The sequence below is a fragment of the Pezoporus wallicus genome, unplaced genomic scaffold (genome assembly GCF_028554395.1).
Source record: "Pezoporus wallicus isolate ANWC-B61680 ecotype Strahan unplaced genomic scaffold, APGP_CSIRO_Pwel_v1 contig_3181, whole genome shotgun sequence".
Lineage (NCBI taxonomy): Eukaryota > Metazoa > Chordata > Aves > Psittaciformes > Psittacidae > Pezoporus > Pezoporus wallicus.
This window is the reverse complement of record NW_026641700.1, coordinates 5,961,484-6,105,662: the sequence shown is the minus strand read 5'-3', so window position 1 is coordinate 6,105,662 and position 144,179 is coordinate 5,961,484. Positions and strand designations below refer to the sequence as shown.

Below are 144,179 nucleotides of genomic sequence, written 5' to 3'. Positions count from 1 at the left end.
CTATTTAATGATCCCTCTAAAAGTGTTTACAACTTATAAAGCAAACTGCAGGTTGATCTTGGAGGATTTGCTGCAATACACAAAATACATTCTTTTTCCTACCTAAATGTAGTGGAATAATTTCAGAAGCCGCTTGCCTTGACTGTAGCTGTCTGAAGTTCAGACCACTGAAAATAAAATTGAAATCAGATGACACAGAAGGGTTTGGACGGAATTCAGATAATTTGGTTTTGTTATTTAATCAGACCGTGGCAGGCATATGCATTTATTGATGTAATACTGCTGACTGGAAGAGTCAATGCATACAGAAAGACCACTGGAAGCAGCAGCTGCCACTCTCAACAGATTAAAATCAAAAGAGAATTTTAAGTATGTTTCTATTAATTGGATGTGTAATCATTTTATTTAGAAGGATTTTAATTACACTTAATCTCAGTGTCCTTGTTACGCACCTACATGGGCTAAACGTTCATGATCCTGGAATTAAATGTGTCTAGAGAGAAAAGAAAATGGGAGCACAGAAGAAGAGACATTTAGGAGGAGTGATAAGTAACTTAAAGGTGTGATCTCAGTGTAATTCTCACAGCATAACTGTGAATGTGAAATAAGAGCAACTAGATTTTCACTGCAGACTTTCTGAGAGGATTTTTTTGTTTTGTATAAAATAATGCAATATAAGCCAATATAAACACAGACGTTATCTAGAATGTAGTCAAATATGCTATATCCAGAAGATCAAGGTAAGGTTGCCTGTCCAGTACCGGTTCTGTTGCCCCATAGTTTGCTTCTGCTCTAGATGAGAAAGTCTTTGGCTATGCCTAGGTTACACAGTCAATTGTCAGGCTGTTGGGTCCTAATTTTGGGCACTTGCTGTTGCATCCTGGTACTTGTCTTTTATTGAAGGCCAGCGTACTTCTCGTGTTCTTGAGAATGTTGTTTTATTAATTTGGTTTTGGGGAAAAAATAGTTAGAAATCAATTAAAACCTCACATGCTGAGTGAGACAGATTTCTGCTTTATTCCATGGCTTTGACTGAACTCTGGGATAGGAGAAAAAACATGTTAAGAGATGGCACTGAGTGGAAGCAGAGCAATATGAGAGAGAGCAATGCTCGCGACTGATCTAAGGCAGAAGAGCCATTTTGCGAGTAGGGGTGGGGGACAGAGATCCTATTAAAAAAGCCCGTATTGTGACTGGGACACCGCAGGGAGAGACTGCTTCCAGACACAGGAATAAACCTTGTAGGCAGCTTCAAGCCACGCACAGCCTGAGCAGTGCAGCAGGCAGCAACCCTTCCCAGAGCTGCTGGGGAGCATTGCGGCACAAAGCGAGCGGGGCTGTCTCTTCCCAAGCAAATAGAAAGTGCTTTGTTAATTTTAAGTGAGAGTGAAGCGCACCAGGCGCTGCTGCAGCCGCAACAGCCGCCTGAGCTCGGGAAGAAAAGCCACAGTCGGCAGAAGGGAAATGGGCGAAACTTGAGTCTTATTCTTGAAGGCGAGAAGATGTGAAGATGAAGAGGGGAAATGTTTGCCTCATCTCACTGCTGCTGTGGAAGGAAGCTGTCTTGCTGCAGAGGTGTGAAGTCTGGAGTGCAGCACTTGAGCATCACAGTCAATACTGAAAAGCAAAAGCCTGTAGGCACAGCAGGGTCACAGGCTCTGGCAGGCATCTGCAGGAGGAAAAAGCCTCTTGTCTTTGTGTATGAGAGTTTAGCATTAGGCAGAACTGGTCATTAGCCGTTCGTGTCAAAAAGGCCTTGCCAAAAACCTCCTTAAGAATGCAGGGGGCATGTTTTCACCTACAAATACGCTTCACAAGCAGACTGCACCTCCAAAAGAAACTTCAATGGTGGCAGACACTGCCTTGAGCATTGCATGGTGGTTCAGTGGAATAAACTGCTTTATGCGTGAGCTTGTTTATACATAGATTGATCTGAAAAGTAAAACCAACCAAATAAACCTGTTTGGACACAGCCATAGTGGAGTCTGATTAACTAAATTGTTTGTGAAGTCCTAAAGATCTGTCCTAAAGAGATTATCATAGAATGAGCAGAACAGCATTACCCAGCTCTGACTTGACAATTAAAGGGGCAGGTTTCAATTTTATCTGTTTTGAAAGAAAAAGGACAGAGATTGTTGTTACACTAAAGCACATGAAAATGGACACATGAAGCAGAGACAAGCAAAACAGTTCAAGGTGGTAGCAGGGAAATTGCTAATCTCCTAAAGCAAACCAGGCATAGATTTGTTGAGACAGGCTGAAGATATAATCTATCTCTGTTTGTTGCACACCAGGAGCAGATTCCTGCCTTTCAACGTTCCATCCAGACAACTAAAGGAAGATTTTCATTCCACTCACCAGCTGGTTTATAAAAGGAAGAGATCGAGGGAATCCCTTGTGATGCAGGATATTGATACTCCTCTGCGAGGATGAATAGTGCTTCCATGTTACCACACCACCTCAAAGGAGAAGCAGGGATGGCGTGACCATACTTCGTCCCCTGAGGCCTGACTTGATTGTCAGCAGCTAAAGGCTACATTGAATTAACCCTCTGCTTACTCCAGATTAGAAAAGCTGTGGGTGAGATTTGATCAGATCTTACACATCTTGAGCACCTCGCTGCTTCTGTTCTTTGCCTCTTGGAGCACTGTCTGGATGGGATTAGGGCCAGCACCTTCTTTTCCATTTTCACCTCTCCATTTTACACCCATCACTCATTCTTCACACCTGCTGGGGAAGGCTGTTCCTTGGGGACTGGGGCACCAGGAGTCAGGGGGTGTCCTCAAGGGACCAGCAGGACAGGTTGGAGGGCAGGCAGGGTCTGCCCAGAGTCCCCATCAGCTATATCCCTGCTGGCACACAGGGACAGACACAATCCACAGGGTGAGGTTTGGGTTCAGATAAATGGGTCCATGGCAGGCACAGGTGTAGCTGTGATGCAGCTGCAGCACACCTCAGGCAGGAACTGAGGTGAGAACCTTGCCTTAAAAACAGCTCACTGGGAAGCAATGGACCCCTTGGTGAGGTCTCTTCTTTCTTTCCAGGCTACCAGCTGTACCACTTCAAAGCTGGGCCTGAGCCCAGGACATGGAACCCCCAGGAGCTGCTGGGTGCTCTGCAGAACTTGGTTCATCTGTGTGACTGGGGACTCCATCCCATTTGCCATGGATGGCCAACCCTGACTTTCATCTCCTCCTTGTTGTGGTCTCCAGAACTGCCTCACCTGTTCTGTGCTACCACTAAACTGGGTGGAAGGCAAGTAACGTTTTCTCTGCTACAAGGTCAGCTTTTCCCCAGTTCTTTGTTTTCCAGTTTATGTGGGCAGGTGTTTCTTTGAGCCTCCAGTACTACAAAGAGTAACAGCACTTTCTGCTGGTTCTAGAACGTGTGCTTACAACGTAGACTGCTGATAAATCTTTGGGGAAATTCTGGCTACAAATGAAGTACGTCCTGGTTTGCTGTAGGCTATAGTTTATTGGGTGTGAATTTAAGTAGTTTGCAGAGGAGTGCAGTTGAGCTGTACCAATGTTAGTTACCCTGATTATCAATCTTACAGGCTGGCGGGAATGTCAAAATAAGAAATAAATGACTGAAAATACATAAAGCTAAACTCTAAATCATATTTAGTGTTACCAAGTTAGAGAGCAGAACAAGTGAAACCTAGATTTTCAGGACTTAAAATTCATTCAGCCTTTGGTTTCATAAGCTCATATATGATCGTATCATTGGAAACTGATACCAGAAATGCTGGGGACTCACAGAAGGATGAAGAGGCAGGTAAATGGAGCAAGCCACCCCTGTGTTTTGGCTTTGGAGTGTGCCATTTCCTTGTGAAAATGACAGCCTGCCCATATTGTGGAAAATAATGTTTGAAAAAAGCAGTGCTGCTATAAGAAATAAGCAATGGTTCCATGACTGTTTGTCTTTTTACCTCAGAAGGATGCAGATTATGGAGAAATAGTGCCTTATTTAAATACCAGGAAGGAGGGAGATAAAGGCATTGATTCAATGTATTTTGTATGAGAATGTCTCAGGCAGGGAGTACAGTATGGAGCAGCCTTAACAGCAAGAGATAACTATTCCTGAATACAGCCACAGTGGATTTATTGCCACCTGACAAAGTGGCTGTTGATGCTTCAAGGCAGCACCTGTAGGCTCAGGCAGCATTTCAAAGCAATTCAAATACCATCAGCTAATACATCAACCAGCATGTGAAATTCTGAATTGTGTTAATGTTGTCTGTTAGCACTGCCGTGTTTGGGAAAGGAAGTTATGAGTAACTGTCCCTCGAAGGGGCTTTCCTATAACCCCCTTGGGTTTCCTATAAACTCATTTGCTATAAAACCCTTGGGAACAGATTTTATTCAGAATTTCATATGGAGGACCAGAACTTAACCTATGAAAGGAACATCTCTTTCATTTTCTCTTTAAAGCATCATAACTAAACAGATCCTGTACAAAGAAAAATCTAGGCAAGGTGGGATTTTAAGTCTTATGCTGCTTATATAATCTAAAGGCATTTGAAAATCCTATTCATTGCAAAATGTATTCATTAATGGGTGTCAGAAAGCCTGATAAAATGAACAGAAATTAAACCAACCACTCTGGGGAATAACTCGATAACTTCTGTCTTGCAGAGCAGGATGTGCAGTCGGAAAGAACAACTTTAAAGCCTCTGGCAGGTAGAAGGTCACATTCTGGTGCCCACCAGTCTCATCCACTGTGGATGTACATGAATTTTGATAGAAGATTGATGTCTCAGTCTACTTGCTGAGGCCAGGTGGCTACATCCAACTCTCTTCAGTGTGTTTTCTTTTTAACAGGCTTTCCTTCAGATAGCTAAGCAGTACTGTTTTTAAGAGCAGTTGGAAATACTGATTTACCTGCAATTTCAGTGCTGTGCATAATGAGGAATTAGACATAAAAGTGGCAGATGATACAGTTCTTTATGTGTATTAAAGTTGACTTTTCCATCACGTATTTTTCACTTTAAAAATACTGATGGATGCAGATAAAAAACGTGCCTAGCTATAACAAGTAACATTTTCAAAATCAAATAAACCCCTTATCTGTTAAATCAGTAAGCAGTGATTTGATTCATCTGATTCTGAGGAATTACAGAATTAACTGTAAGCCAGTTTACTGTTCACATCTGTAGAGAAAAAGTAAAGTTGAATGCTATATTAAGATAAAACTTGAGTGCATCAGAAAATCAAGTTTGGCCTAAGGATTTTAATGCTTTTGGTTTAATAGGTTATACTGATGGAAAAAAAAATATAGGAAGCAAATGCTACAGATTCTAGTAATTCTGTAGTTGAAATACAATGAATACAAAACGTGAGCTTATTTGAGTAGCAGGAAAAGTAACAAAAAGCCTTCTTGGTGTATGAGGGGAAACAGCCTTGTTCAGTAAAGATCTTTCCTTTAAATTACAGGGTAACATTTGCAATTATTAGAGGAGTTTTGCCCAGACACTTGTTTTTCAAAGGGCTATTTGTCCTTGTTAAATTGAGACGTGAGAGCAGCTCTGTTGTTAGAAAATATTCTCTGAATAAATGAGGTGAGTTATTCCAGCAGAGAGAGAGCAGATGTACTGCAGATGAAATCATTGCCCTGCAGAAAGACTAAGGAATGTTACATGGTACATAACACACTGTACTGGAACTTGCACAGTGTGAGTGAGCTCTTGCATTACTCATCACGTCTAAGGGTCTGTCCACTGTGGATGTGGACATTGATGAATAGTTTCCCACTAGGAAGATTCATATGCAAAAGGTTTCAAGTGACAGAGCATCTAACTTTGGATAAGTGTTTATATTACTGAAATCAGATATGCAAATATGCATATGCACATTCCCACATCCATTTGTTTATTGCTGTGGTTACAGTATTTAGAGGTGAAAACACAATGCAAATTCTGTATTCCTTTCAAATGCATAGCGAGTCCTTAGCTGTGAAACACTATATTCTAGCAGTGACCTCTGCCCAGGGAAAGCTGTTTCCTGTTGTCTTTCTGCCACTGTGATGGCTCTTACATAGGCTGCTAAGGCTTTGTGTTCAATCAAGATATTGGAGTCTTGAAACTCATCTTAATATTTTTCTCTTCAAAATATAACCATAGGTGCGTCAATAACAGGTTGATTCTCTTTCTCTGGAGAAGCACCTCTTTAGTGTCTATTTATTGATTTCTTCTTCTAGCTACAGCACAATAAAATAAGATGACAGAAACAATATGCCTAATCTGGTGGTTCCAACTTCAGCAGCATACAAAAGAGGAATTAATTTTTCCTCTCTGCCATTGAAATCAGACAGTACAAGAAGGATGTTAAAATTTTAGAATTGCCCATATACCTATCTTGCACTTTCCATTGGCCATGTATTCATTTATCACAGGACAACACAGGGAGGAAAATCAATCAACTTAAAACATCTTGTTCATAGAGTCCCACTATTCCAGCTTCATCTTGCTGACTGTGCTTGCTCCTAGTTGTTTTATACAGACTCATTATATTGTCACCTAATGGAAAGGGGAAAAAACCCAAACAAGAGGAGGTGCCTTGCATCCCATCCAGGCTTTTAGTTAGTCCACCAAGTAACGTCTTTGCCCATCAGCAGCTGAAACACAGTTTGACTCCTTTGTGGCTCAGGTGATGCTGTGTCACCCTGGGAAATGATAAACCAGTCTAAGGATGAGTTTTCTCCTGCAGCCACACAGACAATACCCAGTTCTTGGCTGCAGGGGCCACCTACAATGAATTGTTTTCCCCAGACTTCTAATGGGAAGGTGCTTGTAGGCAAAATGCTGTCTGACATGGGCACTGGTAGCCTGGGAGGAAGGAACGTGAGGCCTGGGAGCTCTTTCTGGGCTTCCCCTCATGTGTGTCCTTCCAGGTAAGGTCTTCCTGCCCCTCCAGCAGGAGTCAGACCTGTGGGAAGGCTTGCTGGGGAACTCCATGTGGGAAGTATAGGGAGGAGAATGGGGAGAGCATAACCCTCAGAGCTGTGTCTTTAGTGGCCCACTATTAGCATTTATGTTGTATATTCTCATGCTAATGTATTCATTTTTTCCTTTTCTTCCCATCTTGATGTATTTTGAAGAAGCTGCTTCTTCACCAAAAAAATTGTTTTCCAAATTTCCAACTATTTTCGCTTATACGAAGTCCCTTCTGGGCCCATCTATGTTCACTTCACAGAAAGGGCACTGGTGTTCTATAAATGCTATCAAAGGCTTCCTAGACAAGTGTCAACATCTTATTTCTCCACCCTGTGTAATTTTTTTACTTGTCTTTTTTTCTGATGTAAAATACATTTGTGGCTTTTCTTTAATCCCCAGAAATCTCAGAATTTACTTTGCTTTTCTTGTGATTGATGCAGCTTTTATTCTGTTGTAGAACTTTTGGCTGATGCGGACCCAGTTCCAGATTTATTTCAGTATAAGCAACATCAAAGTCAGACCATGCTGCTCACTTACGGTGTGATTGTTATACTGCTACTCCTGGTTTTCTCTTCCTCCCCTTTGTTTTTATTTTGTATAAGCAACAGTAGATTGAAGTTGAAGCAAAAAACGTTTGTATTTGTACAGTCTCTAACATAATGCTACCCTGTCTTAGGGTCCCTGTTAAATGCCTCCAGTACTATACTAATACACTTTAAAAATGATAAAAATACTATAAACCCAATAAAATACAACTGGTGATAAATATAATTGGGTACACTAGGTAGGAGAATTTTTCATTTAATTTCTGAGCAAGGTTTTGGGGAGTCTTGTTTTGATCTCCCTTCCCCTGACCTACGTAAAGATACACATTCAGCTTTAAAACTGGGTCAGCAGATCCTGTACACAGGCACCCAGCAGAGCTACTGTTTTACCTGTCACACCTACCTCATCTCATCCCTTTAGGCACTAGGCATTTCTGAAGAGACTTTCAGTGTCATCCAGCCTCTACCCCAGCTCAGCATACATAAAGTATCTATACATATAGAAGCCCAGAAAATATTCCTTGCCTATTGTCCCCTCTTCTCTTGGAACATTTAATGTAAAAACTTGGAGGAGTCTTGCCCAAGTTACCTATAGTTGTACAAAACACAAAGTTGGGGAAATTTAAATCATGGTTTCAGATAGCTTGCTTATTTATACTGACTGAGCTGAGTTGAGGGTAATTCTGCAGTGGCTCAAGATGGAAATTTGATGGCAGGAATTGTAACTGCAGGTACACTGCTCGGAGTTTTACTTGATCTTGTAGGTTTTGATTTGTTCTATGTAGAGTTTCCAGACTTTTAAAAATCATTATTCTCTTCTGCCCTCCTCAGCCCAAGTTTAGCCGAGTTCATTTTTGTAGCACTAGTGGTCCACATTAAAGGTGGGGGTTTTGGTTTGGTTTTTTAAACCAAGCAAAAAGCTTTACATAGCCTTTTTCTCTCGGATAGTTTCTGCCTGTGCCAAATGTAATTTTCACCAGAATCAGAACATGAGCCTGTTGATGTTTTTTCACAGACTTTACATTTCTAAGGACAAGGCATCGTGTCACACCCGGGATGTCAAACAAGCCTCATCCTTCTGTTTGAAAAGGATTAAATCTTTTCTTCTTCTGTCTGTGCCTGTGGCCTGCAGTGAGCAGGGCAGCCTGTGCACAGATCCACTCTGTAAACAGAGATCCAGGATACATTATCCATGTGCACTTCCATCATTTACTCTCCATCCCCTCTTTCTGGATCTCTTTATTTTCTTGGAAATTCTGCAAGTGAGGAGGGATAATGCATGCTCTATGCCTGTGCTCTGTGCAGAAGGAGATTGGGTATCTGTACATCCTTCCTAAAGATACTGCTAACTGAAAAGTGCTTGATCTGGAATGTCTGTGGTAACATGCTTGAGGATGGCATGTCTGGAAGAATTCCAACTACCTTTTTTTCTCTAATTGCACCACACAAATTTCACTCCTCAAGGCCTGCACCAGCCATGTATTCTGAAATGGCAAATTTCTGCTGATTTTTAACTTTTTAGCAGACTTCCAGATGCAATGCAATGGAGGAAGCAGGATTTCAGAACCTCTGGACAACCACAAAACCATAATCTTCCCACTTACACAGACATTTCTCAGGCATTGGGAATAATTATAGACAAATTGCTGCAAGTATTAACCAAGAGCCTTTTAACCCTGCAATGTGCTTCATCTCCAGCTGCTGGAAGAGCCAGTGGTATTCCCTCCCTCGTAGTTTCAGATTACCATATTCCTCAAAATAGAACTGTAAAACCCAAACTGTAACCAGAGTACCATCCAAGCTAGTAAAAACGGTTTTTAATTGAATGGACACTTCAAAATCCTTATCCTGAAAAGGCTGAAATCGTTCATGAGCATGTTGGACAGGAGGGAAGGAGGAAATGTTTCCAAGAAGAGCAGACTGATCGTCCCGTAATAAAATATAATCTGAACTACTGTTTAACATTTAGAATTTACAGGGTGGCAGTGGCATGACATGTGCTGTATAGACCGTAAGGAAAATAATTGGTCCCAGTTTTTAATACAGTACAATCACTTTGTGCTATAAAATCATACCAGTAGCTGGCCCCCTGATAGAGTAATTGGCACAGGAGAGATTCCTTCAACTGAAGTGTGTGCTGTAGAAACCATCTAGCAACATTACTACTTCCCTCTCCCTGCGGTTGGTATATCGAAGCAAAGGAAGAGGGTGAAAGGAAGGGAATTCTCTGGCCAGGTTTATTTGGAGACCTTTCCGGGTTTTGTGACCTACAAGAAGCTTCCTCTAAGATAACAGGGGTAGTCCTGAACCACAAGGAGCAGCAGTGATCACAACTACAAATGATGGGCAGCTTTAATCTTCAGCTTTCTAACCAAACTGTAGAATTGGCAGCACTGAAAAATAGCAGGGGTTATCACTGGTTACTATTACAGACCAATTTCTAAGTAGCTGACATTAATATCTGTCCATAATGAAGGCAGTTTGGATAAGATCTCTTCAGCAGTTGTTAAGGGAAAATGCAGAATTTGCTTTCACTGAAAAGTAACGTCTTGAGCCTCAATATGCTGGATACAGTGTGACTGGACTCTAATCACTGGTTTTACTTTTGATCTTATTGTTTTAGCCTCCTTGCTGATGATGAATCCTAACTTTGTTCCACAAGGAGGGGAAGATTCCAAACTTTTTGCTTTTCAGGTACTTTTGCAGTGACTTTCAGGGTAAGAGCTCTCAGGACTCACTGAATCTCATAAACACGGTCTCACTTTAAAGTCTAGACTAGAAGAGTTAGCTGTAAGCCCAGCTGAAGTGCTGGTCTTTTTTTTTCCTTGAATATGAAAGGTTACACTATATCGAGGAATCCAGCTACTTTACTGGAAAATTGAAGTAAACACTACTCCAAAGAAGCAGCAGACAGGTAGGACACATATGACTTCTGCCATCTCAGAACAATCTAGCAGAGAATTAACCCTCTGAGCTGAAGGTGAAGTATGTAACCTGTAAAGTGGGCATTCCTAGGAGGAGAAAGGAGAAGCTTGACCTTGGTTTTAGAGACCTGGGACACTGTAAGGAAATTATGATCAAAATGATGTACAAGACTTTAAGTAGAAGTGACTACAAGAGCAGTTATCACCTGAAAGATCTTTGATATTTACAACAAGGAACAAACATTGACAGATGAAAGAGAGAAAACCAAGATATTCAGAGAAAATAACGTTAGTTCTTTGAGGCTTTTAACCTGGCCAAAATACTAATGAAAATCTCTGTTGCTGGTTTAAATTCAAAACACCACAGAACACCAAATGCTGCTGAATGGGATTTTCAGGTGTACCTTTGAGAGTTAGTGATTTCCATACAGGGGGATATGTCATTCCTTATTCTGCAGTGAAATCTGACCTGTAAATAATTTGCCTAGAGATAACTGACTCTCAATAAATCCATACTCTGCAAGGAGTTTGGGGTAAACTGATTATCTGTATTTGATGTTGGATTAGTTATAGATAAAAGAGGCAGATATGCAGTAAAGATAAATGACGCTGTGATACCTGAACCTCTAAATGGCAGAAAGCAAAGCAGAAATTGAAGATCTGCTAGGACTGAGGAGAAGGAGGGGTTGAATATAAAGGACAGAGACATTTAATAGGGAAACAGTATCCAGGAAGTGAGATAGGAAATGGAGATTGTTTCCTTGCCCAGAAATATGAGAACTAGACCATTTTCTGGCAGCAGAATATAGAACAGAAACTGGATGGGCTTCAAGAGCCTGAATGAATAGCGGGAGGGATAATAGGAGAAGATTGCAGAGTATGCAGCATGTACAAAAAGTGTTCTGAGGAACAGGGTACAGGGAGAGGCTCTGAGAAGGGAGTGAAAGATGCAGGCAGACATCTGTGGTATTTCTGATACTGTATGGAGGGAGGGAATAATGAACAGTACAGAAGGAAAGATTTCATATAGGGCAGTAGTAGACATTAAGATTCTGATAGTCAAAAGAAAGAATGAAGAATAGAAAAATAGTGCAAAACAGTGGAAAAGATGGAGACTGGCGAGAGGGAGAGCACGGGGGGTGGGGCAGGAAATGTGGGAGGTATTTAAAAATAAGGGAAGAAGTGTGATAGGCAGATAAGGGCAGTAGGGAGAGGGGGAAGGAGAAATTTTACACTGACCTGTAAGTATGGATCCACTGAAAAAAGCAATTTGTCTCAAAAGTTATTTCAAATACAGTATCAATATACAATACAATATATAACTCATTGCACCTTTGATTAGATACTCCCTAAACTCTTTACAGGGCTGGAAATAACTAGGGCTTGAATTCTCTGCATAATCTGTTTTAGAGAGGCAGTCAGTAAATTAACCATTTAAACAATATTCCCAATCTGTTAAATCAAATCCCAGTTTGTGAAGTTTGTGTGATACAGTATTATGTTAGTTGTAATATCGGTGCAGATAGACTCCACTCCAGTAAAACACACTGCTTCTCTTTGTAGCCTGTGGTAAATTTCAAAGTTCTGCTACAATTTATTACTGCATTTTAAAATTATGTAATAAAGAAAAAAGAAATCAAACACAATCTTTCAGCTGATGGACCCCAGAGGCGAGGAAATGAGTCACACAGCTCCTGTGTCGCCAGTGTAATGAATTATTTCAGCCTCCTGGAGAAGAAGAAAAGAGTAGGGGAAGAGCACTGAAACTACAAAGTGAAGAACAGACATCTCTGTTGGGCATAACCCAACCAAAGTATATGGGCTTGGTGCACAGATGGTTGAGTTAGGTTTTCTGGTGTGTCATGCCTGCGGTCAGACTAGTCAGGCTCTACCAGCATATTGAGCAAATGATAACATGCAGGATAAGAAGGTAACAATGAGAAATGGGGTACAAGAGAGACAGTAACAAGGACAAAAACTGGAATGAGTACTTATCTGTTAAAAATGTGCGTTTCATTAATGGATTTGAAATAACTTTTCCAATACACTATTGAAAACTTTTGTTAATCCCATTACAAATGGGAAAACTGCAGAATATTTCATTCTGTTATAAATTACCAGATAATACTGTGCCAGGTGATACCAGGGACATTCTTCAGCATTGGGATATGTAGTGATGTTGCCATCGCACAATTGCTTTGCAAGTCCTAACACATGTAAGGCTTGGGCCAATGCTCACTATATTCACCTGTCTTTGTCAGTGTTACAGAATACATTTCCCAGCTGCAGTAGAGGTTTCTGTCTCAACCAAAATAAAAAGAATACTGTGGCTTCTATCTTGGTCGTATTCAAATCCAAACTTACTGGTGACACAGTGATTTTGTTGAATCACAGACAAACAAAACAGCTTTACTAAGCACAAAATGTTACTTGACTACCATCGGGGTAGGTTTTGCTAGCTCATTTCTTTCTAGTCTTTTATGGTGAGATCTCCAGCCATATGTTTGCTGGATTGTTTATGTATCGATTACGTCTACTGGGGATTAAAGCATTATTAACATATTTTCTTTAACAGATTATATTTGTTCTTGGCATCCGTTTTAATACTGTCTGGGATTGTTTCCTGGTAAGCTTTAGAGCACAAATTGCTTGGGGAGATAGGGGGTACATGTCATTTCTCATGGCTGTTTTGTCCTCAGTGTGCCTCACATTGCAAGAATTTCCAAACTATCAATCATAAATTTGTCTCTTTTCCTTTACCAGCAATGTTAATACATTTTGCAATAATAGGGGTTCAAAAGTTCACTAGGAAAATATTGATTTTCTTTGCTCATTTAAAAAGCTTTTATTCTTACGTAACTGCAATTCAGCATCATGTTAACATCATCAGGGTACATAACACAGTAAATACTTACATGTTTCAACTAAAACTCCAGCTAATTCTAATCTAATTAGTAAACTATGTTGATGGTTTCTACAGCATTCTGCATCATGTTCTTGTTGGTTTGCTCAGGCTTCTCCAAGTCATTGTTGTTTGGTTTGGGATGCTGGTATTTGTCCTTGAAATACAGCTGTCCAGAGTGACTGCCTTAGCTGACTGCGACAGTTAAGGTTCTCTGTTTCTTGGCAGTGTAATCCCAAAAATGCATCTGGAAATATTTATGGTCCTGTAATTAAATAAAAAAGATTCTAAGTAGGCTATTTTTAAAAAGGTTGGGACATACTACTGGAATTTACGCTTCTGATTGTGAAGTTGAGAGGAAGAATAATAACCTGCTAGAGTAAGAGAAAGATCTGGCATATTTGTTGTTAAAGATCATATTACATTTCTCTAACATGAAAATGCAATTTTGAGCAGGTTCCCTTCCTGCATGGACACTGCCCCTTCCTGAAGCCTACTACTAAGCCTTGATTTTGCTCCCTGATTGGAAATAATTCTTCCCTTGAATGTTGCTGTTATCGCCAAGCCTGGATTTTTTCTGTGCTTTGCTGTTCCATTCTCTGTTTTGTTTTGTTTTTCTCTGTCACAGAGGCCAGCAGTCACAATATTTAGGGAACCATAGCTCTTTGTTGCGCTATTACTTTGCTTCTATTCCTGCTTCTCATTAGAGTGTGCCAGTGCATGGGCGCCAGGCTCCCCAGCCAATGTAAGACATCCAGCCTAAGTCTCTCCCTGCAGCTGCAGGGAATCATAGAATCACAGAATGGTTCGGGTTGGAAGGGAGCTTAAAGCTCACCCAGTTCCAAACCCCTGCTAAGGGCAGGGACACCTTCCCTAGAGTTGCTCAAAGACCAGGTTGCTCAAAGCCCCGTTCAGCCTGGCCTTGAACACTGCCAGGGATGAGGCAGCCACAGCTTCTCTGGGCACCCTGCGCCAGTGTCTCACCATCCTAACAGGGAAAAATTTCTTCCTAATGTCTAATCTAAATCTACTCTCTTTCATCTTAAATCCTGTATTCTGCCCCTACATGCCCTTGTAAAAAGTCCTTTTCCAGCTTTCTTGTAGGCCCCTTTTAGGAACTGGAAGCTGCTCTAAGGTGTCCGTTGGGCCTTCTCCTGGCTGAACAACCTTCTCTCAGCCTGTCTTCATAACAGAGGAACTCCAGCCCCTGGTCATCTCTGTGGCCCTATGGAACTTGTCCTGAGACAGCAGTCTTGGGCTTGCTGTCCTTGGGGTGGTTTGGCTGTGGCTGGAACAGCCTTGTCGTGGCTATGCGTGAAATACACAACCAGAGTCCCAGAAGTGCCATGGGCAGCTGAGGGCATGATCACTGTGAAGACAGAGGTTTTTAGAGGGTGGCAGTGCTCTGCTTCTTCCTAAAAATCCAAAAAATGGGATGGGAGGAGGGAGGAAGAACGCAGTACTTGGCTAAAACAAGTAAGTTGGGTTTTTTCCCTCCTGTCATCTCATCATTTTCAGTGCAGAGCTCTGCAGCCCTCCTGCTGCTGCAGCCTTAACGAGACCTCTCTCTGCCTCCCCGTTGTTTGCCCCTGAGGGTTGTGGCTTCTCTCCTCAGCACCAGCAGCTCACAGCTGGTGAGAAGCCCGTGGGGAAGGCAGCGAGGCCCCCAGGGCGTTTGCCGGCAGCAATCATCCCTGCAGGCTGTGCCAGCTTCCAGCTGGCAGCTGCATGCTCCCGAGTGCTCGGTGAAGCCACAAAATACAGATGCTGCAGAGCCATCAGGCTGGAAATTTCCCACAGGAGTTGACCAAGCTGTTGCTCTTTTGCCCAGCTAGGCAAGCCCGCCCGAGATGTCTGGATTAGTCACCATTAGGACCTTTGCATTTCCTCATTATAACCAGTACCTGAAAAAATGGCAATCTATTGGTGTGAGTATAGTGCTTAAACCAACTTAACTCACTCTATTAATCTACTAAGGCAAGACATTAATTAATCTACAAGAAAAGCTCTTAATGTTTTTAAGCTTTCTCTGTGCCACAGTGTTTGCTAAAATACCCCGTTTCTCCTTCTCCCTGCTGTGAACAGTACCTGAAGTTTCCTCCCTGGACCTGAAAAAGGAGTGGAGAGCCTCTGTAAATGCAGGAGGAGCAGAGATGGACAGTGGACAAGACAGGATGGTGAAGCTGATAGTTACAGGCTACAGGTACTAAAGCTGGGAGAGAACAGTACAAACTGAAGAAGGACTGGTATGTATGGCTGGAGCTATCACCATTAGACACAGTTTGGGTCCAAGATAAAGTGTGTCAGTGTGAATTGTGAGGCACTGTAATTAATGTCAGGCTGAAAGGGCCAGAATAATTCATGGGACTGAGAAGACACAGGGTTGAGAAGTGTACAATTAATTTATGTTGAGATGGTAGGCATGTGGGAGCCTCAGATTGAGGACAAGGGATCCAGATTTAGCCATTTGGAGTTTAGGAAAAAAATGAGTCTTTTGTGTGACCAAACAGCAGGCTGTGCAAGTGTATGTAATTTATGTGAGTTATAGGATATTTGTCGTTGTTGCAAAATGTTGCCTGTTTTGAAATGCTAATGGCATCTTGCATCAGCAGGCCAAATTCTGCTTCAGTTACACTGGGGTACTGATAAATTCAGCGGGACTGCTCAGACATGACAGTAAAATGCAAACAATTGACTTTTTAATTTCTGGAGTCGTGCTGCATAGCAGTCATTGACAGCATGTTAAAAACGTCTACATTGCAGTTATTAAATCTGTGGTTTTTCTAAGCTACAGAAAACCTGTGAAAAATCCTAATGTCTGACTCTGAAATCATTTACACCCATTTCACATGATGTAGAACTACAGATCCACATAAAGTTACTGCACAATTATATTGATAAAGGGGAACAATTCTCTGTAGAACCCTATAATGCAAAATTAATGCAAAGGAAATTTAGACTATTTAACAACCACAAGTAAATCAGAAAAGTATTTGAATCCCTACTATACTATTGCAAATGGACAGAGGTACTATTTACAGTAGAAAAGGGATGCACCCATACTTTCCCACATCAAAACTAGAGCTGCCCACTATCTCTCAGACCTTGTGCAGCAGCACATTTAGCAAAGCCTGTTACAGAAACAGGAAAGCCAATGGTGCTGAATGGGGCAATGGCAACAACACTCTTAGGCCTGCTTGCTGCTGCTCTAAACCTATTGCGGAGGATCTGTCTAGGACCTGTCTTCTAGGGCAGCATATGGTTTGCTAAATGGTTTTGCAACTGTAGGATGGCACACATCCAGGCGGCTTTCATTGCCTGCCAGGATTTTAACGAAATGTTAACAATGTTTACACTTTTCAGTTTTGACAGCCTCTAAAAATTACCTATTTAAACCTTCTCTCCCTCTCTTGACAACACAAAATCTTGCTCCTCCTTCAGATGTGAGGTGCCACAGCGCTTATTCAGTTCTCCACCACGAGATTCAGAGGAGAGAATTCCTGTTGGCAGTGCTGCTGCCCCTCTGCCGCACCAGTGGAGCCTTGGTCAGTGCTGTAGCTCCTGTGCCCAGGCTACCTAGGACTGAGAAATAGGAACATGTTCACACTGAAGAAATTCAGTGCCTCAAATCTCTTTCTGGGGGAGTAGCAGTGGGATTTTAACAGCTGAGGAGCTTTTGTATTGTGATTGTTTCTAGGAGATACATACATAATACAGGTGTGCAAGAGATGCTGGGTGTGAGTCTTGACAATCAACTCTCTTTAAAGATAAGGAACTGCCCCTCATTACTAAATCGGGCTCTTTCCTCTCATTCCTTTCTGAATAAAGACATCTCTACTGTCAGAATGATGAAGTCTGATTTGTACCATGTCAGGTGGACTAATGACAGTTCTAATGGAAAACAGTTCTAACTAATGGAAGTTCCTCCCTCACTACGTTTAGAAAAGGAGGATAACAAGACTTCAGGGAGTCGCTGTTAGTGGGATCCTACAGCACACCAGGGGACGTTTAAATTAAATGTAAAGAGCAATATTTTTTGCAAGGTTAAGGACCTTGCAAAGACCATAGCCAGGATGTTTCATTTTGAAATGGACATCTGGCAAATATTGATCTACAATTGCATTTAGTATGGCATGGAAAGTGCAGGTTGTGACATGAGCAGTCAATAGATTTTTAGACTATTGATCCTTACAGTGGCTATTGATTTGTTTTTAGGAGATAGCACAATCTATTTTTTCATCTAGGTTAGCTTGAACAAATTGGATTGCAAGTTGAGTGACTGTATATGTGGAAAGGGACTCAATATGCAAATACTGTTTTTCAGCACTGGCAATGTATTTTTAAGAGTTTTTTCCTCCCCTGCTATTTAGTAGGACTGCTCAAATATAACTTTAAGATAAAAAGTGAAGTTGGCTTCATGGGGATCCAGGTCCCACCATCTCCCCTCTGCTGCCCAACTTGAGCTTTTTTCTCAAAACAGATCTATGAATAAAGCCAACTGTTAGAATGAACACTTGAAGGATCTAGCTGATTTCTGTAGACGCATCATCTATTCACTTATTCTCATCCCATCTGATTTGCTTGCTCTCTTCTGCAGAGAAAATATGCTGTTGGCCTGCCACTCGGGGATTTTATATAACGTTCAACAAGTACTCTTGAGTGTACTGGATTTTGTGCATTGTAAAACAAACTGAAGATATTTTTTTGTTCAGTTAAAAGAAGTTACACATGGGAAGGACTGGCATACAAGAAATGGAAGTAAACTACAAGCCAGGTCATGCCTTGAGGTGTTAGTTCTTGTGAATGCTATTTATATTTCAGTGCAGACCAGAGTCTTTCTTTTGACCAAGGCATAATATAGCCACTACAGGCAAAAGGCAGCTAATGCTCCAGCCATGCTGTAAATAAGTTAATCCAGTGTTTGCATTTAGTCCCTTCTGCAAGAGCTAGGAACAGAACCAAGGTGTTAGTTGGACAGACCCAATGCTAATAAAGTGTCAAATGTATGCATTGAGCAATGCTATTAATGTTACCTAGACAAGCTGAGAATGCACCATTATGCTATACTACACTTTCCCATAACCAAGAAAGCAAACCACAAATCTTTCTGCTGTTATCTAGCAAGCGGTTGTATACCGCATTTACACTAACACCAGTAGGGAATGGAACTGTTTTTCAGGTGTCATATATATCCTGACACACTGTCCTGAAGGTCATGGTTCAAATCATTCTGGGAACAGATTTTATGTAGTCTGAAAACGTTAATCACTCACAGATTTACATCTAAAATAAAACAAACAAAAAAAAGCCTAACAGAAGTGTAACAGAAATGAAAGCTTACCATTATAAATTTAAATAAAAAATGTTGCAATGATAAAATGATGCAATTTGACCCCTGCAGAATGAAAAACCAGGCTGTTGAGTATTCTGAGAATTCACCCTTGACATTGTTTTAAGGTAAGTTTGTATAACACACCTGTGAAAGCTATTCACTGATAACAGCTGCATACCTTTTTAGTATGTAAGAACTAGGGATTAAGAATTCAGTACATTGCATGTTTTAGTGGGATTACATGGGATACTTGTTTATAATGAAATATGTCTCTTCTGTTTTGGGAGTGAAAAAACTGCAAAAGCCTTCAATTTCTTATTTTAGTGTTACATAAATGTGAATTTGACCTACAATGTGAAATCTGAAGCTGAATCACAACTACATCAAAAGACCTAGAGCTGCTTTGGTCAAGACCTGGAACTGGACCTTTCCTGGAATGCAACTTCATTCCAGGTGAAGGACTGCAACCCATCCCTCCCTCTCAGTGATGGTTTGGGTTCAGAGAAGGTGTGTGGTTAGACTGGATCTGGGCCCATCTTTACTAACTGGTCTCAAAAGCAAAGATTTTTTGATGCAAACTGCTGAACGTTCTTGACTTTCATTGACATCAAACCAGCAAACAAAACAAGGACAAAAGAACTCTGTCATACAGACAGCATTTTAGTCTTTAGGACACTGAAAAGTACTTTAACTTGATGTCTGTATCTGCCTCATTAGTTTTGCCTTGGTTGTAAGATAAGGGCTTGTGCAAGTGGCTGTACAACCTAAAAGGCTGTTAATTGTCTGAAATAACAACAGAAGCAGCTTCCTTCTGCACCATGACATTTTAGTGTCATAAATTCACTTTGGATGAGAGTTCCTCTGTTAGAGAAGGTTTTTTTCCTCTCAATCTCCACATTTTTATGAAGAAAGAAATCAGCATTTTAAGCATTTAAATGTCTTCTGGGCAGTAGCTATTTATCATGCAAGACAGTATTCCAGGACATCTTTATTTTCTTTGAGAAACTCTGCAAAAATACGGTATAATGTCAGTTCCTGCTGGATGTGCATGCAGAGCAATATTGTTCAGTTGCCTGGTAACCAGTGAGAGGGAGGCACTTCGGAAACACTGATAGAAAAAGAGAAAGAGAAAGCTTAACTGCACACACTTGAGCAGAAGACTTATGAAACTGGTATTTGTTCCAGCTAGGTCTGGAGAAGAGTTTGGGTCAAAGTTCTCATACGATTTTGTGAGGTTTTCCCCATTAAAAACCCCAGCAAGTTATTTTCTTGTGTTAGAATTTAATGGTGTGGCTTATTTTTTCAAGCCATGTTTAAAGTCTGCATACTTTGGAAAGAGGAAAGTTACTTTTTCTGAACATACATTCCTGAATATTTTTTGAAGGTGTGTTCGCCTTAGAATCATGCACTGATAGTGTAACAAAGCAAATATGCAGAAGTGTTTTGAACTGATAATCGTAATGACTCTGGCTGATCATGAATTCTGACAGTTCTTGGATTACTGAAGTGTGAGGTGTTGTAATAAAAACAATTAATAGACAATAGATTTGCTGAGTCAAACAAACAAGTGAACATGAAAGAAAACCAGAAAATATTTTAGCTATAATACAGTCTGGCCATTGCTTCCTGTTTTACATGCAACAGAACATCAGCTTAAAATTAAGGCAGAAGAGATAAGTTCATAGGAACCAGTTTAACCTTTGGCCAAGCTCAGACAAAGAGCTTGTAAGGAGTTTAACAGACTGGGTTAACGTGTTGTTCTCTGACACCTCCCTGACTTCCTGCTTCTGACCAGTGTCAGAGGAAGGCGTCTCTTCTGCGTGGTCTTTCTTACCGTAGAGTGAGCAGGAAGTGCTGAAAGCTTGCAAGGCAATTTATTGCTGCAAGATTTACAACATTGTTTGGGGAAGTTAAAAGGGTTGTGTAGCCCAAGTGAGATCTGAGACAGATTTGAGACAGTACTTGAATTTCAAGGTGTTAATTTGAATAGAACTGAATGCAACTTTTCTTTTTACCGCAGCTAGTTAAACTCAGCAGCTTTGTGAACCTTACTGATTTTACCTGTAGAATAATGTTTTACTTCATGCTGAACACCAGTATCCTATAAAGAAGGAGTGATGTATCTTTAGATGTTGATCATTTCACTCATTACTGTGTGCTGGAAAAATTAAGGTCAGAGATCAATTCCTTTGTAATAACCTTCTGTGGCATTCAGCTGGTGGCAGAGAGTTCATGTGCAGGATGAGGAAAGCATGAAGATGACGATACCCTTCAAATCAGTGTGTTAGCTTCTCACATTTCCTCTTCCAGAACAACTAGAATATCATAAAAATATATTAAGTACACAAGCACTGGAAAATTCTTAATTAGGATCTCGCTGATCAATATTTCCTTTTATAATACATACCTAATGTATGCATATCAGGACCAAGAAGGAATTTTAGCTTAATAGAAAGCATTGGAATTTTTCCTAGAATCATTAATCCAAGTTATTTGATGAAAGTCTGAAGGAAGCTTAAAGATGAACACTGTTGCTCTAACTCCACGATCATGTCACTTGTTAAAAAATCAATTCCTCCTAGTAGAGTAGTTCACTGAGCTCTTAAAGCCTTGCATCCTGCATGTCACAGCACAAATAAGCACTATTGGAGAGATCTGTAAGGGCCAGACATGGTAGATTTTCCTATCAGGCCTCATAAAAGGTGTATTCTCTTTTCCTTCTGTGCCTGGTACCTCAAAGAAAGAAATAGTAAGTGACCACGAAACCTCATTCTTTGTGAATTACTGTTAATGATGCTATACAGGAAAAATATATGAGTAATGAGAGCAGACAGCCATTCAGTTACTGTAGAGGAAGAATAAAAACTAAGTCTGAGCTATGTCTCACACTGAATAATTGACTTGCTGGATTGTAGGGCAAAGAACCAACATTCAGCTGCCACACTGCAATACTAGCTTATGATTAGACAAGCAACATGATGCTGAAGTATCTTGATGTTCTTTTTCCACCACAAATGCTAGCAAGCTTGGGGTATGGTCATTTGCCCGATCTTAAAAAAAGCTCTCTCACAAAGATGCAGGAACTATCATTGCTGCAAACGTCTGCCAGAGAGCAAACCAGGGGTGACAGAAACTTACCCATGCTCTGTTGGGCAGGTTTGGGGTCACACTCAGGCCTTACTTTTTCTATTCTTTCAACACCCCACAACACTACAGAAATACACTGTGACAATTAGAAATGCCTTATAATTATTGGAAGTGATTGCGTACCTTTTCCATGGGGTTGGATCAAAATTTAGTCCAGTAATTGTTCATTGAGTATAAACTTGTGTATTTCAAGTAATTTGTAAGGCAATTATTACTGCATAAAGTATCTGTGCAATAATAACAATTGTGTATGATCTCATGAAAGGTTCAATCATTCAAAGTGCTGAATAGTCTGTGTCCATCAAATAAAAAAGGACAGGTTTAGATTTACACAAATAAGTAGTCCCATTGACCTCACTAAGGCCACTCATCTACTTAAATGTCAACATGTATCTAAGTGCTTTCCTGGACTAGGGCCAGAACATTTTGTCTTTTGTAAGATAAGGCCCTAAGAAGACCTTGTAGTCTGCAGAGTCCCAGGAAGGTGAAGCAAAATAAAAAAGTATCACACTGTCACATAGTTATTCATTTATTTAAGGAATGCAGTTTATCATTAATAAAAGACAGCAATACTAGGGAAAGGAAAAGAAAAATCACTAGGTATTTGAAACATGCAATAAGCCTGGAAAGCAGAGAGACTTTGCAATCATGATTATCTTTTTAGTGTCTCAGAGTTATGGGTTCTTCAGCGCTCATTTTGCAGTGGAGGACTATTTTGTACATTACTGCTTTTAGAGTCCCAGCTGTGAAGGGGGGGGTCATATAAAAATGAATCAAGCTTCAAAACTGGCTTGCCTGAAGGATGGAGTACACCCTTTTCCTCCTGATCCTTAGTTTCTGAAGGGTCTGAAGTCCATGAACTGCAGTCCATAAAGGTTCAGTGCAGCTGAACCCTCTTGGCCCTGCTAAAAAAATGGAAAAATCTAAATGCAGGCGTTCTCTCTATCTTGATCCAAGTGAATACAATGTGAGCCCAAGCACATCACTATGAATCAAATCGAATACCCTTCAGGGTAGCTAATGTAGCTGTGGCCTTGCAAGTCACAATCTCAGTCAGCATAAGCCAACCTAACTTCATATACGTAGTCTTTAATTTATGCATTGATTTTCTCAACTGCTGTGTTTCCACAAGAAAAAAAAATCCTGTATGTAGTTCTTTTTTGGTTGAAAGCATGATAAAGTACACCCTGCGAGCCCTAGGTTACAGAACAAAACACAGATATTCAGATATAAGTAATAAAAAGTTTTAATTAAGTCATAGCTTGCAAGATGTAAAAATATGTAATGTCAAGATTCTGCCCAGCACTTTTTGCTTCTCTGGGAATAACTGTCCTCTGTTTGCATTATACCAACTTTTTGCACTATTTCTTTAGGCTAAGGTAGAGCAGGAGGGAGGCTATGGCTAATTATAGTCTGCAATGAAAGAAAAGCAGCTCTGTATGTTGAATAATAGGTTTTCATACTCCGTGGTTTTGTAATGTTTAAACTGTTGTATTAAAGTGTACAGTCAAGATGGAAGATTTACCTTGCCTGGCTAGTATTTCAGAGAAATTTATGCTAGTAAACTGATAGGTCAGTCTTTAACTATAAGAAAAAGGAAGAATTACTATGCAGTTTGTATATTTTACATTACTCCTATTTAAGTTTAAAAATATACTAGACAACTTAAGGAAAACTAGTTCACATATAATGAAACAATCTTGATGCTGTGAAGATATTTTTGTTGAATTTATTTTGGATTTCCACTGGATTTGTAGGTCATTCACAGGTCAAATTCGAGATCCTCAGGACAGTGAGAAGAGCGTGCAGCAAGCTCACTGCCCTGGACTTCAAGAGAGCAGACTTTGGCCTCTTCAGGAACCTGCTTAGTAAGGTTCCATGGGATACAGCCCTAGAGGGAAGGGGGACCCAAGACTGTTGGTTAATACTCAAGGATCACCTGCTACAAGCTCAGCAGTGTTGCATCCCAACCAGAAGGAAGTGCAGCAGGAGGGCCAGGAGACCTCCTTGGATGGATAAGGAGCTCTTGAGGAAAATGCAAAGGTAAAAAGAGGCTTATAAAAGGTGGAAGCAAGGACAGGTGGCCTGGGAAGACTACAGGGATGTTGTCCAGGAAGCTAGGGACCAGGTTAGGAAAGCTAAGGCCCAGTTAGAATTCAACTTGGCTAGGGATGTTAAGGATAACGGGAAGGGATTCTGCAGGTACATAGCAAATAAAAAACAGACTAGGGATAACGTAGGCCCCCTCAGGAAGCTCTTGGGAGAACTGGCTACACAGGATTTGGAGAAGACTGAGGTTCTGAATGACTTCTTTGCCTCAGTCTTCACTGGCAAAGGCTCTGACCAAACCACCCAAGTCTTGGAAGGCAGACGCAGGGACTGTGAGAATGAAGACCCTAGGCCCACTGTAGGAGAGGATCTGGTTCGAGACCATCTTAAGAACCTGAACGTGCACAAGTCCATGGGTCCTGATGAAATCCATCCACGGGTCCTGAAGGAGCTGGTGAATGAAGTTGCGAAGCTGCTGGCCATCATATTTGAGAAATCATGGCAGTCAGGTGAAGTTCCCGATGACTGGAAAAAGGGAAATATAACCCCCATTTTCAAGAAGGGGAAAATGGATGACCCGGGGAATTACAGACCAGTCAGTCTCACCTCCGTGCCTGACATAATCTTGGAGCACATTCTCCTGGATGGCATGCTAAGGCACATGAAGATCAACAAAGTGCTTGGTGACAGTCAGCATGGCTTCACTAAGGGGAAATCCTGCCTGACCAATTTGGTGGCCTTCTGTGATGGGGCTACAGAACTGATGGACAGGGGTAGAGCAGTTGATGTCATCTACCTGGACTTGTGCAAAGCGTTCGACACTGTCCCACAGGACATCCTTGTCTCTAAATTGGAGAGACATCAATTTGATGGATGGACCACTCAGTGAATAAAGAACTGGCTGGATGGCCGCACACAAAGAGTTGTGGTCAATGGCTCAATGTCCAGCTGGAGACCAGTAACGAGTGGTGTCCCTCAGGGATCAGTGTTGGGACCGGTCTTGTTCAACATCTTTGTTGGTGACATGGACAGTGGGATTGAGTGCGCCCTCAGCAAGTTTGCCAATGACATCAAGCTGTGTGGTTCGGTTGATACGCTGGAGGGAAGGAATTCAATCCAGAGGGACCTTGACATGCTTGTGAGGTGGGCTGATGCCAACCTCATGAAGCTTAACCATGCCAAGTGCAAGGTCCTACACCTGGGTCGGAGCAATCCCAGGCACAGCTACGGGTTGGGCAGAGAAGAGATTCAGAGCAGCCCTGCAGAGAAGGACTTGGGGGTGTTGGTTGAGGAGAAAATGAACAGGAGCCAGCAGTGTGCGCTTGCAGCCCAGAAAGCCAACCGCATCCTGGGCTGCATCAAAAGGAGAGTGACCAGCAGGTTGAAGGAGGTGATCCTGCCCCTCTACTCTGCTCTCGTGAGACCTCACCTGGAGTATTGTGTGCAGTTCTGGTGTCCTCAACATAAAAAGGACATGGAACTGTTGGAACAAGACCAGAGGAGGCCATGAGGATGATCAGGGGACTGGAGCACCTCCTGTATGAAGACAGGCTTAGAAAGTTGGGGCTGTTCAGGCTGGAGAAGAGAAGGCTGCATGGAGATCTCATAGCAGCCTTCCAGTATCTGAAGGGGGCCTATAAGGATGCTGGAGAGACACTCTTCACCAGGGACTGTAGTGACAGGACAAGGGGTAACGGGCTAAAACTTAAACAGGGGAAGTTTAGATTGGATATAAGGAAGAAGTTCTTTAATGTAAGGGTGGTGAGGCACTGGAATAGGTTGCTCAGGGAGGTTGTGAATGCTCCATCCCTGGTGGTGTTCAAGACCAGGTTGGACAGAGCCTTGGGTGATATGGTTTAGTGTGAGTTGTCTCTTGGAACTAGATGATCTTAAGGTCCTTTCCAACCCTAACTATTCTATCATTCTATGATTGTATATTAAAATCTTAAGTTGGTTCCAAACCCCAGAAATTCAAATAAAGTACCTATTTATGGAACCTACTGTATTTCTGGTCAGTTTTTCTGTTGTCCTTCGGCAGCTCATGTTTATGTTTACAACCAGTATTTGTGAGGTGTTTCCCATAATGGGGAACAGTGCTGTATATTGTTCTTTAGCTTTATTTAGGCCTTTCGCATAGTTTGTTTTTCCTGAAACATCTATTTCATCTGCTTTGTGTAACTACATCTATTTCTTTCCAGAGCATAGCTTTGTATTTTATTGGGAAAAACAAAGAATTATCACCACAGAATGTGGAAACAAAGAAAATAGTTGTGAATATGTGTGTGTGTGTGCGCGCATACTCATCATCCAGAAACCATGCTGATAAACAATGTGAAACAAAGCATTAATAATTCAACAAGCTGGATGGCAAAATGAAAAAGCTGAAGAAACTGTTTGGGTTTGTTTTTTTTTTTTTTTCCCAGCTGGACAATATTTAAGCATTTGAAGTGGTACCTCTTCAATCAGAAGTAATGACTGAAATCAGCAGAATTGAAAGTTCTGAAATAACTGGTCAGAAAAAGGTGTGGGATAAACTTAAGGTGTGGGATAAACACATCTGCATTTCTACATGCCAGGGAGCCTTTGTGAGGCTTTAAAAGATACTGAGTAAATCAGTCCCTGAATTTCATTGCCTATCTTACGTTAAAATGCTACACTTAATGAAGACTAATCAATATAATTTTCCTTTCATTGACACCATCACCCTTTGCACCCGTACAGAATCATTTATGTAAAATGGCTGGTATTATTATAGTGCCTCTTACTTGAGACTTCAAATAATATTCACGTGTATGAGGTGCCTTAAAATAATTAAAACGAATGAAAATACAAAGATGCAGACCTGTAGAAATCAGTGAAGCCTACTGATGTACATTAGCGGATCCTCAGGGCACACACAGTGCTTCAGTTCTTCACTGCTCTTTGTCCCAAATTCCTTCCAGATACACGCATGCACACCAGAAGACATTTTTCCAGAGAAGATAAATGATCAAGTGATTAGAAAAGCGGTCAGGAATTTTTGAGGTCCTGGATCCATTTTCAACTCTTAGACATTTCCTAAATTACCCAGAGAATGTCTTTGTGGTCTTTTGCTCGCAGATACAAGATCACACAGTTTGCATTGCAAGCTGGGTGGCTAGGTGCCAGCTCTGAAGTGTATGATGCCATATATTTATACAGTGGCAACAGCTGTGAGCCTTGATCTCGACTGGGGCCTTTAGTCTTTTCTGTAATGCAGATACAAATATGATAAATTTGAAAAAGATTAAAATCAGTAATCTGATCTTATTCTGCATAGATATGCAAATTTGTGTTCTGTTTCTTGCTTAAGAAGGACTTAGGAGCTTAAAGGGGGAAAAAAAGAGAATTTTCAATGGAGTGAAACCCCAGGATCCTTTTTTTGCCAGAAAGTGACTTTATTAAGTACTGAAATGACTAATGTCATACAGTTAGAAGCATGCATTTAGGCCTCAGCTGTTTCTGCTGGACAAAAAGCATGCAGAACATATCGTTTGCAGTATAGTCTGAAAGAGAAAATCCCTTCTTCAGCCTGTGTCATTGTATCTGGACATAAGGAGTTCTTGCATTCACAATCATTTCATGAGATCGGTCCAGTTTTCTTCTTCCCTTGTACAGTCATAACCCTTGACAGCTAAGTAATATCTTTGAATTTGATTGTAATACTGTATCTCAAGACATTCTTTGCTATATTTTTTTTCCATCCAATCAACTTTTTTTTTTTTTATTTCATTTTGTCTTCTTTTGGTTTCAACTCTGTTTCCCAATTCCAGTGGCTAACAGTTCTTATTCCCTTTCTCCTACCATGTTTTTCTATTTACCAGTTCCCCAGCTTTATCTCCCTCTCCAGTTTTGACTTGCCCTTTACCTCACAGTTCACTCTTCTTTTTTCCTGCCACTGTATTAGAGCTATGGAATATGATGACAATTATCCTATAACTTGTTATAAGTAAATTTTAATAGTTTTTACCATTATGTCCTTTTGTCCTTCTCTGCTGTCCCTTTTCATTAATTTTCTTCATTCATCCTCTTCCCCTATATACTATTTTCCTAACATTTCTGGTATTTCTTCCATCTGTCCTTGGGCAGTGACTTAGAAATTGCTCAGGGGATTGAACTTGTAGATTCTTATCTTAGATGGAGAAGGAAGAAGCAATTTGTACAGTGAGTTCAAGGAAAGTGAAATGTGTAGACCCCTAACAAGAAGGAAGATCTGGATGGGAAAATAAAGGATGGAAGGATTTTTTTCTTTACAAAAAGGAGTTAGAGGAGTCTCAGCTGGAACAATTTTGTTTTCCCAGGCCACTGATAACATGCAGGCAAAAAGGTGAGAGAACTAGAAATTCTTCAAGTACTGCTTAGTTTTGGCATTGTCTAGACATTTCTCTTCCTGGTGACTCTTCTTCCAGGAGTATGTTGCCATAGCAAAAAACAGAAGTGGGGAATTTCCCTTCTGTTTTTTGGCAGAAGAAAAGTGGTGCTTCGCATTACTTCAGATGCTGTTTACTCAGAAAATGATAGTGCCGTATATTAACAGATTTATCTGAAAATCCAGAGAATATAGGAAAATTTACATTAACTATCAGGACCCTGATTTTCATGGACGGTTTTTGCAAAATATAAATGTTTTAGAGAAATGAGGAAGAGCATTTCCTGCCTACTGCACTCCTATCAGTTTGTGGTAGTGGTACAATAGATGCTTAGTTAAAGTTCTGACCAGATGTTTCAACTATAAAGCTATTCTAGTAGAGAAGTTTTGAATATGCATATGAAAGCATCTATAAATACTGTAACTTATTAGCATTTTTACGGCTAAAAATAAAACAAATGACTGTTAACTTACACTTCAGAAGTTGAAAGATTAGGTAACAAATTAAATGGTAGAATTGACTTCTGTTAAGACCTGTGCTGGTTAGTGCAACATACCCAAGCCTACAATCCCTGCTGGATAAGAGCTGATGTTAATTTTACACATGTGAGCAATATGAAAGAAATTAATGGGATTAAGGAGCTGCATTACAAGCTTTGGTACAGGATACAATCTCACTGGCTGTTATGATGCAGTCTATGCGTCTCCATGTCAAACAGCATAAAAAACTATGTTCCACCATGTTTTAAAAACCTGTTTCAAATAATTTGTGCTGTGTGACTTTTCTCAAATGACTAAAAGGAAATTCATTTGTGTCATGGGGTATGATGAGTTTAATCAAATCCTGTTCTCTCTCCACGCCTTTTGTGGGCATATACTAAGAATATCATATAATTTCTTGTAGTTCAGAAAAGCTACTAGGCTAAAGTGAATAATGTAGATATTGATTGTCAATCATTCCTCTTTTATTCATATCTTTCCTCCTTCTGTGGTGTTGTGTGCTGTAAGCTTTCTAACAAGAGAAACTGAGCCCAGCATATAGTTAACTGTTTATCAGCACAAGTGTGTATGTGTTAACTTGCCTATTATGTCTTCACTTTGAAGACATAACACACTGCAATTCCTACTATGCATGTGTAGACCTAATGTTTACCCTCATGGACATGATAAAATGAAGACAATTTTAGAGGGAACTCGGATAACAAAAATCAACCTATTTTATTTACTTATCCTCCTATCATGGAAGAGATTCAATTTTCCTCAAAGCAGTGACAGTGTTTAATATTCTCTTATGAAGAGAATTCGCAAAGCATATCATCCTGAAATGACAAACTAAAAGCTTTATGTGTTGTTTTTACTTTTTTTTTCCTGTGTGAGAATTTAATGAAAGGTTTTGATCAGCATTAAAACTTTGGTTAGTTTACAAAACAAAAGTTTAGGTTTGAAGAAGTTTGAATCTCATTGTGGGATATTTTGTTTGCATGCTCCTGTAATAACGGAGTCAGATGCCTCAAATTACAAAAATAGATGACTTAAGAAATGCCTTATGTCCCAGAAGTCAAATGCCTCTGTATATATCCAAGAGTTACTAATAAATATAAGGAGGGACAAAATGAAACCCAAACCTTTGCAGAATTCTGGCTCTCAGCCTATTTTGTAACTGTAACTTCTCCTTAGAGGGCAGAGTACAACGCTGGGAGACTGCAAACACTGCTTGTATGCTCTTTTTAATGATGCATCAGAAACACTTCAAGAACAGGTTTGTTGTTGCAGTGTCTCTGGTAAAACATATGTGCCTCAGCTGAAATGCACATGATGCAAGTCTTATCCACCCTATCAATCTTTGCTAATATAAGAAAATACAAATATTGCTCTATAGAAACCTTAGCCAATATAACTTAAAATATTGTTACAAAATAAGCTTTTTCCAAACTGTGGTACTAAAATGAAACAGAAAAGGTTTCATTTTCAGCCTTTCCAAGAGTGGCAAACAACCAACATGCTAGGGTTACTCAAAATTAGTTCCTAGGTCATGACTTTCAAAAGAGACTTAATTTCTAGTTTGCAAACTGAGGCCTTAAGGGAGCCTGATTTCCAGAGAATCCTTCATGTTTGCTCTTTAAAGTCCCAGTGAAGTGTCCAGTTCACTGTTTTAAAGTCAGGGACTACTGCTGTGCGGTTTTGAAAAATCTTCACCTTTTTTTAAGTATACAGTTTCATTTTCAAAGCAATTTGATTTAAAGCTACACTGCAACCAACTAACCCCACAGCATGATAGTTTAGAGAACAACTCTGGAAGGATCTTGATTTGGAAAAACTGTCCTTCAGGTTTCAGTAATGTGCAGGGGAAGAGATGATTTACTGTTAATGTCTTGTTAACCCTCAACTATCAAATTTCGTAGATTGATAGCCAAACTAATTGGCATGACAGTAGGATAGAGAGTAAACATTCCTTAGGCAGCAACTGATAGGCTAAAATGGTTGATCTGCTTGATTAAAAACAAAATCCTTGCACCTACTGATAGTATAATGAACTTTCTAAAATTATAAACATAATTAATTTCAAGTACTCAATGTTAACAAATGCTTTCCAGTAAACAAATCTGTCAATTTAGCCTATGTTTGCCTACCTACATCCGTTCATATTCCCCTACTTGTACTGTCTGCTCTTTTTATGTGCATACAACGCACCTGCACTTTACAGATGTTGTATACAATAATGCATTATTTATAGCTAAACTTTGGTTTGGATTAATTATGAATTAGATTCTGACTGTAATGGGACTGCTTAAACATGTATACTTAATTATAAACAAGTATAATAAACAAGTATGTGCAAGAGTGTAACCTGAACAATCAAGTCAGGCAATTAAAAAAAAATATCACTGGAATTGTAAAGATACTTATAATAATGAAAAAACATATTCCAAGCAGACTGTCAGAAAAGCAACATTATTTAAACAAGAGAATTGCTAATTACAATTTTTCATGTTTGGAATAAAAAGTGTTTAGGATATTAAGAATAATTTGGTGTTTGGGTTATTTAAATACTGGTCATTTAGTCACTGGTTAGAGGTTTAAACATAGCCTGTTTCCTGGCCAGTCTCTGCTGCCACACTATTTGAGTTAGGAAAGTTCAATGGGCAATATTAGCTTAGCCGTGGAACTCTGATATTTAATAGGATTTTATGAAAATATCCAATATGTGCACATGACAGCAAGTTCTCACAGTTAAATATTGTCACAGAAGTGTCTTTTGATTCCATTATAATCCTGATTTCATTTTACAATTAAACAAATCGAGCTTGCTGAGGCCAATATTGAATAATAATAACGAGAAAGTTTCTTCTCCCCATGATATTCAAAATGTTGTGGCAAAAAAAGTGTACGGTTAATGTCAGTATAATGTGAACTACTTCCTGAGCTCACTGGGATAAAGAAGGTCTCTACAGACCATTGCTGGGACTCTGGTTTATCAGAAATGCTTCATTTTGTATACAGAAGTACTTTTCAACTTATGCATTCAAAATGTATCTGAATAAATGCTTTGCTAATATTAAGGAAATTCTGTGAACAGAATGGGGCAAATAAAAATCACTGAATAATCATCAGGAGACATCTAAGATTTAGATTAGATATTAGGAAGAAATCCTTTGCTGTGAGGGTGGTGAGGCACTAGCGCAGGTTGCCCAGAGAAGCTGTGGCTGCCCCAACTCTGGCAGTGTTCAAGGCCAGGTTGCACAGGGCCTGGAGCAACCTGCTCTAGTGGAAGGTGTCCCTGCCCATGGCAGGGGGTTGGAACTGGATGAGCTTTAAGGTCCCTTCCAACCCAAACCATTCTGTGAATCTATGATTTGGTGAAAGAATTATTTGCTACCTTCATCCTTCTAGCTCAACCTTTCTAGTTCAGTGTTTGATACCATGTTTTTATCAGTAGTTAGAATAAGCATAATGCCAGTACTATTACACTGACTTGCAGGCATGTGTCCTCAAGAGGACGTTCGGAAGTTTTACTGGTTCCTTTGCATTAAATCATCACTTTTACAGCCAAAAGTCTGGCAATGTCTGCAGGTCTTGATATCATTCATTACAGAACTGCCAAGGCTAAAGTGAAATGATTTCTTTTTCAGTGGTGTTATCTTGTTTCTATACAGGTTGGACAGATAAGCAGAGTTGAAAAGGGAAGTTTTTTTTCTTCTTTTTTTCTGTGAGACAGGACTGATCAAATTTTAAGGCTAGAGGCCTTAGAATTGGTGTTTTTGTATGTGCATCTTAAGTAGAAAAATGACAGAAAGCACACATCTTCCTCACCAGTTTACTGGCAACCCCTTGTGATGAATGATTCTTACAACATTTTGTACCTCTTGCATGTAAATCTCACCCCCCAGAAGAAACAGTTATGATCCTAATGACAAAGCATCTCCTGTAGGGATGGTTTATGATGTGCACATCTACAGATACAATGCTGAATGTTCCTTTAATATTCAAGGCTACCTTCCCTACTTAAATAGCAAGATGTTCAGGCAGGAGATGTTCAGATAAGGGCAAAAGGTAAAATCTCAGCTAATGAAAAACACAAACTTTGGCTGTTTCAAATCTGAAGTTTAATACTAGTGTCTGTCAGTATTTACAGCCTAAATCCTGCAGATGTCTAGGTTTTCATTTAAACTTAAGGATTGTTAATAGTTTGATTAAAATTGGGACCATATATATGAGTGATGTAGTAGTGTCAGGTCCCCTTGCCCCCTAGGAATGATACTGAATAAGTAATATCCTCCAAATAGGTTCATACTTTCCTCCAAGCTCTATAATACTTCATGGTCCCTTCTTCCTACAGTGATGAACGCCATTGTCCAGAGTTGCAGGCAGACTAATGCCCGCAAGTCATAGATCAGAGATTAATGATTTATTACATGCAATTATTAGGCACCCAAAGCAGATTTATTCTGGGTGAGTGGCTTGGCACTTCCTTGACACAAACCCAAGTGGGTTCCTGTATCTTAGTTACTGGCAGTCTTACCTGAAAGGTGAATTGTTTGGTCGTTTCCTTGGTGCAAAGACAATTATTTAATAATGCCCATGAGCAGGTTACTGCTGAACTGCAGTCACATTCCCACTTGTGTTCTGTCTTCCCTCTGGCCCAGTGTCTCTTGGTTTCCTTTCTATAGTGTGGCACAGCTTCCCAAGGAAAACACTGTCACCAGAACTAGTCTGTAATCTGGTGGCGGTCTAATAGCAGTGGGGACATGGATGTGAATCCCTTCAAGAAGGGAGGGCATTGAAATAAGGGCTGTGATGGAGACAGAAGAAGGCATCACTCCTGTGGCTCTCTGTGTTTTGGAGGAGTGAGCTGGCACCTTGGTGCTCCAAGGGAGAAGATGGAGGTGCCTCCCCTTTCAATACAGCTGAAGGCAGTGGGCTACCAATGGATGGAAGCATTGCTCTGCAGTCTGTGGTAAGGCCCTGGAGACGATGAACAGGACTGAAAATGTCCTCTTTTCTCTCCAGTGCTTCTACTGTGTATCTCCCCACCAGCACACCAAAAGGGGTGTGTGTGTGTTATGCTGCTTCATTCTAGGTATCTACAATAGGCACCTGATCTCTGGTGCCAAGGCTCCAGATGCAGTCAGTGATCTCCAGAGGGCAACTGAGGGAACCTAAAAGTGAAGTGCTTCCATTCAGCTATAATCCCAGTGAGGCTCCTTCATTACGCACTTGAGCCAAACGCTGAAGGTCAGATGGTGTGGGCCATCTTAGGTGTCTCTGCTCAGTGAGACTCCTTGCACTCCTGTTTCTGCGGCTCCTAATTTTGCCTATGCTCTCGATGCAGTGGCTCGCTGCCTGACTCAACTCAGTTTCAAGCAGAGTTTCAGTTCCAAGTGCAATGTGGCATTTCATTTCCCTGTATTCAACTTGATCGTGAAATACCAAGCTCTTGTAAAGCACAGCCATCCCAAGACATACAAATAAATGTGTGGCTCTTTGAATTATACCTTGTACACAGAGTCACTCATGTTTGTCTCACCAAACGGAAACAAGTACACATGGGTAGATTTAGAGTAGACATTAGGAAGAAGTTCTTTACTGTGAGGGTGATGAGACACTGGAACAGGCTGCCCAAAGAGGCTGTGGCTGCCCCATCCCTGGCAGTGTTCAAGGCCAGGTTGGACGGAGCTTGGAGCAAGCTGGTCTCGCGGAAGATGTCCCTGCCTGTGGCAAGGGGTTGGAACTGTATGACCTTTAAGGTCCCTTCAAACCCAAAGCACCTATATGATTTAAGGGCACACCGGCCGTGCTTGCTTTGTTGAGGACACACGTCTCAGGATAACTGCCAACCCGCGATTTTCATTCGGCTTTTAACGTTCCAGCACTCCAGCACCTCCTTTCCTTCATTAACGGCTCCGGACACATCGGATCGGGCCAACTGTGACCCGCGGGGCAGCCCCAGCGCCCGCCTCGGCCATGTCCCCGCTGGCGCCCGCGGGTCACCTCACAGAGCGCGGGAGCGACAGTTGGGCCCTCGCCCCCGCCCTTCCTGCGTGCCCTGGCGGGCGATGCCCCTCGTCAGCGCCCGGGTGAAGGGCGCAGGGCGGGAAGGGCCGGCGGAGCCGTCCGGTGTGAGCCGAGCCCGGGGCGGGCGGGAGCGGGGAGCGCGGGATGCGGGCGGGAGCAGCGCCGGAGAGCGGGCTCTTTAGTGTCAGCCTGAGGCGACTACGCGGGGAGGTAGAGTATGCGTAGGAATCCGCCGATAACCCCGGGGCGAGGGAAGGGGCCGACCCGGCAGGACCGGGTCCTGCCCTCCGGCGGAGCTGCAGCGAGCTGCCGGAGGGGGGTGCTGGCGGCGGGGCCGCCCAATCCGCGCGGAGCCGGCCCCTGTGATTGGCAGCGGCGGCGGCGGCGGCGGCGGGGGGGGGGGGGGGGAACCCGGCTCGGTTACTCTGCCTTCCCGGGAGAGTTTCTTATCGGGGGCGGTCGGCGCTGCCGCTCCCCTCAGCGCAACCGGCGTATTCCTCCCTCGAGGCTGCTGCCGAGCGTTGAGCCGGGGGAGGCGGCAGCAGCAACAGCAACAGCACAGAGCGAGGGAAGCAACCACATGAATCAGTTTCTGTCTGTATCCGGCTCCGGGCAGAGGCGGCGACCATAGCGGGGAGGAGGAGAGAGGGGAAAAGCGGCTACTGCAGCAGCGGCAGTAGCGGGGCTGGCCGTGCCACCTTGCCGCTGAGGTGGGTAGCGGGGGTGCAGCGTACAGGCAGCTGTGGGGTGGAGGCGCGGCGGGTAGCGGCTCCGGACGGGTGTGAGGGCTGGGGTGCTGCCGCTCGTGAGGCGGCTGGATGTCGGCAGGCGGCGGGGAGAGCAGAAAAGTTGCCGATGGCGCCCCGGGGTGCCCCGCGGGGCGGCGGCGTGGCTGCCGTTCCGCCGCTTCTCAACGCCGCGCGTGGCCGGAGCGGGACTGCGGCGGGTCGTCCCAGGGGGACATGGGACGGGCTTTCCCCCGGGCGGAGGCCGGAGCGTTTGGGGCGTGTTGTTCGTCAAGTTCTCTTTTCGGTCCCGCTCGGATGCGCCGCGATTGCGGGTTTCGCTGTGAAACACGGGTGAAAACACCGCCATGAACGCCGCTCTTGTTTTTCCTGGCTGAGCAGCCCGCGCGGCGCAGTTCCTCCGGTCCCTCTCACATCTCCCCCCACCTCCCGCGGCCACGCCGGGCCCCTCTCCCCGCCGCAGGGCTGCGCTCGGCGTGCGCCTGGTTCCCGCGCGGCTCTGAGTCGCACACGGCCTCCGAGTCGCTATGCGCGGAGACCTCGCAGACCCTCCGCTCCCCACGCGTGTCCATGTGTCCGTAGGGAGCGCGCTGTAGTGTAACGCTCCCGCCCGCCGCCCCGTGTCACGTTTCCTTTCTGTCCCTTCCCCAGGTGCCAGGGGAGCGGTGTTCGCCAAGGCGCAGCTCAGCCGTTTCTGTGCCCCCCGCGTGGAGGAGCAGCGCGGCCTCGGCTGCCAAATGTGCGGAGGGGAGAGACTTGTGCTCAAAATCCCCCCACGATCGTAAATACACGGAAAGCGGAAGAAGAGCCACCGCCGAGCAGCTGCAGGAGGAGGGGAGGGGGACAGCGGTATCGTTGCAGCCGTAGTCAGGGAGGCTGATGGCGGAGTTTGGCAGTGGTGGCAGTACCGGCGGCGGGGGGCTGCCTTCCTCCCCCGGGCCGGTCCAAGGGAAGGTGGCCTTCAAGGCAGGGGATGGGGAAGGAGGAGGAGACGGCGGAGGTGGTGGTGGCGGCGGCGGGAGATCCCGCTTTGACAGTGGTGGCAGCAGGGTCTCCAACGGGGACTGTGCCCTGGCGGGAGCCGGCGACCAGCCGGTATCGGCTCCTCCTGCAAGCCCGGAGTGCAGCAGCAGCAGCAAAGAGAAAGGATTTATCACCAGTCAACAACGAGAAGGCAAACCCGGCATCCCCCGGAGGAGCAGCATAATTAAGGTAAGAGCACTTGCTCCTCCCCATCGGGGTCTTGCCTGTTTCTCTGTGACAGAGGCAGGGAGATGCGGGTGGTAGGTTTGGCTCACAGAGCCTTTAATTTTTTTTTCTTTTGTTTTTTGTTTTTTTTTTTTTTATTTCGCTATGGTGAAGGGACTTGATTTTTCCTTTATCAGAAGTGGACAACCAGTGAGAGGATGGCTTTATACACATCCATGCTTGGGGTTTGGAGAGGGGGAAGATGTCATGTTATGAGGTTTATTAAAATAGAAGGCTCTAACTCCTGCTGGAGAAGGGCAGGGAAACTAGCTGGCTTGTAAAGAGACAACATGGGCACCAGCCTGGCAGGGAAAGACGTGGATTAGACAGTATCCTTGTTATTTGGGATGCACCTGTGCAGAGCAATTTTGTGGCTCCATTGGCTTGTGTGTGTGACAAGCACACAGCAGGTGATGAGAGATTCTGGATCTCACTGGGCTGGGGGTGGGAGAAGGTAGGGTAGAGATCATTCTTCTTGTTGAAAGTGACAGCGCATTTAACAGTAGGCTGTGTTGTACTTCACCTATAGAAGCATCTTTATCCTTAGCTATGCATATTCTGAATGCTAATGTTTCATCTTGAAAAGTAGGGGGAGCATCGGTGGTGGAATGTGGATAAAAAAGGTTTGTTTTTTAATACAGTTTTTTATACAAATACAGTTGTTTCCTTTCCTTAAATCCATGGCTCCTGAGATGACTCTTTGTCTTTCCCCAATTCCAGTGAAAAGGTCGAGAGAATATAAAGAAATTACTCCATTGGTATAATGACTGTACTATCTGAAAAATGAAGCACAACTTCAAGTACTTAAGAACTGAGTTTAATCAAGGTCAGCTAGATCAAAATCAAGCTAGATTTGTTGTCTCTTAGATATTTATATGCCTCCAAATCAGCTGTGATGGATTGACCTTAGCTGGTGCCAGGTCCCCACCACAGCCTCTCTATCATATTCCCTCCTCAGCTGGACAGGGGAGAGAAAATGTAACAAAAGGCTTGTGGGTCAAGACAAAGACCGTGAATCATCCACTAATTACTGACACAGGCAAACCAGACTCGATTTAGGGAAATTGGTTTAATTTATTGCCAATAAATCAGAGTAGGATAATGAGAAATAAAACCAAATCTTAACTTCTCCTCCTCCCCCCCCCCAAAAAAAAAAAAGGAAAACAAACCCTAAACCCAAAACTTCTTCGCTGCCCATCCCTTCTCGGGCTTAACTTTACCCCCAAATTCTCCATCTCTCCCTGCCAGTGGCACAGGGGGGATGAGAAATGGGGGTTGTGGCCTGCTTGTCACATGTTTTCTCTGCCAGTCCTTCTTCCTCAGGGGGAGGACTCCTGCTACTCTTCCCTAGCTCCAGTGTGGGGTCCCTCCTATGTGAGACAGGCCTCCATGAACTTCTCCAGTGCGAGTCCTTCACACAGGCTGCAGTTCTTCACAAACTGCTCTCTTGTGGGTGTCCTATAGGGTCCCAAGTCCTGCACCAAACCTGCTCCAGCGCAGGCTTCTCTTTCTATGGGGAAGGGGTCACAGCCTCCTTTGGGAATCCCCTTGATCCAGTGTGGGGTCCTTCAGGGGCTGCATATGGAGACCTGCTCCTTATAGACCTTCAAGGGCTGCAGGGGCACAGCTGCCTCACCATGGTCTGCACCACGGTTTGCTCCATGGGCTGCAGGGGAATCTCTGCTCCAGTGCCTGGAGTGCCTTCCTCTTCCCCCTGCTTTTTCACTGACCTTGTTGTCTGCAGAGTTGGTTCTCTCATGTATTCTCACTCCTCTCTCTGACTGCTGTTTTCACAGCAGTTTTTTCCCCTTCTTATCCCAGAAGGCACTAGCATTGGGCTCGGCATTGGCCAGCAGTGGGTCCATCTTGGAGCTGGCTGACATTGGTTCTGTTGGGCACAGGGAAAGCTTCTAGCAGCTTCTCACAGAAGCCACCCCTGTAGCCCCCGTGCTACCAAAACCTTGCCACACAAACCCAATAGATTTCACCCCTCACCTCTGTGAATTGCGTATTTATAATTAGCATTAAAATCTACATCCGTCACACAGTCTTCAGAAACTTAAGTCACATCAACACAAAAAGAATTCCCTACAGCAAAATCAAAACAGTGCCATCAGAGCACTGAGCAAATGCAGACAGTTTACACATCCAATCTACCCCTTGTCACTTCACCACAAGTAGAATAACAAATGCCCCATGATGGTTCTGCTCTCTAATGTTCGGTCCATGTTTTGCCTGTTACTTCTGTTGTGTTGGCTGGATGATAGAAGAACGTGGAAATCCAAGACTAGTAGTGTATCTCAAGTTGTGTTACTGTCTCCTGGACCTTTCTGTAAAAACCGAAGGGAGAGCGCGGGCAGGCAGCAGTGGAACACATTTGGCAGCCTGCACCCACCCTTCCTGTTAGAGCCCTGGTGCTGGGTGTGTATGTTTGTGTGTGTGTGAAAGAAATTACAGCAGCAGACCAGGGGCAGTTGAGCTTGGTGTTGGAGTAACTTCATGTTTACTAGATTTGCCAGTGATTTTTTTTACAGGTCTAATGTTTTCCTAACAGTTATGTTTCTCTGTGGTAGCCCAAGTAAGATACTAGTGTTGTTTGCAGTGTATATCATGCCATCACACTACTTTGTAGTGTATGATTTGATTATATAGCAACCTTCTGCCTCTCTGGAGACTAAACAAGGATACAATACCTAGGGATTCATGATATAGTAAGATCAAGAAGCATGAGATAAGGAAATATGTTTTGGATTGTATTTTGTGAATACCTAAATCGAGGTTTGTAGTTTCCACACAAATGATAGCATTTTGTAATATAAAATTATTCAACTTTCTGCTATTATTACTCATGAATGCCATTTTGCAAATGTGAACGGTAACCTGTTTAGCTGACAAGAACTGATTACTACACCTTTGTGTTACCATTTGGATAATTATGACATGAGTGGAAAAAAACAACACTCTGTTCAAAGTTATGTGATCCATATTTATCTTATATAGGACTGTTTTAATACTTCTGGGAAAAATCACTTCACATATACTGAATATTCTTCAGCCTGCTTAGTTCAGCAGTTCAGAGGTAGTTTGAATCCGGTTGTGTAGGTGCCTGCGTTTCAATATGAAACTTCTTGGAATATCTGGCATGAGTAGTAAACCTTCAGATGCTTCTTGTTGTCTGCTCTTGCAGAGCACTAGTCTGTAAACCAGAGTAGAAAAAGTAATATATAACCTATTTTTGGAAAATGTCCCTAGAGTTTTAGTAACACGCATCAGTGATGTAAAACTGCTCTTAAAGAAGATGTAGAGTAACCTCAGGGAACAGGTCTGTCCCATCCAGATGCAGATTTCTTACGCTTCATGCAAAACACAGCATTGTTAGTTGGTCTGTAAAACGCATGTTTATAGAATATCCAATTCTTTAAATGTTTTGCCTGCCGATTACTTGTAGGCTTTTGAGTCACAAACAGACAACTGACGTTTGAATAATAGTTCCAGTGGAGATTAAATTCTTTAGAACCCCATGTTTGTGCATGAGAATCAAGAGCACAGAAACCTATTTTATTTTGGTTTTAGTCTGTGCTTTGATTGGTTGTCTATTTTCATAACTCCTCAGAGCAGTTGCTGCCCTTTTTCCCTTTCGTTCCTTACTTGCAGTATCTGTTCTTTCTTTTTTTCCCTGGTTCCATATTTTTCTTTCTATTTTTATTTGGTGCACCTGCATCATTTTGGATTTTTCTTTCTTGTTTGGTACAAGAGGATATCCTCTTCAAGGCCAAAGTGTCATCTAGGATGTGGTAGGGCCACTATTACTGGAAAAGCTAATATGATCTTCATACCATGGTAGTTTACTTTTCACTCTTGTGTATAAGCTGTGTTTAGGCTGAAAGTGTTAAAGCTTGTACTCTTCATCTGTAGCAATTTTAATGGAATAGCCTATTTCATTGTTTACCTTGCTGAACCAGATTTGAGAGCTGGGGACTGCATTTCTGTGTTTACAGAGACTTTTTCACTTTCTGTTTCTTTCTGCCTATATTAATGAGATTTTTTATGTTTCAGAGGTGGTAGTGACAACGCATCATGCATTCATTAAGAGCTTAGGCTCTTCAGATACTTGATTTGTGGACTAATTTATGTACCACTTATTGGTATGTAGTGTTTCTTTCAGTCACTGTTTTGTTTTACCATAATATTTTTCTTCCTGCAAGTAACTATGGTATCCTATAATTCCCTATAACAGTTCCTTTAATAGTCTGTAAAATGAATTTACAGTGAGTCCATCTTGCAGTTTCGAGTGGATTTGAGCATCCTGTGAACTTCTCTTGGCTACTATCAAGTTGTCAGTGAGGTTTCTTTGTTTTTATGTGAGGTTCCTCTGCATCTTTGTTAAAGAGACTTGGACGGGGTAGGACTTTGAGAATCCTTACAGCAGCAAATGACTTGTGGTGTGTATGTTTCCTCAGAGCTGCTTGCTCCCAGGAGTCTCCAAGAAATGCTTACAGAACCTCACAGTTTGTCAAAACTATAGACCTAGACAGAAAGAGATCCAGTGGGATAAATATGTCTTTGTTAGGAGAGGTGTTACAGTAATAAAATGAGAAAAGATACACTTAGGAGAGACTGCAGTTATTTAGGAAGACAACAAAGAGAAATAAATGGAGAAAGGTGGTTTGGCATTTTGTGACCAGGAGTGTTCTTAGCTATATGTGTCTGGAAGCAAAGTCCAGGGTTTTTTTTGCATATAAGAATACTGATCTTGGTGTCAGTAAACTTCTTCGCTGATAACTTAAACAAATTTGTATCTCCATTTTATTCTGGGTGTAAACTCGTGCTTTTTGTGAAGTCATGCACTTGCTAAGTGTTGGAAGCTCCTAAGTTTCAAAGTCTGTGAGAAGAGACGAACCAAATTTAGCAGGTGTATATTCTAGGGTATAATTTTCAGCAGAGCTTTGCTTTGGAAACTAAACATTCGTATATCTGTGTCTTTCTGTGACTGAGGAATTATACAGCACATGCATCAAGATCTTGTTTCTTACTAAAATGCCAGCATTACGTTATTATCTTGTTCAGTCTTTTATGATTCCTGGTTCATACTGTATTCCTGTTTGTATCAGGTGTAAAAGATAGAAATATGGAGAACCTTATGCAGCGTTTTTTATCACTGTGATTGTTTTAGAGGCGTTAATAAAGCCTTTTGTATTCACAGTAAACGCTAAAGTAGTATTTTCAGTAGAACTATGTCCTCTCTACTCCTAAATGACCTTAGCCACAATGGCACATTACCAAGTCTTCGTGGAGAACCAGGCATAGATCATAACCATCTAGCTTCCATCTAAAAGGATATAAAGAACTTAGATTGCTGGAATCAATTTAAAGTATATGAAATTACCTGATTTTCAGTCATCTCTCATGTATGGAAAGAACCCTGGGTAATAATGCTGTTGTGATATTTATACATATATGCATTTGTGCCCAATACCTTTCAGATGTGCTAAGCATTTTCAAGTAAACTTGATTGAGCAGTCACAGGTTCAAAGGTGCTAAGGCTCCCTAAGTTGAAAGAAAACAGCCATATAGAGGAAGGAAGGAGAAAAAAACCCTAACATGTACTTTCTTTCTCCACGCCTGTTCCCCATGGAAACAAAACGTTACAGCATCAGCTGAATTCTTCTTAGTTACAGAAATCTGTGTGGAAAAAAGACATGAATGTCCCAACAATAGAAGATGTCTTGCTCAGAGCACCCGTACTAATTGACACTAAAATTGGCACCACAGTAAAGCCTATATTTAGGAAACAAGGCTGTGACAGTTGAGGTACTCCTACGTCTTACCTTGGGCAGGCTTTCAACTAGACAACCAAAGCATAGATTTTTCTGAGGAGCTGTTTTTGGATTTGTTTCATTTGCTTGTTTCTTAGTTTCTTCTTGTTAATGTATTGTAGATCTTTCTCATCTCTTTAGTTTGTTAGATGGTGTGAGAGATCTGCTAAGTGCAGCTCCGTAAATCCTTTTAGAGGACACTTTCCTTTTGATCTATGGATTCTCAGCTAGACTATAGAATGTTATCGGTACCTTTTAGTATTTGCATTCTTCCTTCTTCATCCTCTACTACTTATTATGTACTGGCTTCCTAATTTTTAAAAATATAACCTCTATTTTAAAACAATACAGAACACCATATAGTATCTGTTCCTAAATTTTTTTTTTTCTGTCATAGCAAAGCTATAAACCTTAGGTATTTGTATATAGTGTTGTATGTATGTATTAGGCACATATATCAGGCAGTTTACTACTTGTTAACAGTGACACTGCGCTATGTCACAGCCACTAAATGGATACATGAGGATACTCGCTTCACCCAAGCTCAGTATGTAATTTAGTTAGCTTATGTACTATAGCCCATGAACATAAGGCATTTTTGCCAAAAGATGATTTGAAGCAGGAGGTTAATTTGGATGATCTGAACTTCTCTGTCTTCTCTTCTGGAAGAGCTTACATGTCTATTTCTGTTGACTGAATAAAGACTTTGGCTAGTGTGAATAATAGCACTTCTTCACCCCCTCCACCCCCAGATCCTTAGGATTCCACAAAATATGTTCAGTCTGTTCAGTGGTGAAAAAATAATTAATGGAATGTTAAATCATTATGAATACCTGATGAGATTTCTTTAATGCCTATTATCAGGCTTGATCAAAGATAGGACAAGTAGTTTAGCCTTTTTTTAAACTAGGAATAAGAGCAGTGGTCTACTACCCCTGGCTCACAGATAATACATTGCTCCTGTGATTTGTTTGAATTAGTGGAAGATTAAAACAGTTAAACTGAGACTGACAGGACAAGTTACTTGCATAGTTCCCCAGCCTTTGCTGGTCCATGGGTGATACTGACAGTGATCTTTGTTTTATTCCCACAGACTCTGTTAAAAAATCCCTTAAATAAGATTTGCTGGTTGTCTGTGGGCCAGATTAAGTTAAAACACATGTTATAATACTGGGACATTGATTCTAAAATGTTTATCTTTGCACACAAATATGGGATTGTGTTCAAAATTCAGAAATAGGCTAAATCTAAGTAGAGTAGGAGGTAGATTTTGGGGGAAGAAAGGTGTATAATAATTTAACGTGGAGAAGAGGAAAATACGGTGAAAAGCAGCATCATATGTGTGTTGTTCAAAAATAGGGCTGGAAGAGACCTCAAGAGGTCAGTCTGCTCTACTCCACTGCTCTGCTACAGGATCAACTGTTAATAAATTTCAGCATGATGCTCTTTGTCTTTTAATCACCTTTTGTTTGTGATCCTTCTATACAGCGCTGCTGGGTGATTATTCCTCTTTGGGTATGGGCAAAAGCAATCATCTGCATGGAGTTTAAAAGCTTGTACTTGCCCTACTGACTGCATTCTAATTATTTCAGATCGTATCTTCAATTTATCACATTATTCCTGATTTTGACTTATTTTCTAGAATGTATATAGCTTTTCCATCTTCAGGTGAACAGCCAGTTTTAAATATGCTCTTATTTCCATCATACAGTGATACATGATTTTTTTTTTGTTGTTGTTAAATTATTGTAGCTCATGGTTTTAAATGTAAGTTCAAATTATATACACCATGTTGAAGATAAAAATCAGTTATTTTTACTCATTACAGCCTATAACCTGAACAGTGTTATGTTGCAGAATCTAATTCAGAAATACGGTTTATGAGAAAATGTCTTTCGTTCTAGTATGCTAAAATAATATTAAGTACAAATTCATAAAATACTTAGTTGGTTGCAGTGTTGGCATAAAAAAAAGGCTCTTTGAAAGGGGTGGCTTGTTTGTCTTTAAAGAGTATAAGTAGCAAGTGTCCTCTTGGCTTTTCACTTTATGCTTATGAAGACTTACTGTTTTACACTTGATTTTCACACCTAGCATGCCTTTAAGAATGGAGTAGTGCCATCACTGTACTCTCTTCTCCTTGTTGTAGGAGATGTATGAAGCAATCCTTTGGAAGGGTATGTTGCCCATTCTCTTGACTGCAGTACATCTCTTAGTTTCTACTTAAGTAGTTTCTTTTCAAGAACTCTTAGTATAGGCTTATTTGTCCCTTGCATGCCTGAGTTCACCCACCTCTTCCCTCCTAGACCTTGACTTCACAAAACACTGAAGTTCAAGACAGTGAGGAGTGCAACATAGCGTGTGACTGGAAATCCCAGTACTGAGGCTCACTGTTAACTGGTGCAGTCTTGGGAAGGTTAAATAATTCTGATTCATTTCTGCCTCTCCTGGGATTCCTTTTAATGTCATTTGACCCTTTGGAATAAGTAATAAAATATCCCTGAGTACTTCAGATTGTGTACTGTGTTCAGGGATCTTTTGGGATACGAAACATTCATGTTCTGGACATTGTAGTATGGAGTTTGTAAGTGCAGGCAGACAGGAAGTGCCTTTAAGCAAACAAACAAGGAAGATCCTTTTCAGAATAGTGGCTGAGAGTTTAATCAAATGAAAAATGTAAAATAACAAGATATTAACCTGGATTTCCAAATTTTCTGTAAAAATACTTTAATAAAGGGAACTGATTTGTGGGTTTTATTTTGATGCAAGAAATAAGACCCCCTTAATGTGACAGGTACCTTATCCCAGTAAAAGGTTATACTCCCAATAGAATGACCCCATGGCTTCCCCCATAAGGGCTAAAACTCCCAACTGGGGTAAAGACCCCCTTAACTTGACAGTACCTTACAAATGTATAGTGGATAATTGATATGATGCACATTAGTGTCATGACTTTCCTAATACCTTTGCTGAAATTGCTGTAAATGTTTTGATATTTCCTCTAAATTATGACATAATATTTTACAAGAAAAAGAACCAGTTCTGTTTTGCTAGAAAGCATTTCCACAGAATTTTCAAGTTCTTTTTGTAGTTGGGTTTCTGCAATAATAGCCTTCTGTGGCTATGATTTCTTTTTTCTTTCCCTATTTTCATTTATTTTATTTTTTCCCTCCTTCTTACCAGTGTTACTATTTTGCCTTCACTAAAAAAAGATAGAGCACTGTAAGGTTCTGTGCATGCTTTGATGTGTTAGCATTCATGTATGTAAGCATATCCCCATACCGTACTACCCTTTTTAGTGTAGGATAGGAGAGGAAGAATGATTCTGAAATTCTGGTTTTTCTTTTGTGATCTGATGGAAGATCTTGGATGCTTTATATATTTTGTTACCTAGTTCCTGATGGCAAAAGTGTTTGACTTTGTCAACTGCTTATTGTGACTGCATTCATTAAAATAAAATGTAAATGACTGTTTATTTAAAATAAAAATAAATCATTGCTTAATTCTTTGTACTATTAAAGTGTAATTTGGATTAAGAGGACAGAAATTCAGTTCACTCTCAAAGCTTTTGTTCCTTCATGTTATTGCAGGTGTTTCTATGATAGGCAGTTGTTTATTGCATTTAGTCAACTCCTGTAAACCCTACAGGAGCAATTGTTTAAAAAAAACAAGCAAGACAGCAACTGTGTACTCTACCATGCTTTAGTAAATTAGAAGCAGAATAAGTATCTTTCATGTACATGATTTGCTGTAGTAATATTTACATTCAGTACAATATTTGTTTTTACAAATAAGATACTTTTTTGATACATAAGACAGGAAAACATCAGTAATAGTTGGAAATAAATCACTTCAGGGAATAACTTGCATCAGTTGAAATGTATTTTGCCATTTACAAAAAATTGTCACTAAAGCAGGTTTTTTTAGATATGTTGGTAGCAGATTGGTGCAAAGAGCATTTCCAGTCTGAATCCTAAAGACTAATATTTACGTGAAATGAGAATGCATTTAGTCATGGCACATTACTACCACATAGTGGAGAAAGTAGAGCAGATGTAACTAGTTTTGAGTTCAGATAGTATGTTTTTCTTGCTTTTGAAGAACCCCCAAGAACATTTTATGGCTTACTTGGAGCTACTTCATTTGTTAAACTCCAGTTCTTAAATTTTTCTTTGTTCTCCCCAGTTGTAGTAGTTGTAGTGATACATCTCACGAGCATTGTTTGAGGTTGACAAGGTTGACGCTTTTCAGCTTTATTTGTTCCTCATCTTAAATAGCGCATACCGTGTGCCTTGTGTTTGGTCTGTCTTCTTTGTATGGGCAGCCTGATTTGGAATCTGCTCCGAGAGTAGTGGTATAGTGTTCAGGCAATGAGTGCTTTTAGTTGTGAGTGGTGTCTTCTGGTATTCTGTAGATTTAGAAATGAGGCCCTGGAAGAATTTGTAATGTTATGCTTTTACTATCCTGCTTGGATACACACCTGGTTCTGGTTTGTGTCACCTTGTGTCTTGTGTCACCCTCTCTGTTTGTCCCTCCCCTTCTTTGGTCTCTCCCCATCCCTCGTACACCCTGGGTTTTCTGCTTCAGCAGCAGAGACCACAGACTGGCCGTATTCTGTTTTTCTTCTTTAACAGCTAGTGGAGATCCTTCTGTTTCCAGCAAAGCACTAGAACTGAGCAGAGCCATCTGCAAGAGTTCAAGTCTGCTTGCAAATCCCCCAAAAGGAGTAACAAAAAGGGAGTACAGATTCCTGTGTCAACCTTCACAATAGGGTGAAGTCCGTCAGGGTTTGAGGCCTGAAACTGTGATGAAGGCTGACTCAACAGCTTAGGGTAGATGAATCTGTTTCCCCCAGTCTTCAGAAGTTGCCAGGCCTTGTGAATTTAAGAAAGGCTGCCAGGGTCAGACCAGAAGTCCATTTGACTCATTAGCTTGCCTCCAACAGCAAGTGCTATGAGAAGGAAGAGTAGCAAAAGCCTCCTTTCCTGACATCTCCTCCTGGTCTTAAGTGACTTGGAGCTAAAGCCCAGTTTGACTTCTGTAGGCTTTTCACTGCTGTGATGTCCTTGTGGCAGCTTCTTAACTATGTGTTGTGTGAAGTTCTTTTCTGTCTGGTTGTACCTGGCAGGTACTTAATTGTTTACCTGCTATCTGCTGGTTCTTGTGTTAGAACACTTTCAAGTTACCTGTATCTTGAAGAATAGAGAAAGGTGTTCCTCACATTTGCTTTATGTCATTTTTTTTTTTTTTGTTCCCAGGCTAAAGAATCTGAATGTATTTAGTTGTTCCACCTATTCAAGCTTTTCTGTGCTTTCTAAAATTCTGTTGTCCTTTTATATTTTTTTCCTTCTGTTATTTTTTCTTTTTGCAGTGTGGGTCTAAAATGCTGTTCCGAATATGTGCCAGTTAATGTGTAAATCCCCTATGACATAATGAAGGTTTAGCAATATTGTGATGCTGACTTGGATTGTAATATATTTATTTTTAGTGTTTCCATCATCAAAGATTTAAATGGTATCACTGTCACTAATTGGCAGTGGGGGAGTGCTGTTAAAACCTTTGACTAAATATTTAAAACCTCTTTTTGAAGAACCGTGTAAGAATGCCTGTGCTGGTGATGATGCTTGTGTTGGAAGTGGCTGGCATTAACATCTTCACAGGAGATGGAGGTTCTGTTAGAAATCTTTTACCATGTTATAAAGACTTTATGGTGCTGGTGACACACAAATTGCTGATTAGCGCATCTAGCTCCTAGGTATAGTCAAGTATGTTTGTTTGCCTAGTAACAGAATGAAATGGCATGGATATTGCATAAAGCTGAAAAATATAGTGCTAATAAAAGTGCTTTCCTTTTATAGTAAGCTGTTAAATACGAAAGAGGAAGGACCTTGTTTTTGTAAATGCAATCTGAGTATTTTGGATGTCCTAGATTTTTTTGTTTTACAGTTTTTTCCCAAAACTCTTGTTAATGGATTATTTTATTCAATCTTGTACTTCTTTTGCTTTTGTAATTTGTGAGGCTGTTCAGGATGCCCATATCCGAGTCCAGAACAGCAAAGGCGGCATTTCTGGTCTTTAGTAAACACAGACAATGTGTAACAATGAGACCAGATAACTTCCTGAAAAACATCTAACATTTCACCTCAGAGAAGAATTCATCTGAGGGTTAAACTGGTTATTACTGGTTAGAGTAACACATGAAGGATAAATATAACTGGAAGTTTTTAGGTCCCACAAGATTGATACAACAACATTATCTTGGAAGGAAATCCCAACACTTTGTCACTTCAGCTGTTGAAAGTAGAAATGGTGTGAGGAGTCTGTCAGGATACTGTCCAGAGTTTTTCTTAGGATAATCTCCCTTCCCCTCCCTCCCTCCCTCCCCCCCCTTTTTTTTTTCCTTTTTCTTCTTTTTCTCTTTTCTTTTTTTCTCCTTTGAGGAGGGGAATTGTTTTCTTTTTTTACTTTTTCAAAACTTTCTGGCTAGGAAAAAGTAAACTAGGAAGGAGAGTGATTCCTGTTAGTCTATTCCTTCTCAGCCATGTTGACGGAGAAGACACTTCTGTTATTCCTGAATTCCTGAGGATTCTGGAATCCTCATGCTTTTGTGTGTCCACTTTGTGACAAAATCTAGTACCTGACTCATAGTTTCTGAGCATTACTTTCAGCAGTGTTACCGTTACAGAATTCTTTAAAAGCTTCAGGTAATTCTACTTCTTGTTTTTAAAAGTCTGATTATGTGCTTCTTTGGTTGTTTTTTTTTGTTTGAAAATGACACTGTTGGAGTAACAGGAATAGAACATGACATAGATTTAAATTGTTTTACATGTGGAAATAAATATTTCTGTCCACAAATACTGAACTTCACCTCTCAAAATAGTAGTTGCTCCTGCCTTGCCAGGAGACAACTGATCCTGGTAACTGCTGCTGAATTTTTATATTAACCAGAAATCACAGCTCAAATACATGCTTTCAGTGTGCTCAGTTGCAGCAATACTTTTTTTTTATTCCACATCTGATTTGAAATTCAACTCTGTCCTTAATGGATACATAAAATTTACTATAATCGCTTTGAGGGGGAGGTAAGTGGGATAAAAAAGAGCTTGTGATTAAAGCTTTGACCTCTAAAAAATTATTTACAAGATTAACAACTTCCTACAGACCTAGGAATCTTGAATTAATTTTATTTAGAAAAAAATAGATTCCAGTATTTGGTCTGCAAACAATCCCTGCATGTATTAGAAATACAATAAAGTAAATAATTAATTTTTTAATTTATTTCAGGTATTTATCAGTTTTTCTGGTGAACGTAAAATTACATTATGGAATGCCACTAACTAAATGCATTTTTCGCCAAGAAAACATACCACCTTCTGGTTTAACATGGTGCCACCATGAAGTAGGTCTTATATTAATTCAGTGGATGCTCAGAGTACTTTATCAAACAGTACCTGAGGTGTTGGAGAAATAAGATTTTTCTGATGTGTTCTGTTAAAGTACAGCATAGCTGTTAAATGTTTAAAAAGATTTTGTATAAAATACATACAAGTGAAATTATTTGTTATATAAAACAGAAATGCAGAGTAACATCTTTTTTTCTGTTCGGTTCAGAACCTTACCCTTATCTGCCATGTCACTACAGTTTGCAAGAGTCAAATTTGATTGTAGTGAAAGCTACTCCTTACTATTTTTTTCCTTACTACTTAAAATGTTTAGAATACAGTTATGTATTATAGAAATGCATACCTCATAACTCTTCCTTATTTTAAATTTGTGATCTCCATCCCTTACTGTGGTTGATAGGAGTAAGTCATGGGCTTCTACTGCAAACTTCTTGCCTAGAAGACATGGCTGACAAACTTTTAGAGGTCCTTGCAGGATGATGTAAACAGTATTGGTCTTGAATTGATCAGCTGATAATGTAGTTTAAAGGCCTTCTTAACCTCCTGTGTCCTTGAATGCCGATTGTGTTCAGGATAAGCCCAGTATTATTGAACATTCCTGTCTATCAAGTTCACTTGCAATAAGTCCTTATAGAAAGAAAATTTTTTGGGACTCACCAGCTGAATTTTCTTCCTTTGTTGATACCTCAGTTGCTTAAAACAGTGTGTACTTTTTTACTTACTTCAGTTGTCCTTTTCTTTGGTTTAACTGTAATGAAGCCCTTTGCGATAAAGTGTATGAAGTTCATGTTTTGCATTCCTGTTATGTTAACCTACGGTACTGTCTAACCTTAATGTTAAAAAATCGCAAGTCAAGTCCTCAATCTCAGATTTTATTTTTTTTTAATAGTAAGACATGAAAATTAATATATTGGTTTGCTTTCAGTGGTCTTTCTGGCATAAGACATTTTGCACGTGTGCCATATTTTCCAAATATGGACACAGAATGTATGAATACATATAAAATTCAAGTTAATTTGGAGATTCTGAGATCTAAATATCCATAAAGGATTTAAGAAAACACCCAGTATTGTTGCCATAACATTTGGAAGACCAGATAACATTAGACGATAAAACACGATAATGGTAAACCATTCTACTTTCTATGTATTTACATAGGTGGTCTTACCCTTTTGTTTCTGTGTGTAATTGTTCATTTTTTTGCATGACTAGCAAGGTGCTAATATATATTTCAAGTATTTTCAAACTTCTCTTAGCAAAGATTTCATGATCTTTGTAGTTAAATGTCTAATGTTTAAGAAGAATGTTAACGGTTCTTTAAATTGTTCCTTAAATGTAAATTGTTCCTTATATAATAAGGCAGTTTGGGAGCAATTGCCATGCATTTCTGAATGGTGTTAGAATAGAGGCCCTGCAAGCTGTGATAACAGAAATCAGATGCTCACAAACTTTTCTTTAGCGACTATTTATGAAAATTTCTCTACATGATAAGAAATATGGATAAACAGTTCCAAAAGAAGTCTCAAAACTTACAACCAGATACAGAAATCTGAGGACCTAAAGCATACCAGTTTAAAAAAAAAAGGTTATGGTAGTTTAAAAATTCTTAAAATGCTGTTCTTGACAGAGAAAAGAAAGAGTGTGAGGCCCCAGTTCAAACCTATTAATTAGTTATACCAGAAAAGAAAATACTTAAGTATTATTTCAGGCCAACAACTTGTTAGGAATTTAGATCTGAGTCCAAGGTTTCTGAAACTAGAGGCTTGAGAATGTTAACAGGTTTTAGCACTAGTAATGAAGAGAAAGTACAATGATTTCACATATAGCCGACATATAAATCATAGTCACAATGTTTAAAGGAGTTATTTGGAAACTGTAGAATTGCATGCAATCTCAAACAGAAAGAGCTGTAAGTGTTGGTGTTGCATGTGTTCCTTGTTGCTAAGTAGTAGGGCAGTTTTTGAGAGCTGGTGAAGAAAAAAGAATGGATTTCTGGTTGTGTGTCAGGAGGAGTTTTATGCCAAGAATAATGTGACTGAATGAGGCAAGATATTTTTGAGTCCTCTGCCTACAACTTCGGTTGCTCATAAATGATTTCAGCATGGTATAGCATTGTCAGGTTGGACAGGGCTTTGAGCAACCTGGTCTAGTGGAAGGTGTCCTTGCCCATGGCAGGGGGTTGGAACCAAATGGTCTTAAGGTCCCTTCCAACTCAAACCATTCTCTGATTGTAGAAAGCTATACTTACTAGTATTCTGTGGTGGTGTTTTTTTTCATCTTCCTGGGAGTCCAGTTAATTTCTTGCTGGAAAGTGTCTTGGGAGATCTTACTGTTAGAGGCAGTTGAACAGCAACAAAATCCCTCTGTGACTTGTCAAACCATCTTTTCTCAGCATTGCAGTGTATGAAATTAATGTGACACTTCTTAACCCTCCCTCTGGAAATAGGGTTCTCTTTATGGTGGTTCTTACTTTGTAAGATTTCTTCCTTAATGTAGGTGGGATAAAGTTTTGTGCCTAATACAGTTTTCTTTAGTTTCTACCTCTTAATGAAAGTCATGGTCATCCCAGGGAGGAAGCTGCATTTTCTCTCCAATGTTCCAGTGGGAAAACAAGCAGGACTGCCATTCTTGCACCTGCTACATTGAAGAAAGGGCGAGAGGCAACAGTTTAGATAAAATGAAAGATATTTGGACCTTTTTTCTACATTGCACTACTGCTCATTAATAAGAAGTGTTCTCATCTAACTATGTTTATGTAGATGATACAGGAAAATTCACTGTCTGTGGTCATTCTGTGTGTTCCACTAGCTGCAGTTCTATGGCAGAAATTATGCTGCTTGAAGCCTCCTCATTTTCATCCACGTTGTTTTTGTAGCTTGCCAAACTCATTACTTGTTTTAACTCGGCAATGAAAAGCCATTTCTCCTTGCCTCCAGGAAGTCTTTGTTTTAATGTAATTTGTAACTGTAAAACACAATAAGAAATGGACTATAACTGTAGGGGACTTTGAACCAGACTGTTGCTGAAAAATGTACTTATCTCACATTTTACATTTTCTTTCAGTGCTCACAAATAACTGATTGGTAGAAAGTGACACCTGCTACAATTTTATAACCCTGTTTTGTTTACATGTAAGAATCAGAAGAAAAAAAAAATCCGAGCCAGAGCAGTCTGGTTTTAAGCTGTAACTTCAACCACAGATAATAGAAAAATTAAAAGGTTATGGGCATCTTTTCTCCAGTTCCTTCACCAAGCTATTTTGAGATTCCTTACTAAAGGTATTTGTTGTGCTCAGCGTTTTATAATCTATTTTTCTCCAGTTATTGCAAAGCTTATTAGGGCTGAGACACTTGTTTGCAATTGCGTAGAGAAGCAAGGTCTCAATGTAAGAGACAGATCCATGATCAAAAAACTGTTTCTTAACAAATAACGGTGGAAAGAAATCTGGCAGTTTTTCAAATAGAAGGAAATAATCACTGGATGCAAGAAGGTGTTTTCTAAGGTAGCATCTTGTAACTTACTTTTGATTCCATCCACATGATACCTTTTTATTGGGGGGGGGGGGATTTTTTTTGTTTTGTTTTTGTTCTAAAGTATTTATTTTTTTGTGTCTCTTCTCTGGCCTATTATTTGAGTTCTGTATAGCTGACCTATGTTGGTAGGCAAGAACAGTAAAAAGAATAGTGTCATTTTATTTTCTTCTAGTGTATGCATAAAATTATTGTATTATATGTATTTCTTCTCCTTGTAGCATGCATATCCATTGTGTATCACTGCATATTTTTGGAATCTTTTTATTTTCTTTTAAAAGGTAGTAACATAAAGTTGTCATTTTCTTGGGCTGGACTTGTAAGATAGTTCTATTTAGTTCAATGTACAGGATTAACTGAATAGACTACTTCTATTTTGGTGGCTGTATGTATTTTAAGGGGAAGACCAATTTATCAGGAAGACAAGATATACTATATAATATGAGTATTGTTGAATCAAAGTTGTACTTTCCTATGAATCAGGAACAAATATAATGAAATGTTCTTGATTCACAAGATTTGTTGGAAGAGCCAAATGTGTGAATAAAACAGAGTTCTGTTTGCATTTAAAATTGTCAATATAAACTTAAAACCAGCGATATTTAAAATATTCCTTATTTAATTTGAGATTAATTAAAATTACAAGTTACCATTCAGGTTTATTTTGTGGCTTGTAGATAATTAACTACACAGGAAGAGAATGTTGTGTTGCTGTGCTGTTTCAAGTTGGCCAGCTGGCTTCTGGTGCACAACGATACAAGTTTGCAGTTCCGATGAGTTTGTATTGTTAAAAAGCCACACCACAAAGCAGGTCAGAGTGTTAAGGGAAAGTGTTTATATAAAGAGAAAAGGGAAAGGTACAGAGTGCTGGAGTTGCATATTTCTTGTGCTCTGGTTCTACATCTCATTTTCCTTTACGCTTTGATACAGCGAAGGAGAGAGGAAATGGAAAGCTACCTTGTATATTCCTCTTCTCCTGGGGCCAACCACAGATGTGGTAGTAAGATCCTTGCCATGAGCAAAAGTAGCTTCAAGGGTTGTTGCAAAGGCTAAGTTCCTTAGTAAAACTCACTTCTATCTAGCTGGTTTTCCTGTTGGGGGAAAAAAAAGGTGGGTTTTGGAGGCTGTTGAACTGGTAGTTAGCAGCTCCTCTGTTCCAGTGGAGTGCTATAAAGCAAGCGTGTCGGTGGAATAATCTCTATGATGTGAAGTGAATCAAAGACTTGAAAACAGGAATATAAATAAATTTATTCTTAAACACAGATCTCTTAAGCTTTCTTAAGTCTTCTTTTAACAAGGACTTTTCTGCATCTACCCCTTTTGATACTTTTCTGCATCATCCTATCTCCAGTGAAAGTGGGCATGCTTCAATAAGTGCTTGAATGATGCTCTGAAAAGCATACAAGGAAGGCAGAGCTGAAAGTCATGCAGGCAAAGGCTGAGTAACAGGACAAAAGAAACTTGATGGTTCAGTGCACAATGGATAGATACTAGATGGGACAATCTGCATGGAAAAGTACAGGGAGTGGAGTTGCATGGCTTGACAAAGGCTGGACTCAATAACTGATAAACACAACATGGTGCTGAATGTCCAGGCTGCCCTGTCCCTGATGCACAAGCACTGGCTGTATTCTAGCCCAGGGAAGGATAAGGTACCAAAGTACCACACTGGAGCCCCTCTAGCAGCCCAGGTGCTTCACAGTGAGGTCACCTGGAGGATATGGTCACACTAGGACTAGTGCAGCCATCACTGCTGCCTTTGCCTCTGGGGCTGCTTTGCCCTTGAGCTGTTGACTGCAGTCAAGGCTTCCAACCTGAGGAAGCTGGGTGAGAGCTGCAGTAGAGAAGCCTTGTAAAGCCAAGGTCCAGCTGTGCAGCTTCATCCACCTCTACAGAGTTGGAGAGGCCTCCGGAAGGTACCCAGGTGCTGTTCTCAAGGAAGCAAGCGCATCTTCCATTCACTGTCTCAGACACCTCAGTGTGGAGGAAGGAAGAGACAGGCAGTGAAGCCATGGTCTGTGCTTTGGCCTTAACTACAGAAAAGTTCACTGCTTGTTCCTCACCACCTGCAGCTTTCTGCAGAAAGAAGTGCGAGGATGAAGTAAGTGTATATCATTATCCCTCAGTATTGACCTAGTATTTTTCAGTGACTTACTGCTCAAGGGTTTTCTGAGTCAGAGGTGGTATTCTCATATTTAGTATCTGCATTTAAAGGACATTATTTTTCCAAGTTTATTTTTGAACCCTGTACACTTTGGATCATCTGTAGCATATCCCGTGGCTCAGAGTTCTGTATCTTGAATGTGTTTATAATGAAAAGGTGCCTTCTTGACTTTATTTTGAATCTGGCACATGCTAGCTTAATTTGATGTCTCCTTAATTCTCTTTATAGGGTGAGATGGTGAGCAATCACTCCTTATTCATGTTCTTTATTTCACTTTTTAATTAATATTCTGATGTTGCATTTGCTCTCCTGTAAAGTACTAGCGTATGATGTATAACTTCAAAGATTTCTTGAGATCTTGGAATCATATTTTTAACATAATGGCTGTCTTATCTGCTTGAAAAATGTTGAAGTCTTTTATTAATGATGTGCTGTGTCTCTCAGCCTCTTTTTCCTTAGTGTTTGAAAATATCTTGAACACATGTGGAATCTCAATGCATAGGGATCTTGTCATATGTGTTGACAAGTTATTTCATTTAACTGTAAGCCACCTTTCACCTGTAGCAGAACTCTTCTATACTAGCAGCTTATTTTGACTTCGTGAACTTGTGTGCTGGTAGTAATTTTGTATTGACAGTCTGAAACATCTGTCGTGTCAACATCCTCATTTAAAGTTTGGCATTCCTGTTTCTCCATATTGTCTGTCTGTGTTGTTTAAACGTCTCTTTTCTGTTTTATCCTCATTCACTACTGAAGTGTAGTCACTTTCTCTCTCTTATTTGAGTATACAGGATTCTTCCACAAAGGATTCATCATCTTAGACTGTGGTTGTTGAATCTATAAAGGCTTTTCTCAGTGATTAAATTTCAAAAGGTTACAGGAAAGTGTTCAGTCAACTTGCTGATACTGGTCCTTTTTGGTTTAGATGAAGCCTTCTTTCCAGGACGTGCTTACACTGTTTCTTACAGTTTTGGCAAATCTGCTTGGAATTACTGTTCCCAGAATTAGCCTCTCTAGTGAGAGATGAGCTTTATATTATTTTTTTTTATTCTTCTTCTTTTCCATTCACCTCTTTTACCCATATAAAAAAGAAAACCCTTCGTAGTTCTACAAAGGATGGGAATGATTTGATGACTTCTGTGTGTGGGAGAGAGAGAGGTTATTTTCTTCATTCTTGTTGCCTTTTTCTCCCTTCAAGGAGTTCAAGCTGGCCTTTTGTTAACAGAAATTGCTTGCTGATTGACTCTATTAACAATATTCTTGCATTCAACTTAAGATACCTGTGGCTATGTCATGGTGGGTACTGGAATTATTTCTTCATGCTCAGTGGGGAACAGGGAATTGTGGTTTATATGAGAGGTGAAAATGATCAGAAAACTGTTCAGTGATTATCCATAGCATTTAGTAATAAACTGATGGGAATTGATGAAATCCACTTGATGTGGAGGGTCCTTAGCAGGTCAGTCTGAATCATTTGCAAGTGGAGAATATTCTGCAGATATGAAAATGACAGTTGTCAGTGTTCATCCCTAAAAGCTGAGGCTACAAGAGAGGATTTCTTTCACAGCTCCTGATTAAGATTAAAGCTTTATTGCTGCCATGTATTTATTACTGATTGAAAGAAGGCGAGATAAAAACTTTGTATTATGTCCATGCTTAAGAAAAAGTGAAATATATATATATTAGTTGTAGATCCACATTAGAATTAAATACAAACCCCAGAATCTTAAGGAAAATGACCATGTAAATCTGTTTGCTTAGAATGGCAGAATCTCTGCCTGGAGGATTTACATGAATCCTAATTTTGTTTTCAAGTGATAATTCTTTTGTTATTTTTGATACTGGTTGAAGGCTTTGAACTGTGGCCTCTCTCAAGACCTTTGGGAGATATCTCCGTTCCCTCTAAGGGAAATGTGAAGAATGGCTAGTCCCTCACAAGATTGTTGCACACGTTTTCTGTCTAGAGTACTAGAAACCACAGATAATTTGGAAGTAGAATCTAGAAAAAACAATCTGTACTGCGACTGGTTAGACTAAACAAATGGCAGTTTCTGGGGTACTGAGAAAAAATTTGAAAACACTCTGGCAACACAGCTGTTGAACATGGTAAAACTACTCTTAAGAATCTTAAATGATTTCTGTGTCTTACGGAAGTCTGTATGGGTTTATTATCAAAATAATGACAATAAAACCCCAGAAGAAATTGGATTGGTAAGTTTTCTTAGTCAGTAACTAACCCTGCAGCATTTTTCTTGGCTACCTCCCCTCACCTTCAAATAATGATCTTTTAAAAACTGAAAGGACAGTGTTATTAATCCCAAGAATATGCTAGCGATGATCCTTTTAGCAGAAAGCAGGGATGGAAAATATCTTGGAAGTTACCATGTGTAGTGGGTTGACCTTGGCTGGCAGCCAAGCACCTACACAGCCACTCAACTTGCCTTCTCCTCCCATAGCCGGAGAAGAGAATAGGAACAGCAAAAGCAAGGAATCTCATAGTTTAGGATAAAGACAGTTTAATAAGTGAAGGAAAGAGGAAGGGAAAACAAGTGATGCTAAGGAAATCACTCAGTACATCCCACAAGCAGACCCATTTCCAGCAAGTCTCCAAGCAGCAGCCACCTTGGAAGACAAACCCTCCCCTTCTCCTACTTGAGTTTTACCACTGAGCATGATGTGACACAGTATGGAATATGCCTTTGACCAATTCAGGTAATTTGTCCTGGCTGTATCTCCTTCCAGCTTGTCCACCCATAGCCTATCTGCTGGAGTGGGGCCAGGGTGAGGGAAAAAACAGCCATAACACTGTGCAAGCACTATACACAGCAGCAGCCAAAACATTGTGTTATCCACACTATTTTAGTCGCAGATCCAAACCACAAGTCCATACATAGGCTGCTGTGAAGAAAGTTAAGGCCATCCCACCTGGACCATGGTTTTTATGTGTCCCAGAGTTCATCAGAGTAATACACTTCTCCAGGATAAATACATGTATGTATGGCTTAGAGTTTTTCTATGTACTTTGGTTTAGATTGGTGAGGTCTTAAATAAACCACTTCTTGTGGTTAGCTGTTGACAAATGGAAGGAATGTGATACATTTGTGTTTAGAAACTTGCATACAACTAGCATGGCTTTGAAAAGTGAATGCCTTTAAATGCTTAGCAGCTCTTTAGGGTACTTAATTTTAAAGTATTACATACATTAATTAAAAATTTTGGCTCAATCTGTGGTAGAGATTGAATCAGCTGGTGCAGAATGAGGCCATAAAGGCTGGCTTTACAGGTGCGCTCTCTTCAGATTTCCTTTACCGCTGCTAATACCAGTTTATGTCTCTTCTTTAGTTGTGCATGCCTCCTCCCATCGTTTTCCAGTTAAGAATGGAGTGATGTTAATAAAAAAATTTAAAAATCTTAAGGTTTTCAGGCTTCACAAGATAAAAGACACACCCTGATCATTTGGAAAGGGGTGACAGTTCACTCCTCTCAGTGCTGGACAGCTGAAATCTCTATGAGTTTTTCAAAGTACAAAGTTAGCTTTTTGTAACAGTGAGAGACTTTGATCAATTCTAATTTTCATCTCACAGTCTACCCAGTGTTTCAAACTTCCTTATAATTTCAATAATTGTTTGTCAATTTTTAGGAATTAGCTAGAACATGTAGGTCAAAAGTCTGGTAAGATAATATTTTAATTACATTCTAAAACAATTAATTGCTCCTGAGCTCCAAAACCTTGTCTTGAATTCAGAGAGAAAGTGCTGTGGCTTGTGATCTACATTGCTCATAATATTTAGGAAAAGGAAGTTTGTCTTTCACATAAAAACTGTTACACTGAAACTGTAGAGAAATGACCGTAGTTATTGCTCCATTGTCCAAGTAGCTTTATTTCCTCTATTATACAGGTGAGTAGCTTAGCAGGAGTTAGTTTGAGAAATAGATCCTAGATTTTGTATTGCCTGTTACTCTTTTTCCATGTGTAGGTATTTAAAACAGGGCCATTAATTAACTGCTCTTGAAAGCCCTTGTGTATTTTTGCTTGTATAAAATTTTGATTTAGATATTTGACTTAATTTATAGGTGAAACTTTAAAGTTATTATCATTATATAAACAAAAAGATTTTTGATTCTCCTAGTTGTTCGTCAGTGAATGTGGGGGTTTTAAAAAGTAAAGTATTAAATGCTTACAGAAAACGCAAAGCTTGACTCGAAGTATTTTCCTGTAACTAACTACGCTGGCCCAAGTAGGTGCAATTTTGTACATGAATGATTTCGAATTAAATAAGAGATACACCAAGTGCTAAATTAGCATTAATTAAATTGGCATACATCTATTACTACTTTTTGTAGCCATCACAATATTGCCAGCTGAAGCGTTCTTTGGCTGACATCTGAACATGTATTGTACATTCTCCGAATATTGAAATTTGAATATTTTACGGAAGAAGGCAGCGTTAATTTTACTTCTGTGTTGTCACAGAGGTTAGTATGTGAGTGCCCTCAGGCTCTTTTTGTGTTTTTATGTAAAGCAAACAGAGGAATTGGAAATAGAAGAGCTTGCACATTCGTTTACCGTGCAGCATACTAGCCTTGCATGCAGCTGAACAGGCTGGCAAACAGTCATCAGATGGCTTGAGAAACAGACAGCCGTAGATGGAACTGTTACTGATGGAAAAATAGGTTCCCAAGCTTGGCATCGGAGTCTGCCACTGCCAGAAATATCTGTGAATGGTCTGTTTGGAAACACATTATGGAGAAAATGTTTAAGAGAAGCACAGTATTAATACTACAAACAGGAGAAAGCAGTGCCAGGATAGAATTGGTTTTATCCTTTGGCCAGTTTTCTTTCTAGCTGCAGTATGGTAAAAGGCCAAAGTGTGAGTTACAGACTGTGTTCCGTTCACACCATATAGAAGTTGCAGGGAAAGGACTGCTGAGCAAGCATCCACTATCAAACAAGTTTTAGTCAACTGTTAAACAGTGCCAGATAGTTGGGGTTTTGTTTGTGCATTGTTAGGGAAAGTTTATTAGTCCAATTAAAGCATATTAGTTCTATTAAACCTGACAGTTTCAAACAGGATTAAGAAACTGCTCTTGTTTTAAAATTTAGGAATAGAAGAGTACTGGAATGGTTAATGCTAGAACATGGATATTATACTATTAAAAGCAATTGTTTGAAGAGGGTATTTTTATCTTTTTCTCCGCAGTCTTGCATTCCTTAGTTGTTGTAATTTAACATGTAAGACTTGCCAAAGTTAGATAGAATGTGGGAAGAACATACTTGTTCTTAATTAGCATGCATTTAGAGGTTAGGGAATGGTGGTGAGGGAAAAAAGACACTGCAGAATGTAGTATCTCTGCTGAATTCTAGTACTTACATCTGTTACTATGTTCTTAGTCTTTGAAATATAAAATAGGGTTTTTTTAATGTTTTAAAGCTTAAGAAAAAGGTGTTTGATAGATGAAGGTAGAATGGAAATGGTGAAATGTCATCAAAGAGCCAATGGGATTTTTTTCTTTATTTTTTTTTGGGTACAGCACTGAAATGAAAAAGCCAAGCGATACTGATACCGCACTTTGCACTCACTAAAGTAGAAGTAAGCAGCTGGTATATAGCTCAGTGTTAAACACCGCAGTGCAAGGGTCGTACCAGTAAAAGCAAAAAATTAACTTCCTCTGTTGTGCTGGAGAATGTTTGCACGTGCTGTTCTCAAATTAAGACCTGACCTGAAAGGAAGTGTTTGCTGATTCTGAGTAATGAGGTAATTGTCATGCTTTTCTGTGTTGCCTCCAAAGACATGACTTTGAGTAGCTGTTCCCTCTCCCCTTTGTTAAATCTACCTATGGAAGGAAACTTTATGTATATTTTGCGGTCATCTGAACAGCATTGCTTTCTTGACTCGAAGTCAGAAATAATAAGAAAAGTGCAGATGAGTTTCAGCACTTTGATTTCAAAGAAAATGACATGAACAAAACCGTCTTTCTAAATTGCAGGAGTGTATAGTTTGGAGACGCTTGAAATTCAAAATGTCACCTTTCTATTTCATTTGAACTACTTCCAGAGTGCTCGTGATAGTTAGGCAGGATGAGTGTGTTAGTAAAACAGGGTAAAATAAAAGAAAAATCACTCAAGCTTGAAGATAAATAGGCAATTCTTAAGTTGCTTGGGTATAATTCATAAAAATAAGGTACCAGAAATATACAAATGGCATGACTACTGACAGAATCTTTTGTAAAAAGATTTGTACTCCTGTAAAGACAGTAGCTGGCCACAGCAGCTATGTGACTGCCCTAATACTGTCTGTTCTTGGTCACAGTATAAATGTACCTTTGAAGGAAGTAAGAAAGAAATTGCAGTCTTCCTTACTTGCAGAATTACATGGCTAAGAACGTTCAGAACTACTGATGATAAATGAATATTTATTCCAAAGAGTAAGAGTGGAAGTAGTTCTGTGTTGCTGTTTATAAATGCGTCTGCACAGTACCTTTCTAATGTTAGTGCAAGGGGCTTGGGTGCTGGGGAAGGGGTTCTATCTGTGTTCTATGAACATAATTTCTAGAGAATGAGTTTCATTCCACTGAAGTGCTGTTTTTCAGTGAAAAGTGGTCCAAAGGTTAGGTTAGTTGCCATGTGAACCACTGCTGAGAAGTCACCACTTCCTTCCTTTTTTCCCCTCTTTTCATTGTGGAGACTTCTTTGGGCTGTCTTTGCCTTTTCCTCCAGTAACATGATCTCACGAGTCATCTTCATCATTCCAGTCTTGATTTCTTTTTTTTTTAAAAAAAAACCCAACCAAAAGCAACACCAAAAAATAAACCAAAACCCCATGCAAAATGGCTTTTGTCATGTTTGTCACCAGTGCTGTTTGTTTTTCTCTGGTCACCCTTGTCAGGATACTTGCTATAGTGATGTTTACCTTCTTACTTCCCTTGCTTCACCATGCATCATTTTCCTTTTATCTAGACCTAAGGTTTTACCACTCCTAGTGGGATATCCTGAAGGACTCTTACCTCTCTAATTACAAATGCTGTCTTTATTTGCTCTGTGAAGTTCATTCAGTGTGTCCTGTCAGCAGTGAAAGGAAGTGGAGTATACCTGTAAATGATTTAATACTGAAGACTCTGGTAGCTCAATGTAGGATAAAATTCCTGATCTTGAATAACACCTTACTGTTTAGCAGTTTATAGGGTGCAGAACAAAACCTAGGGACTCATGATTTATTTTTGTGAACTCTGGACTGGCAGTTTCTGATAACTGTGTTCAGGTACCTCTCCTAACTGCATCTAAGCACCATCACAGTACACTGTAGTAATTGCTGAACTGACACAGTTTTGCGTCCACTTCTGTTTAAATTTTGGAGGGCAGTGTAGAGTCCGTGTCTCTTCGTACTGCTGGCCTTCAGGAATTGGTCAAATGTGTGCAAACATTTGTAATCTCTCACCTGAGAGCAGAATAAATTTGCTGAGCTAATTCTGTAGTCAGTGTGCTTGCAGTGGCTGTTAGCATTTTCTTAGATTTTATAACATGGCATCCAGAAATGTGAGTATATATCTGACAGAATTAGTTAATTACAAAGCAGCAGCTTGTGCCAGTTGTAAATAATGATAGGCACAGAACGTAGCCCTAACATTATCAGTTTGTTTTTGTAATGTGTTTATGGAAGTATGCTATTTAGATTCTATCATTTATTAAAACTTTAAAAATATGTATATTGGCCCTGATGACATCTCAGTTTCCTGGTATTTATTTCAGTGTCTATATGGTTAAAACAAAACTGCAAATACGATTTGAAAAGACTTGCTGTATTACACTGTATAATGGGTAGGGCAGTGTTTTGAAAGCTACTCTTGCTACTCACAGGGAATATCCTCCTTCACTGAGGACCTTGTAAGTGGAGAACTCTAGTGTTACATATTACAAGTGATTAGTAACAAGGACATGAATTTGACAAACTAATATACAGTGTAGCGATGGAAAAAGGTATAGGGAATTGACTTTGAAGCTCCCAAGAGTAAATGTACATCTGTGTTGCCGATTGTGATTAAGGTCTGTAATAGGAAACTTCAAAATCAATGCAGATACTTAAATGGCTTCATTAAAAATCAGAACTTGAAATTATTTCTTAACTGGTGTTAACATTTTAAGGTATATCGGGATACATCTAACCATTCACACATGTTGTGACAGATTCTGAGTAAAATGTGGGGTTCAGGCACATACCTCACTGCTTTACTAAGAAGCAGCAGGGTTTTTGTTTGTTTGTTCAACTGTCAGTAGTCTCAGGAAATAATTTCTTCCTCTCCTGACCAAAGCAATTCCATGTTTGGCATTGAAAGTTGTCTGAATTGCTCCAACATCTTAGACTAGCATACATTTTGATATATGGAATCCTTATTTGTCCTTTAGATCATTAGACCTGGAGAAGAGAAGGCTCTGGGGAGACCTTAAAGCAGCCTTCCAGTACCTAAAGGGAGTCCACAAGAAAGCTGAAGATGGACTTTTTACAAGGCCATGTAGGGATAGGACAAAGGATAATGGCTTCAAAGTGGAAGAGAGCAGATTTAGATTAGACATTAGGAAGAAATTCTTTACTGTGAGGGTGGTGAGGCCCTGGCACAGGTTGCCCAGAGAAGCTGTGGCTACCCCATCCCTGGCAGTATTCAAGGCCAGGTTGGATGGGGCTTGGAGCAACCTGCTGTAATAGAAGGTGTCCCTGCCCTTGGCAGGGGGTTGGAACTGGATGAGCTTTAAGGTCCCTTCCAACCCGAACCATTCCATGATTAGGATCTATATCACTAGAAAAAAAAAGGTGTAACTGTTTTCATGCACTGATTGTGGCTGCTGTCCTAACATCACTATAGATAGGTAGTAAAATACTGGAAGTGGAATGTGTGCACTACTGATTACTTAATAAGCATTATTACTTAGATTAATTATGTTTATCTGGGTACTTGACTGTGTTTGCTGCTGATGCAATCAGAAGTTTCAGAATAGCTAAATATGTTGACATTTTCTGTAGACAAGTGTGTGTTGGGAGAAGAGATCTCTGAAAAAGGTTATATAAATTAATTGTTAATGCAGATGTTATAAAAATTACTATGGAAAAAATGCATGGAAGTTAGAAGTGGTAGATTAGAGTTCACAGTTCTAATTTACTTCAGAAGTATTCTGAAGTATTTAATGCGATTATAAAGTATTGATAGGTATTGCATTCTGCTGCAGCAGAATCCTGTTGGACTAGGTTGCCTGGGGAAATTTTTTTTACAAATGGAAGCATATACTGAAAGATGAATCTGCATTTTTATATAATTAAAGAAACAAGGTTCCTGGTCGACAACACATGCTGATACTGGTGGTGTTCTTAGTTGGTAAAGTTTTATGACTTCATGTAAGAGTAAATGAAAATGAAGTCCATTTTCGGTTCTGCAGTGGAGGAAATCCCAGATCTTGCAATTTGTTGCCAGAAGAGGTAATGATGACTGTTGACTTTCCCACATTCAGGAAGTAATTCAAAATAACTTTCTTCCCTAGATTTTCAGAACATGATGTTCTCATTCGCAGATTAATTTTAAAGGGAAGAAATAAATGTTACTTTTTGATATTTGGAAGGGGAAATTGACAGAATGTTTCTTAGTGTTGTGATGTGAGTTTGGTTTCAGGTTTTACATTTTAGGTGCACTGAACACTTACAAGGGTTCTATACATTCTCATGGGCACAGGAATTGATAGACATTAATAGAAAACATGTAAAAGCTGTAGTCAATAATAATGACTTACTGGCTGACAAGAATCCAAGTGTTTGGAGTCAGCTTCCCCCTTGTCCTCCAACAAAGATTAAAGTCAGGAGTAATAATGCTGTTTATTTAAGGGACTTGTGCTGAATTGTTGAAGATTCTGGAAACAAACCAGAACATGTAATTGGTTTTAATATCTATTGTTACCTATCAACAGTGATCAGACCTCAAAGGTACTATTTTCTGCCTTGAATAAGTAGCACTAGCTCTTAAATGGATAGACATAATTTACTCTTCAAACCAAATCAGGTCATTAGCTTTCAATATTTTTTATCCTTAGCTGACTACAATTCTGTAAAACTCGAAAACTACTGCCCATAGTAGCAGTAGTAAGGCAAAACATGCTTTAAAAATTGTATTTGTAAATTAGAAAATCTGGTGTAAATTGCGATTGTGTAAGCTTCAAAGGAGTAGGACATTTTTCAAAACTGCATTAACTTCATCATAAAAATACTCCAAAACGATGAGGTGTAAGGCATTGCAGCACAGTATCTTTCTGAGCTGGATTATAGAATAATCCAGAGCAATTTCTGATATTCTGTAATCAGTTCTACAGCCCAGGGGAATGGGATATGCTTTATTTATGGGATGATATACTACGAGGATGTTCTGGGGCTGATGGGAGATTTCTGATTACCATCTGCTGCAAGTACTCAAGTTTCAGAGTGGATTAACTATGTATACTGAGATCGTAAAGTCTTAAATCCAGCTCTAGGCTGCTTATCAGTAGTGTTAGGCTATGTAACATAGAATCATAGAATAGTTAGGGTTGGAAGGGACCTTAAGATCATCTAGTTCCAACCTCCTTGGGTAGAATGTCTGAGCCTTTGTGTACAACAAAAGAAACTTGGCACTTGGGAGTCACAGTCTTAATGAAGCAGTTTTTCAGTCAAGCTACAAGTTTTTGTTCCTTAAATTCTACTTTTCCATTTTGAAGAAGACAAAATTCGGAATTGAATCTCTTTGGTCTAAAGATGAGACAGTGGCCAAAACGGCTTTGTAGAAGTTTGCTATATCAGCAGCTATGGTTTTGCTGTCTAAATAAACTGAAGCTGATGTTAGAATATCCTTTTGTTTGAAATTCTGAATCTAAGACATGTTTCAATGCAGATCTTAAGATTCTTGAACACTTCTGTGCATCTTTCTGGTCAGGAACACAAGGTGTTTTAAGGGTAGTAGCAAAAAAATGGGGCTTTATAATAATAAATTTAAAGCTTGATACATATCTTTAGAAAACTAAGAACTGCACAGTAACTATTGTGAAGTTCTCCTGTTAAGCCCCATTCTTGAAGAGGCAGCAGTATAGGTAGCTATAGATATGGCAATGGGTTTATGAGTTTTGATGAGCAGCTTAATTTTGCCCACCTTTTCTAGTGAGAAATACTGATTCGAATCTCCCCTTTTCTTACACTCAATTTTTAGGAAAAATGTTGGAATAAAATGCTGCGACAGATGTCTTATCTCCTTTTTCAAATTTCATTAAGATAGGCTAATACATCTAAAAGCTGTGAGTATGGAACTGTAAAAGGAAAACACTAGGTGAATATTTAAAATATTTACCTAATTTGTGTGTTCTCAGAGAAAGCTAGTTTAAAATATAGACATATCTCTTGCTGAAAGAAACTTAATTGCATCGATAAGGATAAACCCTTTCTCAGAAGAATGCCAAGACCTTATATAACTTCTCTTGTGCTTCAGTTGTCAGTCTGTCATAATTTTCCTGCTTGACAGTCTTCTGTGGGAATTTGCTTTCTGTTTAGGGAAGCTTTTTACTGTTGATAACAATGTAACTCTGGCACTAGTGAAGCTATGTAATTTTTTTATGAACCATAATTCATAATTGTAACCTAACTGAAGTAGTTTCTTACTTGAATAGATTTTGCCTTCCTGCAATCTGTTGCATCCCTAATAACTCCTGATGTCTGGTTACTCTGTTAGTTGAAGCTGACAGCCCGAAAAGGGAGCAGGGAACCTTTTTTATTATTCTTGAAACAGCTGCAACAGGAAAGCGAATAAAATGTGCTTAAACTCTTTTTCGGACTAGTGCTTTTCCAAGCGAGTTTTACTAAACATGTTTTGTAAAGGCTGTAAAATTAAAATACATGTTCTGAGAGCTGTCGTCTTTGATTTTATTATTTATTGTAGTGGTAGGTTAATTAATGTTTGTGGTATGATCAATGACCTCATGAGTGGTAGTTAGAGGCTGTTGTGGTTGAAGACTTGGCAAATGCTTTTAAATGAAAAACACTGGCTAGTTTTTGCAAAATAGATGGTAATCTTTCTGGCAAGCTAAAGTAGCATTAGCAGAGGAAGAAACACAGTTTTGTTGTTGACTAGAGAACTTGATTTCTAACTTCATGTTATCAGTGAAATAATTTGTTTTCACTCTTTGTCTTAGGTGCCTAAGAGCAATTGGTTTACAATATTGGAAAGTACAGAATAGTGGAATTTCCCAAAGCAGACAGTACTGTGATCAGGAAATGATGCATAATTTTGGGTTCTTCTGTCATGGTTGTTGTTGGGAGGCATACTTCTTTACTAAGATTTTAGTAGTGTCTGCAAGGACAAAAAAGCCCCAAACTAAAACCCATGAAATGAAACCTGTACATATTAAATTTCCTGTGAAGTTACAAGAGGAAAACCATGGAAACTGTACAACAGGATTATCAGTTAAATTCTAAAAATCATGGAAGTCATAGAATGTTTTGGGTTGGAAGGGACTGCAAGATAATTTAGTTCCAACTCTGCTGCCATAGGCAGAGACACCTTCCCCTAGACCGGGTTGCTCAAGACCCCATCCAAACTGGCCTTGAATGCTGCCAGGGATGGAGCATTCACAGCTTCCTTGGGCAGCCTGTTCCAGTTAATGATACAGATCTGATTGCATCAGAATTTCATAGAATGCTTGCACACAATTTGTCATGTGTAGTAGTGCCCTGATTTCAGAGCAGCAGGCTTTCAGAACTCAATCAAAACACACTTCAAGCTGATTTGTCAGTGCTTTACAATTATCAAGAACTACCCAGAACTTTAGATTATGGACAGTTTGAGTCCATTCAATAATTTATAGGCATAAGTTCTGTGAAGAACAGTTTACAGGAATCTCTAGAAAAATAGTCACTTTCCTTCTAGTGAAAAATGTTATTTGAATTACATAGTTCTCTCACAATATCTGAGGCCCAAATAATGCATATAGTACCAGAGCACCAGGTAAGTGGGAAAGAAAAAAAGATTAGTTGGTATTCATTTTGAAAACTCAATGAAATATACAGAAAATGGATGAAAAATAAAATTGAATTGAAAATGTTTATTTAGATTGGTCTTGAAGTATTACCCAGTGCAATCTCTGCATTCTTACATCTGCTCAGTACATTCTCTACATTTTATAATGATGAAAATGCACAGTATTGCTCTTACTAACACACAAGAGGAAGAGTGTGAACACTTTTCCAGGCATTTCATCACTTCTGAATACACAGTCAAGTGATCATATCTGTGGACTGGAAGCAGAAACTCCTTTGTTGTTAAATAATGTGACATTCCCAACATTCTCTGAGTTTTGAAAGTCCCTTCCAAGAGTGTTAGCCCTTCACGTTCAATGTAAATATTTGTAGATATATTCAACTACTATCAAGTGAGTAGCATATTACTCCCAAAGAATGTCCTGTATTTTGGAACAAACATTTTGAAGAGTATTAGCTACATATTCTGGCTGGGAAGAGGGAGAAGTGTTTTGACCCATCTGCTTCTGAATCACGCTGGTTTTCTAACATTCTCTGGAAGTGTTTGTATTTAGAAAGCCATATTATACACATAGACATGTGCATAAGTGACCTCTGATACAGATAATTTTTGAATTCTCTATTTCAACTTGGTTAACACGTGGCTCTATAGTTTTAAACTGAAAAAAATTTGCCTGCAAAAAACAGTCAAAAAAAGGAAAATAATGATTAAGAATAAGCTTATCCAGTTCATGCAAAAAAGACAATGACAAAACTATATGATTTGAAGATCATGTCTGCTCTGCAACCCATCTTCACAGTGGAGTAAGAAGGGGTTCCTTTTATAAGAATGACTGGGGGGGGGGGAAACCCAAAACAAACAAACAGTTACAAGGCGCATAATAAAGGTTGCGCTTAAAACCAAATTTATTACTTCATTTTTTAGATATGAATCAAACTTAAATGTTCTGTTCCTCTCTTACTGAATATATTATCTGACTTCAACTAAATTTCTTCACTAAGTGCTAGCAATTTGCAAAATGAAACCCTACCTGAGGTTTTCTGGTAGGGAAGGTAGTTTCATGTACTGCAAAGCACATGAAACAATTTATTAGAAAATTACAGGCAAAACCTAAAGTTAAAAAATAAATCTGTAACAGTTTTTTAATAAGAACTTTTTGTTCCAAAATTGATGACATTTAAACTTTACTCTGTCCCTAATTCCACCAACAAAAACTTTTTCTTTGCTTAACCACTCTCGAACTACTAGCTGCAGGACAGCATCCAGATTTTCCTTGTTGATCTGTTTTCAAATCAAATGTTAAAATCAAGTATTGTGGATTTTCAGTGCAGTGCAGCTAAGCAGAATTTGACTTAATCCCCTTATAATTACCCTAGAACTAGCTTGTTCTGGCCATTTCCAATACCTGAAGAGGGCCTACAAGGCTGACAGAGAAGGGACTTTTCAGTGGGGACTGTAGTGATAGGACAAGGGTAATAGGTTCAAACTTCAACAGAGGAGATGTAGGTTAGATAGAAGGAAGAAGCTATTTACTATGAGAGTGGTAAAGAAATCAGATAATATCAGTGGTCATATTTGGCAGGATACAGTGCTTGTGGTTTGTTTCGAAGTAGAAACTGTGAGACTGGAAGGTAGCTATTCCTTATCCCTTCTTATGTGTTTTGTGTTCATGTGTTTACATGTGTCCTGGGTTCAGCAGTAGCAGTCATTTTTTGCCTTCTTAGTAGCTGGTGCAGTGCTGTGTTTTTGACTTCCAGCCTTGGAACAACACTGATAACATCGATGTTTTTAGTTGCTGCTCAGTAATGTTTACTCTGACCAAGGACTTTGTGAGTCTCATGCTCTGCCAGGGAGGAGGGGAAGCGGGGAGGAAGCAGGGGCAGGACACCTGACCCAAACTGACCAAAGGGGTATTCCATACCACAGCGCGTCATGCCCAGGATGTAAAACTGGGGGCAGGTACCCAGAAGGGCTAGATCACTGCTCGGTCGGGCTGGGTATTGGTCGGTGGGTGGTTGTATTCTCTTCCCTTGTTATTTCCCTTATCATTATTATTATTGGTGGTAGCATCAGTGGTTTGTGTTATACCTTGGTTACTTGACTGCTCTTATCTCAGCCCGTGGGAGTTACACTCTTCTGATTCTCCTGCCCATCCCTCTGGGAGCGGGGAGAGGAAGAAGCGGGGGGGGGTGAGAGAGCGAGCTGCGTGGCTGGGCTTAAACCGCAACAGCATGTATGTATGCACCCAAAACCCCCTAAATTTCTCTCCCCTCCCAGGTAGAATTATTACTATTTTATTATTCTCTTTTTTTTTCACTTAGTATAGGGTATAGTGTTCTGTACTTGAGAGTCATGGCTTGGTCCTACTGTAAAAACAGGTCCTTTTCTGTTTCAGAAATTTGAACCTATGTTGTGAAGTGTTTTTAACTCTAAAACAGAAGACATGAACGAGAGATTAACGTTGAAAATAAAAAGTATAAGGAGGCCGGAGTAGTTTGTCTTTTTTTTTTTTTTTTTTAACTTTTCAAAGATATGTTACTTTTTGTCTTTTTTTTTTTTTTTTTAATGAATGGAAAAACTGCAAGAGAATCTTCACTTTTTTTTTAATAACAGTTTTTAATACAACATGTTTTTTTTTTTGTGTCTGTGTTTCAATGTCAGTTATTAGAGAGTGTGATTAACTGTTTTTCCCCTGCTGCCACTGTGCTCAAGAGGAGTAGGGTCAGCTGTTTTGAAAGTGGTTCCAGAGCTGTGTTTTCTTCTGTCTCCAGTCCTAAGCTCGAAGAATGATGCCAAAACTCTTACTGATCATCTCAGTGTGTTTTGTTGAAAGTTTTTATAAACAAAGTAACTCCACTGGCTTTTTTTTTTTTTTTACTGAACTGATGGCGTCTTCTACAAATGAGTGCTTTCCTTTATAGTACAGGCTTGCTTGGGTAGTTTCCTTCCAAAAACAAGACATAATAAAGAGGAGGTACTGTTCTATACTGCTGATTTAAAAACTTAGCAAAAGGGTCATAAACTAAATAGAAAGCTGTGATTCTTTCAGAGAATAGTGCAGATTACTTAGAAATGTAAGTGTGGCAATAGTGAGATAGACTAGGTCTGTGTGGCAGTGTGACTTTCTGTATAGCCACTAAAATATTTTCGATAAATGAGAAAACATCCCGGTTTTACTGTCTTTTTCTCCAAGTCTGTAGTCTTTTCTCTCCTATAAAAACTGTATCTGTTTTTTATAAAACCAGCAGAGACTGATCTTTTTTTGTATGTGCTTCCTGTCTGGAGTGCTCAGGCAATGGAAAAATAATTTGATTTTTAATGTTCTAGGATGCTAAAGTAAACCCTGAGGAGGATTCTTTTTTTCAGAGAAGCAAATGATAGTTTGAGCAAACTCATACAGTGTGTTTTCGCTTTAATGTTTGGGACATGCAGACAGGTTGCACCTCCTTACTTAAGTGAAAGAGAGAAGTATAATAAATTAATTACCTTGATACCTTGATCATTAGAGCTTAATCCAAAGATTCCCAGTTGTATCTATAAAAGATAGATTATAATTCTATGAGAAGATAATTTTTCCAGCCAGGTTTCCCGAGGAAGTGAGTTATTGCATCTGCCTGCCACTACCTAATTTCTGCCAAACAGAGAGTAATGGATAGAGTTATTGGACATAACTTAGTTTTTATAAATTTCATGGACATTTATAGCTGGGTGGAGAAAAGTGGCCCTGTTTATTCTTCATTACAGTAACTTAGGAAAAGTGCAATCACTATGTGTTCTTTTAGTCTTACTGAGCAGGCAACACATCTGTTGTTTAGCCTTTGAGCACAAGTGTCATCACAAATGAGCTACAACACATCCACACTCTTGGCTGTCCTGCAAGCCACGTGAACACAAGTACAAGAAGAAAAGATCAGGATTCACGTAAGGTAAAGTAGGAGCACTGCTCAGATGGGTGGAAGCAGTGGAGAGGATGTGCATGATTGGGAAGATGAGGGATGTGATTGAAAATGAGACAGCAGTTGTGGAATCTAGCAGTGTGAGAACATGTCGCTTCAGGCCGTGTTGAGGTGTGTTGAGGTTGAGAATGATTGTTTTGCTCTCCATGTTTGCTTTTGTCAGTTCTGTTAAGATAAATTCTCTCTGAAACACCCTTCTGGACTGGGGCTCTTACAGTGCTGCAACAGCTGTAGTGGCTCGATGCAGTGCAGTGGGTTGCATTCATGCATGGCACATGCAATTTTAACATAAATTGGAGTCTCTTGAAACATCCATAATTTACATTAGCTGACCGTGACCTCAGAGGTTGCCCTGGTAACTGGTGTCCCAGGAGCCTCTAAATATACCCGAAAAGTGGCCCAAAGTCTACATGCCAATGCACTGTCTAAAAATACTGAGTAATTATGTTTATATTTAAAACCAGTTATAGCAAGGTGGTTTTAGTAGCAGTCTCACCCAAATATAAAAATAAGAAAAATCTGCAAGATAGCATACACTTTGAAATTATGTGGGTTGCCTAAAAAGACATCATTGAGCACTCTCCCAAATTGTGAGCCATTATTTGATGATGCCTTCTACTTTTGCCATAATGACTTAAATTAACAAATAAAGTTCATTTAGTAAGAATTATATTTAAGTCATTAGAAAAATGGTTAAGGAGGATTGGGTTAGAGATCATTTGGACAAACTTGACATCCAGAAGTCCATGGGCCCTGACAGGATGTGGCCATGAGTGCTGAGGGAGGCAGTGGACGTCATTGCTAGGCCACTCTTGATCATCTTTGAAAGGTCATGGCAATCAGGAGAGGTTCTTGAGGGCTGGTAGAAAACAAATATCACCCAGGCTTCAGAAAGGGCAAGAAGAGGGCCCTAGGAACTATATGCAAGTCAGCCTCAACTCAGTTCCTGGAAACTGGATGATGGAATGACTCATCCTGGAGGCCATCTCTAAGCCTGTCAGGTTAGATGTAAGGAAGTTTTCTACTGTCAGGGTGGTGAGGGACTGGAACAAGTTGCCCAAAGAAGTGGTATATGTTCCCTGGCAGTGTTTAGGACCAGGCTGGACAGAGAATTGGGCAACATGGTCTAATGTGAGGCATCCCTGCCTGTGATGGGTGTGTTGGAACTAGATGATTTTAAGGCCCTTTCTAACCCTAACCATTCTAAGATTCTATGATCAGGAGTAGTCAGCATGGATTCACCAAAAGGAAATCATGCTTAACCAATCTGATTGCCTTCTATGATGGGACAACTGGCTGATGAGTTGAGGAGGGATTACTGGATTCTCCATACCTGGACTTCAGCCTTCAGCAAGGCTTTTGACAATGTCTCCCATGACATCCTCATAGGCAAGCTCAGGAAGCATGGGCTGGACAAGTTCATGGAGGCATGGACTGAGAACTGGCTGAATGGCATGTCTCAGAGGGATGTGATCAGTGGAAAAAGCCTAGTTTGAGAACTGTAACTACCAGTGTTCCCTATAGGTCATTACTGGGTCCAGTAATGTTTTAACTTTTACTCATCAATGACTTGGATCAGGACAGGATGCCGCCTCAGCAAGTTTGCTGATGGCACAAAACTGGGAGGAATGACCGATACCCCAGAGTGCTGTGCTGGAATTCCGAAAGATCTAGACAGGCTGGAGAGATGGGCAGAAAGGAATGTTAAGAAACTCAATGAAGGCAAGTGCATTGTCCTGCACCTGTGGAGGAATAGCCCCATGTACCAGCACAGGAAGGGGCCTGACCTTCTGAAAAGTAGCTCTGTGGAGAAGGACCTGGAGGTCCTGGTGGACAGCAAGTTGTCCATGAGCCAGCAGTGTGCCCATGTGGCCAAGAAAGCCAATGGTATCCTGGGTTGCATTAGGAAGAGCAACGGTTAAGGGAGGTAATCTTTCCTCTCTAATCAGCCTGGTGAGGCCTCACCTGGAATAGTGTCCTCTTCTGGACCCCCCAGTACAAGATGGAGCAAGTCCAGCAAAGGGCTATTAGAATGATTAAGGGTCTAGAGAATTTTCATATGAGGAAGGGCTGGGGGAGCTGTGCCTCTTCAGCTTGGAGGAGAGAAGGCTCAGAGGAGATCTGATTAGTGTGAGTCTGAAGGAAGGGTGTCAAGAGGATAGAGCCAGACTCTTCTTGGTGGTACGAGGTGATGGAATGAGAGGCAGTGGGCATAAAATAAAACACAGTAGTTCCACCTGAATATGAGGATGTCACCCTCTTTACTGTGAGAGTAAGACATTGGAGTAGGTTGCCCAGAGAGGTTGTGGAGTCTTCCTTCCCTGGAGATATTCAAGCAACTTGCATACACTATCCCAGTTAGTGTGCTCTAGGTGACCCTGCTTGAGCAGGGAGGTTGGACTAGATGACCTCTGGTCATCCTTCCAGCCTCAACCATTCTGTGATTCTCTGACTTCTGCCTTCATATGAAATAAAAGAAAGAGTGTGGATCTTGCATGCTTTCTGCTTTCACACTGTTTGCCTCTAGACAAAGAAGCCAAGAAGATACAATATTTTAACAGAGATCAAGTACATTATATAATGGTCAGATTCATTAATAAAGTTTATGAACTCATAAATAATAAATGATTAAAATTAATAAAATTGTTTCCCCTCCCCTATGGAAAAAACATATGGGTTAGTATTACCAGTAAAATGTTTGACAGCTTAGCAGAATTTTGATAGATCTAATAAAGGAATAATTCTCTTCATTGTGAGTAATTGTTTCCTTTCTTTCCCGCCCTTGCTCTCAGTTGTGAACCCTGAGGAGGAAGTGGCTTATTAATGGTGGCACCTTGCCTTTTTTTATGCAGTTCAGGGGAAGAGTGAGCTGTATTACCACTAGCTTTCAGCTGGAAGATGTATAGTCTCGCCTGTGTCATAGAATGCCTGTTGCCTCATAGTTACCTTGGCTTCTGAAAAGCTTTTTCTTTTGTTTTGTGGACAAGCTGTAAATAGAAATTGTAGAAAGCAGTCTAGTTTATTCTCATTTAAAAAATATAGGACTTGTGAATCCTTATTTAAATCTTGACATGTGGTGCATATTTAAATTTAGTAGCTGTACAGCTTGGTTTCAAAACATACGTCAATGGAATTTTCCTAGTAAAACAAGAATTTGGACCAGTGTCACAAAGACTTGCTGATTGTACTGTAATTTCACTAAAATAGAAGATCGGAAATGTGTGCACCAGTGACATAATTACTGGATGGTGAATAATACCACTGAACAAGAATATATTAAAATATTGAAAGGTGTAACAGCATATACAATTGCTATGATTGTGTGTTTTATGATAGAGTGGTCCATTCCTAAAGGAAATGCTGATCTATCCTTCAAAAGGAATCCAAGTGATATTCTTAAACTAGTTTGTGGTTACAGTAGTAATTTTATCTAACTACTGTTTTTAAATAAAGAAAAAAGATTACAAGGTGAACATTATGACCATATCAGGCAAGCTTTAGAAGGTCGTGGATTCTATAAATACTGGCCTGCTGTGGCAACATACAAATAACCAAAGGAAAACATATATAAAGGTACTACTCATCTCTGTTGCTATGGATTAGGGAACTGACTGTAAGGAAAAGAGTACATGATCTAGTCCCTTGTCTTTTATGCCCCTGAATCTTAGTCTTATCTGTATAGTCTTCGTATTTTTTATCACTCTTTATCTGATGATGGCAAATGAGCCAGTCTGTTTTCCTCAGACTTTGGACCACATTTGTAATATTTAAAGTCAGTTAAAACAAATTAATGTCACACAGTGAGTCAGAGCTGCAGCCTGAATTTGGAACGTCTTCCTGAAACTTGTTAAGAGTGGTTGGTTGAAAAGCATCCAAAAGATTTACTGTTGTTTAGCCTTTGGATTCAGCTGTTCAGTTTGTTTCTGGAATGAGCCCAGGACAGATGTGTGTGCAGTCTCACCATTAACACTCGTTGCCATCCAGTTACTTGTTTTTTATGACTCCTCCACACAGTACAGGATTCAGAGCTGTGAGAAGTCTGTCAGTTTTTCTTGAAGAGTCTTGTACTGCTAATGTATATGTTGTTCAGTTGTGTCCGTAACAAAAGGATGTGTATGGCAGACTTGTTATTCATAGTTTATATATATATATACCTAGACATTGGGTTTGGATATGGTAATTTACTTTTAATCTTAAATTGAATTGCAGTCCTCTTACCATACAGTACAGAATTTTAGGAAAGTTGCCTGTGTAATCAGTGAATAATATAATTTCATGCATCCGTAAAATGTGTGTATCTTCTCTGAATAACATTTTTTCAATCTGGCATATGGGAATGAATCTAGAATCATAATACTGTAGCTGCAAAATACAGCAAAGTGCAGTGAACAGCAAAATGGAGTAGAAAATTTTGGATATGTTTTCATGCATCTTTTTCATGGAATGGAATACTGGTGCTGTGATATTGCTTCAACAACTGTTAATTAGTTAGGAACTAAACAAGGATTACTGTCCTGTAAGATTTCCTTGTGATTGAAAATCCATTATTGTAGAAATAATGATGTTAGACTGTTGATTTTGAGGTGCCTGACTTCCAGCACCTCTTTAAAGGAATGACATATTTTTGCTAGGGTTCAAGAAAATTGATCACTTAAAAAGCTTCGGTAGAAGCAGATGGAAGTTGAGCTCCAAAAATCTAAGCTGGTCCAAGATGTCTGGGGCTATGTAATAATGATAATTTTGGAATCTTTAGAACTTTGTGGGATTTTAAAGTGCCTTTTAGTGTTGTCTAGTTTCTAGGCCCCTAGAGTTATCTAGTAGTGTTATAACAGGGTAAGTTTCTCAACAGCACTCTTGAGTTACCTTTTTCCATGCATAACTTAGAAACGACAGAAACTCTGAGAAAACCATATGCTGTAAATCTTAGAGCATGGGAGATATTATCATGAGGCTTTTCAGAATGAAAGAATGAGAGAGTTCTTATTAGTCCAGTAATGATCGTAACACAGTTCAAATTATGTGTGGTAAAAGTCCTTCCCACACAGTTTCTACTATATACCCCTTTCTGTGATGTTATGGTTTTGCCTTAAAGCTATTCTTACCCACTTTGCAAAGTTGCATTCCTTTGGCTAAAAGTAATGGACTGTTGAATTTTTTGAGTGTCCAGTATCATCCTTTGCATGTGCTTTCAAGGCCAGCTGATGTCTTCTGAGCTCTCTGCTCTATGCTGTATTTTTATTCTAGGGTCACCAACTGTTTATTCCACATAGATCATCTACTCCTTATTACTGTCTGTTAACTACAAAAATACATGGTGTTACACTGCACAATTGACCATAATCTAAACCAAAGCAGGTAGTAAACATCTTGGTGTTAAGATTATTGCTATTACAACTAGGCAAGCTCCAAGCAGGCCAGGACAAATCCAGACAAACCTGACATGTCTGAGGCTTTTGGTATTTTTTTAGCTCAAAGTCTGTGGCCCCTTAGTACCAGTGTCTTCAGAAGAGTACTTCAGGTAGCCTTTTATGAAGCTGATCTCCCCTAAGAGAACAAATCAGTTGAGATTAGGGTAGTCTTTACTGCTTTAACAAAATGAACTAATTTTTGCAACCTTACAGATTAGTTCGTATGTTCTAATACAGACAAAAGACTGTCTTCCTAGAAGGAAGTTTCATGATTCTCTTGTGTGTATCCATCACTTGTCAGTACCTACTACCAGTGGGGTGGGTGGTTTTGTTTAGATGCAATTTACAGCTGTGGTGGTAGAAAAAAAGAGAGTGAATAGTACAGTGCTGGCTTTAACCACTTCAGGCAATACATGAATTTCCTACATTGAAAGAAATACCTGTTGATCACAGTAGGGATTTTGACAGAGGTTAGGATCAGTTCTGAAACGTTTCCTGTTCTCTCTCAGAATTGCCAGTATCTTCTGTGGGAAGACAGCAGGCCGTGCTCAGAGGAGATAAGGAATCTTGGTCTCTGTAGTGGCAGAGGGTATTGTCTTTGAAGAGACAGGTACTCTACATCTGCCTTTCTTGGAACAGGGTTTGACTATGAATGTTATACAACAAGCTTTTGTTTTGCTTATCGTGCCCTCAGGAGTTGTTAGCAATGCCATAATGTCTGCTGAAGAAATCTGAACGGGGGGCCGTAAAGAGAGACAGTTCAGAGGTTTAGATCGAAGGGTTGTGTGCCTGGTTTGTTTATGTGAAGCCAGAATGAATAAAATGAAGGGGAAAAATTGTTCTTCGACTAAAATTTTACTTGCCTCTGGGAGACAGCATTGTGGAAAGTGGCAGGATCTTTTCTCTGCTTTGTACTTAGTTATGTCTGCCACAAAGTTAATCACATATGAGCTCCAGTAGGATTGTGTCTTCCTGGTTGACTTGGAGATCCAAGGAGGTCTGAACTCTTGATCTATGCTTTTTTTTAATGATTCGAATTTCATTTATCCTTTTTTTTTAATTCCTGGCTCCCAGTTTTAGAAAACTTGCGGAGTCTGGTTGTTCTTAGATCTCTTCTTTTGTCAGATTTAGTTGAAATCGAGAAATAAATTCTAAGTTAGGAGGAAGGATACATAAAGAGACAAACATAGACAATGTGATCCCTAGGATTATTTTCCTAGGAAACTATCTAAAACATATAGTTCATTGGTAGCCCTGGAAACAGCTTGCTTCTATCTCAATCACTTCTGCCATTATGAAGCTAACTCTGCCATGATTTTCCTCTCATAAATCTGTAGCTTGCTTTTAAGAAATACTTTTTATTGTAACTAAATGCCATTGTGAGAAGTGTGCAAATAGTGTGGTATGAAAAAGAGTGAGAGGCTGTGTAAACTGAAATATTTCTGCTGTGGTTGAGTGCAAACCGTTTAACGGAGCTTTCTGAAGGTTGAGCTCCTTTACATTCTGGAAATAATATTGTGTTGAATGGGACCTGCAGGAAATGAAGGGTATTTAAATGGAGGGTATTTATAATAAATTATTGAGCCCAAAATGAATCCTTTACGATGTAATGCATACAACTTCAACTGTTCTCAAAAAATGCTAAAGTAAATAAGCCGGTGCAGTAGGCTGTTACCAAACTGTTGTTGATTTTCCAAATCTGTAAAATTTTTGCATTTTTTATTGTAAACTTAGTTTGTTTCCTTTTATAAGTTCAAATAGCTAATTTATACTTTAGTAAATTATTGAAATAGACTTGCAGGATAGAGCAAATTAGTGAAATAAGATTTCAACATATATTGAATGAGAAGTTACCAAACATCAATAAAATAATTCTACCACTTACTGTTTGTTCTTCCCTTTTAAACTATCCTGACGGTTAAAATCCAGTGATAGAGATAAAATTGGCCAGCAACAAGTTACTGCAGATAGGAATAGACAGTTCTGGTAACACTGCCAGAATGCTTTTGCTTATGTTCAGTTTACTTTGTACCTCAGAGAATTAGTTGATTTATAGCATTTTGAATTAAAATGTGGCTATTTTTAGTTCAGAATTCAGAAGTGGGTAATAGGTAATGAATTCTATACTCAGATATATAAATATGCAAGATGCAGTATTCAGATAATTTAACAATTTTGTTAACTTTGCAATAAACCATTGCATGGAATTAATTCAGCAAATTGTTTTCCCTTATATGTATTCTTTCTATTCTGTCTTAGTACAGAAATCAAAATCTTCTGAATCAGCATTCCACTCATGGTGCATCTGCTTCCTCTGATTTTATGCTTCCCTTTGGCTCCTCTGCATTTCAGACTTAAGTTCTGTTGAGTCCAACAGGGCAAGTCATATTGTGGCATGAATTGACCAAAATGTGTGGAAATCCGGGTAAAACTGGTTAAAGATGTGCTTTTAAAATGTTTTACATACAGTCTGTTTTTCGACCAAAAAAGCAACAGTTCCAAATTTTAATGTCTGCGCTTTTCATTGTTTTCTTTTTATCTAATAATCTTTTTTGGCTTTGTAAGAAGTTAGAAGATTTGCTATTTTAATCTGTGTAATAATTATTCAGAGAGTTTAATATACAAAATGTAGGTGCTTCAGTTTATTATTATAGCGCTTGAATGCTTGCCTTTGTTCTCAGGGTTCAAATCTAAGTATAAATACTGAGGACTTGTCTGCTTTTGACTAAATTTATTGGTATAGGTGACTTGAGGTGCAGCTCTGTTTTTAGGGACTGCACAGATTCTAACAGCAAGCTTCTTTTGCACATGTAATTTAACTACTGAAAGGAGTAAGCTAAGGTAACCAAAAGACGCATTTGCAGATATAACTATGTCCATTCTAGTCTTTGGTGCACTGCTGTCATTTAAAGCTGGGATTTTCTTGACATTACTGTTTGCTGTACAGGGAAATTTTCAAATATAATCTAAATATACTCTCCACCGCATGTTTATTACACTATCTGCATATGCTTTATGTAATGCTATATAGATATGACATACATAATAATTTATATTAATATTATCTATAATAATATAATAAAATATAATAGATATATAATGTACATATGGTATATGTATAAAAGTGGCTACTGTGATTTTTTTTCAGTTCTGGTTAATGGTATTAGGAAAAGAACACATTTTTTTCACAAATGTTTCTGTATTGAAGATGAACGTTCTAAAGTTTTTTAAATAATAAAATACGACCTATTGAAATCTTAAAATGTGTTTGGAAAGTTTTTGTAAATCAGTAATTATGAGAAAAGTGAAATTGAACAGTTGAATGTGGGAAGCTGGGAGAGTGAGAGCACAGTCTGCCCAGAGAGCGGTAGATGCTCCATCACTGGAGACATTCAAAGTCAGGCTGGATGTGGTTCTGGGCAACCTGATCTAGATGAAGATGTCCCTTCTCATTGCAGGGGGGTTGGGACTAGATGACCCTTGAAGGTCCCTTTCAACCCAAGCTGTTCTATGGTGCTATGATTCTATGATTCATTGTTGCTCATACCAAGTGTAAAATACAATGAGCTGTGAAAACGAAAAATAGGTTTATTTTTACCTACCATATTATACTGAAGTTTGAGTGCATACTGGATCCATAGCCCTCCGCATCTAGAAAACGTCAAGATATTTGAAATTCTTGCATACTCTCTTGGTACCCCAAGTGCTAGAATTCTAATTCATGTTGAGAATTTGGACTAAGATCATCAACTGCTTGCTAATATGCCTCTGTTGTACGTGGGATTTCAGAAGCTGTCTTCAGTGTATTTGTCCTTGACTCTTGCATCCTTAATTGCTTGACACTTTAAAGTCCAGTATTGATGCTTGTTCAGCCTTCCTCACAAGGTAAACTTGTAGCTAATAATCAAAAAAGACGCCTTTAAAATAGTAAAAGTCTTGAGAAAATAGCTATACCTGGTAATTTTTATTTGTTTAATTGTAATTGCTTGGTAAAGCATACAGATGACTTCTTAGGTTTGGTTTCTCAAAGCTGTGAGCACTTATATAAATTTAAAATCTAAAGAGCATATGTCTTGTTTATTTTTTGTTGGCTTAGGTTAAACAAATACTTTAGTTAGTTTTTGTAGTCTTTCTCATGTCTTTCTGTTACAGTCATCTTGTATTAAATATTTATAGTTCACTGTTCTAAGTGCTTGTAACTGTTATGAATAATTAAACAACAGAGTTAAAGGGGAAGAAGGGCACTGATGTAGCGTTCAGAATGAGAATTTCCTATAATTGTTTGACAACTGTAAATTACATACATCTGAAAATCAACAAAGAGAACATATCAGAAGCAGCGGTGTGTGGTTAGCAAAGGTCCTTAGGTTCGTGTCTTCTCTGCTGAAGTGATCACTGAGTGATTATAACCTAGTATTTTTTGTCTAATTCATAAGAATTGTCCTCCTGAAAAATAAAGTTAATTATCACTCTTAATTATCGTTGCCATCTAAGTAATGAGGTTGAAACAGCAACTCAGAGAATTTGCAAGGTAATATTTGTTTAGCAGGTAGTAAGTTCTGAAAAGTTGCAACTTTTATACTTAATTTAATATTTAATTATGTACATGAACTCTTCATGGTATTAAAGAGTTAATACTGGTAATGGTCACTCTCCTACTTGACAATGAGAAATTTACCTCAAACCACAAAAGCAGAACAATTCAGTTTGTGAAGGTCCATCTCTTTATTTAGAGCTATTTTATGAAGTTTGCTAGTCCAATTACAGTTAATCAAGAAGCAAATCTGAAGAGACCGTTCATCAATCACTAGAATGAATAAAACCAGTTGATGAATAGAAGGCTGCAGGGCGGAGGTAATGATAGTTTTTAGAATTAAAAAAAAAGGCTCAATCTTATTCCTCTTAAGACTGAACATTTTACTTGGATGAAATAACCTTTAGGCAGTAATTCCACTTCTGTGTTGTTCCTGGAAAACACTCAGCAACAGGAAAGGACAAAAAACGACCAGGAACTTTCCAAGAGAACAGATGACATTTGAATTGAAATTTGGGCAGTACATACAAATTGTCAGTACAAGTGGCAATGAACATCTTGTTATATGAGTGACAGTGAATTTGTGTGATTTAGTCATGTAACCTCATGCAGAGAGCTTGGGTGGGATGACCTGTACGGATGTGTGAAAAAGTCCTTTAAATTGTATAACACCTCCGTGGTCAATCTGCTGCTCATTTTTTGTGAGCAAGAGTTGTTTTGCAGTTACAGGAGTATCATGCAGACTGCTTACCATGGTAAAAAAGAGACAGTGTACTTTTCTGCTTTTTGACTAAAGTAGTCATTTATAACAAACGCAGCTATTTTCATTTGTTGACTGCACTTGCAGCATTGAAAAATACGAATCTTGCCTGCATGGATTAAGGTGTCCTTTTCCTTATTACTGTTTTTTTTTATCATTTGCATTTACATTTATGTAACTTTGCATCATGGGGTATGTACCTGTGATGACACCCTAGGATGCATGCTCTGCAAGCTTGTTTTTGTCACGTGGTTTGTCTTTTTGTCTCCCTTAGCTCTGGGTGACATGCAGAACATAGGAATGTTGATATTCATAAAACGAAACTTAAGTCAGTTAATTGCAGGAGAGTTTGGGCATCCCAGCACCCAGTCAGAATAACTTTCCTCTTGGCATTGAAAATGCCCTTCAGCATGAACCCTCAGAATGATTCCTTACTTGTCTTCTGTGATTCTACCGTTTTAAATCATACAGAAATGTGAAAAGTGCCATGTACACACAAATACATACAATTATGTTACTTTTAATAATTAAACCTTTAGTTCTTCAGAAGTAGTTCAGTTTGCTAGGAAACCTGTAGAGTTAGGTTCATGAAGTGTTTTAAGTGTTTAAGGAAGTGTTCAAGGCCAGGTTGGACGGGGCTTTGAACAACCTGGTCTCGTGGAAGGTGTCCCTGCCCATGGCAAGGGGGTTGGAACTGGATGAGCTTTAAGGTCTCTTCCAACTCAAACCATTTTATGATTCTGTGAACTGATTCTCAAAGGAAACAGCAAGAGGCTGGCACAATAACAGTTTCCCTATTTTGTGAACATAGGACTGCTGCCTTCATGTCTCGAAACATCTTCAATGAGTATTGTTTTTTTTTGCACCATTGTCAAATTTTTCAAAGCCTTATCTAATTCTGCTTTGCTTATTTGGAAGTAATGTGGAAACAGCAGTCTTTAACTTACGGTCAACACATTGTGCTCATACCTATGCAGAAACTGCCTTGTGGGTTGTGTATCAGATGGGAGGATGTCTGGACCTGCTAGGTAGGAAAGTTGGTAAAAAACAAGACCCAAAGAAAACAAAACCAACTCTTATGTCTGTGGGAAGCTTTGGAAAACCTGCTGGCAAGGCTTTACCAACAGGAATGGGAAAGGATAGGGAGGCATGAGCCAGTGCTCACGCTCGCCTCTTGCTGATCCTGCTGTTGGCTTCTCTTTCCTTTCTGATGCCAAAGAGGAGCAGCCCAGGGAGAGGTGAAGCAGCTTTCTGCAGATTCTGTGCTGCATCTGAAATCATAAAAATCTTAAATGCAGTTGCTGTGTTATAAGTCACCCACATGCTGTATTTTTGCTTTAAGCTATGAAGCCTGACAGCTGTGTTACGGAAGTTACTTATTTTGCCAATTCAGTCAAATTGTTGTTTATGCTTGAAATGGGAAATGGGAAAATGCCGTGCTGTCTACCAGTGGAACTGACTTGCAGCTATGAATGCTTTAAAAAAAAATAATCTGAGATTCAACTTCCCAATGATTGCTGTAGTATTCTGCATATTAAATCTTGTCAACAGGTTTTGAAAAGCTTGTGAAAATGAAGCTTTGCTATAACATTTGGGTATTTAAAACATTACTGAAGAAATGAAAATGCTCAGAGTTTAACTAGTAGTGCATGAATGCAGAAAGAGTGTCTTGTTGGTTTTAAGGATAGCCGCAAAAACTTGGAGGCTTCTTCACTTCTGAGCCATACTGAAACCTGTTGAGCCCACTTGCTTGTTTGAGGCCTCCAGTACCTTCACCTGTAATGTCAGCCTTGTCATCTTCAGTTATCCTTCATGCCGAAAGCATATGTAACTATTATCCCTTTGTCTATTATCCCTTTGTTTGATCATTGATGACTAAAAAAAGAAAATGCTTGTAATAAACATCAATTTATAGTAGTTAAAATGGTCTGTCACAGTTTAGATATAATTTCTTAGTAAATGAGAAATTAGGAGTCTAAACCACTTTCTACTTACTTATATAGGCTTATTACTCTTTTCCTGCCATCAAGTAATTTTTAGCAACTTTCTGACAATGCAGTTTCCTCAACTTAAGACTAATCAGTAATTTCTAGTTTTCATAAATAATTATTGTAGTTTATATGAACTTGGTTAAAATATTGCTTGTATGGATCTGAAACATGCATGTTTTGCTTTTTTCAGGCTTGTGAAAATTAAGCTTTGCTCTATTGGAAATGTTGCCCAGAAGCCTGAACTGTAATTAAGTCAATAAAATTAAAAACTTAGATGTTCATGCCAAGCATAACTCAGTGCTCCCAGCAGTGTGGGTAGTTTCTTTTCATGGTTCTTATTTATTTGCTTTTGAAATAGACTTTTCCCTTTTCCTCTGCTCATCTGTATTGTAAGTGAACCCTTGAAACCCAAATGCCCCTTTATTTTAATATAATGAATATGCAGATGTACTTCTATATGAAGAATGCCTCAGTGTTTGACTTTCTTACTACTGTATTTTAATGTTCAGGTATAATATTAATCAGGTTCTGTAATTATGTGTATTCCTTTAAAATATAACCAAGTTTGTGTAAGTTACAGTAATTACTGCTAGAAGGCAAAGGTACTTGGGCCATGAGCCTGCAGAATGGAAAAAGTTACTACAGACTTTTTAAAATCAAGGTCAAAATTGAACATAGTATAAGTAATTAAAACTACTTTATTTTCATCAGAGTAAGCAATACCAGATTGTTTACTTTCCTTTGAAAAACGTGGAAGGATTTATGTGTGCTGAGTTAATATGGTGAAATACCACTGTGATTTTATGTTTTGTTTTTAAAAAGGTTATTAATTGACCCTCAAGAGATCAGGCAGACATTTTGCCATTAAAAACATCACCCTAAGAAGAGATGGCTAAACTGTTTTGGTTTGTTAGCCTCTGTCACTGTTCTGTCATTTAACTGAAGAACATTTTCAAACTGAGCTGTTGTTTCTTTTCTAGCTCTCTTTGTAAAACTTGCAGTATGACTTGCAAACACCAGAAGTGAGGAATATGATACAGTTAATGTTTGCTTTGGTGACTTAGACCTGGAGTTAGGACATTCTCTTACTTGCTCAGCTTGTGTCAGCTTTAAGAGCTGAGCGCAAGGGAGCAAATGGCAGCATGCCTGTGGGTGTCACAGAATCATAGAACCGTAGAATCATAGGATAGTTAGGGTTGGAAAGGACCTTAAGATCATCAAGTTCCAACCCCCCTGCCATGGGCAGGGACACCTCACACTAAACCATCTCACCCAAGACTCTGTCCAACCTGGTCTTGAAACCTGTGTCTTGGGCATTTTGGTGGAAGAAGTGTCTGCCTTATAGCAGAGGTTCATGAAAAGTTCCACTGCAACATACTGTGAGAGCATTTGAGTGTTGAAGAACCTAAGGATACTTAGGACAGCAATATAGAATCATGGAGTGGCTAGGGTTGGAAAGAACCTTAAGATCATCTAGTTCCAGCCCCCTGCCATGGGTAGGGACACCTCACAGGTGCTCAAATTGTGCAACCTCAGGTTGCTCAAAGCCCCTTCCAATGTGGCCTTGAACACTGCCAGGGATGGAGCATTTACCTCTTCTTTGGGCAACGCATTCTGGTGCCTCACCACTCTCACAGTAAAGAACTTCTTCCTTATATGTAACCTGAACTTCCCCTGTTTAAGTTTAAACCCATTCCCCCTTGTCCTGTTGCTACAGTCCCTGATGAAGAGCCCAGCATCCTTGTAGGCCCCCTTTAGATACTGGAAGGCTGCTATGAGGTCTCCACGCAGCTTCTCTTCTCTAGCATGAACAGCACAAATTTTCACAACCTATCTTAAAGCATACTTAAAAAAAAGTTTCTTTTAGTAAACTGAACAAATGGCTAAATAAGCTCTTCTACAGTAAGGCACATGAAAAACAACAACGTGCTTGTTGACAGCCAGCATAGCTTCACTAAGGGGAAATCCTGCCTGACCAATTTGGTGGCCTTCTATGATGGGGCTACAGAACTGATGGACAGGGGTAGAGCAGTTGATGTCATCTACCTGGGCTTGTGCAAAGCGTTCGACACTGTCCCACAGGACATCCTTGTCTCTAAATTGGAGAGACATCAATTTGATGGATGGACCACTCTGTGGATAAAGAACTGGCTGGATGGCCGCGCACAAAGAGTTGTGGTCAACAGCTCAATGTCCGACTGGAGACCAGCAATGTGTGCTGTTCCTCAGGGATCGGTTTTGGGACCAGTCTTGTTCAACATCTTTGTTGCTGACATGGACAGTGGGATTGAGTGCGCCCTCAGCAAGTTTGCCGATGACACCAAGCTGTGTGGTTCGGTTGATACCCTGGAGGGAAGGAATGCCATCCAGAGGGACCTTGACATGCTTGTGAGGTGGGCTGATGCCAACCTTATGAAGTTTAACCATGCCAAGTGCAGGGTCCTACACCTGGGTCAGAGCAATCCCAGGCACAGCTACAGGTTGGGCAGAGAAGAGATTCAGAGCAGCCCTGCGGAGAAGGACTTGGGGATGTTGGTTGAGGAGAAAATGAACATGAGCTGGCAGTGTGCGCTCGCATCCCAGAAAGCCAACCGTATCCTGGGCTGCATCAAAAGGAGTGTGACCAGCAGGTCGAAGGAGGTGATCCTGCCCCTCTACTCTGCTCTCGTGAGACCTCACCTGGAGTATTGTGTGCAGTTCTGGTGTCCTCAACATAAAAAGTACATGGAGCTGTTGGAACAAGTCCAGAGGAGGCCATGAGGATGATCAGGGGACTGGAGCACCTCCTGTATGAAGACAGGCTTAGAAAGTTGGGGCTGTTCAGGCTGGAGAAGAGAAGGCTGCATGGAGACCTCATAGCAGCCTTCCAGTATCTGAAGGGGGCCTACAGGGATGCTGGGGAGGGACACTTCATCAGGGACGGTAGTGATCAGGACAAGGGGTAATGGGTTAAAGCTTAAACAGGGGAAGTTTAGATTGGATATAAGGAAGAAATTCTTTCCTGTTAGGGTGGTGAGGCACTGGAATGGGTTGCCCAGGGAGGTTGTGAGTGCTCCATCCCTGGCAGTGTTCAAGGCCAGGTTGGACGAAGCCTTGGGTGATATGGTTTAGTGTGAGGTGTCCCTGCCCATGGCAGGGGGTTTGGAACTAGATGATCTTAAGGTCCTTTCCAACCCTAACTATTCTATGATTCTAAATTTTACAAGGAAAACCTTAGTCTAAACTTAATTTGCAAAACCATATCCTGTTATTTCCCTGCCCATTGTAGTCACAGTCTTTAACTGAGTTAAATTGCCTGCTCTAAACCAACAAGGGTGACACAGGATACCATGTTGCTCCTCTCTTCACAGATAGTTGTAGTCACCTCTCGTACAATATACTCACATTTTCCGGTGTCCTGTTTCTTGAGGAGAAGTAAAACAAAATGAGCCAAAGGAGCCCTGAGAACCTCAATTCTGTTACTTTATGGTGTTGGTAGTTCTTCCTTACACCTTGCCTTTATGATATTTTTATGAAATTGTGGATGGACATTCTGTGAGGATGGACCAAGAGAAGAGATTTTGTTTTCCCTAAGGACATAAAGTTCTCTTGTCAGGTCATGTAGGATCTGATTTCAACAGAACAGTTTCAACTGCATTGATTTTAATTCAGTTCATTTTTTTATAAAAGTGAGTTATTCCGTTCTTTCCTCTGATTTCTAGTGGGGAAAGAACTCTGATACTTACCCAGTGGTGTGGCAGATTGTTTGAGCTCACTAAAATGGCAGAAAACTAATTCATCAAAAAAGAGATTTTTCCTTTCCCAAGGCAATGAGGTAAATTAACTTACTGTGTGTCAGAGAGGTGCTGATATGGGCCTGAGTGGGTGGGCTGGGGAAAAGGGAGATGCAGCTGGGGCAGGAAGAGACAGGACAGAAAATTAATGTTGTGAAGAGGGTTTGAAGGGGGAACTGTTTTAGTGTGTTATGAACTATGCAATTAGCTGATCTGAAGTAATGTAGATCATTTTTGTTTGAATACTGAGCTAAGACTTCCCCCTGTGTCTGTATTCCTTTAATGATAGTATTCCCTTAGTAAAAAAAAAAGATTATAAAAGGAAGAGTTGTTACTTGTGCAGCTAATCTTCGTATTTTTCTTTCCTCCTCACTGTTACTTATAACACTGTGTAACTGGGTCTGTCTGGGGTCAACCCACCACACGTTGAAAAAATGTTTCTCTTAAAAGATCTCTGCAAACAGCAGATTTGCCATGAATACCAGTTTGGAAAAATGCTTAAAAGCTGAGCTCAAATACAGTGATTCACTGTGAGTGGGAGGCCCTGTGTTTTCCAAATAGCTGATGTTTTGTCTCCCCCCAAATGCCTATTATTTTAGTTGAGGACTCTCTACTTTGTATTAAATACATCTGTTCAGTGCTGCGTACTATTCATCAGTGGCTGTCGTTCCATTCAGAAACCATTGTACATGATGCGATTTAGTTTGTGCCATTTCTGAAGTGTTTGGGATTCTGTCAGCTGAACTGCTAATTAATAGGAGAGTTTTTTCCCATTTTGATTTTCACATGCTCTGCGAGCTTTAGACAGCTGTGTTAAAGCATTATAAAGTATATGCCCTATAGTGAATTTGTGTTTGTAAGAATCTACAAGTAATGACAAAAGGTACTGACTAGGAAGGAACAGACATACTTGGCTGGAGGAGAGAGGCTGAGTGGTGGGTGTCATCAGATTCTTCTGCTGAGTTGTTGATGATGGGAGAATTAGGCTGAGAGTGCCTCAAGGGCATAGACCTCCCTCCTTCCAGGGCACAGCTCCTAATGGTGAAATGGCTTTCCTGCCGCATCTTCTCTGTTCTTTCCCTCCCCCTTTCTCTCTTTTCCTCACCCTCTTGCAAAGACGACTCTCATTCCACCTTTAATTGCATGCAACTTTTGAAATCAATCCTAAATTCTATGTAACAAAGATGAAACATCACTGACTTTAGTTACCTGTTGTTTTCCTTCCTATTTTCTACTGACTTTCTCACATGAAAAGTTGCTTAGCTTTTATAATGCTGCACATTCTGGAATAACCTGGCAGCTGTATGTAGGCTACCTAGACATAATAATGAATTCTTTTTTGTGTGTTTGCAAAAATAACTTGTCCTGTTTATTATTGCTGGACAGTAAAGATATATTTTCAGCAAAAAACCTAAATATTTGTGCAATGAAAATATTTATAAAGAGAAGGGTAATATGATACTGACCTTGCATTTGTAACTCATTTGCTGATCTGTGCCTGCATTTATCTCTCTAAAACCACCTTGAAAAGAACAAATTACTGGTATTGTGTTTTTATGGAAATGCATTTAGAAATTGGATGTTTTAAAATACTGCCTGAAGTATTTGGTTGGTTTTTGGTTTGGTTTTTTTTTTCCCTCTCCTTTGAATAGACATAACTATATATAGATTCTATATATGTATATTTATAAAACATTTTTTTAAATATAAAGGAAATCTGTAGAATTCAGGGTTCTGCAGAAAAATGTTTAGGAATCTTAATTAAATAACTAAAGCTTCATTATTGTTTCTTTTTTTAGCCACTTCCTGAAGTAGGCTTATGTTATACATCATATTTTTAAGTTAGGTGATTTTGCAGTTGCTGCTGAATTGTATTTGATGAAGACATGGCAGTTTTCATAAACTGGCTACTTAAATATCACATGCACTGTAAAAGCAAGTCATTAATGAGTTGTAGAGTGTCAGAATAGTAGTTCTATGTTCGCCATGAAGATCATTAGATTGTCTGTTCTCGTCATAAAGCAGTGAATTGTATTGCAAGTGTCGGCTAGAGATCTACATTAAATTACTTCTAAACCCTGTGCAAGGGTGACACACAAGCTTTCTTAGGTGTTGTGGGGTTCTGGAGAATTCACATCCCAAATTACAGTTTGATTGTAAGCCCTCTCTACCATGTGACCTGTAAGAAGAATGATTTTAAATGGGGCTCTGAGCAACAACAAGCCTTTGAGCAAATTAAATGTGAGATAGTTCATGCAGTAGCCCTTGGACCAGTCTGGACCGGGCCAGATATAAAAAACACACTCTACACTGCAGCCGGGGAGAATGGTCCTACCTGGAGCCTCTGGCAGAAAGCTCCAGGGGAGACTCAAAGTTGACCCCTCGGCTTTTGGAGTCAAGCTTTTCATGCTATTTGACATTAAATAATAGTGTGATTTAAAACAAAACAAAACAAAAAAATTAAACTTAGGCATGGTCTGCATTCTTACCTACTCACCAGTAATTGCTCAGAGTATTGCCACAACACTGACCCTCAGAATCATGTCACTTAATTCAGAATTTACATGCAAAAAAATTAATTGATTTATTTAAAAGCTCTCAAGACACTGTATGTGATTGCAATCTTGTAACAATACGTACGTACAGACATCACCAGTCTTTGCTAGGCTGAGTCGCTCAGCATCCATACTGTTTCTAAGCCTGTTTGGGATTAATTCAGTAGGCATTCTTGGGACTGTGGCTCCTGTGGACTGCCACAAGATGTGTGATTTTCTTCACACATTGTCAAAGCTCAGGTATTAGCAATCACAAAGCCTGCAGTGAGGTGCTGTGGTTGAGGGAGGTGTCCTGTGCTCTGTTCTTTATGTAGTTGCTTGGTTGGCAGAGCACTCACCTACCCATGGAGTGGTTGGTGAGCCCTTCTGCCTGGGGATCTTCAGATGCAGAGCTCCTCATGTGCTAGCCAGATGCTCTCGAGGATGGAGCTGCCTTCCATGCTTCTGATGAACCTCTGGTATACAAACAGAAATGGAAATTTTGTATGGTTAGAGTGTAAACAAGAAGCAGAGGATCTGTCACTTGGGGAGGTAGTTATCCTTACACTTCTGAGAGGGCAAAATTCAGTGTTCAGGTCCCTGCTGCATGGAGTGTTTGGGCATTTTGCATTCAGGATCACCAAGTGAAATGTTTATGGAGTAATGTCATCAGGGACTTTCACTTCCCAGACCAGTGCTCTGAAAATGTGTCATTCTGCCACTTCCTCTTGTTACCATTGTCTTTCCTTTGTAAAGTCCTCTGTCCCAAAAGAAGTACCTTACTGGGCTAAATGCAGATAAAGGCCTTAATCCTCAAATCCCAGCTAGCAGATCTGCTGTGTCAAAACTGCTTTAGCTCTGTGTGGAGAGTGGCAGGATTGCAGGCACCCATCTCCGGCATGTGCATTGGTGATTGTAAGGACTCTTCTACATAGTGCTCTCGTTGCAGACCCTCACTTCCCACCTCGGGGGGGTGTGGCAAGTCCCTGCCTTGGGCTGTAAGTTTCTTCCCAAAGTGTTCTGGATTCTGCTGTCCTGAACTTGGTAACTTTGGGATTGAATGTTTTAAGAGCTACTGCTTTTCCCAGGGAATCTTCTGGGGCATGATTCATTTGGGCATTTACAGGTAATAAATTTCACGCTCTGCATTATTTTCTTTAGTAGATGTTTACAAACATTTACTATTGCACTATTCATTGTTTCTTCTATCATCCTGATCTCTTATGTTATCAAATCTCTGGATTGTGATAAAGTTACATGTATTAAAAGCTTTGCCGTTCAAGAATGGTGTGTGTATCTCTCAGCATCCAATTCAAGATTCTTTGTTGTCTCCAGAAATCTGTTTTCTGGATAGTGCTGTCTTAGTCACACAACTATTTCTTTGTCAGTACCTGCAAAGGAATAAAAAAAAGGTTATCATGGAGATACTCTTCCCTGCTTGCTCATTTAAACTGTTTTCTCCAGCTGTCTCTCTCTTCAGTGCCATATATGACAGCTGGGATTATTTCTGGTTTTCACACTGCTAGATTCTTTGCTTTCTGTTGGTACGAACTCCTGGATAAACTAAGTCTCTGTGTTGTCACTTGTAGCGGATATTAGCAGAGTTTCATAACAGTTACATCTGTGGTCTGGGCTCTGTCTCAGAACTTCTTGTAGGTGACCTTGGATGTGGCACACATGGTTTTAGGAAATGTATTGATGAGGTGGGGATCCTGGTTTCAGTGATAAAATCTTCTGAAGAAAGGCAGTCTTTAAGGGAAGTCCTGATGTATGATGACAGTACCTGTTATAATCTGACAAGGTCTTCATTGTGTGAGTGATTCCAGGATGACTCTGAAAGTTGTTTCAGTACAAAACCCATAGCTTTTGCTGTGGATAGGATTATGCATCTGCATTGTAGAGCCAGTCTCACTCACTTTGAGCATCTTGAACAGCAAGAGCACTCTAGATCTCATGAATGAGAAGTCACTTCTGTGTGTGTTCAGATATATACAGCTTTCTGATGTGACAGTCTTTGATTCGGGACAGATGTAAGGCCAAGAGACACCTGATTTGGTTCATGAATGCCACCCAGCTTTGAAGGTGAAATACTCCACATCATATAGCAGAATATATCTGTCTCCCTTCTGCGTGACAGACTGTATCTGGGGCTCACAAACCTGTTTCATGCAATTTGGACACACTCTTTGCAATTATATTTTCATTTTATGAGTGAGAAGTTTTTTTCTGTTTCTTTTCAAACAGGAGGGTAATTTTGACAGGCAGGTCATTCCGGCCAGTGTCTTTGGGAAAATACGATTTAAGTTCTTCTGTTCATGCAGATTGATTGTGATTGCCATGCCTATGTCAGGATGGGGACTTCCACAGGAAATCTGGGATCATTGACTGCTGGAGAAGTCAAAACTTACGAAGGGTGTTCTGGAGCCTTGAGATGGACCTGTTTATATCAGATGACATCAAGAAATGGCAGATTTTTTTTTTTTCTTATCGCTTGCCATTCAGTGTCTTGGATCAGACACAATCCTGATAGTAGAGAAAGGCATAGACCTTTTTCCTGTTTGGTCAATACTGATTGTGGTCAGGCAAGGTAGTACTTCCCAAGCCTTGACGGTTTTGGTGTTAGGAGGTTATCTATCAGCTGTCTCTGACTGAAGAGTTCAAGAAATATATTCCCCCTCCTCGATCTGTGACTGAGAAATCTGGAGCATTATGGAGTTTCAGCATGCTTCATTCCAAACCTGAAGATACTGAACAGGAATCTAATTGCTCATTTCTGTGGGGCTGTCCCTTACCACTTTTTCAAGTTAGGAGGTATAGATACGTAGCCAGACAGGAAGCTAGGCTTAAAATAGAGCAACAATCTTGCTAAACAAAAATCACATTTGTAATTTCTTAATTTTTAAAATTAAGGAAAATGGCTTTTATTTAAGAGCAGTCCTTATGCCTAGAGGCATATGTGTAATGAGGTTCCAAGAGTCAACCCTGTATGGTATCTGTTGCAGGTGTTTGATCTGGAGTTGGAAATAGAACAGTCCTCTGAAGGTTTATTCACTTTTACTGGTCTCATGAGAACTTGAGCAAAGCAAATTCTGCTGTCATTGAAGGTGTAAGAATCATATGGTTGATTAATTTTCTCAAAGACAGAACAGCAGCTATTCAGTGTGCTTACTTTACTAATCACTGTTTTTGGTGAAAGCCTTTTCAGATGCTTATAAATCAATATACAAAACCAGAATTCTGCATTTTTATTTTAATGACATTGAACATACAGCACGTATACCCTGAACTGGAAATGCTTTCTGTAATGGATGTTTTTCATTTGACCATCTGTTCAACATAGTGATTGTGAAGTTTTCTTTCCCTCTCCTTTTTGCCATATAAGCAAATGCTGATTTGCACCGGAACATACTTCAGATGGAAAACTATTAGAGGGAAATTCAGCATACTGGTTATATAAAAAGTATTCTTTTGAACTGTGTTGGAGTGTAAAAACAGTTCTAAATGGAAAGATTATTTCGTGGAAGTATTATTTTGGACTAAAAGTTAGTTTATGAAGACACATGATGTTCTTAGAAAAAACAAACTTAGCATCTTTTCAATCTCAGAAAATGCTGGTAATGAAAGCACACAGGTTTCTTAAATTCACTTTTTTTCTCAAGAAATTGATTGTACTTAAAGTCATCTGTTATGGATTTATTTGCACTTGTTTGAATTAATACCAACAGGAGAGGTAGCTAAATTACATTATTTCCTCTCTCCCATTTTTATATGGTTTATATATATGCAGTTTTCTATCCCCGCTTTCCCTAGTAAATTAAGACCTCTGGGTTATTACATTGTTTTAAGAGCAAAGGAGAATCCCTTTTGGTCGCTTTCCAACCAGGTCTTGCATTTTCCCTTCAAGTTCTTCCTAATGATACACTGTGATTTCTGGTGATATGCTATGGGCAGTCTGTGGGAAGAGCGTGGATGGGTGCAGTTGAGGTGGGAACTATGCATAATTGCAGTTAACATTTTGTATGCTTAGATTAGGACCATGTCCTATGAATTTTATGTGGTTAATTGTGTATTTATGTTTCTCTGGTGTTCATAAGGACTCTGTCAGCATGGTGTTAAAGTATTATATTCCACACTGACAATCAGCAAGTATTTGTAAGACCGTATAAGGACTCAGAAAAGCTTACTTCCTACTGCCTTGGCTTTAGAACCCATTATTCCTGTAAGTAGGTTAAATGGTAAAATGCATTTACACAGCTTTATTGTTTCATTAGATTCAAAAGTTGCTTTGTTTACTTTTGCGTTCTTACAAAGATTAAAAAACAAACTCCAACCCTGGAAGATTACTTATACAGGCAAGATCAAATATTAAGCCATGATCAGTATTTTCATTTGTGATGATTCCATTAAGAATTTCCATCTTACTGGTCATCACATAGATGCTAGACTTTTTTGAACTATTTTATGAACTTTTAGCTTGCAGTTGAAACCTATTTCAGTGTTGAGCAAAATCATACTGATAGTTGTTTTCTTTTTTCTCCCCCTTGTTTCCCAGGATGGTACGAAACAAAAGCGGGAAAGGAAAAAGACTGTGTCATTTAGCAGTATGCCAACTGAGAAAAAGATCAGCAGTGCAAGTGACTGTATAAATGCAATGGTTGAAGGCTCTGAGCTCAAAAAGATTCGATCCAACTCTAGGGTGTATCACCGGTATTTTCTTTTAGATGCAGATATGCAGTCTCTACGCTGGGAACCTTCAAAAAAGGATTCTGAAAAAGCAAAGATTGATATTAAATCAATCAAAGAAGTAAGAACAGGAAAAAATACAGACATTTTTCGCAGCAATGGGATATATGACCAGATATCAGAAGACTGTGCATTTTCAATTATATATGGAGAAAACTATGAGTCACTAGATCTTGTTGCTAATTCAGCAGACATTGCAAATATTTGGGTTACTGGCTTAAGATACCTGATTTCTTATGGAAAACATACTCTAGATATGATAGAAAGTACTCAAGATAATATGCGGACTTCATGGCTTTCACAAATATTCAGTGAATCAGATGTAGATAATTTGGGATATATACCCCTGTGTAATGCTGTACAGTTTATAAAAGACTTAAATCCTGGTTTAAAAACTAATAAAATTGAACTGAAATTCAAGGAGTTACATAGATCCAAGGAAAAAACTGGTACTGAAGTAACAAAAGAAGAGTTTATTGAAGTTTTTCATGAGCTTTGTACCAGACCTGAAATCTATTTCCTGTTGGTTCAGTTTTCAAGCAATAAAGAATTCTTAGATACCAAGGATCTCATGATGTTTTTAGAAGCAGAACAGGGTATGGCACACGTCACGGAAGAAATAAGCCTGGAAATTATTCACAAATATGAGCCAGCTAAAGAGGGGCAGGAAAAGGGTTGTCTTTCTCTAGATGGGTTTACAAATTACCTTACTTCACCAGACTGCCACATATTTGATCCAGAACACAAAAAAGTTTGTCAAGATATGAAACAACCTTTATCTCATTATTTTATAAATTCATCTCATAATACATACTTGATAGAAGATCAGTTTCGAGGGCCTTCTGACATCACAGGCTACATTCGTGCTCTTAAAATGGGTTGCCGAAGTGTTGAACTGGATGTATGGGATGGCCCAGATAACGAGCCTGTGATTTACACAGGACATACAATGACATCACAGATTGTCTTCCGTAGCGTGATTGACATTATTAACAAGTATGCATTTTTTGCTTCAGAATACCCTCTTATTTTGTGTTTAGAAAATCACTGTTCCATTAAACAGCAGAAAGTGATGGTACAACACATGAAGAAAATTTTGGGGGACAAACTACATACGCAGTCTCCAAACATAGAAGAGTCTTACCTTCCGTCACCAGAATCACTTAAAGGGAAAATACTAATTAAAGCAAAGAAGCTTTCCTCCAATTGTCCTGGACTAGAGGGAGATGTTACAGATGAAGATGAAGGAGCAGAAATGTCGCAGAGAGTGGGGAAAGAGGGGGTGGAACAGCAAAACTCAATGACGGGGAAACGATTTCAGCTCTGCAAAGAACTCTCGGAGTTGGTAAGCATATGTAAATCAGTTCAGTTCAAAGAGTTTCAAGTTTCATTTCAGCTCCAGAAGTACTGGGAAGTGTGCTCCTTTAATGAAGTGCTTGCTAGCAAGTATGCCAATGAGAACCCGGGAGACTTTGTCAATTATAACAAACGTTTTCTTGCACGAGTTTTTCCCAGTCCTATGAGAATTGACTCTAGTAATATGAATCCCCAGGACTTTTGGAAATGTGGTTGTCAGATAGTAGCAATGAACTTCCAAACGCCTGGCTTAATGATGGATCTTAACATTGGTTGGTTTCGACAGAACGGCAACTGTGGCTATGTCCTTCGTCCTGCTATTATGAGAGAAGAAGTATCCTTCTTCAGTGCAAATACAAAAGACACCGTGCCTGGTGTTTCGCCTCAGCTGCTTCATATTAAAATCATTAGTGGGCAAAACTTTCCTAAACCCAAGGGATCAGGTGCCAAAGGTGATGTTGTGGATCCTTATGTCTATGTTGAAATACATGGAATCCCTGCAGACTGTGCAGAGCAAAGGACTAAAACTATGCATCAGAATGGGGATAATCCAATTTTTGATGAAAGCTTTGAATTTCAAATAAATTTACCAGAACTAGCTATGGTGCGTTTTGTAGTACTGGATGATGATTACATTGGGGATGAGTTTATTGGGCAATACACTATTCCCTTTGAGTGTCTACAGACTGGTTATCGCCACGTTCCTCTGCAGTCTTTAACTGGTGAAAATTTAGCACATGCATCCTTGTTTGTGCATGTGGCCATTACTAATCGAAGGGGTGGTGGGAAACCTCATAAACGGGGCCTCTCTGTGAGGAAAGGCAAGAAATCAAGGGAATATGCTTCCATGAGAACATTATGGATTAAAACAATAGATGAAGTGTTCAAGAATGCTCTCCAGCCTATTCGGGATGCCACAGATTTGAGAGAAAATATGCAGGTACAGTTTTTACGGTGAATTTATTGGTTCTTACATGTATTTTTGTATTATGATACATATGGAATATATGTTTTTGAGAGTCTTGCTGCATTTTATCAGTTACATTTTTTGAGCCTAATGCTGAACAGCTTTAAAAATGGATTATGTCAGAGCATCCTTTTAGGTGATACTGTCTGTTGAGGTGACTTGGATGCATATGCATGTGTTGTTGAATGTAAACTGAAAATATGACTCAGTTTTAGAACTCAGGCTTGTTAACTTGTCTTGTCTCTTTCAAGGAATGTTAGATACACACTAGAGGAAAGTATGGCACTATTTTAGTTTTAGAAAATTAAGTTAAATAGAAATGCAGGAGGAAAATACATCCATCTCCTGATAGAAAAAGGAGATACTATGCCTTGTTAGAGAACTTACTGTATGTGAAAGTATGTTTAGCATAGTTTCACTGAGGTGTTTCTTTTTCTCATTCCTAAATAGAAGGCAGTACTTTCTGAAGCATGTTTGCTTTCCATGATTCTTCCTAGTAACAGTATGTTAGAAATACATGGAATTAGTGCTAAAGCATTAGGAAGCATCCTCTAGAAGAAATAACCTTACCTTAAAGGTCACATAAAATTAACACATTGAATTTCAGGAAAAAGTACAGGCTGAGGTGCTTGTTTTTCTGGAAGTCAAGAGATCCCACCTCAAAAATGCATTGTTTGGAGATTCCATTAGAGGTTCCAGGTAAATACACCCTTTTAGACATAGATTAAAGTGAGTTGTAAGATTGTATTTTATTCAGTGAAGCTTTTAACTGTCTATAAAATTCTGATGGAATACTAGCAGTGATCAATTAAGCATAATCATTTCGAATGAAGTGATCTATTACATCCTCTTATGTAACTTTAAAGGGAAACTGATTGAAGGAAATGCGAGACTTGATTCTGGCACATCAGTGTAGATAATTTTTATTCATGAATAATCTTATATTGAAGAGATTTTAATAGTAATACAGTTTTAAAACTAATTTTTCTTCATATGAAAGAAAAAATTAGTACAGCATTATGAAGTTCACTCATTTACTTGGTATATAAAATTACTACACTAAAAGATTATTAAAAAATACGGGATGATATTTTGATTCATAAATATTTCACATTATGGGCAACATGTAAAGTGAACTTCACCTGTAGTTAACCTATTGAAGGCTAGCATTCTGTCATGTAAAGGATACTGTGTGTTAAGATAGCTTTCAGTGAAGAGCTTAACCTAAGATTTGAGGAAACACTGAAAACATAAGTTTTTTGTAGCTACCTTGAACTCTTTGCTGTGAATGCTGCAGTATTTTTCAGAAATGATATAATTAAACCCAGGCTCTACAGTGTGGTTTCTTTGAACATGAGATATTAAAAGGTATTTTATGTATTTTATTCTGTCAGTTTGAAAGTTGTGCTAGCAACTAAATTCATTATCATCTCTCCAAATGCTATTAAGAAGATATTTTAGGTACATAAGGGAATAATAGTTTTGCATAGCTTTACTGCTAGATTATATAATGTGCGGAGTTTAAACTTTGCAAAACTAAGGTTTCACAGCTAATAGAAGTAAATAAATCACTTAAAATAAATATAAACTTATGCCAGGGAATGTGAAATTTGTTTGGTTTCTATATCACTGAAATTTTGTGTTACAAATTGTTATGATTTTTATGATGATAGAGAAATAATGTGCCCACAAACCAGCTTATAAAAAGCAAAGTGGTTTTTGTTTTAGTGATTGGTTTTGATTTGTTTGTTTGTTTTTAATACAAGATGGAAGAAGAGGAAAAAAGTGCAGATGTGTGTCTAATGGTTTCTCTAAATATGTGTAGAAATAGCCAGCCTTTTTTATTCCTTGTTAGGTATTACATTACTGTGACAAAAGCTAATGTCATAACTTGTTATTACATGTTAATCACTGACAAATGTGTAACATGCGTGATTAAACTGGCTGTGATGTTGCATTGTTGAGTTGCTTGATGGTATGAGGGATAGTCTCTGAATACAGAGTTGGAAGTCCAACGGCAAAGAGTTAACAGCTATAGCTCTGTCCTGCCTGCAGTTAGTTAATATGTATGTTCCCTGGGTCCTCCTGTCTGTAAAGTTGATGTTCATAATTGCTTACCCATGATGTTTATCTCAAACAAAATCTGTTTGAATGGGCTTACTGATGTCCATCTTTTCACCTATGTAATTATTGTGTCGTCAAGGTGCAGTCCAGTTAGTAAAAGTAATTTCTGTTTCCTGGACATTTACTAGATGCTACTAAACATTTACTTAGAGTTAAGGTACACTGTAACTCACTGTAGTAGATGTAATCTAGTATTCATGTCATTTTACATGAATATGCTATATATAAATATTTTGAAGTCATCTTTGGGTGTTCTGTCTCATGGAGGGACAACAAAATATTTCATGTTGGATTCCTATTTGCATTAAGTTTGGCATTATGTCTCTCTAAGAAAATTGTCCACAAATGAGTTGCATCATGTCAGCAAGGAGGAAGGTGATTTTGATTAAGATGAAAATCTGAGTCAGATATCCTGCTTGGGTAATACGTGAGGGAAAGGAGCACTGAGCACATTTGTAACTTAAATACACCATGTTTTTGTTTTTGTTTCCTACAGGAACACAAACTCCAGACCTGCCTTAGATCACCAGCTCCCACTTGGTACAAAAATCCTAAATTCGTTACAGTGCTGAGAATATGCCCATCATGGAATTTCAGTGGCTACTTGGGAGTCACGTTGTATTTCTAATACTGGAAATTTTCTTAAAGTTTAAATGTGTAGCTTTATATTCTACCATATTGGATATAAAATGCAACTATAATAAATTTAAGGGAAAGGTACTATTAAAGTGCCTTAAATATTCACTTAAGTGTGATTCTGTGATAGGAATGACATCGGTAGTGGAGTGCTGGGTTTGTGAATCACACCAAATGGGAGCCAGCAGATCCACAGCACGTCTGGACTATAGTTCAGGTATGTTTGAAGTTACAAATGTGCTGAATTCCTCCTTCCACATCACTTTTGCTGATTTGGGGTGTTCAGCACCTAATATTTTGTTTCTCTTGGTGGCATTTTAATAAATATTATGAAATATATTTTAGAATTTTTAAAAATACATAACCAGTATGTTTTAGAATTCATTTATTTACATGGTTAATTTTAGTATTGGTAGAGACCAGACATCCTTGTTCTAAATAGGCTGGGATTTTTTTCCCCTATGACAAGTATTGAATTCTGTTTGAATTTTTAACATTTTTGGTAACATATATCTGTAATATTGATTGCTTTGGAGAACTGCCAGCTCTTCAGGGAAAAGCTGTGGTATTTCCACATTACAGATCAACTATAACAGTGAAGTATTTTATCTTGAAAGAATAAGACATTAAAATTCATATTTAACTGTAAAGGAAACTCTTTCTTTCCTTTTTGCAGAATGCGGTAGTTTCATTCAAAGAATTATGTGGCCTCTCTCCTGTAGCAAATCTTATGCAGTGCATTTTGGCAGTGTCTATGCGCTTGGTTGGGCCTGATAATACACCCTTGGTAGTACTGAATCTCAATGATCAGTATCCAACTATGGAGCTCCAAGGGATTGTTCCAGAGGTCTTGAAAAAGATTGTAACAGCATATGACATGGTGAGTAGTCCTTTGTGGTTATTTTATATGCTATTTGAAAGAGCTTCTTTTTGTAATATACAGTGCCCTGCCTGTTTTGAAAGGTCATTTTAACCTGTGACTTCCTATTTCATGATGCATTTAATCTGTTTGACAGTGATTCCCATGAATGTACAGCAGCTGATAGTGTTTTCGTATTGAGTAAAACATAGAGATTACTAGATGACACGCAAATACATGTTTGCACACTTTGAAAGGCAGAGTGGTTATAATCAAGAGGATTTAACATGAAGAGGATGTATTAATTTACCTGTTTTGCAGTAACTTGAAACTTTTTGCATATTTATAAACCTCTTACATTAATTTGCTACTTTACATTTTCCCTTTTGTGGACCTTGATTTCTTTTGGCTTTGACTCAACATAGAACAGAAAAGCATCAGGAATTGCTTTATGGAGTTGCATTTTTATAAGCACCTTGAAGTGTTAATTCTGTACATGCTTTTTCATTTTCCTTTGCTGTATCTTTCTTATAGATCTCATTTACTTAGGTATTTTCACATCTGTAAGCAGCTGTAATGTTAACTTCAGCCCTTATACTCCAGGAAATACATCAATTGTGTCTTTAGAGACTGGAAATTAAACATTTTGCAGGAAGGAAGAACTGATACACTGGGAAATACTGATTTACAGCTGCATTTCATTAATGTAAAGCATGGAAAAATAATCCAGACAAGTGTGATTTGAAATGTCCTCCTCATTTCTGCTGAAGTAATCTGACACAAAGTAATCAAGCCCATATTTATTTAATAATTTCTTTAATTTGATATATCAGACAATAAGTAAATGTTTCTAAGATAATTTTGTCTGCTAAAATTAGAAACCTCACCTGGCAGGATCAAGTCACTTTAAAAACAGTCCATGCTTTTTAAGGAAAGAAAATGAAGGAAAAGGAAACAGTAGCCAAGTTTCATGTCTGTCTTTAAAACTGCTTTCTAAAGAAAAAGTAGCTTTAGAATAGTGCTCTAGCAAGGTCTGAAAAGGACTCACTACTAAATAGTAATTTAGGTAGAGTTTATGGAGTTCAGTGACGATGTAAATACAGTATTTGCTTAGAATGGTAGCAGAGTTAGAAGGAGATAGTGGAAAAATCCCTCTTAGTGGTAGCTTATAAGATGTCACTATAATTAGAATGCAAACAAGCTTGATGGTTGGGATTGCACCTGTAACATATAATGAAATTCTGTCTTCTTGATGGAGATGTTTCTACCTGAGGTTTGTTCTGATGTGGTAATGCCGTTTCTAAGTTATTAAACTATTCCAGATACTTAAAATCTTTCTGTAAGTCAGGGTTAATATTTTTGTTTGAATGTCACTTACATAGAGGTTACTTATGACTCCAGAAATCTTTCCCATCCAAGTTTGGTTTGTCTCTTTGTCTCTCACATGCATTTGCCCCCCCTCCCTGCATCCTGTAGTCTACACATGATTTGAATATTTGTTTACTTTAGAAATGTATATTTTCATATGTAAGAATAATAGAATATTTATTTAGTGGCATGTTCAAACCATTTTTCCATCTCCTCTTCCCTAAAGGGTAAAGACTCACTTTCAAACTAAAAGCATGATAGTGCTTCAAGATATAAGTGGTATTGAAAAATAAGTAAAAATTATTTTCATCAAATAAAACTTATAAATTAATGAGATGCATTTCAGTTTGTGGTCTTGCCAATACTCTGTCCAGGTTGACAAAAGGTTTTAAGGCAATTAAATCTGTAGGGTATACTGGAAAAGGAAGTCAGCCACGGGAACCATGCTGATAACTCTTGCTTATGAAAACACATTGTGAAACAGTAGGAGACATCCATCCATATCATCCTTTTCTCAAGGAGAGGAGTTATGAAGCTATTTACTTGATATATTATTATTTGCTATAGTGGCAGATGTTTAGAGTCTGATACTGTCATAGCTAGTGTCCTTTTTGTGTGTTTTTTGTGTAGATTAATAAAATAAGCCCTCAAAATGACATGTTTTATCTCAACGGTTGGTTTTGGCTTCAGGATTTTTTTTTTCCTTGATTAATTAACAGGTGGGTGTAAAATTCAGCTTAAAAATGAGAATCCTTACCTAGAATTAGGAAAGGATGGATGCTGAAATAATAATTAGCCGCTTGTCTTGTTTTCTTCTGGCTTAGGCCTCAGTATAGGTCAAAATTATTGTAAGTATGTTCTTCCAGTGTGTCAAGTACTGCAAGTATGAAATCAAGTTGATAACAGAGATTGTGTTAAATGTTTATTAAATAAACCTCAGTAAATACCACAGGCTGTCATTTTCTGTGCATTCTCAGTATGGCACATCATAATATTCTCAAATTACTGCTGTTTCAGGATCACAGTATTTTTGGCTAATGAAGGGATTCTTATTTGTCAGAAATATTCTTGTTTTTATAAACTGATAATAAACATAGGCAACAATGTTTTTAATTATTCAGCATTTGTTTGTGTTGGGGGTGCTTTAGTGGTCTCAGTGTTGCTCTGTGAAGTGAGAAAGGATGTAAGACCTTTACAGTGGGACAGTCAGTCCACACTGAAATAATGACAAGAGTGAGATACTGCAGAGGCACGTGAAAAGGTGAAAATACCTTCAGTGTAGCACAGGTAGATGTATTTTTTTAGAAACAGTAAGGCAAATGATGGTATGTTAATTAACACGTCACTAGATGCTTGGGGTTTTAAATGTAAACAGCACATAATCCTTCCTTAAATTGTCAGCAGTCAGTACTACATTAATGAAGGAGCTGTAAGTGATAAAGTCTAGTACTATTCAGAAGTTAGAATACTGTATTTTTGAACCTAATGAGCAATTTGTCACCAGCACTATTAGAACCAGAAGCTCACCCCGGAAATAAAACGATCTTTTGCTTTTATCCATGCTATAGGAGCTGGAGTTATCTTTTCAGAATAATAAGAAACAAATATAACTGAGAATTTTTTTGAGAAAGACAGAAGCTTAAATTATGTATTTTTCTCTAGCTTCTCCATGCTCCTGAGTATTTTTCCCTTAACATCTTTTCACTGTTTAACAATGTTTCATTTTTCCCTCTTGTTCATGAACTTCAGCTTCCTTTATGTGATACTTCAGCATGCACTCTGTTGGTGTCATCACGCCCATCACTGATCAGTACTGCAGACTGAAGCTTGGAGTTAAGGCATGTGTCTCTTCCACACCATTGCATGTTTGGTTTTTTTTAAGATGTCTTACAACCTTTAAAATAAACTGTGTAAACCTTAAAAAGTTATGCTGTGGCAAGAGAAAAAGAATAATTGTCTCAATCTAAGACTGCAGCATTATTCAGTGATGAGTATAATAGCATTGCAGTGATGTGCCAGAGAATCATACAAATGAAGCCAGAGGATCATACAGATATGCCCTTAGTGCAGGGTGAAGTATCCCATTGATGAAGATAAGGTTTCATGGACTTTGCAAGCAGACATTTACTTCTAAGAGGGAAGAAAACCCAGAAAATACAGATGTCCTGGGTTCAGCAGTAGCAGTCATTTTTCCCCTTCTTGGTAGCTGGTGCAGTGCTGTGTTTTGACTTTCAGCTTGGGAACAGAGCTGATAGCGATGTTTTGGTTTGGCCAAGGACTTTGTGAGGCTCATGCTCTGCCAGGGAGGAGGGGAAGCCAGGAGGAAGCAGAGACAGGACACCTGACCCAAACTGACCAAAGATGTATTCCATACCACAGCACGTCATGCCCAGGATGTAACTGGGAGTTAGCCGGAAGGGCTGGGAGACTGCAGGGTTGGAGGAGGTATCGGTCGGAGCTTGGGCGGGCTTGGGGGGCGAGTTATCGGTCGGCTGGTGCTGAGATGTTGTATTCTCTTCCCTTGTTATTTCCTTTATCATTATTATCATAGCAGTAGTGATTTGTGTTATACCTTAGTTACTAAACTGTTCTTATCTCAACCCGTGGGAGTTGCATTCTTTTTGATTCTCCTCTCCGTCCCTCCGGGAGTAGTAGGGGGAGGGAAAGAAGGGGGGGGGGGGAGGTGAGTGAACGAGTTACCTGACTGGGTTTAAACCACAACAACAGAGAACTGTACCTGTGTGAAAGAAGATAAAGTAGTGCTGCTACAATACTTAGGATTAAATGTTATTAAAGCCTGATTAGGTAATGCTGCTAGATCCATTTTTTCACAGTTTCCTTTGGGGATAGGCTCGAGAGCAGGGCTGGGTTTATTGGTGGTGTAGGTTCTGAAATGATAAAAATGAGAGATATTAAAATACAGCAAAGCTAGTAAACCAGAAAACACCATGTGATTAGTAGCTCTACAGTAAGTTTAATTCCAGTTACCTTATCATTGGCTCATTTCAACTACTGACTCAATACAGCAGGTTGCAAATGCATCACATGGAAGTTAATTTCATGTGAAGGAATCGCAATTTGGCCGATGACATAAACTAAATATAATAGTCTATATTTTGAACTTTAACATATCTGTCCTGTTGGGAAAGAGATAGTCTGAGAATGTACCTTGAAGAGTTATCGACTGGACTGGTACTAGTAGAATTTATTAAAAGACTACCTAAAAAGTAGGTCATAGTTATGGTAAAGTTTAATAGTCCTCTTGTAATTCTGCTACTGCTCAAACCCCTAAATATTCTTTACCTTTAAAACTCAACTTGGTAGGTGTATATGAATTGAGTGGGGCACTTTTGTATTGAACATGTTCTGAAAGAAGCAATATATTCATTGCCTCTTTCACAGGGCCTAAAAAAGAATGATTAGAAGATCTGTTTTGAGTTACGCTTACCTCATAAAATCTGTGTTACCTTGTTGTCGATGTAGGTCCTTAGTTGTCGTTAATTTGCAAACACAGGTGCATTTCATTCTGCTGTGGTTATAGAATTGTATCTTGAGAACAAGTACATGCATCTCAGTTTATTAGAGTGCCAGAGTTATTTAGCTGAGAAGCCTTTGTTCCACAAATTACCCTTTGAGGTTGCAAACTTCTGGGGTAACCAGAAGTGCTAGATTAAGTGCTGGTAATTAATTACCAGTTTATCTCCTAAACTGGAGTGAGTGAATAGGTTGCTTGAACTCTTGCCTAACTTTCTTTTGATCTAAATACTGAATTTCTGATTGTGACAGAGAAGGTTGAGTTCAAGTTGGTCACCAGTCTCCTGTAGTTGAACTCAGTCTTTGGATCTCATATGGTTTTAAGTCATGTGATACCATGTGACCACTATCTGCTTTGTGCACATTAAGAAAATCCAGATTTTTCCATCTTAGCCTTTTCTGAGGAATACATGACTTCCGTAGACTGTGATAGCTGTGTTCTGTTTCTGGGTTGGTTCAGAATGTTGGTTTTGAACCCGTGTCTTCTGGAGTACAGCTCCATGGGTGTTCCATGTTACAATTTAACTCTTAGCATCATCTGGCTTCTGAAGCAAAGAATTTAGGCTTTGCACAGAAGGTTGAAAAGCTTTGATACTGAAGAGAGTACCTACATTAAAATAAGGAACCTTGTTAAAAGAAAAACGTAAGGGGAATATTCAAAAGAACAGATGTCATAGGCACTCTAACGATACCACACTCAGAGCTTGAAGTAAATATGTCCCACTTATAGAAAAGGAGGAGGTGTTGTTCAAAAAAAGAAGGTATCTTCGCAAAAACTGAAGTCAGGTGAAAATGAGGAAGATAGGATAGATATTGAATTCTGCAATGGTTAAGTAAAAAATATAAGAAAGCTGACAGTGAAGAATTTCAGGAATGACCTACGTGGACTGAAAAATAACATAAATGTCTTTTCTGAAAATACAAGAAACAAAGAATATGTTTGATCACTAGTTGATCAAAGTATAAAAGAAGGCCTCAGGAAAAGAAATAAAGCCACAGCACTAAATCAGTTTTGCATCCATTTACCTGTGAAGATCAAGGGTTCATATGAAGTGCTTTTTTATGAAGAGCACATGGGAGAATTCATCTCCAACTGAAATGCTGACAGAAGATACTACACAAGAAAGGCAAAATGACAGAGAAGATTACCAGAAAGAGGTGATATTCATTCAAAGGTTCTGAAAGATCTCAAGAATTGATATATCCAAACTGCTAATTGTTGTGTGTATCCTCTCACTTAAAACTGACTATCAAAGTGGTTAGTGTGGTGCCAGTGTTTTAAGAGGTTTCCAGGGAAGATCATGAAATTACAGAACAGACAGGCTGACATCTGTACTGTGAAAATGGGTAGAAACTATTTTGAAGAGGAAAATCAGAGGAAACATGGAGAATCATGTTGTCGAAGAGTCAATACAGCTTTTATAAAGTGAAGGGCTCATTAATCTCTTGGACTTCTTTGAAGTCAAAAAGCATGTAGACGCAGAAGATTAGTCTAGTTGGATTTTTTGAAAGCATTTGACAAAGTCCGTTCTCAAATGCTCATACTGTAATGAAGTTACTGTTAATTTTTTTGCCCTTTAAAATTCTTAGCACTTTTCTCATAGCTATAGTAAATGATGAACTTAACCTGATGTTCTAACAGGAAAAGAACTGTTAAAAATAGTTGCTTGTGTTTATTTTTGCAGTAGGATGTTTTTGTAGTGAGTGAATTAGAGGTAGTAGGTATAGCTCCAACAACTTTGATTTACCTTAAATAGCTAACTACTCTTGAAGATGTGTTTGCAAAGATCTTCAAGGTGAGAAAAGTATGGGTATTAAAATTTAAACAGTTTTCTTGCTGGATCGTTATAATGTGTGTTAAAAAAGTAAGTTTCAGAGTTGCCAATATGAATGCAGTATTTAAATACCGATAACACACTCTGTTTCCGTTATTGCCTCTGGCTTTGTACGGTATGTTTACTTTCATTATCAAGTCTCTGCAGAGTTAGAACTGTCTTTAGGTAATAAATGGATACAGTTCAGTGGTGAAGAGATTTAAGGGAAAACATACATCATTCATAGCAATTTAATATTGGAAATAGCCCAGGTAATGTTTTTTTTAACATGTTTAACAAATTAAAATAATTGTAGATCCTTTTTTTTTTTAGGCTAATATAAATAGTTACTGACTGTGTAGTTGTTAGTCTGTCACAAAAACTGATGGGAAACAAAGTATTGGTGGAAAATAAAATTAATAGCATGGGCAGTTTCTTCAAAAAGGGTTGTGTTGCTTATTATCAGTTTTTATTTTCCTTTTTTATAACAGGACAGTCATTCTAAACTGAATGTTGCAATTATGGTTCTAAAACCAGAGCTGCAGATGATAACCTCAGTTTATGTTGGGCTTTTCAGTCCACAAGGGCAGAAACAAACATCTAATTTAGGATATTCAGACTCCAAATGTTGTAAAGTAGGAGCTATTTTGCATTGATTGAAAAGCTCTGCTAATGACAACTTGATGCTCTGGGAAGTCAAGATTTCTTCTTCTTTTTTTTTTTTCTTAATAAGAATATGAACAGTGAAGCCTTTTGTATCTTCTTACTAATCCCATTATGGCTAATGGCTGACTCACAGTATTCATAAGAGCATAAAATAATACAACTACTTAGAAAGAGGAGTTCATCTAGCTTACTGTCCTCTTTCTGATGTAGTTCAATGGAATGTTTAGGAAAGAGCATAAAAATAGGTCAGATGAATAGCAATTTCTCTTAAATTAACTCCATATTTTCAGTAATGGTTCTCTTTCTCAGTAAATTCTTAATCTTCTGTTTGTGTCTTTGACTCGTAGCTATTGGAACTGTTACTGGTGGGTTTAGTTTCAAAAATAACACTACCTATTAATTTTTTCACAAGGATGATAAAATTTCTGCTTCTTTTACAGATATATTTTCCTTTTATATACATTCGCTTCTTCATTGTCTACTTTTTACATAGTGTTTTCATCCTATCAGCTTTAGTTTAAAAATTATGAAAATAATTTTGCTGTAATAGCAAGAGTGTCAGGAAAGCAAGGAGGAATGACTGTTGGGTTAAAAAGAGTTTAATGTCTTGGTGTGCATAGTTTAGAAGGGAGCTGCTGATTATTTTATTTACTCTGTCTTCAACCTCGCCTTTCTCAAATACTTTACTCATGAGGGATTAAGAAAGAATGTAAGAGTTTAGTGTAGAACTTGTGGACTATTTGTTCCTTTTGGTGAATTTTCTTGAACTTTGGGAAATCTAATTCATTCTGGGATACTACAGAATTAAGAACAGATGATGTCCTGTTTTTTCCCAGGCCTACAATAATTGGTTTTGGTAAGTGGATTTTGTTTCTTACACTACTGCATGACATTATGGCATAATCTCAGCCTACTTCTTACTGACGACAAAAGCCTGTGTTCCATGTATGTGTTTCTAGAACATAAATTATCTCAATAAGAGGTGAGAGAATAAAGGAAGGCTGAAAAAGTGAAACCATGCATCTGTTCATGTGTGTTGCTGACTTAGGTACAGCATTGTGTTTATATCATAATATGTCAGTGAGTTCAGGAAGCATAATGGAAATTTCCTCTGGATTTGTCTCACAGGAGGCCAGTGTTTTAAGGTCTAAAGGGAAACGTAATACTGATGCCATAATATGTAAGTTATGTTTGAGGGAGGTGATCTTTCCCCACTGGTGAGGCCATACCTGGAGTACTTTGTCCGGTTCTGGGCTCCCCAGTACAAGCATGGGCATACAGAACAGAGTCCAAATGTGATGAAGGCCATGAATGGAAGACCGCAAATGTGATGAAGGGACTGGAGTATCTTTCCTATAAGAAAAGGCTAAGAGAGCTGAGACTGTTCAGCTTGGAGAAGAAAAGGCTCGGGAGGATCTCATCAATGTGTGTAGATGCCTGAAAGGAAGGTGTAAAGAGAACAGAGCCAGGCTCTTTTCAGTGGTGCCCAGAGGCAGAAAAGGCCCAAAATGAAATCTAGGAGGCTCTGTCTGAACATCAGGAAACACTTTATGGCTGTGAGGGTGACTGAGCATGGCAGCAGGTTGGTTGGAGAGGTTATGGAGTCTCTACCCTTGGAGACAGTCAAAAGTCATCTGGAATGGCCCTGGGCAGCCTGCCCTAGGTGACTCTGCTTGAGCAGGAGTTGGATCAGGTGACTTCCAGAGGTCCCTTTCAACCTCAGTGACTTTCTGTTTTGGTGTTAAATTTCTATTCTTACCTAGTTGGAGAAATAATTTCTAATTTAGACAATGTTTGCTAAAAACCTTGTTGCTTTGAAGAAAATTTAGGTTTATGAAGAGTTTTCTGTGTGTACAGAAATAGCAGTTTTGTTTTCTTACCTTGCTGCTTGGACTATGCTTTGGGAGTAGAAAGGTCAGTTATTCTTCATTATAGAGCAGCTTTGGACTGCCTGGGTAAAAACACACCTGAATTTTATCTATAATGAAGTTATTATTGATTGTTGTCTTGAGCCAGAAAGCTTAGTTCTGAAAACTTCTTACTGGAGATGTCCGCTTTACTAAAATCCTTTTTTACACAGAATCTTTATGATTGGAAGGTACTTCTGAAGATCGTCTAGTCCATCCCCCTTTCTCAAAGCAGGATTAGATAAAGCAGGTTGCCCATGACTGTGTCCAGTTGGCTGCTGAATATCATCAAGGATGGAGGCTCCACAACCTCTCTGGGTAACCTCTTCCAGTGTTTGAGTCACCAAGATTCCCCCTGAGCTTTCTCTGCTCCAGGCTGGACAGTCCCAGCTCTCTCAACCTCTCTTCAAATTAAAGATGCTCCAGTCCCTTAACTCTCTTTGTGCCCCTTACTGGACAGTAAGTCCATGTTTTTCTTGTACTGAAAGCCCCAAACTGGACTGCACACTCCAGATGTGGCCTCACCAGTGCTGACTAGAGGGGAAGGATATTTGGGATGCCCTGTGTTTGGTTTCCTTTTTTATGAAGTGCTGTTTGCTGTTTGGTGCCATTTGTGCTATCCTGGACTTCATAAAATGTCTGGAAAATGGAAATTACATTTATATTACTACTGTTAAGAGCACTTGTTTGGCCACTGAGTACTAAACTATTTTCAGAAATAGTGTAGTTTGTGGTATTTCTAATATGCTGAGATTTGAGATGAAAGGAGAATGTGAGTAGCATTTTGTGGAGAAACCCATTTCAATAAAGATTTGGTTTATACCTGCTGTAAGGATGGTTTCATTTGTACTGTTGGAATGCAGGTTTAACAGTATTAGCAACACTTTCACAGATTCGAAATATAAATGTGTAGTGTGCTTTACTTGGTAAAAATAGAGTTCATCCTTGTTGTTGCAACTTGGTCAGCGAAGGTTTTTTTTCTCACTGAGTTTCATCAGCCAGACACAGTTTATTGCTGGATGGTTTTTCCATTTTAAAATGCAGCTGATGTCTCTCTTGGTGTGCTATTAGCTAGTTCCACATGTAGAGGAATTAATACATCCTCTGGTTTGATATTGTTTTGGTTTTGTTGTTGTTGTTTTGTTTGGTTTTTATTATTTATTTCTCAATCCTGTATTCTGTGTTAAATGAAAATATTTAGGGTTGAGTTCAAGCTACATCTTTTTCTTAAGTTGCAGGCATAAACAAGATTTTCTGTCTTTTACCAGAAGACCTGTTTTCATGAGCCTAGTAGAAATAGATCTTCAATTGTTCAAATTCAGCTGAAATTGAACGAATGGTTTCAAATACATGTATGTGTACATACGTTGCAGCACTTACATACATGGATAGACATATGTGGTGTTAGTTAATAGCATTTACCTCTTTTCTAAAGCAACAAAACTGACTTAACAAAGATTTGCAACATAAAAAAATAAGCCTAGTGGATAGTCTGAACACATATTCTTTTTAAAATTGTGTACTGTCTCTCTTAATGAGAAAGTGCTGTTTTGCTGATTAAGAGGATAGATACAGTTTTTTAATTATATGACTTTTTAACTTGGTTTGTGAATACACAGTCATCTAAAGGGTGGATGGTACTGTTAGCAACACGGTTCCATCAGTTTAAAATAAGAATTGTTTTGATTTCTAACCATCGTTGCCATGCTTTTTAGGGCAGGGACAGTAAATAATAATGAAGATCTCTACTTCACTGAGAACTCTGGGCGATCGTTTAGTGTTTATTTCTAAACTCCCTTAAGAATAACTTAAATATTTTTTCATACATCTTGCTTGACATTTGTCCTTTTGTTAGAATTGCTGCCAGCTTTTCTGGTTGCAATGGTTGCATGACTTGACAAATAGAGTTTGATGAACAGATCAAACTGTCAGCCTGGCCTCTGCAAAACTGTGATGACTTCAAGTCTCATAAAGCATACCATTCTGCATTTCCTATTTTCCGATGACCAAGAAATAGAAGTAGTCGTGTATGTAGTGAGTACAAGAGCAGTTCTCTGGTCATACTGAGATTGGAGTGGATGGGGGAAGTGAAGGGAGAGTTGAAGCTATTCCAGCAAGTGTTATACATTCTGTGTTTAAAATATATTTATTCAGTATTTTGAATCTTTACTTCCAGAATGGGAATTAGTATTGTAAAAGACTTACTAGAAAGTATAACTACTAAACTTCATACGATATCCATTCTTATCTTAGAATAGGTGTGGGTAATGGCCATTACATTAACATTTTTAATGTTCAGCTGGTAACTGGTTGTTCCCTATTAAGTTTATTTGCATTTATCTTTCCAGTTTTGTCACTGAGAATAGCCACAAATGTGGCTGTAGTTAACAAATACCTGTTTACTGACAGACTTGATCCATATAGACTAGTCTAGTATATACTAGACTCAGTTTTCTCCTCAGTTTCCAGAACTAACTTGCCTTGAGAATTTCATTTCTCATTCTGCTGTGTATTGGTTTTCACACTGAAGCTCCTACTTACTCATAATTTTCTACTTCGCTTTTATACCAAGCACACACATACATACAAGTATCATTTGGATCAGGCTAATTTCCTCTCTAAGTACAGCCATTTATACTTAGTTGTTCCATATGCTATGTCTACCAAGTGTCTTTCAGTCTCTGTTAATATATACATGAATGTTTTCATGATGTTATAATTTTGGCTTGAACACTAGAACGATCTTGTATCAAACGCTCCCTCATAAGGGTCATGTAACAAATAGCTGAATCCATACCAAAAGTTGACTGCATGGGGAACAGCAGAAAAGGAATGAAATTATAATGAACTAATACTGTTAACTTTATCAATCAAACACAGCTAAAAGGTGACACCTGCTCGTGCACACAGCATACTGGTCTGTTACTTCCTGAGTGACAGGCATAAACAAACTTGGGATGTAGCACAATATTGATTTAATGGTAGTGGCAGTCAGCTCAACCAGTTTTGCTTAGTGATGCTGCTATCTTAAATACAGTTTTGTATGTATTTTAGAGACCAAAGATAAAAAAAGTAATTGTTATTGGCCTTGGTAATATAAAAATTGATGTTAGAATAATTTCTGTCACATGAAATGCATTGACATTTTCCTTCAATAGTTTCAAAGAAAATGTTGCTTTTGATCCGAGAGTATTTGGGCAAAGCAACTTCCCATACCAAAATGGTGAGATATGAAATCTGCACATTATTTTAGGTTCTTCTTAAGTGTTAGCCTTGCCATGATAAAAGAGCATTAATACAGCAATTAGGTGAATTTCTTTTCATCTGCAGAACTAGTGCAGCTTTCTTGCTATGTCAGTACAGAAAACAAAGAAGCCATGATGTAAGCATTTTTACTCATCTTTGAACTCTCCTATTACTGAAAATCAGTGCAGTGTCTCAGAGTTAAGTTTTTTAATCTACGGAGACTTGTTCTCCACTGTTTCTAAATCTGTATATAAAATGTATTGTACAAAAAGAGATAGAAATGTTCTTTGTCTCTGCAATAGGACCTGAGGTGTCTTAGAAATTACATTATTATACAAATGGTGATAGTTGCAGTTTTCTTACAGTTCCTTCAGAATATATACCCTTGATAGGCAACATAATTGGTCTGTCCCTTTTATGAATTCCAATCAAAAGGGTTCTCAGGTGGAAGGATTTTTATTTAACATAGAGTCCCACTGTAGTCCTTACTATTTTGTATTAGCATCCTGACAAAACAAGAGCCATACATGCTCAGCATTTCATTTTCAAGGTGATTTTCAATGCAGCAAAATTCAGTGGAGGATGCTTTACAGATTCCTTTTATCTGGTTAGCAAAATCAGTTATTGGATGTGTATTTACAGTTGAATTCAGCTGTGTTTTTGCTTCTCTTCATTTAAGTGTATTACATGTGTTACATGACATACGTAATGAAACAGGTAAAGTCCTTGCCTTTCAAGCAAATTTATAGTGGCTACATTTCAACTTCTGAATGCTGTTTTAAAGACCAAATGGTAATAAACCCATAGCGAAGTGCAGCTTTCTCATTACATACAGGGAATAGTTGGTTTGCAGTGCTACTGTAGTAGCCTATCTGGGTAAAATATAGTATTCGTTTATTTAAGTATGCTCTTCTTTAAAATGGTTGTCTTCAATTTATTACATCTAATTAGAAAGCAGCGTAAATTCTATTTACAGGCAGTTTTGCTTGACTAAACATTGGTATTTATATTCAGAAAGCAATCCAGTTAAAAATGAGTAGTTAAAAGGCTAAAGTATTTCACTTGCAGCTTAACAACCTGATAAAGCTTTTTTCCTCATTTATTATAATTTAACTTTTTTTTTTTAATGGACATAATATAAATCAAGATAAATAGATACTTCGTAATTAAATACAGATTGATCAGGATGTGAAGATTAAACTATCCAGTATGATGACCTCCACATACTCCTATGTTCCTTATTCACATGTTGTTTATATGTAGCATAAATTAAAAATTGTGGGGTTTGCATAATTTTCTTTATGATTTTTAATTGAAATAATAGAAACAGAACTGGTTTATTTTTAAATGCTTTGTCATTTACTTAAACCGGATTTTTGTGTAGCTGAAAATAATAGAAGTCTGTAGAGTACTTGACATCACTGCAGGTGTTCTGCCTGCTCGCTTGCACACTTGTCATGATCAAAAATCTGAGGCTTACTTGCGTGTTTCTTCAAAGTGATTTATGCCTCACTTAGAGCAGTGTTCAGAAAAACAGCTTCAATGTCACCCAGCTGGAGAAGTCTTCTAATAAGTGTGAGGAAGGACAACCATAGTCATGCCTTTTAAAGTAATATTTCTCTGAGGAAAAGTGTTAGAGAGGTTTGGGTTGTTTTTCCCCTTAAAATGGCGTGTTCCTGCTCACAGCAGCAACTGTGTTCTCCTAAGGAAAAGAAATTTCCACATGAACGCCCCCACAAGTAACATGTTAAACTTCTAATTGTTTTAGTGGTGCGAAAACTGTCTGCTTGAGCGGATACCAGAGATGTCTGTGGGTAAGGCGTGAAGCAAAGTTGTTAATTCTCAATACATAACCGTCGGCTGGAAAATCTGCACGGTTCCATCTTAGTTGGTGTGCTTTCAGCTGAGCTTCCATTAAAGGGTTTTTCTTTAGAAAGACCAGGTAAAGGAATAAGTTATTTTCCTCATCCTCCAGTATCAGCCTCTACTGATTTTTTTTTTCCTCTATAGAGTGTTGTCTCATACATATGTACAGGTCAAGCCACAAAAAAGGAAAATGTAGAGGAACAAATCTGGAAAAGCAATGGGATGATCCCTAGGAAAAAGGAAGCAGGGGGTGGTGAGTGATCATCATCCGGTATGTCAGAGTGTGTGAGGAAGAGGAAACCTGCATGCAGGTTATCCCACCCAGGCCACCAGAAGTGTATTACCTGGCAAATGGTTGTATAATTTCCACTTGCTTTTGATAGGCAATGAACGGTGGAGTAGATGTTTTACTCCAGTGTTCACAGATCCCAGCCCAAAGCCATCATTTTTTTTATGTCTTTATGCTACGTTTAGAGCACTTCTCTGCCTGGTCATGACCAGCAAAATGAATGTATTATGTTAACAACAAATATAAGATTATTGATTTGAGTTGAGATTTAAGCATCTTCTACTGATTAAAATTTTTCAGTAAAAGTTGAATTTTACTGATATTTCTATATATTTTTTTATTTTTTACTCCGCAGATGATTCAGACCATCAGGACTCTAGTTGAAAATACAGATAGCTTATATGAGAAGATAGTACAGTGTCAGAAATCAGGTAAGTACAAGCTGTTTTTAAAAAATATTATAAAGAACTTACTGCATTTTTATTTCCAAATCCTTAATGCAGTTTAATTATTCAACTGTAGAAAAACAAAAAAAAAACAAAAAACCCCACATACCAAAAACCCTCACCAACCAAAAAAAAACAAACAAAAAATACTGTGATTAGGCACATAGAATAATAGTGAAGAGGACATTTCAGATCAAAGAGCCATAGAATTACAGCTTGGTTTTGGAAATTGTGGGTATTTTATATATGGACAGCAGCTTGTCAATATAGCCTTTTCCACAAATGCAAACATAGGATTACAGGAAAGGATACCTTCTAGTTCTGCTGATTTGTTACTGTTCTATCTGTTCAGAGTAGAACTGGTTTTGTAGACAGTTACATCTGTCAGGCTTTTCAAACCACATGGATGCAGAAGGTCTTTTTTAAACTTCATTATGATCTACTGGTCTCACAGGTTTTCTGAAAGTTTTTCTGGTATGTATTTGATCGTTCTGGATTTCTAAATCTTCCCCGTTATTCATAGCACACATTCCTAAGACAAAGAACTATCAAAATACTTGAAAAATTTTATTTTTCCTAGTTACTTCAAGCTGTAAAACATAAATAATCATAAATACTGTGAGTGACTATGATTATTTTCATATGTGACTACTCTGCAGATTTTGTTTTCGTAATAGTAGCAAATATATGGCTGTATTTTGGATCTGTGCTGAAAACAGTGTTGATGACATGGGGATGTTTTAATTACTGCTGAGCAGTGCTTACGCAGAGGCAAGGCCTTTTCTGCTTCTCACTCCACCCCTGAGCTGGCTGGGGGTGCACAAGAAGTTGGGAGGGGACACAGTCAGGACAGCTGACCCCAGCTCATCAAAGGGATATCCTGGACCATATGGTGTCATGCTCAGCGTGTAAAGCTGGGGGAAGAAGAAGGAAGGAGGGGGCATGTTCTGAGTGATGGTGTTAGTCTTCCCAAGTAACCATTATGAATGGTGGAGCCCTGCTCTCCTGCAGATGGCTGAACACCCATCTGCCCATGGGAAGTAGTGAATGAATTCCTTGTTTTGCTTTGTTTGCACATGTGGCTTTTGCTTTACCTGTTAAACTGTCCTTATCTCAACCCATGAGTTTTCTCACTTTTACTCCTCCAGTTCCCTCCTCCATCCTGACACAGGGGGTGTGAGCAAGTGGTGGTGTGGGGCTTACTGGCTGAAGTTAAAGCACAACAACAAAACTCAAAAAATACCATGCTGCCATTAAGTCACTGTCTTGCAGACTCGCGCACTTCTTGAATGATTTCCCATTTTTATAGTTGTAGTGTGCCATATTTTTTTAGCTTTATCAATGTCTGAAACAATTTAGATCCTTGGGTTAGAGGTAAGGCAAAAGCTAATTGCCTGTTTTACCTTGTATTTTAGAATTGTTGCCTTTCAGAAAAGACTGCTTTCTACTAGCTCATACGGATTCCAGTAAACTTCCATATATTTCATTTTCTTGAGTCTTACAACCTTATTTCACATGAATTGAAGCTGGGGCCAAGAATCTTTTGTTTTAAGAATGCTAAAGACTTAACTGCTAAAGACTTTGTGTTAAATAGCAGAGATTTTGATCTCATTTAAATGAGAAACCTCCAGCTTGATAACATAAGCCTAAATGTGGATTATGCAATAGATCCTGCTATCTAGGGCTGTTTTAGCCCTGCACGGTCAAGGTACTTTTAAAGATGAATGAGTTGAATTGAATTGCTTTTTAATATCAATGGTTTTTAAAGATTCCCTTGTGACTAATTGATCTCATAATATTACTGTATTTAATTCTGAGTAAAAGATTATATGTTTTCCTGTGTAGCTTCTTGATAAGAAAAAAGCAAAATTATGCTATCGTCTGGGCTTTTTTGCTCTACTCAAAGTGGAAAAGCTGCTAAAATGAGAAGAAACACTGAAGCTGCAAATAAGCAGTAAATTTTTATTGTCACGAGCAGTCTTATAAGAGAATTGTTAGGCAGTCAAAGTTGACTTGCTCCATTAAACTGTTTTCTAACTTATGTTTAATAAGAAGACTTTCGACCTCCTTTAAAATTCAGAACTAATTTTAAAATAAATGCACCATTATTTCTTACTTAGTTTGCTCACCTATTGCATAAGTAGAAATACAGTTCTTTAGATGGCTGTTTTCAGAATTCAGGTTCTTTGCTGTTAATTTTCCTTAAGAACAATTAACTATAAACTTCTCATTTTGATTCTTTAGAATTAAACCACATAAAAAAGTTCTCTGCTTTCTTCCTATTGGCGTATTAACTTCATCTCAACATGTTCTGTTCTTAATGAAATAGTTATCAAAAGCATTTTCGATACATTAACTAATGAAAAGATATGGGAGCATAATAACTGCTTTGGTTCCCGCTGGACTTCTCATTCTTTAGCAAAGTTAAGAAAAAAATCTGCATGACTTCAAAATTACTGCAGTGTCATTAACTTGTTGCTGTTAAGCCAGCTAAAGATCCTGCAAGAAAAAAGAATGGGAGATGTAAAGGATGTAAAGATAATCCAGTCCATCCCCTTAATCTGTAAAAGACCTGAAATTCTCCTTTATCTTCTCTAGAGTAAGGAATTTGAATGTCCAGGTCACCTTACCCCATTCCTAACCTCCTCTTTACCCATCTTGCATCGTTCTTGTATTTCTCTTTTGAATCTTCCTTGTTTTCTTTTTGTTTTATATTTAAATACTGCCTGAGCTCATCACTGGTTTAAAGAGAGAACTGTAGCTTAGGAATTTGTTTCAGTGTTCAGCAGTGGGAGCTCAAAAGAACATGCAATATGCCAAGTACTCATTAAATGATCAGGGGGCAAATAATGAGCAACCACAGTTTGCTGGTGACAAGGAATTACTGAACATAATCAAAGGTAGATATGGCTGTGAAACAGTACAGGAGGATCTCGTGACACTGAGAATTACAGTGTGTGAAATGTAACACCAGTAAGGGTAAGTTAATGGGTGTATGGGAAAAAGTAGCCTTGACAATACCTACAAAAAATGGTGTTTAAGGTTCCTGATTTAATTCAGGAAATAAAGGTATTGTATACAGTTCTAACAATGTTGGTTTACTGCTAATATTATGCAGAAATACACATTCCAGCACTGTGTGCTAATAATTCAGATCATTTTTTTCTGTGTTGTTTAAGACATATAATTTTCTGTAGTCATCTGTGCAGCCAGATCTCTTGTTCAGGTTCTTATCTTCTGGGATCTCAGCTACACTCTCCTTTTTCTCTGAGAGCAACCCTTACAGTTTTGCTTTATGTATACCATTTTCCTGGCTGTCATTTTGATGATGTCTGTCCCTGTATTCCTTTCTATACTTCCTCACTGTACATCCAGACTGAGCTGCTTTCACTTTTCTTCTGTTTGCTCATTTGGTAGCAAGAGTTTCTACTGCCTATATACGTTGTCAGCCATCGTCATGCTTTCTGTCATGTTGTCCCACATGCTCACTGTAAACATCCACTAGGCTACTTCCTTTGAATTGTTTTTTAAAAGCCATCCCACAAGTGTAGCTAGATTGACACATGTCCTCCTACCACCTTAACCAAAATAGTTTTTGCTGCTTCCTTGTCCTCCCCACTCTTTCTTTACCCATCTGTTCTCTTTTTTTCCTCATACTTTGATTCTAACTTGTTGGAGCAGGGACTGTCTTATTTATTCCATCTGTGCAGTGACTAAAATAGCAGGGACTTAGTTTATTAAATAATGCAAGTAGTAAAAGACATAAAATTAGTACATTTTCTAACATGTACTCCAAAGCAGTCCTTCAGGAGTTTCAGGATACAATTTCAAGAAAGGGAATATCAAGCCATTCTGGATGCTGTCAAAGATAAGCACAGTACACAATATCCATTGGGAAAAAGCTGTGTCTTGGCTGCATGTAGAAGAAGACAAGGATGATAGCTCTACAAGCACTGCGAATAGTTCTTGTTGTTTAAAATTAAAGTAAGTCATTTTTTTTTCTAATCGCTATAACTCTCAGTTCCCCACTGCTTAAGCTTTTCAGCAAAACAACACATTTACTGAGCTGTTTCTTTTACTATTTGTTCCTGTTATTTGCATTCTGAATTGGTTTTTGACTTAGGGTCCACCAAAACAAAGCATGTAAGATGCAAAAAAGGTAGTATTCTGTGTTATGTACAGATTAGGTAATCCCTTAATAGAGGCAAAGAAATTTATACAATTAAATCTTGATGAGCACTTTCGACTGGGTGTGCAATTGAGGTTTTTTTTAGCAGTGAAAAGGAGTGACTACATCAGTTGTTCCCAACATTTGTGTAGTTATCAGTGACTTGAAAGAGAATTTGTGATATTCATGTCCTGGGTACTGTGGAGTTTACACAAGTTCATCAGAATTTGTTAATCCATGTCTTCTGAAATAATGCCCATTATCAGCCAGTCTTTTGATGAGGAGGCACTGCATCGAAACTGTGACTTCATAAATAGGGAGTAAAGAAATGCTGTTTTATCTGTTAGTGTTGGACTTCATAAGTGACCAGTGTTTAATGTGTTTACATCAGTGGGACATGCTGATCTTAGAATTGAATCCTTTACTATATTTTTCATGAAGTTCACTGTTAAAAGTAAACAATCTACAGTATTTACCACCATCAAATAAACTCCAACATCACCTGCTATGACTAAAACAGCACTTCGAGGCCCTTCTCTGTCAGTAATCCGTTTTTCTGAAATACCTGATTTTCTCTGTTTTCTCGTTGTTCCCATTATTTCTAAGCCAGCTATCAAATTATTGTAAGTCCTTTCTCCACACTTGTCACAACATCATTTTGAAGGTTTGTTAACACAGTAGGCTGTCTCTGAGAGTTAAGGAAAGGTGTTAATGAAGGACACATTCAGTACAATCCTTTATATGTCTCAACTTTATGTATTCAGTCCATCATTTTTACGTGTTTTTTATACTTTACTCTGTCTGCTTCATTTTTTTCTACATTTTTTTCTTCCTATTTGTCCATCTTCCTCAGGCTACTCCATTAAGCATCTCCAGGTACAGCTCCACAGCAGCTCAGGTTACACTGTCATTGTATATATTCCGTAGCTCTGTAATGCTGGTCCTCTCCTATGTTTTGAATGTTCTTGAAGCCACATTCTGCTAGGGGCAGGGTAGGGGGAAGTGCTTAGATCAACTTTGGTAGCTTTCATCAGTCTTTTTTTCTTTGTGCTTAAATCTCTCTACTGTTATTCACACCAGTCGTACACTGTATTTTTCATATATTGCTCCTCACATATAACTCACTGTAATACACAGAATCATAGAATGGTTTTGGTTGAAAAGGACCTTAAGATCATTTAGTTCCAGCCTCCCTGCCATGAGCAGGGACACCTCACACTAGACCATGTCACCCAAGAGTCTGTCCAGTCTTGAACGCTGCCAGGGATGGCACATTTACCTCTTCCTTGGGCATTCTCTTCCAGTGCCTCACCACCCTCACAGTAAAGAACTTCTTCCTTACATCTAACTTGAACTTCCCCTGTTTAAGTTTAAGCCCATTACCCCTTGTCCTATCACTACAGTCCATGACAAAGAGTCCCTCTCCAGCATCCTTGTAGGCCCCTTTCAGGTACTGGAAGGCTGCTGTGAGGTCTCCACGCAGCCTTCTCTTCTCCAGGCTGAACAGCCCCAACTTTCTCAGCCTGTCTTCATATAGGAGGTGCTCCAGTCCCCTGATCATTCTTGTTCCAACAGTTCCATGTCCTTTTTATGTTGAGGACACCAGAACTATACAGAGTGCTCCAAGTGAGGTCTCATGAGAGCAGAGTAGAGGGGCAGGATCACCTCCTTCGACCTGCTGGTCACGCTCCTTTGATGCAGCCCAGGATACGGTTGGCTTTCTGGGCTGTGAGCACATGCTGAAGCCAGCTCATATTCAGTTTCTCATCTGCCAACACCCCTAAGTCCTTCCCCTCAGGCTGCTCTGAGTCTCTTCTCTGCCCAACCTGTAGCTGTGTCTTTGGTTGCCTTGGATGGTGGTGTTTTGGGGGGATTCTGATACATTTTGTAGAAGAGTGGATGATCTTCCAGACTTGTAGATGTTCTCAACATTCTTGCTCACTCCTTCCAGGGCAAGTGCTTAAACTAGCACAGACTTTTATATTGTCTCCTGAGTTTGCCCCTTCATATGAAGCCTTTTTTCCCCCACACTGTTCATGTAATTCTAGCCCAGTAAAAGATCAGATTGTGTTAATGATGACCATCTAGAGCTCCATGCTCAACTTCCAGCAACCTCGGTGGGAAGAAATGATTGGAAAACTTGGTTATATACTGGAAATCAGGATATCATTGTAAGAGGCTAAAACAGAACTCTTGATTTTAAATAGCCTTTCCCAGTACAGGAATATTTACAAAATTAACCTATTATATTGGCTTGTAGTTTTTACTTTTAGCAGTTGCCTTATACCTGCAAAAATTATTAAAGAGTTAAGATTAATTATATTTCTTAAGATATAGAGAAGTATACTAGAGTGCACAAATGCAGCAGACATTTTATGTACCAAGATCTGCTCAAAGGCTACGCTGCTATGCTAACTAGAATCTAATCCAAAAATAAGAAAGGATGAGGAATCTTGTTTATTCTCCTGTGGATTTTCTGTATCTACATGTGACAGTTTAACTAGTACAACACCTGCTGACAGAGACTAACCAACAATTCCAAACTATCTGTAGATGAGGGTTAAAAAAAAAAGCAGAGGTAGTGAAGTGTTATAATATGGTTATATATATAATATAATATATGTATAATATATGGTTGAAAGATTTCATAACATGCTTTATTGGAAGAAGTGCTGGAAAGTTGAACAGGATTTCAGATGCACTTTCCTGCTCTTTATATTTTGAACAACAACAACAAATCCCAAGTTAAATAAAACTTGGTAAGATGGCTTAAATTGAATGTGTTAATCAGACAATTTGAAAGAAAAAGGTACCAAATTTCTCTGGTGCATTGGGTCATAGTAAGGAAAAGAGAAGTTACATTACTGTGGAAGCAAAAGAGGTAGTAATTACTATTGCCAGTGAAACAATGTGGGCTCAGGAGGATCTGAAGACTGGAAGAAATTACAGTGTACCATAAAGCAATGTCTATATTAAGTCTGTTTTCTAGCATTAGATAAAATCAAGGCTTTTTTTTCCTTAGACTTACGTTGGCCTCTCTTGAGGATCGAGGCTGATAAAGAAAAGACGGAAACAGCAGCCTGTGGAAAGAATCTTCTTTGGAGTTCTGTTTTTGCCCTTTAATGTCAGTGTTAGTTCATTCTCATGTGGTAGTGGCTTAACTTCACCCACATTGAGAAATGCAGTCTATCTTTTCAAAGGACTGTCATTGTGGAATAAAGTCTTCTGTACACTGGAGATGGAACACTGCACATTGCCATAATTATTGAAAAATACTGAAAAACTAATTTTGTTAATGTATATTTTTGTCAAATATTAGTCTAAACCTACTGAATATACATAATTCAGACCTGGAGCTTTTTGAAGCTGAAGCACACTTAGGATCTGCAAAGAAATTTTGATTCTCTAGTTATGACATAAAATATTTTGGGTGACTTCAGTGGGAAGCAGGTGCTTGGGAGTACTTGAGGATTTAATCCTTATTCCTGTTAAGACTCAGTTTTTGCAGTTAGCAGTGATACTTAGGTAATACAGAGGTTTTCTGAGTATTAATTTATTAAGGTTCATTTTAAGCCTTTTTACGGAAAGTTCTGTAAGCAAAATATGTGAGAATTTACAAGTATAGTGACTTCTGTTTCTTCTCTAACATGATTTATTTGATTTATTGTTGATGTGATCTGGTAGCCAGACTCCCAACCACTTTTCTGATAAACTTATTTTAAGAGGAAATTGTTTGTGAGATTGAAATACGTGACTGTTTAAGGGATATAATCTAGAGTAAAAAAACTCAGAAATGTATTTAATACTGTAAAAAACCTAAAATCCTGGCTCTCAAAGATGTGGCCAAGTATAGCAGTTGAATGTGCAGATTAAATATTTATATGTGGAAATGAGTACTTGCAGCTTAATTTCCTAGAATTCTTTCCTATATCACCATTTAACCGATGCAGTGTAGAAGAAGTATTTTAATGTATGAGTTATTTTCTTGGATTTTTTTCTTTGAAAGAATAAATCTGTCTGTGCAAATTATTCACAGAAACTTAGTAAGCATTCAAGATGAATGTACATAGTACTTGAGCTGCAATGTGGTAACCTAATTGAGAACTGTATGGTATTTTCTTTCCATTTAAAAAAATATTTAATGTTTATTTTTATTACTTATTACGCTTTTAAAAAGTAATTTATTTGCTTTTAAATCAAAGGGCTCTACCAAAAATGAAATAAAATATATTTGGCTTGACTGAAGGTAAGCGCTTATTATCAGCATGTATTTTATAGACAAATGGTTTGCTACCAATTTCATATTAGGTCTACTCAGTAAACACATTTATTGCCAAAGTTTTACCATTGTGCTATTTGATTAAGGTATTTTTTAAGAGATAAAAACCTGCATCAGGAGGAGCCCCCCTGCTGCGTAGTCGTGTCTCAGCTAGTTGAAATCATGCTCTTGGCAGGAAAGCCTTCATCAAAGAAAACAAAGGAGTGTGTTAAGTAGAGATTTGGCTAGAAATACAGTATAACAAGTGTTGTGCTCACTGTTTTGCTAAAGATTCCTTAAAAAATTAGTAACTCAGCTTTCAGTTGGTTGTATTCCAGGGCTTTGTGATAGTAACTCTTACAAAAGTAAACAAATTGCAGACTTCCAAACAGTCAGAACTCCTTCTTACCTTACACGCATGCACTCAAACGCTCTATGTTTTGGTCTCTTTTCACATCTTGATTTTATTAAACATGTAGTTATCATCAGAGTTTTCCAAAAAGAAAATATATATTTTACAGTCTAAAAAACCCAAAATATAAATACATGCAGCTCGGTGGCTTAAGGCGACTTACCCTTTTAGTATATGCTTCTTAATTAGTTTTAAAATAGCAGAATCACTTCATCTGCTTTATATGTCACTTTTTAATCAGTATCTTACATATACTACTTTGAAACTGCAGTGAAAGCCCAGTAGTGGGAGGAATTGCTAACCAATTTTAAATAGGTGTTATTTCTAGTTTGTCATTAAGGATATGAATTTCATATGGAGTTATTTCATTTTGAAGAAATAAAAAACCCTATTTTTTCTAAGCTAAATGCGGTTGGAGACAAGTAAATTTCAATAGTGTATATATATATACATATAAACAATGTTGGTTTTCACATAAATCTCTAAATTATTTTTTCACCTCAAAATACAGTGTTGGCTCTCCAACAGCATGCAGGGCAGCAATAGAAATACATCTTCCTTGTTCCAGCATTTCAAGTGTCAGCAAAACAATACCATGCCTATTGTAAATTATGAAAGGTTTTGTATCTGCTGAATATATTTGTGATAATTAAAATATTGAGAATCCAAGACCATAAAATACAGCTAAGATTGCAATCTGGAAAATATTCTGAGAAGTGATGGCTCAGAATTCTTATCAGCCTGTCAAGACTGTTATATTGCCTTGTATGTTTTATTTGGGAAGAAAAAGTTTGTTATTAAAGTATGTCATAGCCCCACTTTCTATACTGTCATCAGCCCTTTTTTAGTTCAGAAACAGAAATATTCCTTCAGAATATGCTAAGCATAAGTTAATGCAGGTTTGAGGTCTGCCATGTAATACTATTTAGAGAGATCATCATGCAGCTGGTTGAGGAAACACAGGCCTGGGAGGTCCTGAATTCTACTTCCAGGCACAGTTTTTGTAAATTGATCATGTCAGCTCTATTTTAAAATGAATATAAGTTTTTTGAGTAATTTTCTGCTTTTCAAAGCTGCTTACAGAACCACATCTACAATGGTTATAAATTTTACATAAATTCCGATTTTACAGACAGATATTCATCCTAATATTGTCCTTTAGCTGAAATGATTCTTTGATGTCCAAGGTCTTACCTGACTGATCTGTATCTAGGGAGCAATTACTCCCCTTCTGGTTTTCTTTTTGCTAGACTAACCAAGCAAGTTCTTATTAGTCTTCTCACATGATACAGGGTTCTTACTGCATTGATCAGCTTTAGAGCACTTCTCTTTTCCTCATGCTCTTTGAAGTTATTGAAAATGGGAGAAAAGAGTTGTACATTAAATTTCAAAAGAGCATCTTGAATGGCAAAGTATTCGCAGAAGGGATGAAGGAGTTTTAAAGCTATCTAGCTAGTGCCTTCCAGGGTTAGGGGTGAGGGTCTGAGTGAGAGGAAAAAGCTGAGGTGTCGTGAAATTCAAACTAATCAGCATTCACTGGGGAACCAGAATGTGATTCAGCACTGAAGGAGAAAAAAGAGTGATTCGGAAATACTGAAAGACTGCTTATCAGGATGCTTTAAAGAAGTGTACTGCAGAGGAGAAGGATATGCTGTGAAATCTTTGGTTATGATTGGGAAGAATTGTTAGCAGCATTGTATTCAGTTTAAAAACCTGCTTTTAAATCATGCTATTCCTATTTTGTTACATACATTGTAGTGTATTTACATGAATTACAATAGTTGGGAAGAATGAGCTCCAAAAGTTTAGCAATATAGTCTCAGCATTTATGGTTCTGTATTTCCATGGTGCTCTAGAAATGTAATGTTGTAAGTATGGATCTGTGCCTAATCTTTCCATGATCATATAGGAAGTTTATTTTTTGGATGATGTGAACAGGAAATGGATTCTTGGAAATAGTGATGGATGAATGAACTTCAATTTCTCACCTGGTTAGAAATCTGTCTGGGGGGAATAAAAGATGAATGGTTTACTTGAAGCTGCACTCTAGAGGCAGAGTTAGAGCTATGGAGAAGTATTTGAAATAAAAATGATACAGTAGTTTAATGCAGGAAAAATATTTGGCATTTATTTTCCTTGTAGTAAAATTTAAAATACTAAGAAAAGCTAAAAAGAACAATCTTTTCTTCTAAATGAATTTATGAATATTTTTTTTAATGTGAGTGTAGAGATATGTGTGTGTATATATAGGTATACACACATACATATGTATGTATGCACTGGCCTGAGGTAAGGGAATGTACAAAAAAACATTCATTCGTATTTCATAACAAGATATGAGTGTCAGGTAGAAATATTACAAAGAATAGGTACCTTAAAATGTCCTTAGAAGTCAGTCCACTGTAGGATTGACAGCTACTGTGAGTTCATATGCGTCTTCCATGATAGTAAATTACATATAAATTTTGAAGCACATACATTCATTGGGCAAATAGAGGATCTCGGTCAACTTAGTTACAGTTTTTACTTAAGCTTTGTAACTTGATTTTACATTTGTAGGTGTAAGTCACAACCATTTGCCAGCCTTTGCCCTCAAAACTACCTTTTATGTTTTTCCTGATGGAGATTCTGAGAGCTCAGTTTAACATACAACTTCCATAGGAGAGTTGCTGTAATCCATGGCGGGCTGATGTGTGTACCCTTGGAAGGACATTTTACTTCCCCTGCGTGAAGGAGGCCGTTTAAATTTTATTTTTATATGACTTGTAACAGCAGCATGGAAAGCAAGTTATTTTTCTTACATCTGTGCAGTGCAATGAGTTAAAATTAAAGCTTTGGTCACTCTACTCAGTGTTTCCTTCAAGCTAGTATGAATTTTGCCCGAAATTTTTGGTTTTAAGTTTGTCAGATACAGGTTTTGTGGACACAGCATTTTACGTGGGTGTGGTAAAATGTCCTTGGAGGTTCACTTGGTACTCCACCTTCACAGTTACTGCTTGTCTCCTCAAGGGTAAGGTGAGAAGGTTACTTTTATGGGCTGGCTGCAGCATGTAAGCTTTTAGCTGGACAACTATGATGTAGATTTAGTGCATAAAAGAGCAAGGCACAAAATAAATCTGTTAGGATGAAGTATTTCATGAAATTACTGTTTCCATCCTATAGCAGCTCACAAAAAGGATTTTACATATGGTGCAACAAGTTCAGTTGTGCTTAAACAGTATTTTTGTATAGCAAATATTTGCTTTGCTCCATCTTTGTATGGCAGTGACCCAACAGGTACTTCAGTGTGGATTTTGGCGTAGAGATTTGTGTATGTTGGCATGTTTATAATGTTGCACATACTAGATCAGATACATTTGTACTTGAAGAATAAAATTTCTGAGTGTTTTTCACTGTCCTTTTGCCTTACTAGTGATTACAAAATATGTGTTAAAATAGGTACTATATTCCTCCCTCTTTTATTCTCTACAGCAATGGAGTTTCATGAAAACCTGCACAATATAGGAGCAAGAGAAGGCTTAAAAGAAAGAAAACTGCAAAAATCAGTAGAAAGTTTTACATGGAACATTACAATTTTAAAGGTAATGTGTCTTCCTTTGGTTAGTTACTGTGTTCTTCCATTCACAACTGACATTCTAATATTTTTACTGGTCATTATTTTGTGTCACAGTTTAAATGGATTTATTCACTTCTTTAACCATGTTCAGTTTAATTTATATAACTTGAAAACACAGCAGGCTGTCAGTGTGGATTTTTCTTTTATTGTCGTGGGGGTTGTTTCATTTAGTTTGCGTGACGTTTTCTTCTTACAACCTTTTCACGTTAATGGGGTCTGCTGTAGTCTGGAATACATGGGTGAAACAATTAAGTGTTGATTTGTGCTGGGAAGAAGCTATGCTGCTGTTTAAACCCTGCTTTGTGATTTGGAAGGGAGTAAGAGCGTTGAGGTTAATGCTGTTACTGAAAAACAAAAGGGAAGGTGTTGCTGCTGCAGTCAGTTATGAATGGTGATTAATGATACATACAAATTATTAATTCAGACTGGAGTAAGCTGGGTGTATATGAGCTAGAGATTCTCCTTGCATTTTGTTGGGTGCATTTGCCTACATTTTGATGCCGTAATAAATGATGAAGTATAAAAATACCTTTAGCCAGAGACCCTCAGAAAACTGGAATGTGGAACAGTTCAGGTTTCTTATTGCTGGTCTTCCATCTCAGCAGAGTATAGAAAAATTTATAGAGATAGCAAACCTGCCTCCATTAATTTATTCCCTTGACACTATCCTCCTAGCCCAAATTATTCAAGTTTTGTGTTTACATGCACTAATGAGTTCTTCTGTCCCACTCAATCAAATGTTTCATCACTATGTTAAAGTATAATGCCTGTTTTAATTATAAAGTTATTTTCTCCCACGTATTTTATTATTGTTGGTCCTTATTTAAAGTAGAATTCCCTATGACCTCTTCTTACAATGAACTACTACAGAAAAGCGGTAATGTATATGTATTTCTCCAGCTTTCCATGCTGGTTTCAGCTGTTAAGCTTTCCACGGTGTTGCTTGGTGCTCTGTACTGCCCTTTGTGCTGTACTGCACAGATCTAATGCAGAGGAGAATCAAAATGAGGCAAAATTTGCTACAGCTTATACTGTTGATACATTCTAAAAGTATGCATACAGGTTTTACTTATAGGTAAAAGGGGCAGACTGTCACTTTATTAGAGTGGAGTTTCCTGAACACATACCTGCATGGGATGCGTCAAGTACCATTCCTGTGCTACTTAGGGAATAGAAAGGAGGGGAGTCAGTTCACTGGGTTTGGGCAAATGTCAGAGAACTAAGTTACCGCTTTACTCTTCTGTCAAAGGCATCAGATACCAGGTTGGATAGGCAGATCTCTTTAATATTGCCTGAAACAGCAGTACCTTTATTTCATCTCTACTTTCCATTCAGAGCATAAGGGTTGGTGGGGAGGAGGTCTGAGGTTGATAAGTGACTGAAATGTGAAGTCGTGATTTCTGTGTGAACCAGAAATTGAAGAACCCATGTGGCAGATCTGTCTCTTCAGAGCACTGAAGGGCTTTTGTGCATATCCTTAGGATTAATGTAATTACGGGGTTAGAAAGCCTTGCTTTTGGAGAGATTATTGAGAAAACCTCTTCAACATCGACTTAGTTTTTTTTTCTACTTGCAGGATAAGGTCCCTTCTGTAGGAAGGTACAATTTGTCCCATAATTAATACTTTATAAAAAAAAAATAATCTGTGAGATTTTTAATCACTCTGTTGTCAAAACTTTAACAGGAATGTTACAGAAAGTTCTGGCACTGTTGTTACATCTTAAAAGTTATTTACAGATCATACACAGTCATCTATTAAGTGCTATTCTTCACATTTAGATGTACAGAAAGTTACAGGTTGTGATTTGTTTGAAGTAACACATCAAGGTTTTTTGCTCCTAACTCTTACCTGTAGGCTGTAGCCATAACTTCTCTTGTGTTACATAATTAAATTGAAAAAGTTTATCTGTTTCTAAACTGCTACTCTTCTTGTCCGGAGAAAAAGACATTATGCAGTCATAATTTTGATCTAATGATGATGATTTTCATTTCCATTTTTCCAGTTCTCTAAAAACTATGTGAGGACAGGGATGGAAAGTGAATGCCCACATACTTTAAAGTGAAAATTGATCAGGAGAGTGACAGTCTGAGAAGAAGAAACTTCTTTTTTCTGTTGAAACTTCTTTTTTCTGTTGAATTCCATGCCTGTGTCAAATTAACTTCCCTCTTGAATAGCACAAAAATAAACCCCTGTCTATTTAATGGTCCCAAATTTTGCTGTTCCACAAGCAAGGCAGTTGAGCAGCCAACACGTCTAAGGCAGTGCCATGCTTAGATGGATTTAACTCTTTTATTCTTCTTGTAATTAGGAACAGTATTTTACATAGTCTCTTGGCTATGGTTAAGGAATTGCTGTGTGGCTCTGAACAGCCGTACTAGACAGCTCTGCTTGAGTGCCATCCTCAGCTCCCTCACAGAGGAGTCATAGAATGCTCACATGGTGTAGCTGATGTATTTTCCAAACCAATTAAGCTGCATTTTACCCTCCAGGTACATATTGATTTTTAATTTTTTTTTCCAATTGGGACATTCTGATGATGCAATGGAAAGATGGATAAAATAACAAAACAGCTTAATACTAGGGGAACCCTTTGTTTAGAACATCTGTTGTAGTTGTTAAGTATCTATATGTGTGAGTGTATGCACACACATCGCAGTTGCTACTTTAAAGGATTTTATTTTTCCTAATTTGAAGCCATGTGGACAAATAAATTACTGGTATAGTGTGTTTGAATTCAGCTGAAACATCTCTATCCAATTTGTGTATGTGCACACATTCCCGTTCTAATGCACTCCACATATGCACATAGAGGTATTTGGTTAACTTCAGAACATGAGTTGCAGTAAATTTAGTCTGCTTTAGTGAACTTTATTGCCCATCTGAGAGATACAGAGATTGTACAGTGTTAGAATATGCCTCTCTTCCAAATAGACAATTTGAAAGATCATTTGCTAGTAATTTATTTATTGTTATTACTCAGACTGATGGCTCTCATCTTTTCTAAACATAGATAATCACATTTCCTGCCAGAAAGAGTATACAGTTGACAGAAGAAAATGACTCTAAGTGCTGTTGCAGCAGACTCCTACAAACAGCCTAATGTAACAATTTGCAGACTTTTGTGGCATAGCAAAACTTTGGGGGAAAAAAACCTCTAGAGTCTCAGAATATGAGATGCCCATAGGAAGAGCATAACACCATCTTCAAATTAGTCTTTGCAACAAATAGCTGTTCTAAAACATAAGGAGATTCAGTGGAAGCACTTGGAATGAAGGTGGGACTTCAAACTCTAGCATTTGTTAGATGCTTCTTGTTGGCTATGAGCTTTTAGACATGTCACATTAGACAACATGAATTACTTTCTCTTAAAAGCAAATCCCAAGACGCGCAGTTAATGGCATCTCTTATCTCTGTAATGACATTGGTTCCGCACCTACATTATTTTTATAAATGTATTTATAAATGGAATATTCAAGGCAGTTATAGGGGTGCAACTTCTTACTTTATATATTCAGCCTCCCACATCGCAGTTCAATTTAGGTATCTGAAACTGCTAGTCTCTTGATATTGGACTGATGGGATTCTGGTTCTTAATTAAAGTCATGTTTAGAAGTTAGGAAGTTACATCATTCTGTAAATGCCCTCAGAGCATGTCAGCTGGGCATGGAGCATTGTGTTATAGTATATATGTGGTATATAGTGAGCAGCAAGCTTTGAGAAAGGGATACTGGCTTCTTACTTTTCCTGATACAAGCTTTGGGTCCTGGAACCTGAGCTAAAGCCCAGTCATTACTGATACAGTTTCCTGGAAAGAATGCTCATGCAGTTATTTCACATGTCATCTCTACATCTCAAGGGTTCACACATTCACTGAAGAATCTGTTAACTAAAAATCATGAGTGAATATTTACCAAATTATAAAGGTAGCTGTGCTGAGACATAGTTGATGCTATGTCCAAATGACTGAAATATCTCACTGAATATCTCATTTCATAGGTATGAGAACTGATAGGAACCATTTTGGGTTTGATTTAAATTACCCTTAAATTACCTTTCAGGAGATGTGATATATAAACACTGCCTCTTAGCCAAAAGCTTCAAAAAACCAAACAGATGATTTTTAATGTTGATTTAAAAAAAAACCAAACAAATAAACCAGATAGTTGATGCAGGCAATATTGCAACAGAGAAGTAGGAAGGATATTGAATTGGGCTTCCACATTAAAATTCACATCTTGTATCGTTGTTTATTAAAAGTTTATGAATGAATATCATTTTTGTTCTTTGATGTTCTTTAAAGTCTTTTTCATGTCTGCCTACAAAACAGCTTGGTGCTTGGTTCTGTTTGAGAAGCTTTTAAACATCAACATATGAAATAGGTATCAAAGTTACATAATACTCAGTTCTGTCAGTGAATTTTAACCACAGTGAAGGAAAGGGTTGTTCTGCTGCTGTGAGAACTGTGCTCTCACAGTTTTGTTTTCTCTTGTGTTTTGTAAGGCCTGTGTTGGTCCTATTCCCAGTTGGGAACTACCACAAACTGCCTGTTAACCACGGTGCTAGGGGTAAATTTGAGTTTTGTAGTGTGTTAGCCAGACAACACTAAGGACTAAATTTGTTTACACTTTGACTTATCTGTGAGGTGAAAGCCTGACAAGGCAGCTCTACATAGCAAGAATCATGGGGTTGGTTCTGTGACTGCTCCAGATCCCAGCATTGAGTTGTCTGTGAAACCAACTTTGCTTCTTTGAATGCAGAGGATTTTGTGTTTCTTATAATAAATCTGCTTGACTAAAGTTCGAGCCATTGATAGGTTTCTCATATTTGTTTTATAATATGCATTCAGAGCAAGTAGCCTGCAGCAGTTCTGGGGCTGGTAACAGGATGAACACCTGAGTAGCCCATGGATCTGAGATATTACTGTCTTCTAGCTTGTAGTCAGCGATTGCATTGTTTTTCAAATCAGCTGCACCTACTGTGAAAATCAGGATCTTATGCAGCTACAGAATGCATAGAATATAAAGAACTGAGAATGAATCTTGAGAGCCCTTGGACAAGATATAGTTGATATATAACTAGAGGGAAGGTCTTTGAGTTCTTTTAATTGCAGGGAGCAGGGGGGGCAATTTTTTCAGATGCATTGTATTTGTCTTTTCAGATGCATTGTGTTACTGTTCAACAGTGTTCACTGTGACTAGAATTTGAATTTTTAAGATGCCTACTTTTTTCCCCCAGCATATGGCTTCCTGATGGTACATCAGCAGAGCTAGGAACTTTACATCAGTTGCACAGACCTTTCTCACTTGAGCTTGTGCATATTCGGTAGCAGTGGTTGGCTCTTGTTTCATCTTTGGATCAAGACATGCCAGCAGATAATGACAACACAGTTGGTTTCACAAACATTTTTCTAAGTTCAGTGGCATTCAGAAATCAGTCACTTCATTCTAAGTGTTGTAGGAGAGAGTAATGTACACAGATCCATTCTTCTATTTCACCCTTGCCTAAACTTGGCCAGATGTGTTTAATCTGGACCCCTCTTGTATTAAATAATCCAGTCCCATATCCCAGATCCTCTCTTGTCTACTAAGTTAATCTTCCCTGATCACTATTGTCCCCATTACTTTCCAGTTCATACTGCCCCCTCTTTGCCTCCTGTAGAGATCCTCCCGATGAATCTTAGCTTTTGTTTTCTCATCACCTTACTTGATTTCATTTTATTCTACAGTCTTCTCCCTGCTCTGCATGTTCCTTTGTCTCTCTCACCAGCTTTTAGTCTCATTACCAAGCTCTGACACTCTTAGAGTTGTTAGTCGTTGTACTTGTCTATCATTTTCAGGCTCTTTTCAACATGGTGGATTTTGTCAGTCTGTTTTCTTTCTGTTCCAATCCCAAATGTCTTTCCCTTTCTCCACTCACCTGTCTAATCCAAATTCAGTGTTGTCACACTGTTTGTTTTTTGTTATTTCACAATCTCCTCTTCAGTGAGATTTAGTCTCTACACAGTGCAGTCCAACAACCCTTTCTGCAGTCTTAGACTTCTTGCCAGATCAGTCCCAAAGATCACTCTTGCCCCCTCCTTTTTTCCATCTGCCTTCTCTGCAGAGTCCCTGCCTCAGGCTCTTCCTCTGCTCCTCCAAGTCTGTCTTTTGGACTGCCTGCATTGGCAACCGAATGTTGGTGGTAAAACAACTTGGAGAGGCCATACAGGACAACTCCGACTTTTTCTTCTAATGCGTGTTCATTATTGTGTGGGAATGGAACATGCATTGTCTTGCCACATTGCTGGAGCTGTCAAGAGATGAAGAATGATCAGGAATAAATCCTGAGTAATTGTACTAACCATATTCAAAATCTGATTTTTGTGTATTGAAAGCACATAACTGGATTCACTACTTTCTGCCTCTGAAGTAATTTGAATTACAAGTCCCTACTCCAAGTGGGAGTAGGGAGGGAAGGATAGAAGATTGTTTAAAAATTCTGACAGCGTTTTCCTGTCTTTATTCTCAGAAGTGAATTAACCATATGGATGAGGGTAAAGAGTAATAATAATAAAACAGTAATAATAATAAAATCTGCCTATGGCAAAAATCCTTCATAGAAAGTATAAGCTTAAGTAGTTAAAGTTTGGCAAGCACATAAGCAACTGTGAAATCATGTTTTTTTAAAATGAGAAGTTTTGGGCAACCTTATTAATAGGCTGTTGCTCGCTGCTCTGCCTATAATAAAAAACTTGATTAAAGTTCCAGAACTATATTCTGCTAATCCATGTAAAATGGATCTTGGGCTAGAAACAGATGCACTCCAGATATGACTCATGTAGTCTGCTGGAGTGTTTTAAATTAGCCTTTAGTTGTTTGTCAGTTTGGAAAAAAGTATGTGATTTTTTAACAAAGTAGCCATGGTTCTCTTTAGCTGAAGCTTGTGCTGTGATTGGTGAACTTGTAGATCTTTTTTCCTGTTCGGTAATCAGAAAAAAAAAACACTTATTATCCTCTTGGATGGGGGGGGGGCATTATGTCTTTGAAGTAAGCAATATTTGTTTTCAATTTGTGTGCCTCAAATGCGTAATTCTGCTTACTTCATGCAATAGTATTTATGTTCTGAGTTGCTAAAGAAGTAAGGCAAAATATCACACCATTAGTGCACACATGGTTTTGGCTAACTGCTGTTCTACCTCTCCTCCTTCATTTTTTAAACCAAAAAGTAAAGTTGGAGTTCAGCCTTATTTGGCAAAGGAGAAGAGGCAACATATCTGTTATGTCTTTAGAAGACAGATTAGCATCTCTTCAGGAGAAATGTCTGTCAGGAGCCTGGATTTACACAGGACAGACACGAGTACCCCAGTTACAGGAAAAGGTACAGTCAGTGTTTATACCTTACTAGAGATTATAGGAACTGACAGTCTCAGGAAACTATAGTACCTGATGTTGGTTTCTTTGTGTGTGTGTTTTTCTCCCCTTCAGTTGGAAATGACACTGTTCAAGATCTGGTATTCTTGAAGTACCATTTGCTTTTCTGTAATCTGTGGGGCAGTTCTCCTTTAGGAGGGCAGGCACAGTGCGGTCACTTCAGCCCTCGCAGACTTCCTGCACGTGTTTGTGAACTGTTCTGTGTGCACTAGTAAGACGGGGGTGCTCACCATGTGCTACAGCCTTGCTTGTGCCCTGTATATGGGCAGGGTAGGCAGGTAACAGCTGCAGGAAAGGCTGTCCATAGTCTGATAATGAGAGCTGTTGCTGTTAGAGGGGTTTGATCAACACGAAGAGATGGAGTAGGTAATAGTGCAGGACAGAGCCAAATCACCTATGTCTGGGACAGTTTCTCTTACACCTTTACTTAAAACTAATTACCATGAAGAGTAAGAGTGCAAGTAAAGAGGAATAGCAATAGTGCTGAGCCTCATACAACCCTGTGAAGTCTTTATCATCACTGTCCTTTTTATATGTTGGTTCCCAATCTGTATTTTCATATTTTACACTTTGAAAAACATTGATCCTTTACCATGCTACTATTGAATGAATCACATTGCTAGGGAAAAAAAAAAATCTCTAAGGACCAAAACCGAAAGAGTTGAATGACTCCCTGAAGTATTAAAATCAGCCTTCACAATTTCTTCATGCAGAAACATTTATAGCCCCTGTGGATTATAAATACTGCACATATTACTTTCCAAAAAACCATTAGGTAGAAATGATACCATTCCCTTTATTTATGCAACCGGTTGGCTCCAGAGAAAGCAAAAAGCTTGGTTCTTTCTAATGTCAAATAATCCAATTTTGATACTTGGTTTAGGGTTTTTTAGGGGGAGGATAGGGTGGTTTTGTATTTTTTTTTGGTTTGTTTTTTCTTTTCAGGAGGACAACTGTACCATTAATCTGAAAGAAACAGAAGGGAGGAGGGGGGAAGAGAATCTTATTATCAATTGTGTATTTCAATTGCATTTTTGTTTTTATAGGGACAGGCTGATCTTCTCAAATATGCTAAAAATGAAGCACTGGAGAATCTGAAACAAATCCATTATGCCACTCTTTCATGTGGACTCAATAAGCCAGGCACTGAGAATGCAGAAATCTCAAAGCCCCGTCGAAGTCTGGAGGTCATACCTGAAAAAGCAGGTGATGAAAACGGAGAATGAGAGTATGCTCTTCTCATAATTATGGAGTTTATAACTCTGTGACCAATTGTAGCTGCATCGGACATTTGCTTTGCACTTACTATTGGAAAATATTTGGAATTCTTAAAGCACAACTGGAGAAGCTAATTACAATCTATTGAAACTGTGAATGTATGTAGCAACTCTGCTTGTGAAGGCAATGATATTGTGTAACATGGGAATTACATTATTGGCCAAAATATAGTGTATATGTAAAAGATGCTGTAATTCAGTAATAGCGTGCTGAAAAGTTCATTACAGTGCCATAGAGAAATCAGCATTTTTTAAATGAGCTGTAACTAGTGGGAAATCAGTTGACAGAATTTGACATGATGCCTTGATTTTCAAATGAAATGAATGCACAGGTCCCTTATTTCTTTGCACAATTTGTTAACTGTGCTGGTGCAGTGAATTATTCTCTTGAAAATCAGGAGCAAAAAAGTAGAACCCACATGTTTCACACTATATGTAATGCAGCAGCTCAGATATTTGGGTTTGAAGTGGTATTCATTTTATTGTTGAGCCATAAATTAAAATGAGAATGTAATTAGACAGTGATCACTGACTTCAGTGCACTATAGGAGAGCCATTGCGTAAAAGGAAAATGTGCAATCAATCTGATAGCCTGTGTCAGAAGATACATACCTATTTTGCCTAAGATCTTCTGCAAATGTGTGTAGATAATGTGACCAAACTGCAAGCAAGATATTGTAAATAGTTTTTCATTTTGTGAAGTGCTCATATTAAAACAGGTTTTATGAGATTGCTCCCAGACAAGTAAAGCTTTTAACTAAATTTTAACTTTTTTATTTTTCAAGTATTTTCTTCCTTACAGAATAAGTAATATCTCAAAAGCAGGTTTGTCAAAAAAAAAAAAACAAACAAAAAAAAATATTGCTGTTCTGTTTTGGTTTTCTGACATTAGGTAAAGGTATTGTAGCTGATATGCTCATTGTAAAATACTATACCAACCTAGAGTGTTCTCTTACTGTTTCTGATTTAACGATAAAATGGACTATATAATTACAGAAGCTAATAAATTTGAAGAAAAAATTCTACAGAGATCAAAATGCAGCTTTTGTTCTGTTGTGGGGGAAAAGGGAAGATGGTGATGTCTGTTGAAAAGGATTGTTTCAATTAGAGGTCTTCAAGACATATATTCTACACTGATCTTTATTTTTTTAACCAATTCAAGATACTGTTTCTGCATTCAGATTGTAATGAATATTTATATTTCTATTTATAACATCCTGTAAACATCAGTGGAGCTCTGACCAAGAACATCAGTGTACTCATGCTTAATCTAAACTGTTAGGGACTTAAATTTGTTTTCTAGTCATTATAAAGTGTGAAGGGGTACAGGGGGAGATGAAATCAATTTCCATAGTAAATGCCACATTTTGAGCGTGCACTTTCAAATGCCAAACTGCCTGGGTTAGGAGCAGTTTTGGAAGGTGCTAAGCTCTTCTGACAGATCATATGCCTCAGTATTATAGTCTTGCCAGGAGCGAGTTCTATTCTGTATTGTGCAAAACGAAACACGGAACCTATGGGAAACAACTGTAAGAGTTGTTTTTTAGACAGTCCTTCTCTATGTTACTAGCTAGAAGTCTTTCAATTGCACCTGAAGTTGATGGGAAGCATCATGAAGTTCAATGTTGCTAACTATATTCTGAGATGGTATGAAATCAGTCTTTGTACCATAGCCAGTATGATATAGGGCCAAATCTATCAGATTTAAATCTGATTTATCTACAAAAAATAACTGTGTTACATCAAAATTCAGATGGGCCATAAATATACAAGGTCAGTTTCACTTTACCAAGAAACCCAAAACCTAGGCTGTTGAAATTTTAGTTTCAAGTTTAGTCCTGATTGAAAGATGCCAGTACAGTTAGCATTATACTTCAGGGAGGCCTAGAAGTCAGTAAGGCTCCATTTTCAGTTCTGGCCCACCTCTGCTTGCCTGGTATTTACAGAATGATGTAATTTATATCACAAATGAAGCATTTCTGTAGAGCCTCTTTCTCCAACTAGGTTATCAGAATAGATGACTTGGGTATTCTTAGCATTTATATATTTCCATTTAGCACATTAAAACTTGGAATGAGGTAAGGGAACATTTAAAGGATTAAACATAGTTTGGTGGGGTTGTTTTCTTATTTTTAAGGCAAAAAAAGAATAAGTGAAAAATAAGTACCACTTAACGCTAGGGCTGACAGATTTTGTGTGTTCATCTCCACAATATATATGCTCTGCTTACTCTGATCCTGTTCTAACTTGTTAGAAAGGAAGATAATACTTTTTGGAACAATATCCTTACCTAGTATCTGCTTTTCTAAAAAAAGAAAAAGTTTAAATATATGCATTTAGCTAAGTGATCACTTAATCTGTTTGGATTCAAGTGTAGTGCTGATTCCTTAAAATGAAGGTCACTTTTGTGCATTATTCATACTCAGTCCAAATCTGTATGTACATTAAGACTTAAAATGAGCTAAGTCAAGCAGATACTCTGAAAGATGATATGGTGCTAAAAATCCTTTAGAAAGTTTACATGTTGCATGTTACAAGAATGCAGAATAAACACCTGCAAGCAAAGGATCAGGTTCTGTTGTTAACCCCGTGATGCTAATTTCAAAACCAATTTTATCAGCATACTTTTCTTAGTTGTATTTCTTTAAAGTGTTCTTTGCATCCATGATGCAGTTTACTTTTATTATTAGACCATTTTTTACAGTGTTTATTTTAGATTGTATAGAAGAAGCACACAAGATCACTTTACCAGATCTTGTCATCAGTGAGTAAGTATGGGTATGTACGGAGACTTAAGTCAACATACTGCTCAGTTTTAAAGAAAATACTAATTGGGAAAGGAAAATCACATGCAGATTGACCACATAGATGCTAACAGTTAACTCTTTCTCTTTTTTTGAACACAAGAAATAGGGTGAACGGTAGCCTGTTTGAAAGAGGAGCACTCTAAGCTTCATCTGCATTCTTCCTGCCTTAAATTCCCCCTCCCCCCCCCCCATCAGTTTGTTTAATGTGGTACATAGCAGCCACTGGATATTTAATGACAGAGCCCAGGACCATGCCCTCCATCCTCTGAACTCGCTGGCCAGCTGCAGAAGACAGCTCTGTGCTACAGTAATTTGTCCAGCAGCACTTACTGAGGGGCTCTGCTGAGCCTACTGAGGCCACCAAAACAGGAACAGAGCTGAGTGCCAAGCTCTACTGATGAAGTTCAGGCCTTTCTGCTGTTGGTGATAGCTCTTCTACTCAAGTCAGTAGGACCAGGAATTAAGTGCAGTGTTGCAAAATTTCCCCTTTGTTTCCAGTCTTTTGTTTCTTTACCTTCTCTTCACGATCTTACACTGGTACTAGGTTGGTGCCCTGCATAATTTCATGAGCTTGCCCATGGAGGCATGGTGAAAGATGCTGTATGAGCCAAGCCTCTTTTCAGCTACTTTGTACAGCATGGAAGTACTTTTGTAAGCCTTCATGGCTGGTTACTGTATTCACTTTTTCCTGTTTTGAAGTTGAAGCAGCAGAGAGAGATGATTCAGAGTTGCCAGCAGTGAAAAATGGAAGCGAGTTCCAAGATGACTAAAAATTTAAACTCTGGTCTGCTAATCAAATTAACTCATCTGAAAGGACCTAATACTCTTTTCTTGCTTGAGTTTCCCTTCTATTTGTATGGTTTCTTAGTTTTATACAGCATGACTTATCAGTAACACTGATTTCACTGTATTCATTGTTTGCTGCATAGACCATGGAAACTCCTCAATGTCCTGTGCATGCTATAATAACCTTTCATTAAGCTTTAGCCTGCCTATGTTTACACTTGTGTGAACTGAAGGTTCAAAATGAATGTAAAGAGCAGTATTTGCAGAAGGCGATCATACAGCCATATGCACGGCGCAGTATGCACTTGCAGTGGCATGTACTTCACTGTGAAGTCATTTTATCCCCATACAGGTAACAGCTGGAGTGCTGCTGCTGGAGGATGACTAACCCATGGGGGTTTGATAGCATGAGCAAAGTTCTGTAACTGGTGAAGTTACCAGCTTGCTTCTTATGACTGTTACGGGTGTAGGTCTCACCACAGTTTCTGTTCACACCTACTCACTCTGACCAGTCAAACAGTGTAAGAGGAACATTTAACACCTCCGTTTAAAAATTAATAGATCTGCATGTATCCTATAATGGCCTCCAGTCTTCTGAATGCTTGCGAACACTTAAAAACAGTATCTCCACAGTTCTTACCAGCCCTTGATTCCTTTTGCTCTCAGGGTTTTGAAAGCAGCTGTGGGACAGGTCAGTTTGGTGGTTTTCAAAACTAACCCGCGTGATGCTTTTTATTCATTACAACTTGTTTGTTCTCAATAAGAAAAAGGCAGTAAAACTCCTGAGGTTTTCTGGTTATTTCTGTTTCTGGACACTGTTAAACTTCCCTTTCTGACTCATCACCTCTCTTCTCTGGGTGGCTCTGGAAGGGAAGAGTAGCAAAAAGCATAACAGAAAGATTAGAAACAGGTCTTGAGTATAAGAGCAACAGCAAGCCCTCATAGGGGAGCATCCACTGTAGTCCTTTCTGAGTTGGAAAGGCAGTTGAGTATTTAAAGGCAGTGATGAGGGGGAGGAAGATGCACAGGATTGTATGGAAAAAAAAGTAATTCAAAGTTTTAGCCCAGGAGTACGTGCATCCATAGGATGGCTTGGTCCCAGCACCATCCTGCAGGATCCCCAGTGCTTCCCAGTGGTACTGGAGATGTCACCAGTACCTTGGGACAAAAGCATGTTTCTTCCCTTGACTATTACCTGGTGTGCCAAAGAGGGCAGCAATGCTGGGAAGAGCAGTCAGGTGAGAATGCTAAAGTCCCTCTTTAGCTTTCAGTGCCCAGCTGTGTGTGCTTCTTTTGCATACGTCCTTGTGCCACTTGAGCTCACAGGAGTTCCCGCTTGGTGCCACGTCAGCACTCCAAAATGAAGAGGGAAGGGGGAGGGAGGGTGGAGTGTGTGATCAGGAGAGAAGTGTTTGAGAGGTGGTGTGGGAGGGTAGTATGAAAGGAGGCAGCTTGAGCTGTAGTGGGAATAGCACAACCAAGAGATTCAGCTGTCATGAACCTGTCCTGCTTTGTCAAAAGCAATCTGGCCTTGCTAAGCTACCTGCAGTCTGTAGAAGAGCTTTCTGAATAAGCTTAGATGTCTTATTATCTGTTTTCCATGGAGATAAACGTGATGGAGCAGAAGGCTTTCTCGGCTGGATGCAGCACTGGCCTGTGCATTAGTGACTGTCTGGGAGAAGGAAAACAGCAGGGCCAGGAAACAGTGCAGGAACTCAAAGGCCTGGGCTTTGTTCTCTGGCCCTCAGCTTCCTCCATCAATAAATTGGAGGAAATGACACCTACCACTTTTTGAAGTAGCAGAAGAAGCATACTGTGTAAGTGCAGGGGAAAAATCCCCCCCCAGAAGGCATCAAGGACTGAAATAAACTGACACATGTAAACAGTACATGGAGGGAAGGCAGTGCTCTGTGTTTGAATGCAATGTACATTAGGTTTCACAGTTGCTATTTTACAAAGTGCATTGATGCCTACATAGTTTTTCAGTGGCATGTACTTA

At 38.8% G+C, this 144,179-nt stretch overlaps 1 protein-coding gene across 4 annotated transcripts; it reads left to right on the top strand.

Moving 5' to 3' along the window:
- The first annotated feature begins 35,137 nt into the window (after window positions 1-35,137).
- On the top strand, window positions 35,138-139,355 carry PLCL2 (phospholipase C like 2). Of its 4 annotated transcripts, XM_057424824.1 has the most exons (7): window positions 35,138-35,443; window positions 36,131-36,691; window positions 96,178-98,664; window positions 102,128-102,331; window positions 117,356-117,431; window positions 129,756-129,865; window positions 138,357-139,355. In XM_057424824.1, exons 2-7 carry the CDS (start codon window positions 36,359-36,361, stop codon window positions 138,534-138,536), a joined length of 3,390 nt encoding a protein of 1,129 aa, XP_057280807.1. In that variant the 5' UTR covers window positions 35,138-35,443; window positions 36,131-36,358; the 3' UTR covers window positions 138,537-139,355. The 4 variants fall into 4 exon arrangements, 3 of the variants coding, with proteins under 3 accessions (XP_057280807.1, XP_057280808.1, XP_057280809.1); XR_008974290.1 differs by lacking the exons at window positions 117,356-117,431; window positions 129,756-129,865; window positions 138,357-139,355 and adding exons at window positions 101,312-101,355; window positions 101,582-101,668 and having other exon boundaries at window positions 102,128-102,259; XM_057424825.1 differs by lacking the exon at window positions 129,756-129,865 and having other exon boundaries at window positions 138,357-138,499.
- Window positions 139,356-144,179: the final 4,824 nt, after the last annotated feature.

Bases quoted from the DNA above. Each gene is read 5' to 3' on its own strand.
- PLCL2 (XM_057424824.1), top strand. From the start codon at position 36,359: ATGGCGGAGTTTGGCAGTGGTGGCAGTACCGGCGGCGGGGGGCTGCCT. The intron at 98,665-102,127 runs GTACAGTTTTTA...TCCTTTTTGCAG, and splicing joins ATTTGAGAGAAAATATGCAG to AATGCGGTAGTTTCATTCAA. The intron at 129,866-138,356 runs GTAATGTGTCTT...TTGTTTTTATAG, and splicing joins GGAACATTACAATTTTAAAG to GGACAGGCTGATCTTCTCAA.